We start from the raw sequence: 144179 nt of genomic DNA on the forward strand, positions 1-144179 counted from the left end.
CTGACCGCGTCATATCATTATCGGGATCGCTGGTGCATCGCTATGTGTAACGGTACCCTTATGCTCCGGTACTAAGCGACGAACACAGACTTCTCCCCGACGTCCATTGCAAAGTTCGGAGTTCAGGGGGAAGAGAGAGGAGAGAGAGAAGATATTTTTCCAGATCCAAAGTTCAGGCCTCCATTGTTTTCAATGTGATTCAGGTTCAAGTTCGGGTACAGTTGTGCCACCAGAACTGAACTTTGGACTAAAGACTGGGTCATGTACCAGAACTCGAACGTCTAGGGGTCTGCTCACCCTAGATAGGACCAGAGTTGGTTACTTGCCGCTATTGGACGTGGGCATTTCCATATTCCATATGGAAATTCCATAGAATACATAGATATATATATATATACATTCTATGTGTCTATATCTATTCTTTGGTTTCTGTTAGAAACCCTGTCATAGGGCTCCATTATATGTCCATTTTGCAAGCCTGCGAGAAAATCTCGCCATACGGATGCTGACATGCGCAAAATACGCGACCACACCTTGATTACGGATGACATACGGAGCACAATTTAGGGGCCATTCATCCGTATTACGCATGTAAAATACTGACCGTATTTTGCGGCGGTCAGTGTGACCCCGGCCTTACAGCGGCGATTTACTAACAATGTATTCTCATAAATAAATAAATATTGGCTTCAGCGGCCACATTCTGAGCGCCGTAACTTCATTACTTTTGATTGATAGTGAGCTGTGGTTTTTTATTGCCACCAATCTGGGTGTATATGACGACGTAATCTCTTTTCACCTGTTTTTCTTGAGCACTGATGTACCAAAAAGAAAACAAAACAAAAACAGCAATTCAGCTCCTGAGGACGCACCATATGGGTAGTGTACACATCCACCGCTCATACATACCAATGTTGCTCTGGGGTTAATAGGCACACTTTATTTAGTTGGCATTCTCGATATTCCACGACCTATATTGATACAATGTATCACTACTCCATGATGATAATAATTCCACCGGAGTTCAATGTATCAAAGCATTGTCACATTTAATAACCCCGGGAAATACGGAATTGGAGAATCCAGTGTAACATGACAGAAGGGAAAAGAGAAATGTATTGTTTAATCCACAATTAATGCGGCCACCGAGCCAGGATCCGAGACCGGGGTTATTAAAACTGACGAGAGCGTCACCGTAGCCGGCGCCTTGTGCAGTTTGTCAGACCTTAAAATGACTCTTCTTCTCTGTTTTCTCTTAATATCCCATCACGTTTGAGAGTCTAATCCGTTGAACAAATGCGATCTTCAGAAGTGAAGAATCTATGCGGCAATTAAATGTGATGTATAGAAATGAGCTGTCAGGAGGAGCGGCCACTCGCCCCGCACCGCGCCACCAGCACCGCAGATACATTCCGTCATCAGCTTCCATTTACGCTTCTTTGTAGTCGCCGAGCTGAACGGAATTCGGAGTGTGGCAAAGAAATTGATTTTCTGCAGAATATTATTAGTGTCCTCTATGTAGGAAGCGTTACGATGCGGCAGATTTTATGTCATTTTGGATATTTTGTGGAAAAACAGGAAGAGATAATCTGGTTAGAAATGGAAGAAACAAATATGGAAACTGCGTGTATATAGGACCAGGGATCATGTATAGGGGCCCAGAGGCTACAATCTTATGGGCCCCAGCCATCACAGGTCGTTTACAGTGTTTGCTGTTATAGGGGCCAAAAGGATCTTGGGCTCCGGGTCACTGGTGTGAATGGAGCCCTGTTACCACTATAAGGCTGCCACAATGTATAACCCGAGCAAAGCCAAGATTGCCACCCTCACCTCTCTGCCATGGACTTACACCCAATTCCTTAACGTCTTGTTGTCCAGAATGTTTCCAGCCTCCCGTCATAGTATACAGTGTTTTAAGTTGGACTATCTGGTCACCTGATATAAAGGGGTTGTTGAAGACTTTGATATTGATGACTTATACTTGGGATAGATCATCAATATCAGATTGGTTGGGGGCCGACTCCTGGCACCACCACAAATCAGCAGTTATCAGCTCACTCTGCAACTATGAAACAATGTACAGGGACAGAATATTACAGCTCCATACACCATGTAGTGGCCATTCTTGGTACTGCAGCTCGGCTCCTATTGCAGTGAATGAGATCTGAGCTGCAGTACCGGGAATAACCACTATATGGTGTATGGAGCTGTGGCATTCTGGCTCTTTGGACTGTTCACTTCCAGCTGCCAATTGACTAGATGGGGTATCAGGGGATGAATGTGATCAACTATCCTAAGGATCGGCCATGAACATATAAATGTCCTGGACCACCACTGTCACTTATTTAATGCTGACTTTTCTAGTGATGAAGGTTTCGTGCCTCATAAGAGGTGATGATAATGTGTGTTTTTTTAATGCCTTCACCTCTGATTCTTATATATTGGGCACTGGAGAGACCTCTCCCCATAACGTCTTAGGCCTCTTTCACACTCCAGTTTTTTGCATCAGTCAAAATCCGCCAAAAGGACGGATGGCGGATCCGTTTTAGTACTGATGACAACGGATGGCACCGAGAGAGAGAAAATTTTTTTTGTCCGGCACCCAGAAAGAATTTTGGGTTAAATGAGTGTCTGGAGGATCGGACGGCAATCCATCACAATCCGCCAATAATGGAAGTCAATGGGGAAAAAAACGGATCCTCAAAGGAAAAATTGCGGATCCGTTTTTTTCAAAACCTGGCGGATTGTGACTGATTGTAAAAAACTGAAGTGTGAAAGGGGCCTTATCGGACCACTTTTAATTGGAGTGGATTTTATTCTCACTGAATCGAGTGAATCTGCCAAAATAAAGTTTCCCTGGATTTCCTACACATGGACTAACCGCAGATTTAGTCCACGACTGCTGCTAATGTCCCCGGTTCCTGTCTACTCAGATTAGATACTTTTATCTCCTGCTTCCATCCTGACAGATACATTATTCTCCCTCCGTCCCCGCGTTCTGGAACATACAGAGCCGCTATACGCAGACCCGCCATCATAGGTTTCTGCTGTAATGAGCGGTGTCTGTAGAGCGCAGCTGCGTGTTATTCCTGTCTGTATCTTGAGACTTCGCCTAATTGTGCCAATCCTCACCATGACAGGTGCGACTACACAATGGAGGTCTTGGGGGCTTTTCCGTGTTGTGGATGAGGGAATTATTTTTTATGTAGTTGGTCCCAGCAGTGATGACCGGCGGTCGTCTTGTGGATGGGGATAACGTCCTGGGAGCATCAAAAATTGATCAAAATCAGTTCCGGGAATCCTGATTACTGAGAACAGAGATCTCTGTACCACCGGGAATTACAGAACATCTGAACAGAAGCCAAGAAATGCTTTGGTGGAATTCATTTGTAAGGATCGGGAGAGTGAAAAGATATTTTGTAAACTTCACATTTGTTTGTTAAAGGTTATTCCCATCTTCATAAATGGGTATTGTTGGGTAGTGCTTGTAGGAACAAGAAGAGCATTTGTGGTGTCAGACCCTGATGTTGACTTTTCTGCTCCTCAGCACTCGGCGCCCCACTCTGAAACATTATGGGGTCTCCATGGCTGAGTGGCTGCGGTTCCTTCCACATCTCCATAATATCACTCACAGGTGGTGGGGGAAGATCGAGTAGGAAGACATGTCATGGACGGACTTGCTACACCGGTGGCCACTACTACCGGACCAATAATCTCTGCACCACCGGCCGTTCTGTCACTTGGTGGTACTGGCAGATGGTGCGGTGGAGGGTCGGCCATTATACAGTAGGGGGATATGGGGTCAGACTTTATACATCAGGGTTGGATGTTATACACCAGGGGCAATGGGGCCAGATGTTTTACACTAGGATTAATGGGACTGAGACAGTGGAATTCAATGAGTAAGTCTTGCGTCCCAACATTTTTCCCCATAGAGTGTATGTAATTTTTAGTGACTTCAGGTTTTCAAGGGCACAAGTCCAGTGTAACAGAGAACTCTGTCTCAGTTTCTCACTTTCCATGACCCTTGTCATAGTCTATAATGTAACCAAAATGTCTCAACATGTCCATGACCACACCGAAGAATAGGGTTCATAACAAGACCAAACTGTGCCCATCCCCGGGTGCTGCCCCGCATCATCCTACTAGACTGGCACAATCTTGTCTGATCTTCGAGAAGGAATCTTTTCAGCTTAGTCGTTTCTGAATTGATCTGTTACACTGTGATCAGATGGTGGGTGACAATCACTAATGATCCCCGTTATGGTATCTAATCGAGTTGTCTCGCAGTTTTCCACGGACGTCGAGTGGTTTATAAATCTGCACCATGTCCAGTTATATCGTCTTCATTCATAATAATTGTCAAAATATTTGCTGTTAGTGAATGAGAAGATTTCTTGTTTCCATTCAGAGGCAGTGATCCTGCACAGGGTGCCCTACCATCAGCCGAGAGGGGGACACAATGTATCAGTGCAGACAATGCTCTGTGAGCCGAACCCATCAGCAGCTGCACCAATGTGTCTGAGAGTTCGCTACAATGTATCACAGATGTGTAAACTGATACATTGTATACACTCTTCAGATGAGTATGGGATTACTGCCCCTGAATGGAAAGAAGAGTTCTCATTCACTGACTGCAGACATGTAGGTACTAGAGAAAAGCGAATGAATTATAATACAATTCACTACAACCACAGCACACCCCAGTTTTTTTTTTAAATTCGATTTGGTCAAAACCAGCAAAATTGTGGTCAGCTAGTTGCCATTTTGCTAGATTATTAAGAGCCAGCAAGGGGATTAATGTAAAGTGAGGTCCAGAAATATTTGGACAGTGATGCAGGTTTTGGCATTTTAGCTGTTTACCAAATTATATTGAAGACCCAGTTGTATAACCAATCTGGGCAAGAAGTGCCAACTCAACTTTAATTTGAGGGGATTCACATCTTAATAAGAGGAAGGATTTAGGAATTTAATATGTAGCTGTCTCCTTTTCAAGGGACCAAAAATAATTGCACAATTATCTCAAAAGCCTTTTAACAGGCGGCATGGGCTTTGCCCTTGTTAATCCATTATCAATTAAGAAGGTAAAAGGTCTGGAGCTGATTCCAGGTGTGCCATTTGCATCTAAAAGCTTTTGCTATAAACCCACAACATACGGCCAAAAGAACTCTCAATGGAAGAGAAACAGAACATCATTAATCTGAAAAAAGGAAAAAAATCAATCAGAGAGAACGCAGAAAGGTTAGGAGCAGTCAAATAAATCAGTCAAGAGCGCTCTGGTGAGCTTAGGAACTCAAAAAGACCTGGACGTCCATGGGAGATAGCAGTGGTGGATGTTAGCAGAATCTTTCCCATGGTGAAGAAAAACCCCTTCACAGCATCTCTCCTGGAAGTCATTGTCTAAGTCTACCATTAAAAGGAGACTTCATATGAACCAATACAGGGTGCAAACCATTGATAAGCCAGAAAATAGAAAGGCCAGATTAGACTTTGCCCAAAAAAATCTTAAGAAGTTGCCCAGTTCTGGAAAAGAAAAACGAAGATCAAAATTTGCCAGAATGTTGGAAGAAAAAAGTCTGGAGAAGGTTTGGAGTGGCTCCTGATCCTCGGCACATCCTATGTCACACATGATGGAGGCGGAGTGATGGCGTGGACCTTCATGGCTGCCAATGGCACCGGTCACTACTGTAGAGGTTATTGATGATTGACTGAAGACAGGAGTGGCCGGATGAATCCTGCGTGTACAGGGCGAGACTTTCTGCTCAGATTCAACCAAATGCAGCAAGGATGATTGGACGAAGCTTCACAAGACACATGGACAATGACCCAAAACTTCCTGCGAAAGCAAAGAAAGGGAATATTCTGCAATGGCCGAGTCCTCACCAGATCTCAGCAAGTCAAGCTGCATTTCACAGGCTGAAGACAAAACTGAGAGCAGAAACAGGCACAAACAGGCAAGACATGAAGTCACTGCAGTTAAGGTGACAAATCATCACACAAGAGGAGACCGGTGATGGTGATGTCCATGGCCTCCAGACTCCAGGCCGTCATTACTACAAAGTCTCATACCAGAGTAGACCAGTGATGGTGACGTCTATGGCCGTCATTACTACAAAGTCTTACACCGGAGGAAGCCAGTGATGGTGATATCCATGGCCTCCAGACTCCAGGACATCATTACTACAAAGTGTCATACCAGAGGAGGCCAGTGATGCTGACATCCATGGCCGTCATTACTACAAAGTCTTACACTGGAGGAAACCAGCGATGGTGATGTCCAAGGTCTCCAGACTTCAGGCCATCATTACTGCAAAGCCTCACATCGGAGGAAATCAGAGATGGTGACGTCCATAGCCTCCAGACTTCATGCCGCCATTGCTGCAAAGCCTCGCACCAGAGGAGACCAGTGATGGTGACGTCCATGGCCTCCACACTTCAGGCCCTCATTACCACAAAGCCTCACACCAGAGACCAGCGATGCTGATGTCCATGGTCTCCAGACTTCAGGCCGTCATTGCTGTAAAGGATTCTCTACAAAGGGTTATTTGTCCAATTACTTTTGAGCCACTCAAATGAGGAGACTTTGTAGGAAAATAGCTGCAATTCCTGAAAATTTCACAAGAGATTTTGGTTCAACCCCTTAATTAATTAAACATGATTGTCTCCACTTCAGTTGCAAAAATAGCGGCCTGCAGAGCTGAAATCACAAAGAGTCGGTCACTGTCAAAAAATTTCTGGTCCTAACTGTATACATACTGAATATAATTCTTGCCTGCAGGCCTGTCCTGCTCTTGCAGCTCCCTGTCCGGTCCTCCAATCACTCCCTCCAGTCTTTCAGCTCTGATTACTAGACCTTGTGCCGCAGAGTGACGCAGATCATAAACATCAATGACGCGCGTGCATCCTAGTCAGCATCGTACATGCACGAGGTCTGGTATTCAGGATCCTGGAGGATCTGCGAGAGCAGAACAGCGGAGGTCGCGGTCAGTATAATGCTTTATTATGTTCTTTTAATCCCTGCTCTCACCTCCCTTGTCTTATGTTTTGGGGTCTGGAGTATAGTAAAATATAGTAAATATATTGGGTAAATCAGGGCAAAATAGATTCAATGCAAATCAAAGGCGAATCGGACCCAAATAGAACTTTGGGAACTTCGAGTATCTCTAATAAATCCTGATGCAAAGTTATTCGAAAGTTGCAGAACTTTTCATTATACAGAGATCACATTTTATATTATATGTTCATTATTGTTTATAAATCCCGCAACCGCCTGTGAGTACTAATAAATATTACCGTTATCCATAGTACTAGCATTGGCTTTTGTGCCGGTCGTACCTCCTGCATTCCCGCGCGCTGTCTGATATTCTCCGGCAGGCTCTTATGACATTATATCTTGTACTTCTAATAACTCTTCATCAGAGTCATCACCCGGAGGAGGCGACACCTTCTGCCAGGAGATAAAACCCATTAAAATGTCATTATAAACCCAAACATCGTAACCTCTGGGAATGTGCGGCCGGCATGAACCCACCTGAGCAGGAGCAGCGGAGCATTCTAGGCAAAGTCTGTGCCGTTATAGGAGCGGGTACAGAGTTATCTGTGGAAATCAAGGAATAACATAGGAATTACTTCAGTTAAAGGGATTCTCCGGCGATTAATCCCTTAATAACCGGGCAGTTTTTATTTTTTCCTCTTCGATTCTTTCTTCCCCTTCTTTCAAGAGCAGTAACTTTTTTTTAGCCACCCATTGACATGGCCATGGGAGGGATGGTTTTATTCCAGGACAAGTTATAGTTTTCAATAAAACCATTCATTTTATCATCTAATGTCCTGGGAAACAGCAGAATAATCCCAAGTGGGGTGAAAAGGTGAAAAAAAAAAACAAAATTCAAGAAAAGTCAGTTTGTGTCTCCAGTCTGTGAGACCTGCGGCTTTTTTATCTGACACTGGATCAGGACTTTTACTTTTTGATTGTGACATTTTGGCTTCATATGATGCTTTGATCCCTGTTTTTTGCATAAGGTTCATCCCCTTCTACTGTAATGACATATCTATTATCATTACCGAGACCCCGCTATTTCTGAGAATAGGGGTGCAGTCACTCACTGTTTCTATGACTCAAATTACAAGGACCAGATACCCCAATTATTGGGGAGACTCCAGCTGACAATGGGAGGTAATAGAGGTAAAAATCAGGACAGCGGAATTTGCCCTAATTGTGGAGAATCACATCAATACATTAATACCACCACCATTTATTGCAAAATTAAGGTGATCTCTCAATAAATGACGCCATGAAGTACTGAAAGAAAACCATCATACAGCCGGCAAATAACAGTTCTACACATAATCTATTAAGAGAATATCAGTGTCAAACTGCGTGGAAATAAATACCGCCATATAGAGGTAATGTTGAAATAGCAGCTCCATACAGGGTAATTTAATAACAATGGGGAAGCACCACACAATGCATAAATACCGCCATATAGTGTGGAATTGCAGCTCCATACAGAGTAATGTAAAAACAATGGAGCAGCACCACACAATGCATAAATACTGCCATATAGTGCTGAAATAGCAGCTCTATACATAGTGATGTAATTACAATGGGGCAGCACCACACAATGCATAAATAAATACCACCATATAGTGTGGAATTGCAGCTCCATACAGAGTAATGTAAAAACAATGGAGCAGCGCCACACAATGCATAAATACCGCCATATAGTTCTGAAATAGCAGGTCTATACATAGTGATGTAAGTACAATGGAGCTTCACCACACAATGCATAAATAAATCCCACCATATAGTGCAAGAATAGCAGCCCCATACAGAGTAATGTAATTACAAGAAGGCATCACAAAACAATGCATAAATTAATACCGCCATATAGTGCTGGAATAGCAGCTCTATACAGGGTAATGTAATAACAATGGATTATTGTCACACAATGCATAAGTGAAGCTATATTGTGTTGGAATCATAGTGACACACAGCGACCAGCTGTGGGCGCTAGCCAACCAGCGGCCCCCTGCAGAGCTTTCCCATTACCTGTTGCTGTGCACTCTCTGTACCTGTGCGATGAATGCCCCGTCCTGCCGATGTCACATTTGCGTTATTCCTGTTTGCTTTGTTTCTATTGATATAAATTGGGAAATAAACAAGGCAAAGTTCAGCCTGAAGCACGAGAGATGAAGGAAAGAAAAAACTGGCAAATTGCAATAATTTTTTACTGCCTTATAATCAAAATGAAGACAGTCGATCTAATTAAAACGTCCCAGCGTGTCGCCACGTCGTGAGCAGCTCATTTATCCTGTGCCAGCTCCGGATCACTATCCTTCTAAACACCAAACATACGGCGACGTCTACAGAGTAAATATTCTCCACTGGGAGACAGATGCGCTAATTATTTCTAATGTTCTGCTCCAGGGTTCACAAAAATTCCACTGAACTCTATTAAGGAGCAGAGGTCACAAAACACTGAGTCTCCCAAACTCCCCGAGCGTCTCCAGGCCTCCATCCCACAGAAGTCACCCAACATTCCCAGAGGGTCTCCAGGCCTCCATCCCACAGAAGTCACCCAACCTTCCCAGAGCGTCTCCAGGCCTCCATCCCACAGAAGTCACCCAATATTCCTAGAGGGTCTCCAGGCCTCCATCCCACAGAAGTTACCCAACCTTCCTAGAGGGTCTCCAGGCCTCCATCCCACAGAAGTCACCCAACCTTCCTAGAGGGTCTCCAGGCCTCCATCCCACAGAAGTCACCCAACCTTCCTAGAGGGTCTCCATGCCTCCATTCCACAGAAGTCACCCAACCTTCCCAGAAGGTCTCCAGGCCTCCATCCCACAGAAGTCCCCAAACCTTCCCAGAAGGTCTCCAGGCCTCTGTTCCACAGAAGTCACCCAACCTTCCTAGAGGGTCTCTAGGCCTCTGTCCCACAGAAGTCACCCAACCTTGCTATAGGGTCTCCAGGCCTCCGTTCCACAGACGTTACCCAAACTCCTAAAGCGCTTCCAGGCCTCCCTCCCACAGAAGTCACCCAAACTCCCAGAGCATCTCCAGGCCTCCTTCCCACAGAAGTCACCTAACCTTCCTAGAGGGTCTCCAGGCCTTCGTCCCACAGAAGTTACCCATCCTTCCCAGAGGGTCTTCAGGCCTCCGTCCCACAGAAGTCATTCAACCTTCCCAGAGGGTCTCCAGGCCTCCGTCCCACAGATGTCACCCAACCTTCCCAGAGGGTCTCCAGGCCTCTGTCCCAAAGAAGTCACCGAACTTTCTCAGAATGTCTCCAGGCCTCCGTCCCACAGAATTCACCCAAACTCTCAAAGCGTCTCCAGGCCTCCATCCAACAGAAGTCACCCAACCTTCCCAGAGTATTAGAGGCCAGGTAATGGCAATATGGGGAGACCTAGAATGATATGATAGCGGCACTTGTATGTGGTCTACGTGGGGCCCCCAAAGGAGTGGACCCCTGTGCTCTTAGAGGCAAGAACCTACATGGGTCAGCCTTATTATACTGGTGTCACAGGACCCCTCAGTGATTGTTACTTCCGCACTCCCTGCAGCTAAAACCCTGTGTAAATGTAGATTAATATTTCCAAGGAGCTTCCCCTAGTGGTGGTGGAAGAAAGTAAGAATTTTAGTGACTAAAGGCAGTGGACACAGCTGACAATAAAAGTGATACATATTTTAGTTGCTGTGTTATGTTACAAATGTTGCATTATCTTTCACACTGCAATCTTTCTTCAGTAACACAATCCCATACCCTCTGATTTGCAGTTTATAACACACCCTTAGTCTTAGACTATTCTTCTACAGAAATGTCCCCTCTGAGTAATTCATTATAGATGTGAGGCTTGTATATTCAAGGTGCTGCTGTTTCCAGTTGCCTCCATGTTTCATTTCTAGACTGATTTCCCAGGTCATGGGGGATCTCTTCTCCCCTGCACTTGTAGACACTGATGTTGAAGAGTTTGATTCCTCTACCTTCCCGTGCAGAGTGTCCAAGGATGTTTGCCTTCTTATCTACAGCTGGTGTGATCTGAAGATATGGATGTTTCTCTCTGTCACTGTCAGATCTGTGCTGGAGGTAGAAGCACAACCAGTTGACATATGCAAACTCTACAGCAGCACAGCCAGTTATGTACTGTCACGCACGGTGTAGGAAAGACTAAGTGCAACACAAAGGGATTAGGGGAAGGGAGCCTAAAACTAGGGAAGCGGGGAGTGAAGACCACTAGGCAAATCTAACGTCACTCTGTCTGCCCTAAGCATCCCTATATAGGTTCTGAACCTATCGCCGAGCAGGAATCTAATCTCTGACTGACCCTAGCAATAAGCCCTGCTTAGGGAAGGACGGGGTAAGCACTGGTTGATCCCTGCTATAACTTAAGACAAATATAGTAGATAAAAAAGGGGAACACTTAGCTTGAGCGGAGTCAGAGAAAAACGGAGACGTCCTCTAAACATCAAAGAGGACGCTAGCCGACTGCTATAGCTCCAAGCCTCAACAGGGAAATGGAAATATCACCAGCAAACTTTCATCAGCAAGCTGGGAGTTATAAACACCCCAGTCCATGTGTGTCAATTGGAGCCTGGGAAAGGTTGCCACTGGGTCCTAGAGTCAGAAGAACCAGGAAGGTGTCAGCAAAGCAAACTGCTGAGACCTTCTGCAGCCAGATGCAGTGCGACGGTCTGCAGCCTCTGACACACCCGTGACATGTACATAACATACACAAACAGTACAGCTGCACAACCAGCTATCTACTTGACATAGGCAAACTCTACAGTCTAGTATTATAGTATTGGTTACATTATATCTAATCCATTGATATATTGGTGAGTTATGTGTGTGAGATACAGTCTAGTATTACAATGCTTGTTACATTGTATCTTATTTATTAACGTATCTGATCCATACATTATAGTCCATTATATTTCTTCCTTATATTCCAGTCCATTTGTTGCAGTGTTTCTCATCTATAAATGTATTAATGAGATGTATGGATGAGATACGGTGCAGTATGACAGTATTTGTTATAATGTGTCTCATCCATACATGACGGACCAGTATGACAGTATTTTCTTGCATTGCTTCTCATCCAGGTTTGCAACGGACGCTGACCACTGCTGTACAGCCGCTGTTTTCCCACCATTATTCCTCTCATCATCTTTAATGGTTGAATAGGGCAGCTCAGGACATTACCATAATATTCTGTCTTGGGAGATTCATAAGAGAAACAGATCTCCTCTACTTCCCTTTAGTCCGGTGAAATGGACATTAATGAGTGATACAATGTAAGTAACTACCAGATAATGAAGCCCGCATCACAAAGACGCACCGGCTGAAGACTCATTCCGGAGAATAGAACAGCGGCTAATGAGAAGCGTCCGAGAGATTCTGAGACGGGAAGAGGACGGGAAGTCTTAGAATGGTTCCTTCTCACAAATATTTAAATAAAAGAAAAAGAAACTCTGAACATGTCTTCACCTGCCTTCTCCTCGTTAGAACAAATCTCACATTAGACCAGTGACCGGGTGAGAGGCAGCCTGCTGCACAGTAAGATTGGAAACCAGGAAAATGCTCGGACTGGCCAGCAGCTCTCCCCACCCCAGCGTGACACCAGCCAGTCCGAGCATTGTGTTGTGATCCTCGTTCGTCCAAGTTCTACGCCCGTCTGATTCTTCCCTAATTGTCAGCAAGTTTCCAGGTGGAATAGGGCCAGATGTAAAATGATTAAAGGGGTCAAGTTACTTCTTATATAGAGGACAGGTAATAACTGTTAGATCGGTTTGGGACCCCAATGATCTCCAGAACAGGGAAATGTTTTTCCAGTGATTCCATACGAGTGTGTCCAGGAAGAGTTGATCGGAGTGACACGTCCTTCATGCGATCTGCCGCTTCATCTCACGTAGAAAATACCAGAAGACGGCCCTGATCTCTGTCGTCTTCATTAGGGTCTGTGCACATAATGTATTTTTTTTAGTTTTGTGGTTTTTACAAGCAAACATCAGAACACTGCTGAGAATACAGGGCTAACGCTTTGCGCCCTTTTTCATGTGTTAATTGATTTGCAATGCCAACTTTAATCCCAAGAGGCACGTCAGTTGTTTCTGCTTTTCTTGGCGTTTTTCTTTCTTTAATCCATGTTCACATGATTCAATCACGCCGCCACCAATTTCTGAAATCACAGTAAACACTTTGGTGACTTTATAGCAATTTAGCAAAATTGCATGAAATGAATGGCAATAGGCACACATTGTGTGACCATGGCGTTCATGGTGAGCTCGTTCTCTGCACGAGCAGCTTCAAAACCAGGGGAAGAGTCTTGAGGAGATCATTTGCATATTCCCAGTGCCTTCTGGGATAAGTGAAGAGTCTCCGCGAGCTCAACGATCACTGGGTTTTGGCCGTTGCAGCTGAAAAGAGGAAATCAGAAAACCAGGGGAAGAGTCTTGAGGAGATCATTTGCATATTCCCAGTGCCTTCTGGGATAAGTGAAGAGTCTCCGCGAGCTCAACGATCACTGGGTTTTGGCCGTTGCAGCTGAAAAGAGGAAATCGGAAAAACCGCGTGCCGAAATTTGGCTCATCTTTCATCGTTTTTAAGAAATCTCAAGATGGAAGAGGCCAGGAGCCATTTGGTGAGCTGCATTTCTTGCTACATGTTCACAGACTTACCAGTGGAAAAGCCAAACTTCACATGCCACAAATGCAAGCTTGTGTCCCTGTTGGAGGAAAAGTTGCAAAATCTCGAAGAGAGGTTAGCTACGTTGAAGATCATTAAGGAAGGTGAAGAGTTCTTGGACAGAGCAGAATTATCTCTTCATGTTACAGAAAGAGAAGAAATTCAAAGTGCACCTGAAGAAACAGAGGAATGGAGACATGTGACCCAGAGAAGCAGGAGGATCAGGAGGCAGTCAGCACCCATACAGCTCAGGAACCAGTACCAGGCTCTCACGCAGGAAAACGATGAAGAAATACATCAGGATAAGACTTTGCCAACAAACAGCAACCTTGTACGCCTTCAGAGTCCTCCTGGATGGAGAAAGAAAAATGTTGTGAAGAAGAAACGGAGAGTGGTGGTCATGGGGGATTCCCTGCTGAGAGGAACAGAGGCCGCTATCTGCAGACCGGATATAACTTCAAGAGAAATGTGCTGTCTTCCAGGTGCAAAAATTAAAGATGTGTCTGACAGGATATCAGGACTCTTCAGACCTACAGATGACTACCCATTCCTGCTACTACATGTGGGGACAAATGACACCGCAAGAAACGACCTGGAAACCATCTGCAGAGACTTTGAAGACTTAGGCAAGAAAGTGAAAGAACTGGGAGCGCAGGTGGTCTTCTCTTCCATCCTCCCAGTGGATGGCCATGGAACAAGGAGGTGGAATAAGATTCTGCAGGTGAACAACTGGCTACGTCGATGGTGCCGTCAGCAACGATTTGGATTTCTGGATCACGGAGTGAACTACTTATACGATGGACTACTTGCTAGAGATGGGGTGCACCTTACGAAGACTGGAAAGCATGTATTTGGAAGTCGCCTTGCTACACTTGTAAGGAGAGCTTTAAACTAGAACAACATGGGAAGGGAAGCAAAAGACCAGAAAAAGCCATAGACCTGACAAATGCTATTGAGAACTCTGCTATTAGAAGTGGAAAGGAAGAACAAAGACGAAAGAATCTAATTAATAAAAATATTGGAGAAAGAGAAACCAATCACAAACTAAAATGTTTCTATACTAATGCACAAAGCATGGGCAACAAACAAGGAGAATTGGAACTACTAACACAGGAACAGAAATATGATGTAATTGGAATCACTGAAACTTGGTGGGACAATACACATGATTGGAATACAAGACTAGAAGGATACAACTTATTTGCAAGAAACAGACTTAATAAATGAGGAGGGGGTGTCGCATTGTATGTTCGAAACGCGTATATCTGCACAGAGATTGAAGCTTCAGAGACTGGGAGTTCTGTGGAAACTGTTTGGGTAAGAATACAAGGACAGAACAATGGAAAGGACACCATTGTAGGCATTTACTACAGGCCGCCTGTGCAAGCCGAAGATATAGATGAACTCTTTATGCATCAGATGGCCAAGTTCTCCAAAAAATATGACATAGTTGTCATGGGAGATTTCAACTATCCAGACATTTGTTGGGAATCTCTCTCAGGCAAAACTAACAGGTCAAGGAAATTCTTATCCTCTCTTGCTGACAACTTTATCTTCCAAAAGGTAAAGGAGAAAACAAGGGGAACTGCTACCTTGGATCTAATCCTTATAAACAGGGAGGAAATGGTTGAGGAGGTAAAAGTGGCTGGGACCCTAGGAGGTAGCGACCATGCTATTTTAGAATTTTGGATTACTAGAGGTGGAAGACCTGTGAAGACTCAGACGTCAAGGTTAGATTTCAGAAAGGCAGATTTTAAGGGATTCAGAAAGAGAATTGGAGGGATCCAATGGCTGGATATCCTTAAAGACAAAAATGTCCAGGAAGGATGGGAAATCTTGAAAAATGAAATTCTCAAAGCACAGTTGTTAACAATTCCGAAAAGAGGGAAGAATAGGAAGCATTTAAGGAAACCAGGATGGATGAACACAGAACTTAAGCACATGCTAAAAAGGAAGAAAAAAATGTTTATAAAATGGAAAGAGGGAGGCATATCTAAAGAAGAATATAATGCTGTCTGCAGAACCTGCAGGGCACAAATCAGATTAGCTAAAGCTGAAAATGAACTGAGGCTTGCAAGAGATGTCAAAAGCAATAATAAAGGATTTTGGGGATATGTCAAAAGTAAAAGAAAAGTCAAAGATGCTATAGGATTTTTACAGGATGAAAATGATGAAATGGTAAGACAGGATGTTGAGAAGGCTGAACTTTTAAATTCCTATTTTGCATCTGTTTTCTCTCAGAAAGGAAATGCAACATCAACTGTTATTCACTGTCCTATTAAGGGAATAGAAGAATCCAGGATATCTATAAACAGAAAGATAGTGAGGAAACACTTAGCTAACCTAAATGAATTCAAGTCTCCAGGTCCAGATGAATTACACCCCAGAGTACTGAAGGAGATAGCAGAAGAAATTTTTGAACCCCTCTCCATAATCTTTGAAAATTCTTGGAGAACAGGAGAAGTGCCAGAAGACTGGAGAAGAGCAAATGTTGTTCCTATCTTCAAAAAGGGGAAGAAGTTGGACCCAGGCAACTATAGGCCGGTGAGTCTGACTTCTATATCAGGAAAGATCTTTGAACAAATTATTAAACAACATGTATGTCAGTACCTGGATAAGAATGAAGTGATTAAACAGAGTCAGCATGGGTTTCTAACTAATAAGTCATGTCAGACTAACTTAATTTCCTTCTATGACGGTATCACTGATTGGGTGGATCAAGGAAATGCTGTAGATATAGTATATCTTGACTTCAGCAAAGCATTTGACAAAGTCTCTCATACAATCCTTATTGAAAAAATGACTAAGTATGGAATGGACAAGGCAACTGTTAGGTGGATTCATAACTGGCTTAGTGATCGGACCCAAAGAGTGGTCGTAAATGGCTGCACATCCAGTTGGAAGAATGTCTCAAGTGGGGTACCACAGGGCTCTGTCCTGGGCCCTGTATTGTTCAACATCTTTATCAATGATTTAGATGAAGGAATTGAGGGTAAACTGATTAAATTTGCTGATGACACAAAGCTAGGAGGGATAGCTAATACTAGAGAAGAGAGAGAGAGGATTCAAAAAGATTTAAATAAACTGGAGAAGTGGGCAGCAACTAACAGAATGGTTTTTAACAGGGAGAAATGCAAAGTACTACATCTGGGCAATAAAAATGAAAAAAGCATATATAGAATGGGAGGAATAGGGCTAAGTGACAGCACATGTGAAAAAGACTTGGGTATACTAATAGATCACAGACTGAATATGAGTCAACAGTGTGATGCAGCAGCAAAAAAGGCAAATGCAATTCTAGGATGTATTAACAGAAGCATACAGTCTAGATCACGTGAAGTCATTATTTCCCTCTACTCCTCTTTGGTCAGACCTCATCTGGAATATTGTGTCCAGTTTTGGGCACCACATTTTAAAAAAGACATCAACAAACTGGAGCAAGTTCAGAAAAGAGCGACCAGAATGGTGACCGGTCTGCAAACCCTGTCTTATGAGGAAAGGTTGCAGGATTTGGGAATGTTTAGTTTGCAAAAGAGAAGACTGAGAGGAGACTTAATAGCTGTCTACAAATATCTAAAGGGCTGTCACATTGTAGAAGGATCAACTTTATTCTCATTTGCACAAGGAAAGACTAGAAGCAATGGGATGAAACTGAATGGGAGGAGACACAGATTAGATATTAGAAAAAACTTTTTGACAGTTAGAGTGATCAATGAGTGGAACAGGCTGCCACGAGAAGTGGTGAGTTCTCCTTCAATGGAAGTCTTCAAACAGAGGCTGGACAGACATCTGACTGGGATGATTTAGCGAATCCTGCTTTGAGCAGGGGGTTGGACCAGATGGCCCAGGAGGTCCCTTCCAACTCTACGATTCTATGATTCTATGATTCTATGATTCTAAGTGTTGCTCCATTCATGTGCAGATTTTCACCTTTTTTTATGCCGCTTTGTTTTCTCGCGATCCTTTCTGCTTCTTTGGTGTCACATCCCATTCCTGATCCGGCTGCGCTCTTTGGTGCAGAAATACACGCAGGATAAAAGTTTCCCATTACAATCTTAGGTTGTGTTCACACATTCAGGTTTTTATGTGATTTTTATAGGGAAATGGTAAAAGTGGATTAAGGATAATTAGTTTCAGCCTTTTCTTTACAGCTGTCGTCTGTTTATGATCCTCTCCTGGATTTGATTTCCAAAACTGCATGAAAATAACAAATCATAGCAATCCTCCCATATACTGTACCTGTTCACACGCAGCATTTCTGCAAAAACAGTTCTGAAAACCGTTGAAAAAAATGCGGCAGCCATTCCCATTCTGTATTAAATGGTACCTTCTTTATGCATTTTTTTGCACTTTTTTCTATAGGGAATTTGTGCGTAAAACGCTGTTTTTTTTCTCTCCTTGATCTCAATGGGGAGGGATTTCAAAGAGTTCACATGCTGCTTAAAAAAAAATTAAGATTTTAGAAATCTCATTTATTTTGCTGCTACTATAAAACGCTCATCAAGAGGATATGAAGGCATAAAGAAAGCCCAAAGTCCCTCCTTACCTGCTGACGTATAGATATTATTTCATAATATACAGTAAATATTAAAAACATCATAATACATTCAATCATAAGACAGAGCTGCATTTATCGCATGGGTACACGAGGAGTTAATCCAGAGTGGAGCAGCTTGTATGGACAGTGAGGAGTATAATGAGGTAGATGTAAGTGGGCTGTCACTAGTGGAATGTGAACACTGTCAAAGATAAACTGAAACTTTACATGCATGATGGAATCCTTAGTGTTCCTGCTGGTTCCTTGCGTTTCGCTCTGCTTCATCAGGGGGTGTGCTGGAGATTGTGAGTAAATGAGTTTATAAACTGTAGGTAGACCAATAGTTTCCAGAGGCAGAGTCTTTAGGTGTTTCTGTGGTTATCGTCATCTCCTGAGTAATGTGGTCTCCCAGCTACGGGTTGGTGGAACGTAGGCGCAGGCATTGTAGAGGCGAACCCAGCACATGCACACAACGGAGCGTATTGTGTATGTAAGGGAAATGATCCATACTAAAGGGATTGTTCGTAACTAAGTAATAATTGTATGAACAGAATATCTAAAAGGATCATTACATCTATTGTGCTGCCATGAGTCCATGAAGATATGTAACAATATGTGTCTATACTGGTGTGGATTATATAGAGACCATATAATGAGTAGTGTATATAATGAGTAGGTGTTAGCAGCAATAGAACATACAGGAGTATATAATATAGGTGTGAATAAGTCAATACGTGGTAATAACTAGAGGGGGATATAAATAAAGTGCGTCATGCAGAGTGAAGTCTCCTCAGGAAAAAAATTCTGGATGTAGAATATAAAAAAAAATAGAAAAGTATATAATTAAGTAAAAGAGAGGGAAAGGAGATATGGTGTGAAAATGTGCAGTGCAATAAGGAGAGGGAAGGCAAATAGTGCAAAAAATGTAAAAAATGAGATGTAAAACATAGGGAAGGTAAAAACAGGAAAAAACATACATGTGTCTGGTGTGACAGTGGTATTTATAAATATTCATTGTCAGCACAATCACTTCTGTGTAATGGGATAGATATTTAGAGTTTATTGCCAACATCAACGTCAGTAACGATGATTCATTCATCAAAAGTTAACAGAGCCGGCAGATCAGCAATCAGTGATAAGTCCTCCGTAAATCAGGAATACTGAACATAAACCATCGATTTCATATTTTATATATTACTAGCTGAAGAGCCCGGCGCTGCCCGGGCATAGTAACTAACTGTGGTTAGTTATAGCAAATTATAATTATCCTCCATCCCATAGGCCCGTGCCCATATACCCATCATACATATCCTCCATCCCATAGTCCCATGCCCATATACCCATCATACATATCCTCCATCCCATAGTCCCGTGCCCATATACCCATCATACATATCCACCATCCCATAGTCCCGTGCCCATATATCCATCATACATATCCTCCATCCCATAGTCCCGTGCCCATATACCCATCATACATATTCGCCATCCCATAGTCCAGTGCCCATATACCCATCACATCCTCCATCCCATAGTCCCGTGCCCATATACCCATCATACATATCCTCCATCCCATAGTCCCATGCCCATATACCCATCATACATATCCGCCATCCCATAGTCCAGTGCCCATATACCCGTCATACCAGTGGTGGGATTCAAATTTTTAACAACAGGTTCTGTGTTTGTGTGTAGGAAAGCCACACCCATTTTAAGCCACACCCATTTTACGCCACACCCATTTACACGCACCTTTTCCTCAAATATATACAGGTAGGGGCGCAGTCAAACAGTTGAAAAAAAAAAATAAATTGGAATGAGATCAGAACAGTACACAGGTCCCCAAAAGGCAGCACAGGTCCCCAATAGGCAGCACAGGTCCCCAAAAGGCAGCATTGTTCCCTATAGGCAGCACACGTCTCCAATAGGCAGCATTGTTCCATATAGGCAGCACACGTCTCCAATAGGCAGCACAGGTCTCCAATAGGCATCACAGGTCCCAAATAGGCACAACAGGTCCCAAATAGGCAGCACAGGTCCCAAATAGGCAGCACTGGTCCCCAATAGGCAGCACTGGTCCCCAATAGGCAGCACTGATCCCCAATAGGCAGCATTGTTCTCTATAGGCAGCACAGGTCCCCAATAGGCAGGCACAGGTCCCCAATAGGCAGGCACAGGTCCCCAATAGGCAGGCACAGGTCCCTAATAGGCAGCACAGGTCCCCAATAGGCAGCACAGGTCCCTAATAGGCAGCACAGGTCCCCAATAGGCAGCACAGGTCCCCAATAGGCAGGCACAGGTCCCTAATAGGCAGCACAGGTCCTCAATAGGCAGCATTGTTCCCTACAAGGCAGGCACAGGTCCCCAATAGGCAGGCACAGGTCCCTAGTAGGCAGCACAGCACACACAGGCCCCCAATAGGCAGCAGCAATGCACATACAGAATATCAAAACAACTGACCTGGTGTTGGCCTGTGTTGTGTACCATACACACACACAGACTAGTGTCCTCCAGGGGCTGAGGGCAGGCTCAGGCAGCTCACTGGGCAGCGGCGGTAGTAACTCCTCCAGCGAGCTCCTCCAGATTTACCCGCCAATAACAGCCGCACGCACTGCATCTGCCTCAGCACCAGAAATGAATCAGTGCGCACTGTGCGCGCCGCCGCCGCCGGGGTGTGCTGTGTCGTGCTCTGTCTGTCCAGGACTCAGCAGCAGACAGAGCACGACATCACGTGACTCATGTGCCTGTGCGTTGTATCAATGCGCCAGCCCGCGCCGTATCCGCTCCAGCGCTGCAGAGGCTGAGCAAGATAGTCCTCCTCTCCTCCGCCTCCCTCCTTGCCTGCAGGACCGGATCGCGGCTCTGGATCTCCCCGGTTCGGGGAACCGGCTGCTTTTTTAACAACCGATTCCACCGAATCGGGGAGAACCCGCTGAATCTCACCCCTGCGTCATACATATCCTCCATCCCATAGTCCCGTGCCCATATACCCATCATACATATCCTCCATCCCATAGTCCCGTGCCCATATACCCATCATACATATCCTCCATCCCATAGTCGAGTGCCCATATACCCATCACACAGTGACATCCTCCATCCCATAGTCCCATGCCCATATACCCATCATACATATTCGCCATCCCATAGTCCCGTGCCCATATACCCATCATACATATCCTCCATCCCATAGTCGAGTGCCCATATACCCATCATACATATTCGCCATCCCGTAGTCCCGTGCCCATATACCCATCATACATATCCTCCATCCCATAGTCGAGTGCCCATATACCCATCACACATCCTCCATCCCATAGTCCCATGCCCATATACCCATCATACATATTCGCCATCCCATAGTCGAGTGCCCATATACCCATCATACATATTCGCCATCCCATAGTCCCGTGCCCATATACCCATCATACATATCCTCCATCCCATAGTCGAGTGCCCATATACCCATCACACATCCTCCATCCCATAGTCCCATGCCCATATACCCATCATACATATTCGCCATCCCATAGTCCAGTGCCCATATACCCATCACATATCCTCCATCCCATAGTCCCGTGCCCATATACCCATCATACATATCCTCCATCCCATAGTCGAGTGCCCATATACCCATCATACATATTCGCCATCCCATAGTCCCGTGCCCATATACCCATCATACATATCCTCCATCCCATAGTCGAGTGCCCATATACCAATCACACATCCTCCATCCCATAGTCCCATGCCCATATACCCATCATACATGTTCGTCATCCCATAGTCGAGTGCACATATACCCATCATACATATCCGCCATCCCATAGTCCAGTGCCCATATACCCATCACATATCCTCCATCCCATAGTCCCGTGCCCATATACCCGTCACACATATCCTCCATCCCATAGTCCCATGCCCATATGCGCATCATACATATCCTCCATCCCATAGTCGAGTGCCCATATACCCATCATACATATCCTCCATCCCATAGGCCCGTGCCCATATACCCATCATACATATCCTCCATCCCATAGTCGAGTGCCCATATACCCATCACACATATCCTCCATCCCATATTCCCGTGCCCATATACCAGTCATACATATCCTCCATCCCATAGTCGAGTGCCCATATACCCATCATACATATCCTCCATCCCATAGTCCCATACCCATATACCCATCATACATATCCTCCATCCCATAGTCCCGTGCCCATATACTCATCATACATATCCTCCATCCCATATTCCCGTGCCCATATACCCATCATACATATCCTCCATCCCATAGTCCCATGCCCATATACCAGTCATACATATCCTCCATCCCCTAATCCCATGCCCATATACCAGTCATACACATCCTCCATCCCATAGTCCCATGCCCATATACCCATCATACATATTCGCCATCCCATAGTCGAGTGCCCATATACCCATCATACATATCCGCCATCCCATAGTCCAGTGCCCATATACCCATCACATATCCTCCATCCCATAGTCACGTTCACATATACCCGTCACACATATCCTCCATCCCATAGTCCCATGCCCATATACGCATCATACATATCCTCCATCCCATAGTCGAGAGCCCATATACCCATCATACATATCCTCCATCCCATAGGCCCGTGCCCATATACCCATCATACATATCCTCCATCCCATAGGCCCGTGCCCATATACCCATCATACATATCCTCCATCTCATAGTCCCGTGCCCATATACCCATCATACATATCCTCCATCCCATAGTCCCGTGCCCATATACCCATCATACATATCCTCCATCCCATAGTCCAGTGCCCATATACCCGTCATACATATCCTCCATCCCATAGTCGAGTGCCCATATACTCATCATACACATCCTCCATCCCATAGTCCCATGCCCATATACCCATCATACATATCCTCCATCCCATAGTCGAGTGCCCATATACTCATCATACACATCCTCCATCCCATAGTCCCATGCCCATATACCCATCATACATATCCTCCATCCCATAGTCGAATGCCCATATACCCATCATACATATCCTCCATCCCATAGTCCCATGCCCATATACCCATCATACATATCCTCCATCCCATAGTCGAGTGCCCATATACTCATCATACACATCCTCCATCCCATAGTCCCATGCCCATATACCCATCATACATATCCTCCATCCCATAGTCGAGTGCCCATATACTCATCATACACATCCTCCATCCCATAGTCCCATGCCCATATACCCATCATACATATCCTCCATCCCATAGTCCAGTGCCCATATACTCATCATACACATCCTCCATCCCATAGTCCCATGCCCATATACCCATCATACATATCCTCCATCCCATAGTCGAGTGCCCATATAATCATCATACATATCCACCATCCCATAGTCCCATGCCCATATACTCATCATACACATCCTCCATCCCATAGTCGAGTGCCCATATACTCATCATACATATCCTCCATCCCATAGTCCCATGCCCATATACCCATCATACATATCCTCCATCCCATAGTCGAGTGCCCATATACTCATCATACATATCCTCCATCCCATAGTCGAGTGCCCATATAATCATCATACATATCCACCATCCCATAGTCCCATGCCCATATACTCATCATACACATCCTCCATCCCATAGTCGAGTGCCCATATACTCATCATACATATCCTCCATCCCATAGTCCCGTGCCCATATACTCATCATACATATCCTCCATCCCATAGTCGAGTGCCCATATACTCATCATACATATCCTCCATCCCATAGTCCCGTGCCCATATACTCATCATACATATCCTCCATCCCATAGTCCCGTGCCCATATACTCATCATACATATCCTCCATCCCATAGTCGAGTGCCCATATACCCATCATACATATCCTCTATCCCATGCCCATATACTCATCATACACATCCTCCATCCCATAGTCCCATGCCCATATACCCATCATACATATCCTCCATCCCATAGTCGAGTGCCCATATAATCATCATACATATCCACCATCCCATAGTCCCATGCCCATATACTCATCATACACATCCTCCATCCCATAGTCGAGTGCCCATATACTCATCATACATATCCTCCATCCCATAGTCCCATGCCCATATACCCATCATACATATCCTCCATCCCATAGTCGAGTGCCCATATACTCATCATACATATCCTCCATCCCATAGTCGAGTGCCCATATAATCATCATACATATCCACCATCCCATAGTCCCATGCCCATATACTCATCATACACATCCTCCATCCCATAGTCGAGTGCCCATATACTCATCATACATATCCTCCATCCCATAGTCCCGTGCCCATATACTCATCATACATATCCTCCATCCCATAGTCGAGTGCCCATATACTCATCATACACATCCTCCATCCCATAGTCCCGTGCCCATATACCCATCACACATCCTTCATCTCATAGTCAACCATTATGACATCATAATGAGGGGCGGGGCTTGACGCGCACACACTTTTTCCTTATTATGTAGATAGGGGCAAAATTGTTTGGTGAATTGGAACGCGCGGGGTTAAAATTTCGCCTCACAACATAGCTTAGGACGCTCTCGGGGTCCAGACGTGTGACTGTGCCAAATTTTGTGGCTGTAGCTGCGACGGTGCGGATGCCTATCCCGGACATACACACACACATACACACATACATTGAGCTTCATATATTAGATGTAATGTCCTCACAACTCGCAGCCATATACTCACAGAGTGGTAAAGGAATGGTCGGATACTGGATATTCTGCAGCAATTTTCATATCTTCACCCATAGAAGATGCAGAATAGCCAGAGGGGTAAGTAAACGTCTCTCCTCCATTAGAGTCTAATGGTCAAAAACAATAAGAATAAATATCAATGCAAAAAAAGTCTTTAAAAGCATTACTAAAAAGAGATGAAACAAGAAAACCCCATAAAGATGAACGAAAGCTAAAGTTCTCACTTAAACTGTACCCAATCTATAGATACACCTGGGCCAAGACTATGGACACGTTACCCCCTCTTCTACCTAAAAAGACCTGATCGATGCCTCGGCTGGTAAGTAGTTTCCAATTTGACTGGTGGAACCGTTGGAAATGTTTTGGTAAGCTCTTGAGATTTTCTTCCAAGGTGCTCTTTGCCGTGTCAGTATCACTAATGTGTTCTCTTACACGTACTTTTAGCTCTTGGGTTGTCATACCAATGTATATTTTGTCACAATGGCATGGTGCATGGTAGACAACTCTACGTAAGGTATTGTTTGATCTCATATCTTCTGGTACCTTCCATACTCCAGAGTCCTTTGCTTTTAATCAGGTTCAGGAAAGCTTTGCAATGACCGCATGGGTAGAAACACTTGATGTTCTTAGTTTCGATCAATGGGTGGGCTATACTGACTTCGGACAAGGAGTTGACATAAGTTCTTTTTTCTTCTTGCTGTAATAGAAGGTCTATAGCAGGGTTCCCCAACTCCAGTCCTCTAGAGCCACCAACGGTTCATGTTTTCAGGATTTCCTTAGTATGGCCCAGCACCTGCACAGGCAATAATTCCATCACCTGGGCAATACTAATGAAATCCTGAAAACATGACCTGTTGGTGGCTCTTGAGACTGGAGTTGGGGAACACTGGTCTGTAGGAAAGTATCTTGTGGAGAATGGGATCCGCCTGGAGGACTTTCCAATGTTTTTTTTAGTAATTAACGCTAAATTACCCCACTGGTTGTTATAGGTCGTAATTAATCTTACCGTATTACCATATTGGCTTTTTGTAGGTGGTTAGTTATTGTGGAGCAAGGAATATTTAGGGGGATTTTCTAGATCTTAGCTCTTCTATTCATACAATTATTACTTAGTTTGAAACAATCCATTTAGTGTGTATCATTTCCTTACGTGCACAATTCGCTCATGCGCTGGTTTTGTCTCCTCTGGTCTGTGTTTGCGTTCCATCGACTGGTAGCTGGGAGACCACATTACTCAGGGGATGGCAATAACCATACTTGCTCTTAAAGTCCGGCACTTCGTGGCCAATCATATGTATGGACTTAATCGGGTGACTGTGTTCCTGTAAGCTATTGGTCTACTTACACTTTATAGACTCATGTACTCCCCAACACCCCCCCGGATGAAGGAGGCAGAAACGCGTGTTGGGGTGGCAGAGACGTGAGGACACTAAGGGTATGTGCACACGCTGCGGATTCTACTGCGGTTCCGCAGCGGTTTTGGTCCTGCGGATCCGCAGCAGTTTCTGTTGCGTTGTACAGAACCATTATAATCAATGCAAAACAAAAAACGCTGTGCACATGCTGCGGATTTTTCCACGCCGATTCGCTGCGGTTTCTAATCCGCAGCATGTCAATTCTTTGTGCGGATTCCGAGTTGGTTTTACACCTGCTCCATGATCAGATGTCAAACCGCAGGGAAAAACCGCAGATAAACTGATTTACCTGTGGATTTTGCATAATCCGCGCGGAAAAATCCACAGCACAATCTGCAACGTGTGCACTTACCCTCAGGATTACATCATGGATGTAAGGCTATGTGCACACGCTGCGGATTGGTCTGCGGTTTTACCTGCGGTTTATCACCTCTACAATGGAGGAGATGGTAAACCGCAGCAGAATCCGCACCAAAGAATTGACATGTCATTTCTTTCTGCGGATTCAAAACCGCAGCTTTTCCGCAGTTAAAAATCCGCAGCATGTGCACAGAAAATTGTAAATCCCATAGGATAACATGCTACTGTACACTGTCTGCAGAACTGCTGCGGCCAAAACCGATCCGCAGCGTGTGCACATAGCCTAATTGTTTCAGTAGTTATTTGGGCGGTTTATGTTTGACAGTGTTCACATTCCACTTGGGACACCCTACATATGTCTCTCTCTCCTTACGCTCCTCACTGTCCATACAAGCTGCTCTGCTGATATTGTACCTTAACTCCTCGTATACCTGTGCATTATATTCAGTTGTTTGATATAATTGAATACATTATGAGTCTATTGCTTTTAGTCTATCTATTATGAATTAAAATACTTATGGCCACAGGTGACACATCCTGATGTGACTCCTGGAGGACTTTCATTCAGTGCTGAAAGGGTTAAGGACCCTTTCTCTTCTGGCTGTGAAGGTGGAGCTTGAGTGCTCAGCTGCAGCACCTTGTGACCTCCCCCTTTCACTATATAAACCCACTGCTAGCTTCATTCCTTGCAGGTTATAGATCATCTATGCTGACCTCCTTGGAGGAGCCTGGCTCTGGATAAGCTGAGGTGGCTGCGCCTGCTGCAGCAGTGAAGTTCCCTGTTGGAGAAGCTAAGCAGTGTTATTTGTTGTGCCTTTTCCCACTGTTTGTTGCACCTTCCTCATGTCTCTAGTAATAGGACTGGTGTCTTGCTTGTCTGCACACTAGACAGGGTAAGTTGAAGGCCAGGGCTTAGGCACATGATCACTCTCGGATCCATCTAGGGACGAAGGGAGGGGGGACAGGGATCACACTCAGGTTTATGTTAGGAGGTGATCCCTGAGACGCAGGGGAGAAGATATAATTTATATACTATATACAGTCATATGTAAAAGTTTGGGCACCCCTATTAATGTTAACCTTTTTTCTTTATAACAATTTTGGTTTTTGCAACAGCTATTTCAGTTTCATATATCTAATAACTGATAGACTCAGTTATATTTCTGGATCCAAATGAGGTTTATTGTACTAACAGAAAATGTGCAATCTGCATTTAAACAAAATTTGACCGGTGCAAAAGTATGGGCACCCTTATCATTTTCTTGATTTGAACACTCCTAACTACTTTTTACTGACTTCCTGAAGCACTAAATTGGTTTTGTAACCTCATTGAGCTTTGAACTTCATAGCCAGTTGTATCAAATCATGAGAAAAGGTATTTAAGGTGGCCACTTGCAAGTAGTTCTCCTATTTGATTCTCCTATGAAGAGTGGCATCATGGGCTCCTCAAAACAACTCTCAAATGATCTGAAAGCAAAGATTATTCAACATAGCTTTTCAGGGGAAGGATACAAAAAGTTGTCTCAGAGATTTAACCTGTCAGTTTCCACTGTGAGGAACATAGTAAGGAAATGGAAGAACACAGGTACAGTTCTTGTTAAGCCCAGAAGTGGCAGGCTAAGAAAAATATCAGAAAGGCAGAGAAGAAGAATGGTGAGAACAGTCAAGGACAATCCACAGACCACCTCCAAAGACCGGCAGCATCATCTTGCTGCAGATGGTGTCACTGTGTATCGGACAACAATACAGCGCACTTTGCACAAGGAGAAGCTGTATGGGAGAGTGATGCGAAAGAAGCCGTTTCTGCAAGTACGCCACAAACAGAGTCGCCTGAGGTCTGCAAAAGCACATTTGGACAAGCCAGTTACATTTTGGAAGAAGGTCCTGTGGACTGATGAAACAAAGATTGAGTTGTTTGGTCATACAAAAAGGCGTTATGCATGCGCTGTATTGTTGACCGATGCACAGTGACACCATCTGCAGCAAGATGATGCTGCCGGTCTTTGGAGGTGGTCTGTGGATTGTCCTTGACTGTTCTCACCATTCTTCTTCTCTGCCTTTCTGATATTTTTCTTGGCCTGCCACTTCTGGGCTTAACAAGAACTGTACCTGTGTTCTTCCATTTCCTTACTATGTTCCTCACAGTGGAAACTGACAGGTTAAATCTCTGAGACAACTTTTTGTATCCTTCCCCTGAAAAGCTATGTTGAATAATCTTTGTTTTCAGATCATTTGGGAGTTGTTTTGAGGAGCCCATGATGCCACTCTTCATAGGAGAATCAAATAGGAGAACTACTTGCAAGTGGCCACTTTAAAAACCTTTTCTCATGATTTGATACACCGGGCAATGAAGTTCAAAGCTCAATGAGGTTACAAAACCAATTTAGTGCTTCAGGAAGTCAGTAAAAAGTAGTTAGGAGTGTTCAAATCAAGAAAATGATAAGGGTGCCCATACTTTTGCACCGGTCAAATTTTGTTTAAATGCAGATTGCACATTTTCTGTTAGCACAATAAACCTCATTTGAATCCAGAAATATAACTGAGTCCATCAGTTATTAGATATATGAAACTGAAATAGCTGTTGCAAAAACCAAAATTGTTATAAAGAAAAAAGGTTAACATTAATAGGGGTGCCCAAACTTTTACATATGACTGTATTTCCTATTCTGAGGCTTCGATGACTTCTCAGACCATAGTGATGCACATTTCATTCGCTTTGAATAAATTAGAAGAAAATCAAATTTCCTGGACAAATTTGAGTAAAACTGATGAATTTCCACTAATTGTCTCCTCACTGATGAGAACACGGTGAGGGTATGTGCACACGATGTGGATTCGTCTGTGCGGAATCTGCAGAATCCACAGGTCAAAATGCCTGCGTTTTTCCTCCAGATTTCCCGTGGATTTAGTGCGGATTTCGCCTGAATTTTTACACCTGTGGATTCCTACAATGGAGCAGGTGTAAAACCGCTGCGGAATCCGCACAAAGAATTGACATGCTGTGGAAAATAAGTTGCTGCGTTTCCGCATGGAATTTTCTGGAAATGTGCACAGCGGTTTTTGTTTTGCATAGGATAACATGGTACTGTACATCACTTGGAAAACTGCTGCGGATCCGCACCCGAATCCACAACATGTGCACACACCTTAAAGCTGCAATATCCCTTTAAGATATAAGCTTTGCATATTGTGAGGAGTCCATAATACAACCGGAAAGGTCGGTGCTGCCCTCTGACGATGCGGCCGTGGGTTCTGGTTATACTTTCATCGGCTCCGGTCTTCATGCAGATTTTCTGCTCCGTACATGGTCGCCGTCATGTCCCGCCATTAATAAAATACAATCAACAGAAACATTTTATCCCAAACCTCCAGGCAAGATAAGGAGGAATGCGCTGAACCTTGGAGCTAGTCCAGTCCGTGGCCTGATGAGCCGGGTCACCGCAGATAACCCATCGGAAGGCGGGCGGCGAGCAACAAACTGTGTGCGATGAAGTCCCAGGGTAACGCGGTCACGTCCCCCTCATTGTGAAAGACACTTCTAGGGACGAAGAAAAGATCTATATAGAGAAAAATGAGGCTCAGAGACTGGAAATCCAGCGCTGGAACTGGGTCAGTGGTGACACGAAGGGAAGGTAACGGGCAGAGCAAATATAGAGAACGTGATCAGACCGAGCGAGAGGAAATATCAGAGAAATCACATAGATGATAGATAATAGATAAAAAAAACAAACAAAAAACAACAAATTGAGGCAGCATCCCCAATGTTTCTGAGCTTCTACTCAAGTACCTATAACTATAGTGATGGATAATTCCATCCAGCTATTCAGGAATACAAATCATACAGAAGGTCAATTATGAATTACTTGTTCTTGGTTTTCAGAAACAAGACGACACTATTGTGGCTATAGATACAGTTACATCTATATCTATCTATCTATCTATCTATCTATCTATCTATCTATCTATCTATCTATCTATCTATCTATCTATCTATCTATCTATCTATATCTATTGTGAGGTGCCAAGGGGAGAGGTACTAGAAAGCAGATGTATTTCCCCCGTTTCATTTCATATGTCTCCCTGCACTGATAGTGAAGCTGGCTTTTTTCACTGTAATCTGGTCCTGGTTTCTTTAGTGATCAGCGTGGAAAAGACTGGTGGTTCCCCGTCCACACGTTCAATCCAGGTTTTGATTCCTGATGGGTCCAGCATATTCCCTCTTTTTTTTTCCTCTCCCGCTGGAAATCTGCATCGTCTGCACATGGCCTAAGAGTACATGGACTGCTTTGTTGTTGTATAGGTTTATTTTGTAGTTAGCTTCTATTGTTAGTTAGAGGCCAGACGACCTTGGACATTTTATTTCATGTTTGGCATGTGTAACATTGAATGCCCAATGTGCACAATAAAATACGCCGTGCCCATATCCGTGTGGAACTCGCTAGACTGCTGTTGTGAGTCCATAGCCACCCGCTTGTGCCAAAGCAGAGATCCCAGCTGAGCTTTATATATATATATATATTCCCAACAAATGGTGTTTCGAATGCGGGCAATTGTGGCTGTTGAACTGTGACAGCGGAGAAAACGCTCTGTGTATGTCCTGGTTGAAAGCTCCGGTGCTTTTGAAGAGCCAAGAGTCCAGTAAAATGGAGGAACTAGTGAAACAGTTATTGCAAGCAAATGTTCAACAACAGCAGACTAAGGCCTCATACCCATTAGCGATAAAACCGGACGATTGCAATCCGATTTTTTTTTTTTAATCGGATTGCACTCTGACCAATGTTAGTGAATGGGTGACATCTCACTTGCGATTTCTTTTTTTTTTTTTTCTCAGCCAAAATCGGTCTGAGAAAAAAATCACAGCATGCTGCGCGATTTGGAGCGATTTTTGCCAATACAAGTCAATGGGTGCGATTTAAAAAAAGCACCAAAAACGGACCATCCGTTTTTAGCGGATGCATCACCATTCTGTGGTATACAACACTGTAAATGGTCCTGTAAATGACTGTAGAAAAAGAGTTGCTGGGGAAAAAAACGGATGGAAAAATAAAAAATCTCATAGAAATCGCAGGACACTGGCATAACACTCCACCCTTTTTTCCAGTCCAGAAATCGGACTGTTTTTTTAATCGCCAATGGGTATGAGGCCTAATACTTACTTCCAGAAGGCTCTGGAGCAGCAGCACCATATTCAGCAAGAGCAGTTGGATGCAATAAAGCAGGCCTTGGCTCGGCAGCCCCGAGAGGAGGGGGACCGTGCACAAAGCGTTGCTAGTGCGCAGAAAGCCGTACAGAAGACTTTACTTAAAATGACTGCAGACGATGATGTGGAAGCTTACCTCACCGTGTTCGAACGTAACACAGAACATGAGCACTTACCGCTGGACAGATGGGCTGAAGTAGTTGCTCCACTTCTGAGTGGAGATCCACAAAAGGCCTATTACGATCTAAGTGGAGCGGATGCTATGGACTATATCAAACTCAAAGGCGAAATCCTGGCAAGGCTGGGAGTAAACACATGTATACGGGCACAGAGGGTGCATTTAAGGACTTTTGTGGAAAATCAGCCAGCACGCTCACAAATGCATGTGTGGCGCCACTGAGGCTCAGTCGCCACAGAGGTACTGCACCTTCCTCTCTCCTAAGGCGTGGTGCCCCACCATCCAGGTAAGTTGGAGGTTCCTGACCACGCTCCAACACTCGCACCCCACACAATAAAGTAGTTCAGCACAGCCACATTGCGGCTCCTTGCTTAGAGAGAAGCAGAGCACCTTTGGTGGTTCCCTGCTTGGAACACTAGACGTGCTGGCAGATGGGTGGAGTTCAGAATATATATGAGTGGGATGGTTTAGGATGACAGGTCAGTGAGGAAGGAAGCCACTCGCGAGGAGTGGGGATCCCTGGAAGAAGGGATGGAGGAAGGAGGGCTGCAGTTGCCTCAGTTACCTGAGCCAGCTGGCACGGGAAAGGAAAGGAAAGAAGGACGTTGACCTGAAGCCTGAGCTTCCATAGAAGGGAAAGGACAAGTACGGAACGTAGGAGAAAAAGGGAACACAGAGGACATGGGTTAGAGCAAGAACCCTGCCTAGAAGTACTAAGTGCAAGGCCGGGGCCCGATCCCCGAGGTTGTACGAACGCTAATGGTTCTGCAGCAGACACCGGTGGAGTAAGGGGCTGTAAATGCACTACTCCCATCTAAGACTTGTGGGCACAACAGCAACACGGATAGAGAGCCGGGACTTAGGAGTAGAGAGTCCCCGAAGCAGGCTACAGCTGTCTGCCGTGCAAGTAGAGTTCTTGGGAACATCTGTCAGGAGGAACGCCATTGTAACACGGTACTGGAGATCTTCACACTTAAAGGTGCTATTGAGGAGACGTTCAGGGAAGGCACATAAGTTGGTGGAGTGTGGAAGGGAGCTTTCCATCTTGCCTGGAGGTTGACTGAGTCCCAGACCCGGAGGACACGGCACAGAAGCGGGCACTACAGACTGTGAGTAAGGCTTTGGAACTACATGCCCTGGTGCCCTCTATTCCTTCCTGCGTCCATCTGCCTGACACTGCTACATCCCCTGCGCCAGACACTACATCACCTAAGTGTCTCCACATCTACTCTGCCCTAGGACAACAGCCCTGCCTGTGGAGTGCTATACCATCAGTGCTGCACCACACCATCTGTCCCGGAGGATCTGCATGCAGCGTCGGCTTAACACCACCCTTGCCGAACACCACAGGTGGCGTCACAAACTATTCATCTAACTACATTCGACTATTCACATCTTCCTATTACTTGGGCGCCCAGGGCCACGGTCCGGGTCACCGCCGCTGCGACATGTCCCACTGACACTGGCCCGGAACTGAGTACCCCACAGCCCTGGGAGGGCGACCCACATGATCTCATCCATCTAGTAAAAAAAAAAATGGTTGCAGCCAGAGACTTTGACTTCCGCACAGATGGTGGAACGTGTTGTTCTAGACAAGTACCTGCGGTCCTTACCCACTAAGCTCCAGAGGTGGGTTGGACAGGGTGACTCAACTACTGCTGACCAGTTGGTGAGTATGGTCAAACGTTACAATGCTTCTGAAAGCCTACTCCAGGGGACGTTATCACCCCGCTGGGTCCCCAAGAAATCGTCGGAGAGTCCTGCGAAACCTACTCCATCTTCAAAAGAAGAGAATGTCGCAATGAAAGGTAGCAGACCTTGCAAAATGCAAAATGGCAGGGCCCATACGAAGTACTGGACAGAGTAGGTGAAGTAAATTATAAGATACACCAACCAGACAAGAGAACCCGAACAAATATACCAAATAAACTTACCTAAGGCCTGGCGGGACAGGGAGAGTCTGGTGGGAGGAGCTGCCCTTGAGGATGGGCCCCGAGGGCCACTACCATCTAAGGTAAATGACCCCCAGAAGTGGGTATTGCAGATACGCTTTCCGAAAGCCAAAAACAAGAGACCAGGGAGTTCATACAGAGGAACGCAGATGTTTTCTCAGAACTTCCTGGCCGTACTCACCTAATTAAACATGACATTGTTACTGATCCACAGGCGCAGGTACGGCTAAAACCATATCGAATTCTGGAGGCTCGGAGTCAAGCCATTGCCCAGGAAGTTAAAAAAGTGTTAGAGCTTGGAGTCATTGAGGAGTCCCGGAGTGATTGGGCTTGCCCTATTGTACTGGTACCCAAACCCGATGGGACTATCCAGTTTTGTAATGATTTTCGGAAATTAAATGAAGTATCGAAATTCGATGCCTACCTGATGCCAAGAGTCGATGAACTGATAGAGAGACTGGGTTCGGCCAGGTACATATCCACTATTGACTTAACAAAAGGTTCTTGGCAGATTCCCCTCACGGAATCAGCCAAAGAGAAAACTGCCTTTGCTACGCCCCAGGGATTGTTCCAGTACTGAGATATGCCCTTTGGGTTGCATGTTGCCGCAGCCACCTTCCAACGTTTAATGGATATTGTTCTAAAACCCCATGGCCAGTATGCGTCCGCATACTTGGACGACATTATTATCTTTAGCAATGACTGGGACACGCATTTGTCAAAAGTACAAGCGGTCTTGAACTCTCTAAAAACAGCTGGGTTGACTGCCAATCCCAAAAAATGTTTGTTTTGATTGGAAGAGGCTCGCTATCTGGGATATAGCATAGGGAGAGGGGTCGTAAAGCCTCAGGCCAATAAAGTGGATGGTATTCAGAATTGGCCACGACCGGTAACCAAAAAACAGGTTGGAGCTTTTTTAGGGATCGTTGGTTATTACAGGCGGTTTATCAAACATTTTGCGACCATTGCAGCCCCTCTCACAGATCTTACTAAGGGGTCGAAATCTGTCACAATAAAGTGGAACGCAGAAGCAGAGGAGGCCTTTCAACGATTGAAAACAGTCCTCTGTGACCAACCAGTGTTGGTTGCGCCAGACTTTAAAAGGGAGTTTATTGTCCAAACGGACGCCTCTGGGGTGGGCCTCGGCGCGGTTTTGTCTCAAGAAGTAAATGGCGAGGAACACCCAGTGGCCTATCTAAGCAGAAAGCTTACGAGAGCAGAAAAGAACTACAGTGTAGTTGAGCTGGAAGCCCTGGCTGTGAAATGGGCCCTGTACACCTTGCGCTATTATTTACTAGGTTGCCAATTTAGGCTAGTGACGGACCATTCGCCCCTAACGTGGATGTACCGGGCAAAAGAGGGCAATGTGCGGGTGACACGCTGGTTCTTAGCATTACAAGGGTTTAAATTTTCCGTTGAGCACAAGGCGGGCACAGCGCACAGAAATGCAGATGCGTTGTCTAGAACGCACTGCTTGGTGACTTGTCGTGTCCGACCCCACGGGCTCGAACAGAGGAGGGGGGTGTGTGAGGTGCCAAGGGGAGAGGTACTAGAAAAACAGATATATTTCCCCCCGTTTCAATTCATATGTCTCCCTGTACTGATAGTGAAGCCAGTTTTTTCACTGTAATCTGGTCCTGGTTTCTTTAGTGATCAGCATGGAAAAGACTGGTGGTTCCCTGTCCACACGTTCAATCCAGGTTTTGATTCCTGACAGGTCCAACTGATATAATCAGGAGGAGCTGGGATCTCTGGGTCTCTCTCTCGTCTGCTGGGCTGGGAGCTGACACAGTAAGACTACATGAACTTCTTTGTTGTTGTATAGGTTTATTTTGTAGTTAGCTTCTATTGTTCGTTAGAGGCCAGTCGGCCTTAGACATTTTATTTCATGTTTGGCATGTGTAACATTGGTCATTCAATGTGCACAATAAAATACGCCGTGCCCATATTCGTGTGGAACTCGCTAGACTGCTGTTTTGACGCCAAAGCAAAGATGCCAGCTGAGCTTTATATATATTCCCCACTCTATCTATCTATAGAAAAAAAAGAAGGAAACAGCACAGTACTTAGCTTTGGGTGCACGGCCCCTGGCAGAAAGTCCTATTTTCAGCCACAATTTCAATATTCATTCCAAAAAAAGGCAGCACTCCATAGTAACTTTTTTCAAAGTGGTAGGTGAGTTTTATTCAGCCCACATATCAAGGCAACGTTTCGGCTCAACTGAGCCTTTCTCAAGCAGTGGCTGTTACAAAAAAGTGTCTTTTTATAGACCATATAACAATCTCTCAATTGTCAATCATTTTACAATACAAGAAATTACAATTCAGTGCATACAATTTCTTTCATTATAGTCAATAGGCTCCATGTGTGCAAACAGTACAAAAAGTGCTTTGTGCTCAATACAATCTTTATACTTTGCATTAACTTCATTGTATTTGGTCAGTTTCACACGTCCGTTTTTGACCATCAGTCAAAATCCGCCGTTTTTTGAAAAAAACGGATCCGCCATTTTTTTTGGCGGATCCGTTTTTTTCCCCATTGAGTTGCCTTACCGGCATGCCCAGAGAAAGGAACTCAGCCAGAAATTTAACCCTCAAATCCTTTCTGGAGGACAAATAAAATTCTCTCTCTCTCTCTCTCTCTCTCTCTCATGAACACAGAGAACGCTATATCTGGCGTTCCTATAGCTAAACTGAGCATGTGCTATGAGTCGTCAGCTCTGTCATGTGTAGCCAGCCTTGATATGTGGGCTTAATAAAACTCACCTACCACTTTGAAAAAAGTTACTATGAAGTGCTGCCTTTTTTTGGAATGAATATCTATCTATCTATCTATCTATCTATCTATCTATCTATCTATCTATCTATCTATCTCTTCACTGCTGTACAAGATGAATGGGGCGATGATGGCATTGAAGATTTTTAGCCAGACCGTCACTGGCAGCTTCAGATGGTAGAGTTTCCTTCAGATGGTATATAAGGTTGGGTGTCATGGAGGGTGAGACCTGGTGCCGCAGAGGACTTCAGAGTAGTGGCCACTCATGATGTTCAGTAGATGTTGAAGAGTTTTGGACTTAGGGTGCAGCCTTTGTCTGACTATGCGGCTCTGAAGGAATCAGCCATTCTTCTATGGTAGGGGCCGAGATTGGGGGCTGGTCCACTGCTTACCACGTCCGGACGACACAGGCACCAGGCGAAGCAAAGACAAGAGAGAGGCAGAGTTTAGTTGTAACAGTTCCGGATTTTATTCGTCGTCCTCCACAAACCGCAGTTCTTTACAGTTCTCCGTCTCCAGGCCCGGGTACCTGCACCTTTCCTTCAGTCGAAGTAACGTCCCTCATGGATCTTTTGCTGGGGCTGTCCTAGACCAATCTACTGCCAGCGCTTCACCTGCTCGAGGTCGTCGTCCAATCGGTACCCCCGGGACCTCGTCTGTCCTGTGGTCCGTCGGGTCAGGGCCACCCCCCTGACTGTCTCTTTCCTGTCAGTCTCCTAGCCGAGCTCTTCGCTGTTCTCCGTGGTCGTTTCTAGGTATTGCACTCTCCTATCCACCTTTCCCAGCTGTCACCCTTCTATCCTGTCAATCTCCGTCTCTAGTGCACAAACCGTCCCCTCCTACTTCCAGTCACGTCTGTCTGTCAAGTCACCTTCCCCACACTTCTCCCGTTCGCACCCACACTGCAGCGGTTCTCGGTGTTGGAGCTTTTGATTAAATCATAGGTCTTTCCTCCTATTCCGCTCTCAGGCAGTTTGAGAAATATCCCCGGGTGCCACACTGAGTCAAAGGCCTTTTTAAAGTTCACAAAACAGGCATATTTCTTCCCGTGCTTTGTGTTGTGGACGTGGCTGTCACAATTCATTTTTGGTTTCGTGGCAGCTCTGCTTCTGCTAAAATTTAAATCTAGTTTTTTTTTTTTTTCTTTCAGGCCAGCAAGGGTTAATGTCAGGTTCCTTGCTGGCAGCTGCTGTGTTGCTGGTCAGCTGATGTGGGTGGTGACCACTCCCTCTACCCTTTAAAAATTCACAGGACAGTCACAGCTGACTGTCGGTGATAGAGTAATTAGCGTTGAGCGAAATGGGTCGTTCAAATTCAAAAATAGCCGACTTTAGCTAAAGTCGGGTTTCGACGATCGAAACCCGACCATAGTGTGAGGTCAGCCATGAGGTCACCGATCAGAGCGCCAAAGTCGCGTTTCAAATAATGCTTCCAGCGCCTTTTCTCAGCCAATGATGGAGGACGCACACTGTGGGCAACGCAATGACATGGGCAGCGGCCACCACCATCTTAGAGAAGGGCATTGAAGTGATTGGCTGGCTTTGTGTGGCGTCACAGTGGGTGTAAAAGGCCGTGACCACCGACCACCATCTTACTTCGGCCGATCTTAGAATAGGGAGAGGTGCTGCTGCTGATTCTGAACAGGGAGAGCGTTAGGCAGGGAAGAAGAAAAAACAACTGCTTCTGCTGATGGCGCTTTTCACTGTACAGTTAGTGTGCAGTGAAAGGGGAGGATTTTTGTTGTGTGTAACAGCGCTGATGGTGATTAGGCTGCCTTTTCAGGCTACCTGCTAGCTGCATTGCTGTGTGCACACTGCTGTTCAAACTGCTTTTTTCAAAGCACTCCAACTTTTATTTTGTCCTGGTGAGTTACTGAGCGTTCATTTTTTCACACACCGTATAGCGGTGTACGCTCCTCACACACTACCGTGTACCGCCTTGTATCACGGACAAATAGAAGCTATCTGGGTGTGACTCTGGAAAAAAGAGTCGAGGAGGTTTTCCGTTTTTCCAGACCTACACCTTAGAGAGCTGTCCGCTTTTCAAACAGTTTCGTATGTCTGCTGTTTGATTACGGTCAAAACTAGACAGAGACAGCATGTGTCAGTCTCTATACAAATAGACAGAGATTGACAATTTTCCATACAGACACCATATAGAGCTGTCTGAATCTCAAACAGTATTGTATATCTGCCGTTTGCATTACAGCCACATCTATACAGAGTCAGCGTGTGTGTGACACTCCGTAAATACATATACGGAGATTGTTACACAAAAAACGTATACAGCTGTACACTTCTGATACAGTTCCGTATATCTGCTTGTTGGATTACGGTCCAATACATACTGTGAGAGCGTCTGTGACTAACAAAATATATACGTAGATTTAATTTTTTTAATACACCTTACACAGCTGGATGCTCCTCATATAGTACCATCTGTCTGCTGGTATTTTTGGTACACTTTCCCAAACATAAGGAAGTATGGTGGAAGAGTCCGTGGACGTGGGCAAGGGGGGCGCAGCTGGTACTGATGGTGGTGGTGCATTGGCTGGTTCTGGCAAAAGCATAATAGCAGCTAAAGCAGGAGGTGTTGAGCCTGCGTCATCATCTGGCCCAAGAAGGCCTGTAAGGTTCCCTTTTCTTGGAGTAGGAAAACCGCTTTTAAAGTCGGAGCATCAGGAACAGGTTTTGGCGTACATTGCTGAAACAGCCACCAGCTCTATTGCCTCCTCTTCTGAACGTTCGAAACCTGCAAGCACGGAGTCGTCAGTGCAGGGTTCTGGTCAGGAAAAGCACATTTCCTTGTGTCCTTCACCCCTACCAAAAGTTAAGGATGTGGCAGCCCACACTTCAGATTACTCTATGGAGCTCTTTTCACATACCATGCCTGGGTTATCAAGTCAAATCTAGAATTCCCCAGTCCAAGATGAATCTGACATGGAGTGCACTGATGCACAGCCACTGCTAGATGATTCTGCTGGTACATTGACCCACAGCACTACATTGCCCTTGCAATCTATTGAGCCAGAATTTGACCCTGATGAAACTCATGTGCCCCTTCCCGCATACTATACCACCTTACACGGTGACACAGAGGAAGGTAAAGAGGAAGGTGCAGATGACTTTGAAGAGGAGGTGATGGATGACCCAGTTCTTGACCCGGATTGGCATCCATTGGGGGAGGAGGGTGGCGCTGGCAATAGTTCAGATAAGGAGAAGGATCCGCAGCAGGCATTGACATCGCAGCAGCGGTTGTATGCCAGGCCCGTAACTGTCCAAAAATGTGAAACAAAAACTAAAAGAGTTGCAGGACAGCTTGGCCAGACGGTCAACTTAGCACAGCGTGCAAGGCCAGAAAATGTATACCATAGGAGGAAGAGTGCAGTGTGGCACTTCTTTGTCCAAAATCCTACTGATGAGGCAAAGGTTACCTGTAAGAAGTGCGGAAGGACCTTTAGCCCAGGTAAACAACTCAGAAATTTGAGTACAAGTTGCATGCTTAGACATTTAATCAACATGCACTTGCAAGCGTGGACGGACTACAAAACCTCAGGTAGCACATGTGCACCTGCTCTGATTGAAGATAGCCAGCAGCGCTCCATCGCTTCCCCCACTGTAAGACCACCACAACCGTTAAGCACACCACAGCACTAAATGTGGAGGTGTCGTCGCAAGGCCAAAGCACTCAGGGAATCTCAATGGTTTTGCAACACAACACTGAATCTAGGCAATCACCACCAATACCATCACCAACCCCCTCTCACTCCGTCCGGTCCACCGCTACTTCCCCCATATGTAGCTCTCCAGTCCAGCTCACCCTACCAGACACTCTGAGTAGGACAAGAATGTACTCATCCTCTCATCCGCGTACACTGTGTTTGAACGCCTACATTGCCAAACTAATCTCATTAGAGATGTTGCCCTACCGTTTGGTTGAAAGCGAAGCTTTCCGCGTCCTCATGGCCTACGCTGCCCACGCTATGACTTACCCAGTCGGCACTTCTTTTCTCGAAAAGCTATCCCTGCCCTCCACCGGCATGTGAAAGACCGCATTGTCCATGCACTAAAACAGTCAGTGAGTGGAAAGGTGCACCTCACAACAGATGCATGGACCAGTAGGCATGGCCAGGGCCGTTACGTGTCCATCACTGCACACTGGGTTAATGTGGTGGATGCAGGCTCCACTGGGGACAGCGGTGGAGGAACAGTGCTGCCTATGTAGTAAGGTGGCCCAGCTTGGGGGGTGGTCCCCTGTTTACCGCGAACAGACGACACAGACACGAGACGGAGGCAGATTTCAGGTACAACAGGTCCAAGTTTATTGGCTGTCCTCCTGACGACCTCAGCAATACACCGCAGCACTTCCACAGCTCTCCGTATTCAGGCCTGGGTACCTTCACCTTTTCTTCTGTCGTAGTGACGTTCCCCACGGCTCTGTCACTGGGGCCGCCCTAGGCCTATCTACCGCCAGCACTTCACCAGTCAGAGGTCGTCGTCAATTTGGTACCCCTGGGGCCTCGTCTGTTCTGTGGTTCTTCGTGTCGGGGCCACCCCCTAACTTCTTTTCTCCTCAGTCCCCTAGTTGAGCTTGCCACACTGTCCGTACTCCTTCACTGACTCCTCTCCTTCTGAGCTCCTCCCGGGACTGGAACTTTCTGGAACCCTCCTGTCCTATTCATCACCTTCCCGGGTCCCTGTAACCCCGCCTCCCATGACTAATGGTTTCTAGAGCCATAAGCTGCTGTCAAGTCCTGTACTGACACTCCCCCCTGCCATCTTGTGGTCAAACCAAGGTATTGCACCCATTCTACACTTTTTTCAGCTGTTTCCCTTCTGTCATTACTAACATCTGTCTAAAGTGCACAAACTGTCCCTTCTTCCTTCTGACAAGTCCGTTTGTCTGGTCACCTTCCCCACACCTAGCCCACGGTATAGGAAACAGTTGGCTGTAGGCTTTCGACCCTCCTCCTCCTCCATCAGCGAAAGCTCGTCCACAGAGCGCAGTCGCACGAGCACTCCATCCGCAGCTGCCAGTGTTGCACACGAGGTGTCCCACTATCGAACAGCTAGTGGTAAGCGTCAGCAGGCTGTGTTAAAGATGATGTCTTTGGGCAACAACAGACACACCGCGGAGGTACTGGCCAACTACTTGCAGCGACAAACTGAGTCATGGCTGGGCAGTCTACATCTTGAGGCAGGCAAGGTAGTTAGTGATAACGGCCGTAATTTTGTGGCAGCCATAGCCCGTGCAAAACTCACACACATACCTTGCCTTGCTCACACGTTGAACCTGGTGGTGCAGTGCTTCTTTAATAATTATCTGGAATTAACATCCCTGGTCCAGAAGGTGCGAAGACTGTGCTCACACATCTGTCGCTCAAACATCCACTCCACTCGTATGCAGAAGCTGCAGCGATTACTCCACCTCCCCAAGCACCGCCTAATCATAGACGTTGAAACAAGGTGGAACTCCACCCTGCACATGGTTGAGAGGCTGTGCGAGCAGAGGCAGGCCGTAATGCATTTGTGGGAGGATACACGGGCAGGCAGTTTGCGGGAAGACAAGGAATTGTCGGGTGTGCAGTGGTCAAAGCTGAAAGACCTCTGTAAAGTCCTTCAGTGTTTTGAGGAATGCACACGGCTGGTAAGCGCAGACGACGCCATCATAAGCATGAGCATCCCACTTATGCGTCTGCTCATGCAAAGTTTGATGCACATTAAGGATCAGGGGTCTGCAGCCGAGGAGGAAGAGGAGGAGGGAAGGCTTGATGACAGTCAGCCATTGTCTGCTCAGGGAAGTCTCATGGACGAGGTGGAGGAAGAAGAGGAAGCGGAAAAGGAGGATGAGGGGGATGATTATTTTGGGCAGGAGGATGCTTCTCAGGGGGCAAGAGAAAATGTTGGCGTTCCAAGGTCAGGTGCATTGTTTGTGCGTGACTGTAGGGATGTGGATTTGCCAGAAAGTGCTCCTCCACCTAGCAGTGGCAGTGCATTACTGACACCTGGAACATTGGCCCACATGTGTGATTATGCCTTGCGGATCCTAAAAAGGGACCCCCGCATTGCCAAAATGATGAGGGATGATGACTACTGGCTGGCCAGCCTCCTCGATCCACGCTACAAAGGCAAATTACACAACATCATGCCACAGGAGAACCTAGAGATAATATTGGCAAACAAACAAGCAACTCTGGTAAACCGTTTGTTTGAGGCTTTCCCAGCACACAGCAGCGGTGCTGTTTCTCCCATGAGCCGTAGTGGGCACAATGAAAGAGGTGTTCGTGGTGCACACAGCAGAAGTGGCGTTGGAGACAGGGGTTTCATGACAATGTTGTGGACTGATTTCTCAAGTACCGCTCACACGACTGCTAATACTGCATCGATGGAAAGTGACAGGAGACAGCAGTTGTCAACTATGGTTACAAACTACTTCTCCTCCCATATCGATGTTCTCCCACACAGGTCATTCCCCTTTGACTATTGGGCCTCTAAACTGGACACATGGCCTGAATTGGCACAATATGCCTTACAGGAGCTCGCTTGCCCTGCTGCTATTGTGTTATCTGAAAGAGTCTTCAGTGCTGCTGGATCAATCCTGACAGAAAAAAGGACCCGTCTATCGACCCAAAATGTTGATGATCTAACCTTCATTAAAATGAACTATGCATGGGTTTCAAAGGATTTTGTCCCACCTTCCCCCGATGACACATAGGGTGACAGAAAACTGCCTCGCTTTTGTCCTCCTCTACCTCGGACTTGCCCAATTCCGCCCTTTGCAGCAGCTGAATGTCCAGCCTACACATCAACATATGCCATTTTTTAAACTGCCCTAATTGGGCTGCCCCCCCCAATGGCTCGGGTCAACACCTGGCGCACCCGGGCAAGTGCCGTTGCTCTGAGCAGGTGGATGGGCCTACAGATGGCTGACGGCACTGGCACAGGGCCCCTCATAGTACAACACGGTGTCTCTGATGGTGGGGGGACCCACTCGCCGTCAGACACACCAGCGTACTATGAGGGGCCCTGTGCCCGTACCGTCGACCACGAGTGTGCCCCCCCGCTTGGTCATGGCCACAGCACTTGCAAGTTGCAATACTTACCTCTCCCTGCTCCACTGCTGTGTAGTCTGGGCAGTTAAATCCTTCACTGGGACGGCCACTAGAAATTTGGTTTATTGATCGATGATGGTTAAGATGCAGCTATGGCTTGTCCTGCTGGCCTCTACCTTCAGATGATCAATGGCTACCTTTCTAATGGACGTCAACTTACAAGCGGATGCAGTGGTGCTTTATGATCACCTTTCACAGTTGTGATAGTCACAGACGTGTGACATTCCTGCCACCATTTTTCAATGTCTCCTCTCATGCCAATCCAATAGAATCGCCTACGGTCTGTGGCTTCTGTCTTTTGCACTCCAAGATGACCAGACACATCATGATAGGCAGTGAGGACCATGGGTACATCTCTCCCTGTGATCACAGTTTGATGGAGACGAGTAACGGTGATGCAATCCACTCTACTGCGATAAAGCAATCCTTTCTTCACAAAGAACAGTTTTTGCTGTCTCCACAGACACAGTAATTGAGGGTCTGCATCGCCTCTGCAACATGTGCCGGGAGGTTTTCCCGCGATGAGTAATTCCCAAATTTCTGCTAACACTCGACTTTCCGTCTGTACTTTGTATCCATGTAGTTTCCAGTAGCGGAGAGTCTGGACTGGCTTACTGAGACTGAAATATATACGAAGATTTAAAAGTACCACAACACTGTATACTGTTGTACGCTTCGACTACCTTTCCCTTTTTCTACTTTTTAAATTCTGGTGTAATACATACTGAGCCTGGGGGTGTCTGTGTCTGCCTCCGGAAGTATAGACGGAAATTTAAATTTACCCCTAGACTGGATTCACCTGGTCTGTGCTGATACAGTACATTTGCTCAAAATTTTGTATTACGGTATCATCCATAGTGAGTGAGCATGTGTGGTTTACGCCTTCTATATATACGGTGAATTGGAGATACCAATTTTTACCCTATACTCGATACAGCTTGTATCTTGTTATACAGTACCTTTGTTCGACATTTAGTATTATGGTCAAATCCATACTGAGTATGCGTCTGAGAGTGACTACGGGACTATGTATATGGAGATTTCAATTGTACCCTATAATATATATACTTGCTATCTTGTTATCCAGTACCTTTCTTACAACATTTTTTATTATGGTCAAACTCATACTGTATACAGCTGTACGCTTGTGTTACATTACCCTTTTAGAGCTTTTTATATTCTTGTGTAATCCAGACTGGGCCTGAGAGCATTTGTGTCTGCCTCCTGAAATGTATACGGAGATTCAGAATGTTTACACTATACTATATATACCTTGTATCTGGTGATACTGTACCCTTTTTCACCTTTTTATTTTATTGTGTAATCCATACTGCGTCTGTGAGCGTCTGTGTATGACTCATGAAATATGTACGGAGATTTGCTGTTATCCCTAGACTGTATAGAGCTGTACGCTTCTGATACAGTACCATATATCTGCTGGTATTTTGGGTCAATTTTCTAAAACATGAGGACGTATGGTGGAAGAGGACGTGGGCGTGGGGGTCCACCTGGTACTGATGGTGGTGGTGGTGGTGCATCTGCTGGTAGTGCCAAAAACACAATAGCAGCTAAGGCAGGAGGTGTTGAGCCTGCGTCATGTTGTATCTCTGGAAGGCCTGTAAGGCTCCGTTTTCAGGGAGTAGGTAGACTGCTTTTAAAGCCGGAGCATCAGGAACTTTTTTGGCTTACATTGCTGAAACAGCCTCCAGCTCTATCGCCTCCTCTTCTGAAGTTTAAAAAAAATGCAAGCACTGAGTCGTAAGTGCTGGCTTCTGGTCAGGAGCAACCACTTTTCTTTTGTCCTTCACCCACACCAAAAGTGAAGGATGCGGCAGCACACACTTCAGAATACTCCATGGATCTCTTTTCACATACCATGCTTGGGTTAAAAATGGGGGCCATCATATACTGGAGCATTCAAAATGGGGGACATCTGAAACTGGAGCATCATCCATGAGGCCCATCATATACTGGAGCGCTCTAAATGGGGCAGATCAGACACTGGAGCAGCATCTATGGGGCACATGATACACTGGAGCATTAGAAATTGGGCCCATTATATATGGAGCATTATTAGGGCCCATAAGACACTGGAGCATCATCCATGAGGCCCATCACAAACTGCAGCATTCCAAATGGGGCAGATCAGACCCTGGAGTAGCATCTATGGGGCACATGATACACTGGAGCATTAGAAATGGGGCCCATTATATATGGAGCATTATTTGGGCCCATAACACACTGGAGCATTGTCCATGGGGACCATCATATACTGTAGCATTATGTGGAGCTCATCATATACTGTATGGAACATTATATGTGGCCAATTATTCTGTATGGAGAAATATATGGGGCTCATTATTCTGTATGGCGCACAATGTGGTGGCCATAATACTGTATGGAGTAATACACTGTCCTTTTTTTGAGCTATTGTACAATTTAAAATAGATCAGTCATGTAAGCAGTGAAGTATTTGTCATTGTACTATACCTATATTTCTGTGGCGTATCGGAGCATCATGAGTTGTGGTATGTGTTAAAGGGGCGCACTGACACTCTTTGGCCCAGGGCACACGAAAACCTGGAGCCAGCTCTACCCCCCCCCCCACAACTTTAGCCAAATAACCCCCAGTTTTGAATGTGTAACTATTATTATGAAGTAAATTAAGGTTGTCAAGCTTCAGTAATAAGAATTGATGTTTTTGGCATTGAAATGGGCACTGTAGGTGTGTTTACTGTCCTCCAATCCCTGCCGACTTTGCTTCCCCATTGACTTGTATTGGGTTTCGTGTTTCAGTCAGCCTCCGACTTTTCCCTATAGTCGGCCGATTTCGTTCGACCCGACTTTTAAGAAAGTCGAGTTTCATGAAGCCCGAGTCGACCATAAAAAAGGCAAAGTCGCTCATCTCCAAGAGTAATCTATGTTGACCGAGCTTGACGTAAGGAGCTCTCTGGTTGCAGTAGTTGTTCTGCTGTTTTTGTGGAGTTCGTGGTCCTGGTGCTGTATCCTCTGCTATGTGGTGCTTTGTAGCAGAGACAGTTATGTATAAGTTCCCCTCTGTCTGTTGTGTTGTTGTTCACCATTTGCAGTGGTGATGCTAGTGTCCTTGCTGGCCAGTGCACTAGACAGGGATTAGTGAGGTGACAATTAGGGACTAGGCACGTGAAGGCGGCGGGGGAAGGACCCACTTAGGGCGTTAGGGGAGTTTAGGGACAGGCTCAGGTTGGAGCTCAGGAGTTGATTCTGTCTCTCGTTCTCTACGGTTAGGGCCTTCCTCACCCCATTCCATCCTGTTGCAGGTATAAGTTGTGTCATCCACTGGACTTAACCTTGTCGGTCGTGACAGTGGCTCTGATTGAGGCTCTGCAGGGTGTAGATGTGGTCGGTAGTTTGGCATGAACCCTGCTTGGCTCTTGCTGAGGACGTTGTGCTCGGTGAGGAAGCTGAGGTTCATCTTCTTCAGGATGCTGTTGAACAGTTTTCCCAGGTTGCTGCTGACACGTATGCCTCTGTAGTTGGCAGGGTCGTACCTGTCCCCACTCTTCTGGATGGGTGAGATGAGGTCTTGGTTCCTGGTACAAGGGAAGTAACTGGCACTCAGCACAATATTAAACAGTTTAACCATTGCTGCCTGTATTTCTGGTGGGCTGTATTTCAGCATTTCTGGTGGGATTCCTTCCAGGACACTGGCTTTTCTACATGTTATGGAAGAGATTCTATATGTAACTTCCTATAACGTGATTGGTGTATCCAGAGGGTTTTGGAATTTTTTTTAACTTCTTCCTGCATTGCCTTATTTTTTTCCGTTATGTTTTTCTGTTCGTGGCTAGTCCTTCCTTCGGGAAATCTTTATAGAGGTCTCTGAAGTACTGGAGCCAGATGTTGCCATTTTGGATATGGATGTTGTTTTTCTTGCTTTTGTACCCATGTGATTCCATAGTTCCCAGAAGGAGTTGTCTCAGAGGGCATCTTGGAGTTGGTTAGATATGGTAGAGATGTAGTTCTGCTTCTTCCTCCTGAGGATGGTTTTGTACTGCCTTTGTATGTTGTAGTAGGCTTCCCTCAGACCCGGATGGTTGGGGTCTCTGTGTTTCTTCTTTAAAACTGTTCTCAGGGTCTTACTTATGGCGTTGCATGCTCTTTCCTCTTGTCGTTTGACTTTTCTAAGGTCTGAAAATCTGACCATGGAGTAGAATATATTTTTGAGGTCTTTTGTAGCTTGGTTCACTCCTTCTGGGTTAGGTTTGTCCTCGTCGTTGTAAAAGCGGTGGAGCATCTCCTGTATTTTGGGTCTGCTTGGACACCTCTTTGGCAATAAAATATAATGTCTTGGACCATTTATAGGATGGAGGCAGGTTGAAAAAGGCTACTTGGCTGAGGTTTTTGTGTGGATTTTGTAGATTTCATGTACAGAAGAAATTGGCTGTGATTTGACAGATGCATTTGTGGTGTGACTATAAAGGCGCTTTTTCCTACTTGGGAGTTGGGTGTACACCTATCTAGAGAGTCTCCCTTGGTGCGACCATTAAGAATATGAAGTTTTAAACTTCTACATAAGTTCATGAGTTTTTAAACACTTTTGTTGACTGTACTGTCAGAGCTCTCGGAGCTGATTGTGGCTTGTGACCCTCTCTCAGAGCTGGATGTTGCTTGTGACCCTCTCTCGGAGCTGAATGTGGCTCGTGACCGTCTCTCAGAGCTCAATATGGCTTGTGACCCTCTCTCGGAGCTGAATATGGCTTGTGACCCTCTCTCAAATCTGAATATGGCTTGTGACCCTCTCTTAGAGCGGAATGTAGCTTGTGACCCTCTCTCAGAGCGGAATGTGGCTTGTGACCCTCTCTTGGAGCTGAATATGGCTTGTGACCCTCTCTCAGAGCTGGATGTTGCTTGTGGCCCTCTCTCTGAGCGGAATGTAGCTTGTGACCCTCTCTGAGCAGAATGTGGCTTGTGATCCTGTCTCTGAGCTGAATGTGGCTCATGATCCTCTCTCTAAGCTAGATGTTCCTTGTGACCCTCTCTGAGTGGAATGTGACTCTTGGCCCTCTCTCAGAGCGGAATGTAGCTTGTGACCCTCTGTTAGAGCGGAATGTGGCTTGTGACCCTCTCGGAGCTGAATGTGGCTCGGGATCCTCTCTCGAAGCTGAATGTGGCTTGTGACCCTCTCTCGAAGCTGAATGTGGCTTGTGACTCTCTCAGAGCGGAATGTGGCTTTCAAGCTCGGAAAGGTTGGGGACCTCTGCCATAGAGGCTGGCAACAACTAGGTTATGAAGTGTGAAAAACTGGGAGAAAATATAGAATTTCCGGAGACTTCTGGAAGGAGCAGTTTGGTTTTATGAGCTGCAGTTGGAGGAGCGGAGAGATGTGGATTTATCATTCATACTTACATATTGATTTCCTGATCCGCGGCCTCTTTAATCATTGTTATTTTGCTTTCCCTCATCTGCCCACAGTCCATCGGGACGCACGGCACAATGTATCACAATTTACTTCAAGAAGCAGAAGCAAATTTGTATTCCGTCCCCATGTAAGCCTTGAGCTTTGCTCCTCGGGACGCTCCACGCTTTTTCTTTTTTTATATACCGCCTCTCACAACTTTAGCATGGAGCAGCGTCCCACTCTTCATCGAAAATGGGCGACTCGGGGTTTCAGAATTTTAAGATAAAAGGGAAGTTAAAAGGCGGAATAGAGTCTTAAGAAACACTCGTAGATTTCCCACGATGTGAGAAGGTAGTCGATTTGTTCTATTTTGGTGGGGTTCATTAGAATGGCTTGAAACGCGCTTTTCTTTTTCATCGGGGGCTAAAGGGACGATTCAGCAGAGATGCGCGGAGAAGAGTTCTACATCTGTATTCAGCTTCACTTCCAGGCATCAGCTCCAGACCGGAGGTGCAGAATACACAATGTAGGAAAGGACGCTGCCTGTTAGTAATACGCCGTCCATGCCCGGCACCATCCTGGACCGCCACTTGATACATTATTACATGAGGTCTCATATTGTTACTAAGTGATTAGAGATAAGTGAATCTTTTGAAATTCAAATTTGCCAACTTTGCAGAAATGTTATTCTCTTTGGAAAGTTTTAAATTTACGAGGACAAGCATGACAAATCTGAGTCTCCAGTCTCCCTCTCTCCTGATCAATGGAATCCTGTGTTATTCTCTTTTCCTCACACACTATCTGTACAGTTTATTCGGTATTTTATGGCTTTCTCTCCCTTTCTCTATGTTATGAGATATGAGCAGTGATGTCCTCTCAGTATCCGGATTCACCCCAAAATGGCTGCTACTTTTCCTGCCTTGGCTTTTATTGAGGCTATAATAATCCCTCTTGGTACCATAGCTGCAAGGCATTATGGGGAAGCCTGTCCTGTCGTGTCCGAGGTCATGCAAGCTTTCTCTATTGGATGCAATCTTCTGTAATGTGTCAAGTGGCAGAAAGGAATGTAAGCAATTAGTGACAGCGAATTGCTAAAAATTCAACGCAAATTAAATTTGCATGAAATCAATTTACTAATTTCTAATAAATATTAAGAATTTCTGCTTGCAATGCCACGCCTGGCCACACGGTGAGCTGCTAAAGCGAAACATGGCTAAAGTACAGAGATCACAAGGTTTCATAGTTATTCGTCTGTGCTGCAAAACTCAAAGACTCCACCTAGTGGAGTTATGCGGTACAGCAGCTTGGATTTTAGCTTTGATTCTGAGTCTGGAATTTGGGGGGAAACTCATCAACTTGCAGAATGTAGAGGATTCTGGAACAGATAGAGGGATCAGGAGGGGGCAGATTGCATTTTCCAATGGTCAAACTGATACTCAGTTCAGTGAGGTGTTTCTTGAAAGTACTGCCAATTATTTTCTTTTTGTTCCTTTTTATTCAGAATTTTCAGTCATGTGAAAGCAGTTGTAGCTTTTGACTTTAAAAATTAGTGGAATTGCAGATGAAACCATTCATACGATAGCAGAAGAGAAAACAGTGATCAGGACAATGTGGGAATGACGCAGACTTATCTCAGACTATCAATATACAGTATACGTACATTGCAGCACGAGGGATGAACAACTCTGGAGACTTTCCTTCCACTCTCCGCTCTGCTTTCCCCCATCATTATCCTGTCTTTGCAGAATTTAGCACTTTGACCGAAGGAAGGTTAAATGGGAAAATGAGAATAACTTCAGAATCTTCTCATCCTTCCACATTTATAAAATTTCTTAACTAAACTATTTGCATCTCTGTTGTATTCTTCGGGGGTTCACAAACTTAACTCCCAGTGCAAATAGCAATACATTGTATTGATTATGAAAATTGAAACGAATGAGGTGACACATTTAGTCCTCAGCTGCTAACACGACCTTTCTCTCAGTTACTTTGTCTCATTTAATTGGTTTTGTTATCTCTGCCGAGTCCTTGTTCTGAGTTCTTTAGAGAGATAATGAATTACTATTAGATGCCTCCGTATTGTGCATAATATCCTATTCAGGAATCTTTCTCCTCATCACTTTGTATCTTCGTCTTGTCGATTTTACTGACAGATCTTACTTCAAGTGCTTTCATGGATAGTTGGATCTTCCTCCAGTAAAAATTAAAGATCAAATCCATGAATGGCCAGAAATATAGCTATTCAGCTACTTTTCAATTTTAATTTTTTTCCAAAACCAATGTAGTTTCCAAATGGTTACCCATTTGGCATGATAATCTTATAATCAAATACACAGGATAATATTTTATCTGCAGCCACCACTAGGGGGATCCCCCTGTATACAGAGATACATGATAAGATCCTGTCTGCAGCCACCACTAGGGGGAGCTGCCTGTATATAGAAATGCATGATAAGATCCTGTCTGCAGCCACCACTAGGGGGAGCTCCCTGTATACAGAGATATATGATAAGATCTTGTCTGCAGTCACCACTAGGGGAAGCTCCCTGTATACAGAGATACATGATAAGATCCTGTCTGCAGTCACCACTAGGGGGAGCTCCCTGTATACAGAGATACATGATAAGATCCTGTCTGCAGTCACCACTAGGGGGAGCCTCCTGTATACAGAGATACATGATGAGCTCTACCCCAAGAAATTAGGACTATCCACAATTTGCATAGTTTCAGGCGCTCCCTCAAAATACATTTGTTCAGAGCGGCCTATCACGTTCACTAATCAGTCATTCTATGTGTAAGTGTGCGTGTGTAGCCCATTCGCTATCTCCATCCATACCTCACTCCCTCAAGATGGCTAGACCATCATTGTAAATACACCCCTGTACTTTGTATCTCCCCCACCTCATTGTAGATTGTAAGCTCTCACCAGCAGGGGCGGATTATTGTGCTTTAATTATTGTATTGTTAACGGTGTTACTTATGACTTATGTTTGGAACTGTTAAACTGTAAAGCGCTGCGGAATATGTTGGTGCTATATAAATAAAGATTATTATTATTATAAGATCCTGTCATGATCTGAAGTGATCTGACAGTTTTAAAAGCACTGTGTGAACTTTGTTTCCTTTTGGCAAGTTGCCAAGGTGACTTGACTGTCCCCGGTGTTGGTTAGTGGTATCGCACCTTAGGTTTCAGTTTAATGTGCACGTAATTAGGAATCAGGTGTGGGGCTCTATAAAGGAGTCTCAGGGTGTGCAATCACTGCTGGTGATACTGATTCATTTATTCTGAGTTTGTGAGAGCCTGGTGGAAGGATGGAGCTGAGGAGGAGTCCTGTGCAGCTTAGCCAGGGGGGACGTGTGTCAGCGATGGTGTCTGGACGAAGGGCTGGCATGGCATGGTGGGGTCGCAGTGATGGTGTCAGCGGGAAGTGTCTGCATGGTCTGGTGGAGTGGCTACTATGGAGAGTGGCACTCACCATGTGGGACTTGGCTGCTGAGCTGGACTCAAGCATGCTTGACTTCGTGGCAGAAGCTGAATTCATCCTTGGGACTCTGTTACTAAGCAGCAGCAACTGGTGGTGGACTCTGCTCCAAGGCTGCACTATGGTGAAGGATCCTGTTATGGTGATGGATCCGGGTGGAGGAGAAGACGCACGCAGGTGGAGGGCTCTGTTGCAGGAGCATAAGCACAGAGCATAAAGCTAAGTGTGTCCCCCTGTATTGTCTCTTTCCCTCATGTGTGTTATTAGTGCAGTGGTGGGATTAGTTTCCGCACCGACCTATTCCCTACTGAGGGTTTAGGGTCAGGGCGAGCTAGGGCGTTGAGGTACGCGTGCAGCGCCCGGTGCGGAACCGGCATAGGGAACGTTAGGAGTGCAGGGACACTGGCTCAGGGGAGCTCAGGAGGTCTCCAATTCCCTTTTCCCTATCGCAGGGCCCACCACTGTTAATGTTTCCCAGGTTCCCCCTTATTATTTAAATTCGCCGTACTGGAGGCGGGGTTTCCAGAATGTTTATTAACGTGTAATACCTAAATTCACCAGGTGGAGGCGGTGTATCCATCTGCACGTTTTATTATTTAAATTCGCCCCACTGGAGGCGCTGTATCCAGGGTCACGTGTGTTATGGGTTCGCCTTGCGGTAACACCTGCGCCCAGACACACGCGTGACCATGACATTATCACCAGCCCTACCTTTTTTCTGGTGAGCCCTGGCCATGTGGAGACCTGTGGTAATTGCTGCCGGGCCTCACTGAGGTGAGTGGGGAGTGGCATGGTGTGTTAGAGCCGCTGCAGCAGCAGTTATCAGGGTCTGGGGCCTCTGCTCAGGCAACCAGGAAATCAAAATGGCGGCGTTTGGCAAAAAGCCCCCTAGAGTCGCTGCTGGGGAGCGGGACTTGCTCATGCACGGGGAGGTACCCAGGCAGGTGGGAGGAATGGTGCCCCACGGAGCTGCCTGGTATTCCCCGAGGTGAAGGGGTACATCCCTGTGGTGAGCAGACTGGTGTGATAGTCCGCGGGGTTTATGTCAAATCTTCCATACCATTGAAGAAGCTGCCCCCTCCTGGTCGTGTGGAGGCGACCAGCGAGTGTATTTTTCCTCCATATTCCTGCGGCTCTGGCAAAGTGCCCCCTAGAGTCGCTGCTGGGGAGCGGGACTTGTTCATACAGGAGGACGTAACCAGACAGGTGGGTGGAGTTGGTGATCCCCAGGGTGCTGTCTGGGGTTCCCCGAGGTGAAGGGGTATGTCCCTGTAGTGAGCAGACTGGTGTGATAGTCCGCGGGGCTTACGCCAAATCTTCAAATACCACCGAAGAAGCCGCCGCCTCCTGGTCGTGTGGAGGCGACCATCGAGTGTATATTCCCTCCATATCTCGGTCCCTTCACCTCCAGGTGTGAGCAGCAGGTGTGCTGCGGGGGAGTAGGGACAAATCTCACCCCTCGCCATTAACCAACCCTGGGAGGCGCAGACCTCATGGTGAAAGGGTTGGAGGGTGGTGTCCCTTGGTGAATAGCGGGGTTGTGAGTGTGGTGACAGCGTGGGGACGCCTCTGTTGTCGAGTCCAGAATGAGTTCACCAAAATATGACAAACGAATGTGTGCAATAAACGTTCAGGTCCGGACCTGTGTGTGAACGAGCGTGTATGTGTGCCACCAAAAAACATCTTGTGGAAGTGTGTTGTGGAGCCTGATCAGCTCATAACAAACAAACATACACATACATAAACTCGTTCCCCAGGTCGGCGCTGTGGAGACGAGTGGTGCCTCCAAAATGAACTTTATTGCCAATACCAGCGGTGTGTTGTCATAAACCTGAAGTGTCAGGTAGTGGTGAGTGAACTCAGGATCTGGGCGTCCCCGCTGTAGATGTTTCCCTAATGAGGGGTGGTCTTGAGGGTCCAGAGGCCCCTCATTAAGGAGGGGGTACTGTCATGATCTGAAGTGATCTGACAGTTTTAAAAGCACTGTGTGAACTTTTTTTCCTTTTGGCAAGTTGCCAAGGTGACTTGACTGTCCCCGGTGGTGGTTAGTGGTATCGCACCTTAGGTTTCAGTTTAATGTGCACGTAATTAGGAATCAGGTGTGGGGCTCTATAAATGAGTCTCAGGGTGTGTAATCACTGTTGGTGATATTCACTCATTCATTCGGGGATTGATTCTGAGTTGGTGAGAGCCTGGTGGAAGGATGGAGCTGAGGAGGAGTCCTGTGCAGCTTAGCCAGGGGGGATGTGTGTCAGCGATGGTGTCTGGACGAAGGGCTGGCATGGCGTGGTGGGGTCGCAGTGATGGTGTCAGCGGGAAGTGTCTGCATGGTCTGGTGGAGTGGCTACTATGGAGAGTGGCACTCACCATGTGGGACTTGGCTGCTGAGCTGGACTCAAGCATGCTTGACTTCGTGGCAGAAGCTGAACTCATCCTTGGGACTCTGTTACTAAGCAGCAGCAACTGGTGGTGGACTCTGCTCCTAGGCAGCACTATGGTGCAGGATCCTGTTATGGTGATGGATCCGGGTGGAGGAGAAGACGCACGCAGGTGGAGGGCTCTGTTGCAGGAGCATAAGCACAGAGCATAAAGCTAAGTGTGTCCCCCGTATTGTCTCTTTTCCTCATGTGTGTTATTAGTGCAGTGGTGGGATTAGTTTCCGCACCGACCTATTCCCTACTGAGGGTTTAGGGTCAGGGCGAGCTAGGGCGTTGAGGTACGCGTGCGGCGCCCGGTGCGGAACCGGCATAGGGAACGTTAGGAGTGCAGGGACACTGGCTCAGGGGAGCTCAGGAGGTCTCCAATTCCCTTTTCCCTATCGCAGGGCCCACCACTGTTAATGTTTCCCAGGTTCCCCCTTATTATTTAAATTCGCCGTACTGGAGGCGGGGTTTCCAGAATGTTTATTAACGTGTAATACCTAAATTCGCCAGGTGGAGGCGGTGTATCCATCTGCACGTTTTATTATTTAAATTCGCCCCACTGGAGGCGCTGTATCCAGGGTCACGTGTGTTATGGGTTCGCCTTGCGGTAACACCTGCGCCCAGACACACAGTGACCATGACAGATCCTGTCTGCAGCCACCACTAGGGGGAGCTTCCTGTATACAGAGATACACGATAAGATCCTGTCTGCAGCCATCACTAGGGGCAGATCCCTGTATACAGAGATACATAAGATCCTGTCTGCCGTCACCACTAGGGGGAGCTCCCTGTATATAGAGATACATGAAAAGATCCTGTCTGCAGTCACCACTAGCGGGAGCTCCCTGTACACAGAGATACATGCTAAGATTCTGTCTGCAGCCACCACTAGGGGAAGCTCCCTGTATACAGAGATACATGATACGATTCTGTCTGCAGCCACCACTAGGGGGAGCTCCCTGTATACAGAGAGAAATGAAGATACTGAATGCACTACAATGAGTATTCTAACAATATCTACTAGAGTAATGTGCTACTAGATGCATGGAAAAAGAGTGCAAATTAATGTAAGAAAAAAGACCCTTGCATATAAATAGTACACACTTAATTATAAAAAAAACCACATGCTGCAACCCTCAGCTGTCAGTGTTAGCAAAGCTGGTCATCAAGAATGGAGGGGTCCCTGTTATGAATGAGTCACCGCAGGAGGAGAAAACAAAAATACAAGCTAAGTCCAGAAAACCGGAGAGGTTGGTAGCTATCGGATTGCAGACCCCTGGTCCTATACACCACAACTAACAGTAGCCGTGGGGGGTTCCTACGGTGCCCTAGACCCCTCGTCACAGCCGGAGAACTACATAAGCCTAAAGAAGGAAAGGGGAAATCTAAACTGCCCCAGAGCAGACCCCAAAGCAATAGACAGCCCCCAACATGTATTGTCGGTGAAAAACAGATGAAAACACAAACACAGACAGAAAGACAGGCTGAGCAAACGATGGGGCCCAACTAACTAGATAGGACAGGACAGAAAAGATGCTGGCTGCAATCCGCAAAAAACCCTACCAAAAATGTCCCAACCATCTGATAGGGAAAAAGGCCCTGAAGTCGCTAGACTTCAAAATCACTATATCAGCACTCAGGTATATTCTGAAAACAGAGCAAAGAGATCAACTGATCAGAGACAAAAATGGAATTCAGCCAGTCCCAACCAGGATTGGCTGAATACAAACACTAAGGAAACCAGACAAAATCTCATGGAATAATAGCAGGGCAAACAACTTAGCTTTTAGTAGACAGGAACTAAACTGGATGCAAGAGCTTAGAGCAGAAAGGATCACCAGCAGCCCTGCAGGGCGTCGGCTGCCTTATATCCACTCAGAAATTCCAGATGTCCAATCACACTCCGCCTGTTCAGATGACAGGTTCTTCCCATCCCAATCAATTTCACTACCTCTCTTCACCAGCAGAGGGAGTTCATCAGACATCAAAGGTGAAGGGGAGAATGAACTCACAACAGGTCCCCACGTTGGTTTTAAAATTATTTAAGTAAATAATTTGTCACCTCACCGCCACCCGCCTCCCATTCATCTCACCGGGCCACCGCTCCCCGGCGCGTTCCCGTCGGTGCCTCTGCTCCTCTGGCGCCGCTTGCGGCCTCCCGGGCGCGCGCTCCCCGTGGGTCCCGATGGGCGCGCACACTGCCTCTCTGAACCGCCGCCTCTCTTGCTGGTAGGAGGTCCCTGACCCGGAAGCCCTCCCCACTCTCCTTCATCAGGCCATCGCTCCCTAGTGACGTTGCCTGATCGTCATTGGTACTACTCCCCGTGACTCTGGCCCCACGCTTGCTGGCGTCCTCTTCTGTTTCCTCTGTGTGGCGCCTGCCTACCTTCTCCCGGCGCTGTTACCTTCTATCTCCTGTCTTTGCAGTGTTCCGTCCTACCCTGGTCCAGTCTGCTGTGTTCCTGCCGTCCTACCTTGGTCCAGTCTGCTGAGTTCCTGCCGTCCTACCTTGGTCCAGTCTGCTGTGTTCCTGCCTTCCTACCCTGGTCCAGTCTGCTGTGTTCCTGCCGTCCTACCCTGGTCCAGTCTGCTGTGTTCCTGCCGTCCTACCTAGGTCCAGTCCGCTGTGTTCCTGCCGTCCTACCCTGGTCCAGTCTCCTGTGTTCCTGCCGTCCTACCCTGCTCCAGTCTCCTGTGTTCCTACCGTCCTACCCTGGTCCAGTCTGCTGTGTTCCTGTCGTGCTACCCCAGTCCAGTATCCGGTCACCTGGCCATTCTACCCTGTGTCTTCGGCTGTCCGGGCACCAGCTGCCGCGGTAATAGTCTTCCCTGGGCCTGTCCCTAACACTAACCTGTATAGGGGGTGGTCCACCTGGTCCACTGCCCAGGGGAGGTTCGTTGCCGTGGTCCAGTGGGTTCACCCTCGGGCACCCTAACAGTACGATCAGGCCATGAATCCCGCTGGTACCTCAGCAACCACTCAGAAGGAGCTGGCGACCCTCCGAGACAATCAGGCCCGGATCATGACCTTCCTAAAATCCATGGAGTCCCGGTTATCAGCCCTACAGCCCTCGGATCCTGGAAGTGCGTCGCAGCTGGCCAGTCTCCAGCAGGAGCTCGCCCAGCAACGCGATACCCAGGGTCATATTCTAAACTATATGCGCTCCAGTCTGCTGCGGCTGTCCCTGCTCCGGCCCCGTCTCCACAGCCAGCCCCCCGCTTAGCTAAGCCTCCGCGGTATGGCGGTGACCCCCGATTATGCAGGGGGTTCCTCAATCAGTGCCAATTGCACTTCGAACTGCTGCCTCACCAATATCCTACGGACCGTGCCAAGGTGGCCTTTCTGGTATCCCACTTAGAGGGTGAGGCATTGGCCTGGGTAAACCCTCTCTGGGAGCGGGATGACCCAGTGGTCTCCCAGCTCTCCACGTTCCTTGAGACCTTTCGCAAGGTCTTTGACGAACCTGGTCGCCTGGCCTCAACTACGGAGTCCCTTTTTAATCTTCGGCAGGGTACTCTTTCTGTAGGGCAATATGCTATCCAGTTTCGCACCTTGTCCTCGGAGCTTGGCTGGAACAATGAGGCGTTGGTGGGAGCATTCTGGCGCGGCCTATCCCCTCGCATTAAGGATGAGTTAGCGGGTCGCGACACTCCCACAACCCTGGAGGATCTCATTTCCTTGGCGACGCGCATTGACTTGCGCTTCCAGGAGCGCTCCCGCGAGTCCGCCAGGGAGAGAAGATTTCCCCGCGTTTCCCTAGCAACCCGCAGTCTTTCCGTTCCGCGGTTTGCCTCTACCTCCGCTGCCTTGGCTTCGGAACTCATGCAGGTAGATCGTCTCAAACTGGCAGAGCAACGTCGCCAGGAGAGGTTCGACAAAGGTCTCTGTCTCTACTGCGGCAGCTCTTCTCATCTTCTGCGTTCATGTCCCGTGAGGCCGGGAAACGGCTCCGCCTAGGACAGGTAAGAGAGGCCCTCCTAGGTGTTAGAGATACCTCTCCACCCTTGACTCTATCTGTCCTACTCCATCTGGGCACCTCCCGCTTGTCCGCTCTGGCTTACATTGATTCGGGAGCTGCCGGGAACTTCATCCAGCTCAAGGCGGTCGAAAAGTTGCGGATACCTGTCAGATCCTTGGCGTCTCCTCAGCAGTTAGCTTCTGTCGACGGTGCTCCCCTGCGGGAGGTCGTAACATTGGTCACCGAAGAAGTGGAGTTACAAGTCGGAGCTCTACGTCGGGAGAAGATAACCTTCCTGGTATTACCCTCGCTCTCTCACACGTTACTCTTAGGCCTCCCATGGTTAAGGACCCATGAACCAGTTCTTGATTGGGGATCCGGAGACATCCATCGGTGGGGTCAGTCGTGCCACTCTTCGTGTCTTCTTCCAGTTCTGCCCATCAAGTCTCCTAGAACTCCAGTGGCGCCCGTTGGCTTGCCTTCTGCCTATTGGTCCTTCGCTGACGTTTTCAACAAGAAGGGTGCCGAATGCCTGCCACCCCATCGTCCCTATGACTGCTCCATCAACCTCATACCGGGCTCTTCTCCACCCCGGGGCCGAATTTATCCGTTGAATCCTCTGGAGACTCAAGCCATGTCCGAGTACGTCCAGGAGGCCCTGGATAAAGGCTTTATTCGGAAGTCTACTTCACCCGCAGGTGGAAGTCTACTTCACCCGCAGGTGCGGGCTTCTTTTTTGTGAAGAAGGATGGGACTCTTCACCCGTGCATCGACTACAGGGGCCTGAATGACGTCACTATCAAGAACAAGTACCCGCTTCCTCTCATTCCTGAGCTGTTTGATCGATTGCGGGGGGCACGAATCTTCACCAAACTAGACCTGCGTGGGGCCTAAAATCTTATCCGCATTCGCCCTGGTGACGAATGGAAGACCGTGTTCAACACCAGGGACGGTCACTATGAATATTTGGTCATGCCCTTCGGCCTCTGCAACGCTCCCGCAGTGTTCCAAGAATTCGTGAATGACATTTTCCGAGACCTCCTTTACTCTTGTGTGGTGGTGTATCTGAACGATATTCTTGTCTTTTCCTCGGATCTGGCGGCCCATAGGAGGAGTGTTCGTCTGGTCCTCTCTCGCCTACGGGAGAATCACCTTTATGCAAAACTGGAGAAATGCTCCTAGGAACAGACCTCTCTTCCGTTCCTGGGGTACATTGTTTCAGATTCTGGCCTGAGCATGGATCCACAGAAGGTGTCAGCCGTACTCAACTGGCCACAACCGCATGGAGTCAAGGCAATCCAACGATTCCTGGGTTTTGCCAACTACTACCGGCAATTCATCCCCCATTTTTCTTCCTGGACCGCTCCCATCACCTCTCTGATTCGTAAGGGGCCCAACCCGCACGTCTGGTCGTCCGAGGCCGAGGAGTCCTTCTTAGCCCTAAAGCGAGCCTTTGCTTCTGCTCCAGTCCTTCACCGCCAAGAGACTAACAAACCTTTCATTTTGGAGGTGGACGCCTCTGCCATCGGCGTCGGAGCCGTACTCTCTCAGAGATCTCCCTCCGGGCATCTGGTCACCTGTGGCTTCTTCTCGAAAACGTTTTCTGCTCCCGAACGGAACTACTCTATTGGTGACAGGGAGCTTCTGGCCATTAAGATGGCATTTCAGGAATGGCGATACCTTTTGGAGGGAGCAGTGCATCCTTTTAAAGTCTACACTGACCATAAAAATCTGGCTTACATCTGATCGGCACAGAGACTTAACCCACGACAGGCAAGATGGTCCTTGTTTTTTGCCCATTTCGATTTCGAACTGCACTTCTGCCCGGGTAGGAAGAACCTTAAGGCTGATGCATTGTCCAGATCCTTTCTTCCCATCGACACTGAGGAGGCCCCTGCGCACATCCTGGATCCCTCCAAGATCATCACGGTGGCTCCTCTCACTCTGTCTACCCTGCCACCGGGTAAGACCTTCGTTCCGGTAACCAACAGGAGACGAGTCTTGCATTGGGGTCACTCTTCTAAGATTGCAGGCCATGTGGGGTTGAAAAAGACTCTTCTTCTGGTCTCGCGCTACTATTGGTGGCCTACTCTTCTCCAGGATGTTCGTAATTTTTTAGCCTCGTGTCCATCCTGTGCCAAAAACAAGGTCCCCAGGCAATTACCTTCTGGTCTTCTGCACCCGCTACCAGTCCCTTCGGCTCCCTGGCAGCACATTGCCATGGATTTCGTCACTGACCTGCCTTGTTCCTCTGGATATACGGTCATCTTAGTCGTCATGGACAGGTTCTCCAAGATGGCTCATTTCGTTCCTCTGTCTGGATTACCCTCGGCTCCCGAATTGGCGAAGATTTTTGTCCACCATATTTTTCGTCTCCACGGGCTTCCTCAACGTATTGTCTCTGATAGAGGAGTCCAGTTCACCTCCCAATTTTGGAGGGCGATCTGCAAGTTTATGGACGTCACACTGGATTTCTCCTCCGCATATCACCCTCAAACTAACGGTCAAGCAGAGCGTACCAACCAAATTTTGGTCAATTACCTCCGTCACTTTTCCAACGCTCACCAGAACGACTGGTCAGACTTGCTCCCTTGGGCCGTATTTGCATACAACAACCATGCTAATGAATCTTCAGCCAAATCTCCCTTCTTTATTGTCTATGGTCTACATCCAGGCGTACCGCTACCGGTTCCTCCTGTCTCGGGTGTGCCGGCCGCTGATCTTCTGTCTGGGGAGTTCTCCAGGATCTGGCAGGAGACCAAAACCGCCCTCGAACAAGCTCAGGTTAAGATGAAGAGATACGCAGACAAGAGGCGCTTGGACCCACCTCTCTACCATCCTGGCGATAGAGTGTGGTTATCCTCCAGGTTCATCCGCCTTAGGCTTCCTTCACACAAATTGGGTCCTCGGTTTATTGGACCCTTCGAAGTCCTGTCCCGCATCAACGATGTCTCTTACAAGTTAAAGCTCCCTGCCTCGCTCCGCATCTCCAATTCGTTTCATGTTTCTCTTCTGAAACCTGTGGTCCTCAACCAGTTCCATGCCTCTACCACCCGCACCCCACAGCCTGTTTCCGCCGATGATGTCTTTGAGGTTAAAGACATTCTCGCCATGAAACGGGAAAAAACGTTTTCTTGGTCGATTGGAAGGGTTTCGGCCCTGAAGAGAGATCTTGGGAACCTCGGGAGAACATTCAGGCTCCCCGGATTTTGGCAAGATTTCTTTCCAACCTTGGGAGGGGGGCGCGTAAGGGGGGGGGTACTGTCACCTCACCGCCGACCGCGTCCCATTCGTCTCACCGGGCCACCGCTCCCCGGCGCGTTCCCGTCGGTGCCTCTGCTCCTCTGGCGCCGCTTGCGGTCTACCGGGCGCGCGCTCCCCGTGGGTCCCGACGGGTGCGCACACTGCCTCTCTGAACCGCCGCCTCTCTTGCTGGTAGGAGGTCCCTGACCCGGAAGCCCTCCCCACTCTCCTTCATCAGGCCGTCACTCCCTAGTGACGTTGCCTGATCGTCATTGGTACTACTCCCTGTGACTCTGGCCCCACGCTTGCTGGCATCCTCTTCTGATTCCTCTGTGTGGCGCCTGCCTACCTTCTCCCGGCGCTGTTACCTTCTATCTCCTGTCTTTGCAGTGTTCCGTCCTACCCTGGTCCAGTCTGCTGTGTTCCTGCCGTCCTACCTTGGTCCAGTCTGCTGTGTTCCTGCCGTCCTACCTTGGTCCAGTCTGCTGTGTCCCTGCCATCCTACCCTGGTCCAGTCCTCTGTGTCCCTGCCGTCCTACCCTGGTCCAGTCTGCTGTGTTCCTGCCGTCCTACCTAGGTCCAGTCCGCTGTGTTCCTGCCGTCCTACCCTGGTCCAGTCTGCTGTGTTCCTGCCGTCCTACCCTGCTCCAGTCTCCTGTGTTCCTGCCGTCCTACCCTGCTCCAGTCTCCTGTGTTCCTACCGTCCTACCCTGGTCCAGTCTCCTGTGTTCCTGTCGTGCTACCCCGGTCCAGTATCCGGTCACCTGGCCATTCTACCCTGTGTCTTCGGCTGTCCGGCTACCAGCTGCCGCGGTAATAGTCTTCCCTGGGCCTGTCCCTAACACTCCCTGTATAGGGGGTGGTCCACCTGGTCCACTCGCCCAGGGGAGGTTCGTTGCCGTGGTCCAGTGGGTTCACCCTCGGACACCCTAACATAATTAAAATACCAATGTGGGTTCCCCCCCATTTCTGACAACCAGTCAAGCTAAATCTTACATCTGGGGGCTGGAATTCTCAGGCTGGAAATGGCCCCTTGATTATGGCACGCCAGCCTAAAAATAGCCCGGAAAGTTAGATGTGCCAATTCTATTGCTTTGCCCAGCTCTTCCCACTTGCCCTGTGGCGGCTAATAGATGTGCCTTTTTTTGGATGGCTGCAGGCTTCTATTTTTAGGCTGGGAGGCCCAATATCCATGGACCCTTATCAGCCTGGGCATATTAGCTGTCTGCTTTAGCTTGGCTGATTGTCAAAAATGGGGGGCACCCCATGCCATTTTTTTTTTTTTAAATTATTTACTTAAATAATTAAAAAAAAAAACGGCAAGGGGACCTCTCTATTCTTGACAACCAGCCTTCCTGTAGTTGACATCTGAGGGTTGCAGCCCGCAGCTGTCAGTTTTACCTGGCTGGTTATCAAAAATACAGGGGAACCCACATCATTTTTAAATGTGTTTATTCATAGAGCAGGTGATGGATGATGAATATTCCTATCAGCCACTGACTGCTTTCGCTGTTGACAGTTGTATTGACTGATCACATCGCGAGTGGGGGATAGTGATGTGAGCTGTCTTCCCTTCAATATTTGGCTCTGGGAAAAGTGTAAACAGTACCGCTGATTCCTAGGAACCAATACATGTCACACTGATGACACAAGGATGTCATCCATGTGTCATCAGTGTGCACGTGTGCGAAACGTTTGAGGCTCGTGCTCCTACCGGAAACACTGACGTGTGAAAGAGCCCTAAATGAACTCGGTCATTTACCAAACATTTGCTGACTTTTAGGAAAAATGCTGGGGAATCCGAACACGAATCCATATGACTACATTCGTGAGGAATTTGAGATTGGTGAACATTTTCCAAACAAGCTCTCTCATCTCTATTGTTCTACACATGGGTGAGTGAGAACCATAAATGATGAACTCGTCCCTTCTATTTGCATATTGCAGTGACCTGAATAGAATTGGTTTGATGGTCGCCGCGTCTCATCTGTTATCACTATATCAAATGCTGAAAGTAATAGGGTGTAGAAGTGTTCTCAGAGAAAGTGTCTCCCCCATGGCAGAGCCCCACAAGTTACATTGTTACCTTTTTACAGATGGAAATCTCTTTTAAGAGCCAAGTTAATTTTCTCTTACTTTCTTGTTTTGCAGTGTTGTTACATTGTAATCTTGATATTATGAAGTATTGTCACAATCTTGCTTTCATATGAATACATCGTTTTTCAGTATCATGAGATATTTTCACAGCTTCTTTCTTAAAGCATGACTTTGTTACTCCGTGACATGCTGGATTGTCACAAAGTGTTACTATCATGCGAAGAGTCTTTGTTACATTGTTGCCTTACTATCAAGATGTAATAGCTCTGTATTACTTTCATGATTTGCTCTTTTTTCACCACAGTGAAATGTGCTGCCGGGTTCTTAAGTGACTATAACCCAGGAAAGTGAATACAAAGGTATATAAAGAAGTTACTGTCTCACATCTCGAGACATGTCAACGCCAAGATTCAATCAAATCCCGGCTATCAAGGCACAGTCACAAGAAACTTCACTGACTCTCTCCTGCACATTGAAATTCTCCTGTTGAAAAGACAAATCCAACACATTTTACCACTCATAAAAGATACAAGTATTACGGATTTTGTTGTGGAAAACACCGAGCACATAATGATAAACAGCGGTAGCTTAAAAGTTACATTTTATCGACTAAAGATAATCAAATCATAAAATTGTGTGGATTTTACAGATAAATGTGATTTACAGGAAATTAAGTATCTAAGAGTTCTTTGTGGTGCTCTAGGATTGCGGACAAAACTGTAAGGCTGCGTTCACACGTCGAGGTTTTAAACGGGCGATTTTGAAAATGCAAAAAATAAGGATCCTATGGGATTCCGCAATGCTGCGTTTTTTTCCTGCAGCGGAATCGCTTCGCGGTAAAAAACGCAGCATGCTCATTAATTTAGCAGAATCACAGCGATTCCTCCCACATAGGAATGCATTGTTTCGCTTACTTTCCACATGTGGCTGTGCACACCATGCTAGAAGTAAGCAGAACATTTGCGGATGGTACCCACGATCCGGAGGAGAGGAGACTGTCCTCCAGGCTCTGGGTACCATATCCCTGTAAAAAATAGAATTAAAATAAAAAATATTGTTTCTCACCTTCCAGCGTCCCACGCAGCCTTCCCGCCTCTCTCCACGCTCCCGGTCCCAGTAAGCCTTTGCGAGAATGACCACGATGAGGTGCGGTCTCATGGTCATTCGCAATGACATTGCAGGAACATGACATTTCACTCGCAGTCATTCGCGCAAAGGATTACTGGGACCGGAAGATGCTGGGAGCGTTGAGAGAGACGGGAAGGCTGCGCGGGACGCCGGAAGGTGAGAATAACTATATATATATATATATATATATAATATAATTTTTTTTTTTTGCATCCTATCTTTTACTACTGATGCTGCATAGGCAGCGTCAGTAGTAAAAAGTTGGTCACACTTGTCAAACACTGTGTTTGACGAGTGTGACCAACTTTTCAATCAGTTTTCCAAGCGATGCTACAGATCGCTTGGAAAACGCTAGCAATTCTGCAAGCTAATTACGGTTGCAAATCACTAGGTTTTCCACAGAAAAATCGCGGGAATTTAAAATACGATTTTCCCGCAGAATGGAATTCCGGAATTCTCGCGGTAACTTCCACAGGAATTCCGCTACATGTGAACTTAGCCTAAAGAATCCATATTCTAGAGAAAAAACATCTTTGTAAAACCTGAAAATTAAAATAATCTTAAATAAGTTCTTTCTTCTCTACTGCAAACAGCAATGTAAACTCTAAACCTCTCGAAAGATGTATGTAATATAGTATGGTTGCTTTACAATTCTTTCCGATCACTATCTTGTCTTATGCAGCAACAATACTATCCTCTTCCTGATCACTAGGCTTCAAATAAGAATCAAGGGATCACAAATATATATTATATTCTTGTACATAGGAGCAGTATTATAGTAGTTATATTCTTGTACATAGGAGCAGTATTATAGTAGTTATATTCTTGTACATAGGGGCAGTATTATAGTAGTTATATTCTTGTACATAGAGGCAGTATTATAGTAGTTATATTCTTGTACATAGGAGCAGTATTATAGTAGTTATATTCTTGTACATAAGGGGCAGTATTATAGTAGTTATATTCCTGTACATAGGGGCAGTATTATAGTAGTTATATTCTTGTACATAAGGGGCAGTATTATAGCAGTTATATTCTTGTACATAGAGGCAGTATTATAGTAGTTATATTCTTGTACATAGGGAGCAGTATTATAGTAGTTATATTCTTGTACATAGGGGCAGTATTATAATAGTTATATTCTTGTACATAGGGGGCAGTATTATAGTAGTTATATTCTTGTACATAAGGGGCAGTAATATAGTAGTTATATTCTTGTACATAGGAGTAGTATTATAGTAGTTATATTCTTGTACATAGGGGGCAGTATTATAGTAGTTATATTCTTGTACATAGGAGGCAGTATTATAGTAGTTATATTCTTGTACATAGGGGGCAGTATTATAGTAGTTATATTCTTGTACATAGGGAGCAGTATTATAGTAGTTATATTCTTGTATATAGGAGCAGTATTATAGTAGTTATATTCTTGTACATAGGGGGCAGTATTATAGTAGTTATATTCTTGTACATAGGAGCAGTATTATAGTAGTTATATTCTTGTACATAGGAGCAGTATTATAGTAGTTATATTCTTGTACATAGGAGCAGTATTATAGTAGTTATATTCTTGTACATAGGGGCAGTATTATAGTAGTTATATTCCTGTACATAGGAGCAGTATTATAGTAGTTATATTCTTGTATATAGGAGCAGTATTATAGTAGTTATATTCTTGTATATAGGGGCAGTATTATAGTAGTTATATTCTTGTACATAGGAGCAGTATTATAGTAGTTATATTCTTGTACATAGGGGCAGTATGTAGAATAATTCATGAGAGATGAGAAGGTTTGTTTTGCTGCAGCGTGTGTGGCCTTGAAAGTAATGATGGACTGTTTGAATGTGATGAAGTCCTCATTGGAGTGGGATCTTTCCCATCTCCGCTCAGTAGCCCTGGTAGCTCACCTCAGTTCTTTGCTCAGGCTAGTGTGGCAGGGTTGTCTGTTGATTTTGCGAGCTTTGGTATGTGTGAGAGGGGTGACTGATTCCAGAGCTGCAGCTATTGTGGTGTTACATAGAGCGGCATCCGCATTGTGTAGGGAACTTATGTCTGTAAGATGGAGCAGGGATACAGACAGTGAGTGTAGATCGAGGGGTTTAAGATTTCTGCAAGTTTGTGGAGTGGGGATTGTGGACAAGGAGTGGAAGAGAATGTGAGTAGGTTGTGGTCAGAAAGAGGGAGCAGTGAGTTAGAGAGGTTAGATAGGGAGCAGAGGTGGGTGAAGATGAGGTCCAGTGTGTGGCCATCTTTGTGAGTGGCTGCAGATGACCATTGAGTGAGGCCGAAGGAGGAAGTGAAAGAAGCTTAGAGGTAGCTGAGAGCGACGTGTCAATGAGATTGTTTAAGTTGCCCATGATGATAGGGAGGATGTCAGCGGAGAGGAAATGAAGTAGCCAGATGGTGGAGTGGTCGAAGAAGGTGGTGGCTGGCCCTGGGGGGCAGCAAATGACAGCTATTTGGAGGTTGGAGGGGGAGTAGATACGCACAGAGAGCACCTCAAAGGAAGGGAAGGTAACAGAGGGTGGCAGTGGGATTGGGGTGAAGGAGCAGTTATCTGACAGGAGAAAGCCAACTCCTCCACCATGCTTGCTGCTGGGGTGGGGACTGTGGGAAAGGTAGAATCCACCATATGAGAGTGTGGCAGGAGAGACTGTGTCAGAGGGTGTGAGCCAGGTTTCGGTGATGGCGAGGAAGGAAAGTTATAATGAAAAAGTGAATAATACTTTTTCCTACTCTTGTTCATGACACTCCTTTACTCAGCAGCTCAGGGATAATGACCGCTCTAAGTGGAGTTGCCCTTTAAGTAACAGGTCTGAGGTGCCCATCTGGAGGGACCTTTGGCATTATATAAATTTATGTATCAGGAATTCACACGAATCAGAATGTAAGATCTTCAATGTCACAACGAAGAAGCAATGTTGAGAGCTTCAAGTGTCATTTCGGATGAGCTGATCAGCGGGCTTCGCTCCCTATATGCTTGTTTATCATGCTCAGATAAGTGGAGAAATTACATTTTAATTTATTCCTGCTGATGTCCTGATTAAGCTTCAATTTATATTAAACCAACCGCGGCACTTGAGTTCCACTTTATCCCACAGATCAGCCAATTAACCATGTTTCCCCTTCAGTTAAGCACGAAGATGGAAAAGTAGCAAAACTTTATACTGCTGGAAAACTTAAGATGAAAGTAACAATCCCGTCATTTGTGCCCTGGACTGATGGGCATCAATCATCAGTGGAAGCCGCGAAAACATTTACTGACTTCAGCACTAATATCAGCTGCCATGTGTAAGACTGATTCTGCCTTTTCTTCTGCTTTTTACCCCCCAAAATTGAATAGAAATGTCATATCTATGTTATAATGGTATCTATATAACTTTCAGTTGTCTCTGCAAAAAACAAGTCATCACACAGCCGCCTCGTGGATAAATAATAATAATCTTTATTTATATAGCGCCAACATATTCCGCAGCACTTTACAGTTTAACAGTTTCAAAACACAAGTCACAAGTAACAACATTAACAATACAATAATTAAAGCACAATAAGCCGCCCCTGCTGGTGAGAGCTTACAATCTGCAATGAGGTGGGGGAGATACAGAGGACAGGGGTGTATATACAATGATGGTCCGGCCATGTTGAGGGAGTGAAGGATGAATGGAGATAGTGAATGGGCTACACACGCACAATTACACATAGAATGACTGTGATTAGTGAACATGATAGGCCGCTCTGAACAAATGCGTTTTGAGGGAGTGCCTAAAACTATGCAAATTGTGGATAGTCCTGATTTCTTGGGGTAGAGCATTCCAGAGGATAGGAGCAGCACGGGAGAAGTCTTGGAGTCGGGAGTGGGAGGTACGGATTAGTGCAGAGGTTAGTCGAAAGTCGTTTGCAGAGCGCAACAATCGGCTAGGCCGATAGACAGAAATGAGGGAGGAGATGTAGGGGGGTGCCGCACTGTGGAGAGCTCTGTGGGTGAGAACAAGTACTTTGAATTGGATCCTATAATGAATGGGCAGCCAATGTAAGGACTGGCGAAGAGCGGACGCGTCCGAGTACCGATTAGCCAGATGGACGATCCTGGCCGCTGCATTAAGTATGGACTGGAGAGGGGATAGTCGAGTGACGGGGAGGCCAATTAATAGAGCGTTGCAGTAATCTAGGCGGGAGTGGCTCTGTGCTACAGTGAGGGTTTTTGTTGTTTCCATGGTGAGAAAAGGGCGGATTCTGGAGATGTTCTTTAGGTGTAAGCGGCAAGAGCGGGCAAGGGATTGTATATGGGATGTGAAGGAGAGATTGGTGTCAAGCATAACACCCAGACAGCGCGCCTGCTGCCAGAGTGTTATTGTGGTGCCACCAACGGAGAGGGAAATGTCAGATGTAGGGAGGTTAGTAGACGGCGGGAGTAAAAGAAGTTCAGTTTTAGAGAGGTTGAGTTTCAGATAGAGAGCGGACATGATGTTAGAGACTGCGGACAGACAGTCAGTGGCGTTCTGTATTACCGTGGGGGTAAGGTCGGGGGATGACGTGTATAGTTGTGTGTCATCAGCATAAAGATGGTACCGAAAGCCAATACAAAATATAAATCTAAAATAAACAAATACCAAAATACCAAATGCCAAAACAAATATTTTTTTAGAAGTTAAGATTTTTTTTTAAAAGCAGTAAAGTGTAATAAATACAGTAGGTATCCCTTAGGTGTCCTTGTAATGGAACTGATCTGCAGAATGAAGTTATAGAAATGAACCTGGAGCAGCAATGATAGAATTCCGCTTCATTATTCTTTAGCAATCTTTCCTATTTTTCAACTATTTATATGGTAAAGTCAAAAATGCCAAAATGTCAAAAACTACAATTCATCCAACAAAACATTAAGCCACATCATATACGGCTATAATAACAGAAAGAAAGCTCTGAATCTTGAAAAAAGGAGGAAAAAAAAACAAATCCGCAAATACTAAATCTGGTGAAAAAAAAAAAAGAAAGAGAGGTTAATGGAATCCATAGAAGTCTATGAGAAGGCGAGCATTTATAAATTGCAGCTGAGTATTGCTCAGGAAGGAACATGGTCTCATGCTGAGGAGGCTCCACCAGGAGCGGTGTGACATCCGGACCTTGGAAGCACAGGATGAAATATTCCCACGGCCCAAACGCTCCAATATTATATATTTACTGTTGTTTTAGTAAGGGATCAGATTAATCTACTACAGAAGTCTATGCAGAGAAGGAAGACAGAGACACACAGATCTGCCGCCGCTGCACATTCTGAAAAGTTTCATACTGTGCAAAAGTTTTAGGCAGATGTGGAAAACTCTGCAGAGCAAGAAGCTTCCAAGAATATAAATGTTTATTTCTATCAATTAACAAAATGCAAGGTGAATGAAAATAGACAAATATAAATTCTATCAGTATCTGATGAGTGCCCGTCGCCTCCATCATCAGTATTTGGTGACCGCCCGTCGCCTCCTTCATCAGTATCTGGTGACCACCCGTCACCTCCATCATCAGTATCTGGTGACCGCCCGTCACCTTCATCATCAGTATCTGGTGACCACCCGTCACCTCCATCATCAGTATCTGGTGACTGCCCGTCACCTTCATCATCAGTATCTGGTGACCGCCCGTCACCTTCATCATCAGTATCTGGTGACCACCCGTCACCTCCATCATCAGTATCTGGTGACTGCCCGTCACCTTCATCATCAGTATCTGGTGACCGCCCGTCACCTTCATCATCAGTATCTGGTGACCACCAGTCACTTCCATCATCAGTATCTGGTGACCGCCCGTCACCTTCATCATCAGTATCTGGTGACCGCCCGTCACCTTCATCATCAGTATCTGGTGACCACCCGTCACCTCCATCATCAGTATCTGGTGACTGCCCGTCGCCTCCATCATCAGTATCTGGTGACTGCCCGTCACCTCCATCATCAGTATCTGGTGACCGCCCATCACCTCCACCATCAGTATCTGGTGACCGCCCATCACCTCCACCATCAGTATCTGGTGACCGCCCATCACCTCCACCATCAGTATCTGATGACCACTCGTCACCTGCATCATCAGTATCTGGTGACTGCCCATCGCCTCCATCATCCGTATCTGGTAACTGCTCGTCTCCTCCATCATCAGTATCTGGTGACCACCCGTCACCTCCATCATCAGTATCTGGTCACCAGTATATATGTATGTTGCATGCATGTAGTATATATGTTGTACATGTAGTATATATGTTGTATGTATGTTGCATGCATGTAGTATATATGTAGTTTATATGTATGTTGCATGCATGTAGTATATGTAGTATATATGTAGTATGTATGTTGCATGCATGTAGTATATGTAGTATGCATGTGGTATATATGTAGTATATATGTATGTTGCATGCATGTAGTATATATGTAGTATATGTAGTATGTATGTAGTATGCATGTATGTTGCATGCATGTAGTATATGTAGTATGCATGTAGTATATATGCAGTATGTATGTAGTATGTATGTATGTTGCATGCATGTAGTATATATGTAGTATGTATGTTGCATGTAGTATATATGTAGTATATATGTATGTTGCATGCATGTAGTATATATGTATGTTGCATGCATGTAGTATATATGTAGTATGCATGTTGCATGTAGTATATATGTAGTATATATGTATGTTGCATGCATGTAGTATATATGTGGTATATATGTAGTATGCATGTTGCATGCATGTAGTATATATGTTGTATATGTGTATGTTGCATGCATGTAGTATATATGTAGTATATATGTAGTATGCATGTTGCATGCATGTAGTATATATGTAGCGTGTATGTAGCATGTATGTAGTATGTATGTAGCATGTATGGGTTTTTTTTGTTTTACATTCAACACATTAGCCGGATGATGGGACTACTACTGTCCCATCATTGGCTAATGTGTCAATCACTGTCATTGTAGCAGGCATCGCCCGATGGGACTTGTAGTCCCGTCGGACGATGCCTGCACAGACCCCCGCAGCCTGCACAGACCCCCCGGGCAGTCGGCACAGACCCCCCGGGCAGGCCGGTACAGACCCCCGGGCAGGCCGGCACAGACACCCGGGCAGGCCGGTAGAGACCCCCCGGGCAGGCCGGTACAGACCCCCGGGCAGGCCGGTACAGACCCCCCGGGCAGGCCGGTACAGACCCCCCGGGCAGGCCGGTACAGACCCCCGGGCAGGCCGGCACAGACCCCCCGGAAGGCCCAAACTGACCGCACATCATGATGACGTCATTTCGGCAGCCAATCAGAGCCACAACAGTGGCTCATTGCATTATGGGAACTTCCGATTCCGATATTGAAAAAATATCGGTACTCGGTATCGGAATTCCGATACAGCGAATATCGGCCGATACCTGATATTTGCAGTATCGGAATGCTCAACACTAGTCACCAGTTGTTGTCTGCATCATCCTCTCCAGGCCAGAGTGGTGAGTATATATATATATTTAGGTGATTTGGAATTTTGCCGGCTCTGCTCGTCTCCTGTCCCGGCAGACACTTGTTCATCATGTAATATCATCAGGGAGGCGTCTGAATTCATAGTAATTAATATTACTTTTTATTATCAACATTCTCACGGTTTATAAGTAGCATTATATAAATCACCGGTGTAAAATAATAATAACAGCATTAATAATGAGAATTAATTTCTTATTTTATTAAATGTATTATTATTAATAATATTTCCATCATACTTTTCAAATGCTTTTTCATTTGTTTGCACCTTGAGACATTAAGTCGCTATTCCATCATAAACTGCAGTAGAATTTATGAACATTGTATTTGCGGAATGACCTCGGCCTTTACAGCCGTCCTGAGCTTCTCCGCCACCATTACTACATAGAGTAACTCCGAGCTCCCACTGCCCTAATGTTACATTTCTAAGAACGTCTGGAGTATAAAAGGTCAGATATGATATAAACAACTCAAAACACTGAAAACTCCTTAATAGCCCCGATGAGTGCAGCGCAAATCTAATGCAGCCATCCAAGACTTCAGAGGCTTCCACACTAATGGATCCTTTCATTACTGAGTACCCTGACGTTAACCTCCTAAATAAAAAAACAAGATGCAAATCCTTAATAAAAGTGAATATATTTGGATCGTCCTTTTTTTAAAGACTGATTGGCATTTCATTTTTTTTTTCCATAAATCAATAGTACACCTAAAAATAAGGAACCTTGTAATATGTCCAATCAGAGAAAGTTGCTTCCTTCTCTTCCTGGACTCAGGTTTCACGCTTAATTCATGGGTAATATCTATACTCAGTTATTCCAGACTGACCATTTTCTGAGATAGGAGATGTCAGTTTGTGCTTATGAAGGTGAGAGAAGCTAGAGCCCGACACAGACATCTTGCTTCTCCATAGAACTTTATGAGCACCAACTGTCAGAATTTAGTACTATTGAGTGAAGACACATTTTACTCATGAACTGAGAGTAAACAATTAATCCAGGATGAGAAAGAAGCAAATTTCTCCAATAAGACATATCAAAAAGTTTCTTATTTTCATGTACACTACTAATTTGTGAAAAAAGCTAATTAAAAAGACAATCACCCTTTAAAGGTTAACATTTTTATTGCTCTCTCACTTTGCCAACAGTGTCATATTGTACACTGGCAAAATAATGCCAGCATACTCGGGAAAACACGAGCAACGAGTATACTAGCTCATCACTAATTCTGAGTTCTGTATAAATCCGATCCACTTTGCTGGGAATATAACATCATGTGGTTTTTGTGCAGCAAAGATACAAATCACCAAAAACTCATCATGAGAACTTTGCCTTAAAATTAGTTATACAAAGCCAGTGTTAGTGAAGAGGATGCATTGTTTTTGATAAAATCTCCATTTGCACATATGTTGGGGGGTTTGGGAGGTTTGGAGGGTCTTCGCTGGTCTTCTCTTTGCAATGATCCAGGTCTCGATAGTTGTACTCTGTCAGAGGATTCATCTCTAGCAATAATCTCATTATTCTTCCCGTTCGACGTCCTAATATGGAGGCTGGTTGTGTTCCATTAGGGGTCTGTTATAGAGTAGACCTCATCATCGGCTGCTCATCACTTACTAATATGGAGGCCGGTTGTGTTCCATTAGGGGTCTGTTATAGAGTAGACCTCGTCATCGGCTGCTCATCACTTACTAATATGGAGGCCGGTTGTGTTCCCTTAGGGCTCTGTTATAGAGTAGACCTCATCATCGGATGCTCATCACTTACTAATATGGAGGCCGGTTGTGTTCCATTAGGGGTCTGTTATAGAGTAGACCTCATCATCGGCTGCTCATCACTTACTAGTATGGAGGCCGGTTGTGTTACGTTAGGGGTCTGTTATAGAGTAGACCTCATCATCGGCTGCTCATCACTTACTAATATGGAGGCCGGTTGTGTTCCATTAGGGGTCTGTTATAGAGTAGACCTCATCATCGGCTGCTCATCACTTACTAATATGGAGGCCGGTTGTGTTACGTTAGGGGTCTGTTATAGAGTAGACCTCATCATCGGCTGCTCATCACTTACTAATATGGAGGCCGGTTGTGTTCCATTAGGGGTCTGTTATAGAGTAGACCTCATCATCGGCTGCTCATCACTTACTAGTATGGAGGCCGGTTGTGTTACGTTAGGGGTCTGTTATAGAGTAGACCTCATCATCGGCTGCTCATCACTTACTAATATGGAGGTCGGTTGTGTTACATTAGGGGTCTGTTATAGAGTAGACCTCATCATCGGCTGCTCATCACTTACTAATATGGAGGCCGGTTGTGTTACGTTAGGGGTCTGTTATAGAGTAGACCTCGTCATCGGCTGCTCATCACTTACTAATATGGAGGCCGGTTGTGTTCCATTAGGGGTCTGTTATAGAGTAGACCTCATCATCGGCTGCTCATCACTTACTAGTATGGAGGCCGGTTGTGTTCCATTAGGGGTCTGTTATAGAGTAGACCTCATCATCGGCTGTTCATCACTTACTAATATGGAGGCCGGTTGTGTTCCCTTAGGGCTCTGTTATAGAGTAGACCTCATCATCGGCTGCTCATCACTTACTAATATGGAGGCCGGTTGTGTTCCATTAGGGGTCTGTTATAGAGTAGACCTCATCATCGGCTGCTCATCACTTACTAGTATGGAGGCCGGTTGTGTTCCATTAGGGGTCTGTTATAGAGTAGACCTCATCATCGGCTGCTCATCACTTACTAATATGGAGGCCGGTTGTGTTCCCTTAGGGCTCTGTTATAGAGTAGACCTCATCATCGGCTGCTCATCACTTACTAATATGGAGGCCGGTTGTGTTCCGTTAGGGGTCTGTTATAGAGTAGACCTTATCATCGGCTGCTCATCACTTACTAATATGGAGGCCGGTTGTGTTACGTTAGGGGTCTGTTATAGAGTAGACCTCATCATCGGCTGCTCATCACTTACTAATATGGAGGCCGGTTGTGTTACGTTAGGGGTCTGTTATAGAGTAGACCTCATCATCGGCTGCTCATCACTTACTAATATGGAGGCCGGTTGTGTTACGTTAGGGGTCTGTTATAGAGTAGACCTCATCATCGGCTGCTCATCACTTACTAATATGGAGGCCGGTTGTGTTCCCTTAGGGGTCTGTTATAGAGTAGACCTCATCATCGGCTGCTCATCACTTACTAATATGGAGGCCGGTTGTGTTACGTTAGGGGTCTGTTATAGAGTAGACCTCATCATCGGCTGCTCATCACTTACTAATATGGAGGCCGGTTGTGTTCCATTAGGGGTCTGTTATAGAGTAGACCTCATCATCGGCTGCTCATCACTTACTAATATGGAGGCCGGTTGTGTTCCATTAGGGGTCTGTTATAGAGTAGACCTCATCATCGGCTGCTCATCACTTACTAATATGGAGGCCGGTTGTGTTCCATTAGGGGTCTGTTATAGAGTAGACCTCATCATCGGCTGCTCATCACTTACTAATATGGAGGCCGGTTGTGTTCCATTAGGGGTCTGTTATAGAGTAGACCTCATCATCGGCTGCTCATCACTTACTAATATGGAGGCCGGTTGTGTTCCATTAGGGGTCTGTTATAGAGTAGACCTCATCATCGGCTGCTCATCACTTACTAATATGGAGGCCGGTTGTGTTACGTTAGGGGTCTGTTATAGAGTAGACCTCATCATCGGCTGCTCATCACTTACTAGTATAGAGGCCGGTTGTGTTCCATTAGGGGTCTGTTATAGAGTAGACCTCATCATCGGCTGCTCATCACTTACTAATATGGAGGCCGGTTGTGTTACGTTAGGGGTCTGTTATAGAGTAGACCTCATCATCGGCTGCTCATCACTTACTAATATGGAGGCCGGTTGTGTTCCATTAGGGGTCTGTTATAGAGTAGACCTCATTATCGGCTGCTCATCACTTACTAATATGGAGGCCGGTTGTGTTACGTTAGGGGTCTGTTATAGAGTAGACCTCATCATCGGCTGCTCATCACTTACTAGTATAGAGGCCGGTTGTGTTCCATTAGGGGTCTGTTATAGAGTAGACCTCATCATCGGCTGCTCATCACTTACTAATATGGAGGCCGGTTGTGTTCCATTAGGGGTCTGTTATAGAGCAGACCTCATCATCGGCTGCTCATCACTTACTAGTATAGAGGCCGGTTGTGTTCCATTAGGGGTCTGTTATAGAGTAGACCTCATCATCGGCTGCTCATCACTTACTAATATGGAGGCCGGTTGTGTTCCATTAGGGGTCTGTTATAGAGTAGACCTCATTATCGGCTGCTCATCACTTACTAATATGGAGGCCGGTTGTGTTCCATTAGGGGTCTGTTATAGAGCAGACCTCATCATCGGCTGCTCATCACTTACTAGTATAGAGGCCGGTTGTGTTCCATTAGGGGTCTGTTATAGAGTAGACCTCATCATCGGCTGCTCATCACTTACTAATATGGAGGCCGGTTGTGTTACGTTAGGGGTCTGTTATAGAGTAGACCTCATCATCGGCTGCTCATCACTTACTAGTATAGAGGCCGGTTGTGTTCCATTAGGGGTCTGTTATAGAGTAGACCTCATCATCGGCTGCTCATCACTTACTAGTATGGAGGCCGGTTGTGTTCCATTAGGGGTCTGTTATAGAGTAGACCTCATTATCGGCTGCTCATCACTTACTAATATGGACGCCGGTTGTGTTGCGTTAGGGGTCTGTTATAGAGTAGACCTCATTATCGGCTGCTCATCACTTACTAATATGGACGCCGGTTGTGTTGCGTTAGGGGTCTGTTATAGAGTAGACCTCATCATCGGCTGCTCATCACTTACTTACACGACGTGAATGAGGCTTCCTGGAATTCGGGATGAAGTGCGATCCTAATTCCAGACTCGGCTCCATTGTGGTGGCTTCACAGACCATTACAGAAGCAAATTGAAGCTTCATTGGATTATAAACTTGTTTAATCGTACAGTGATACATTGTCTGATATACAGATTTCGTTATTGACGGTCTCAGGGTTAACCCTCTCATAACCAGAGAGTTCTAAACATTAGTGACCAGAATAAAATATCCCTTTTTTTATTAATTCATGTGTATTCATCTTACTTACCTTTATAACGCCATCATATTCCACAGCAAATTACAGACATTATAATCACTTTTTGAAAACTTTTTTCTTTTTTACATTATTATTTTTTCTGCTGCTGTTTTTTTAGCTTCACATTTGTATTTTGTGCAACAATGTAATACTGCACTGTAATGATAATGTAAAATATGACGTAAGATTCCCCTGATTATCACATTGCAGAATCTTCTATTAACATAGTGAACTATGCTATGACAGTGCGGGGGCTTGACCCCCCCTTCATTTCCTTAGTTTGTCACACATGGCAGCTCTGTCTGCCTGACTGTAACCTGAGGCTGCAGCCACTCACCCCTTTGTTCCTCCCCCCTCAGCTCACACACACAACCAATCTAAAGGCCCCGTCTCACTAAGCGATCTCGGTAGCGAGATCGCTGCTGAGTCACAACTTTTGTGACGTAACAGCGATCTCACCAGCGAGATCGCTGTGTGTGACAGCGATCAGCGAGCGGCCCCCCTGCCGGTATCGCTAATCGCTGGAAGAAACCTCTGGACATTTCTTTGGTCGCTGGTCTCCCGCTGGCCAGCACGCATCGCTGTGTGTGACAGACGGGAGACCAGCGAGCAGGTGTAAAAAATAATAAAAAAAATAAAAAATATTGTTATTCTCACCTTCCGACGTCCCGTTCAGCCATCCTGCCTCTCTCCACGCTCCGGTCCCAGTGATCCTTTGCACGAATGACCGCGAGACTTTGTTATCCCTCGAGACCGTGACATCTCGCGGTCATTCGTGCAAAGGATCACTGGGACCGGGGAGTGGAGAGAGGCAGGATGGCTGAACCCGACGTCGGAAGGTGAAAATAACTATATTTTTTATTTTGATTCTATTTTTTACAGCGATGGCCAGCGATGCCGGGCGCTCTGTGTGACAGCTTCACCAGCGATCACATAGCGACTACTAGCGATCCTGACACCTTCATATCGGTGTCGGGATCGCTGGTAAGTCGCTTAGTGTGACGGGGCCTTAACTGGAATTACTAGTCCATGGCTTTCCGTCTCCCAGCAGGGGGTCTCTTTATCTCCAACATGTGCAGACACTATCATAGCATATATTGGGAATTTATTCATTCGGACGTAATGCAATGTGAGAATGCGATAGAAAAATAAAACATACATATTTGGAACGAGCTGCGGTTGAGCACCGCTTCAGCACATCTTGGTAGTCGCTAGCACCGACAAAATCCGAGATATGGGTTCCTCCTGAACAGTGGGGAACCGACAACCCGTGTTTGGGGTCATTACAAAGCTAATTTCAATATAAAATGACTGACTGGTCTGCCATTATTTTACTAGGTTCTAAAGCCCAGTTATATAGCCGAGAAGGTTTCAGAACCAAAATTGCAACTTGCAGATAAGGCCTGTTTCACACTTCAGTTTTTTCTTGTCAGTTAAAATCCGCCAAAATGGCGGAAAGCGGATCCATTGGTAACTGAAGTTAACGGATGCCAGCGGACCGGTTTTTTGACGGATCAGTTAGCTGAAGAATTTTAAAGGAACCGCAGTCCGGGGGACGAGAGAGAGAGAGAATTTTTACCGTCCGCCAGAAATGATTTCAGGGTTAAATTTCCGGCTGAGATCATTCCTCCGGGCATGCGCAGTACAAAAATGCGGATCCTTCAGCCAAAAAAAGTTACAAGCTCCGTCCGGGCATGTCAGCGGACGCAAAAAAATTGGCGGATCCGCAAAAAAACGGATCCGACGGATGGCCATCCGTCAAGATCCACCAGTAATGCAAGTCAATGGGAAAAAAAATGGATCCGCCAAACAAAATGGCGTATCCGTTTTTTTAGGAAAACAGCGGCTCTTGACTGATGGAAAAAAAACTGAAGTGTGAAACAGGCCTAAGGGGAGGACCCCGGTAACTCGGCCCCTTTTATGATGTTATGACTCAGCACTATAGAGTACACTCACTCAGTCGGGAGGTCAGTCTACAGAGGGAAGCCGAGATACACAGCCATGCATGGTGACAGGTGGCACATTCCCTTTCCCCAGCCTGATTTGCCGGAACACGTGAGTGTTTTCTTCTTTAACCCTGTTAAACCCTGCGGTCACGTGGTACCGCTCATTAAAGTCATGAATATGCACATATTCATGACTTTAATGAGCGGAACCACGTGACTGCTGAAGGAAGGAAGAGCTGCGGCGCTGGAGACCGTGGGAGAAGCAGGGGCTGCAGAGATGCGCCAGGAGTCAGTGTCTCATAGGCAATGTGTCATCCTTGACAATTGGTGGCAGTGGCGGGATTCTGCGTGATCTCTCCAGTGTCATCTTTGACAGATAGCATCATCAGTCTTCTAATATTAAGTTGGAGGTGTTAGGCCAACCTTAAGGTGATGTGAGTGAATGCGTTTTGTTTGTCCCTTCGCTACCACGCTGAAAATCTATCTCCCATAAATATTGAATCAATGCAAACCCCAATATTGATAACTGACCACTGGCTCCATTAAGTCCTAGATAATTCCTTTGAACAGAGGAAGCCCTTGTACTTCTCCGATTCTGACTATACGTATTCTAGGCTTGTTGGCTGGTTCTCACCTGTGGTAATAATTACCTGTTCACGGCAGGAGGTCCTACTTCAAAGGAGGTTGAAGTGTCAGCTCTTTCTCGCTTCCCCAGTTATAATTATTCCCATATTTTCAATGTGAAGGTGATACGTCCGCTCTCCGGAGATATCTTTTACAATTTTTCTTGAAGACTCTTTCCCTTTTATTTGTATAAACCCTTGATCCTTTCCTTATTATTAGCATAGACCCTAGAGCCTCTCCTTACTATTATCCATATACCCATTTTATTTTATTTTTTTATTATTCAGAGATCTAGAATATTTTTATTACAAGTTTTTTTCTGCTAATAGGTTATTTTCTGTGTTATTGTCAGATTCATAAATAAAACCTATGTAAAAAAAAGAACAAAACAATAAAAAAAAGAAGTTTTGTAACCACTTCCATTTCATCCAAGCCCCCCGCCTGGAGATTTGACGGAATTTTCTCCAACCTGTGCACTTTACACCAACAGCATCCCTTCTCACAGTTCAAAGTTTTGCTGACATGGGACTGGATTTGCAGAAGGTATCACATGGACCTGGCGGTCTCCAGCTGCCGCATCGAGCTCATTATCATCAGGGCTGACTGCTGAAAGTTACAGAGAAGGGAACGGCTATTGATTTCCTCAAATACATTGCTCTACCTTCTCCACAGGGAGAAATCAGTTACCAAAACCAGCAGGATAGAAGATAATCTTTTAAAGAGCCCAGGATTTCCTACCGAGCAACTTAAGAATTCCGGATAAAATCCTTATCTGGCTGCAACAATAAACATAAACACAAAACCACAGGGACAACATCTAATCTACTGGAATCTATACTGCACAATAAAGAGCACCAGGTTTTGTTTTAAGAGAAGAAATTGGTTCATGTTTTATTGCTGTCGTATATGCTTCGGTATCATCATATTCATACAATATTAAAAGGAGAAAACTGTAAAAAGATGCAGACATTTTATGATTTATTCTATAATACATTAAAAAGTAGCAAAAGCAAGAACCAGAACTGTCAGCAGGGGGCAGTATTATAGTAGTTATATTCCAGTACATAGGGGCAGTATTATAGTAGTTATATTCTTGTACATAGGGGCAGTATTATAGTAGTTATATTCCAGGACATAGGGGCAGTATTATAGTAGTTTTATTCTTGTACATAGGAGGCAGTATTATAGTAGTTATATTCTTGTACATAGGGGCAGTATTATAGTAGTTATATTCTTGTACATAGGAGCAGTATTATAGTAGTTATATTCTTGTACATAGGGGCAGTATTATAGTAGTTATATTCTTGTATATAGGGGGCAGTATTATAGTAGTTATATTCTTGTATATAGGGGGCAGTATTATAGTAGTTATATTCTTGTACATAGGGGCAGTATTATAGTAGTTATATTCTTGTACATAGGGGCAGTATTATAGTAGGTATATTCTTGTACATAGGGGCAGTATTATAGTAGTTATAATCTTGTATATAGGGGGCAGTATTATAGTAGTTATATTCTTGTACATAGGGGCAATATTATAGTAGTTATATTCTTGTACATAGGGGCAGTATTATAGTAGTTATATTCTTGTATATAGGGAGCAGTATTATAGTAGTTATATTCTTGTACATAGGGGGTAGTATTATAGTAGTTATATTCCAGTACATAGGGGCAGTATTATAGTAGTCATATTCTTGTACATAGGGGCAGTATTATAGTAGTTATATTCTTGTACATAGGGGCAGTATTATAGTAGTTATATTCTTGTATATAGGGGGCAGTATTATAGTAGTTATATTCTTGTACATAGGGGGCAGTATTATAGTAGTTATATTCTTGTATATTGGAGCAGTATTATAGTAGTTATATTCTTGTACATAGGGCGCAGTACTATAGTAGTTATATTCCTGTACATAGGGCGCAGTACTATAGTAGTTATATTCTTGTACATAGGAGCAGTATTATAGTAGTTATATTCTTGTATATGGGAAAGTATTATAGTAGTTATATTCTTGTATATTGGAGCAGTATTATAGTAGTTATATTCTTGTACATAGGGCGCAGTACTATAGTAGTTATATTCCTGTACATAGGGCGCAGTACTATAGTAGTTATATTCTTGTACATAGGAGCAGTATTATAGCAGTTATATTCTTGTATATGGGAAAGTATTATAGTAGTTATATTCTTGTACATAGGAGGCAGTATTATAGTAGTTATATTCTTGTATATTGGAGCAGTATTATAGTAGTTATATTCTTGTACATAGGGCGCAGTACTATAGTAGTTATATTCCTGTACATAGGGCGCAGTACTATAGCAGTTATATTCTTGTACATAGGAGCAGTATTATAGTAGTTATATTCTTGTATATGGGAAAGTATTATAGTAGTTATATTCTTGTACATAGGAGCAGTATTATAGTAGTTATATTCTTGTATGTGGGAAAGTATTATAGTAGTTATATTCTTGTACATAGGAGCAGTATTATAGCAGTTATATTCTTGTAAATAGGAGCAGTATTATAGTAGTTATATTCTTGTAGATAGGAGCAGTATTATAGTAGTTATATTCTTGTACATAGGAGCAGTATTATAGTAGTTATATTCCTGTACATAGGGCGCAGTATTATAGTAGTTATATTCATGTACATAGGAGCAGTATTATAGTAGTTATATTCTTGTACATAGGGGCAGTATTATAGTAGTTATATTCTTGTACATAGGGGGCAGTATTATAGTAGCTATATTCTTGTACATAGGAGGCAGTATTATAGTAGTTATATTCCAGTACATAGGGGCAGTATTATAGTAGTTATATTCCAGTACATAGGGGCAGTATTATAGTAGTTATATTCTTGTACATAGGGGCAGTATTATAGTAGTTATATTCTGTACATAGGGCGCAGTATTATAGTAGTTATATTCTTGTACATAGGAGCAGTATTATAGTAGTTATATTCTTGTACATAGGAGCAGTATTATAGTAGTTATATTCTTGTATATGGGAAAGTATTATAGTAGTTATATTCTTGTACATAGGAGCAGTATTATAGTAGTTATATTCCTGTACTTAGGGCGCAGTATTATAGTAGTTATTTTCTTGTACATAGGAGCAGTATTATAGTAGTTATATTCTTGTACATAGGGGCAGTATTATAGTAGTTATATTCTTGTACATAGGGGGCAGTATTATAGCAGCTATATTCTTGTACATAGGAGGCAGTATTATAGTAGTTATATTCCAGTACATAGGGGCAGTATTATAGTAGTTATATTCCAGTACATAGGGGCAGTATTATAGTAGTTATATTTCAGTACATAGGGGCAGTATTATTGTAGTTATATTCTTGTACATAGGGGCAGTATTATAGTAGTTATATTCTTGTACATAGGGGCAGTATTATAGTAGTTATATTCTTGTACATAGGAGGCAGTATTATAGTAGTTATATTCTTGTATATAGGAGCAGTATTATAGTAGTTATATTCTTGTACATAGGGGCAGTATTATAGTAGTTATATTCTTGTACATAGGGGCAGTATTATAGTAGTTATATTCTTGTACATAGGAGGCAGTATTATAGTAGTTATATTCTTGTATATAGGAGCAGTATTATAGTAGTTATATTCTTGTACATAGGGGCAGTATTATAGTAGTTATATTCTTGTATATGGGAAAGTATTATAGTAGTTATATTCTTGTACATAGTGGGCAGTATTATAGTAGTTATATTCTTGTACATAGGAGCAGTATTATAGTAGTTATATTCCTGTACATAGGGCGCAGTATTATAGTAGTTATATTCTTGTACATAGGAGCAGTATTATAGTAGTTATATTCTTGTACATAGGGGCAGTATTATAGTAGATATATTCTTGTACATAGGGGGCAGTATTATAGTAGCTATATTCTTGTACATAGGAGGCAATATTATAGTAGTTATATTCCAGTACATAGGGGCAGTATTATAGTAGTTATATTCTAGTACATAGGGGCAGTATTATAGTAGTTATATTCTTGTATATGGGAAAGTATTATAGTAGCTATATTCTTGTACATAGTGGGCAGTATTATAGTAGTTATATTCTTGTACATAGGAGCAGTATTATAGTAGTTATATTCCTGTACATAGGGCGCAGTATTATAGTAGTTATATTCTTGTACATAGGAGCAGTATTATAGTAGTTATATTCTTGTACATAGGGGCAGTATTATAGTAGATATATTCTTGTACATAGGGGGCAGTATTATAGTAGCTATATTCTTGTACATAGGAGGCAATATTATAGTAGTTATATTCCAGTACATAGGGGCAGTATTATAGTAGTTATATTCTAGTACATAGGGGCAGTATTATAGTAGTTATATTCTTGTACATAGGGGCAGCATTATAGTAGTTATATTCCTGTACATAGGGCGCAGTACTATAGTAGTTATATTCTTGTACATAGGAGCAGTATTATAGTAGTTATATTCTTGTACATAGGAGCAGTATTATAGTAGTTATATTCTTGTATATGGGAAAGTATTATAGTAGTTATATTCTTGTACATAGGAGCAGTATTATAGTAGTTATATTCCTGTACATAGGGCGCAGTATTATAGTAGTTATATTCTTGTACATAGGAGCAGTATTATAGTAGTTATATTCCTGTACTTAGGGCGCAGTATTATAGTAGTTATATTCTTGTACATAGGATCAGTATTATAGTAGTTATATTCTTGTACATAGGGGCAGTATTATAGTAGTTATATTCTTGTACATAGGGGGCAGTATTATAGCAGCTATATTCTTGTACATAGGAGGCAGTATTATAGTAGTTATATTCCAGTACATAGGGGCAGTATTATAGTAGTTATATTCCAGTACATAGGGGCAGTATTATAGTAGTTATATTCTTGTACATAGGGGCAGTATTATAGTAGTTATATTCTTGTACATAGGAGCAGTATTATAGTAGTTATAGTCTTGTACATAGGGCGCAGTACTATAGTAGTTATATTCCTGTACATAGGGCGCAGTACTATAGTAGTTATATTCTTGTACATAGGAGCAGTATTATAGCAGTTATATTCTTGTATATGGGAAAGTATTATAGTAGTTATATTCTTGTACATAGGAGGCAGTATTATAGTAGTTATATTCTTGTATATTGGAGCAGTATTATAGTAGTTATATTCTTGTACATAGGGCGCAGTACTATAGTAGTTATATTCCTGTACATAGGGCGCAGTACTATAGCAGTTATATTCTTGTACATAGGAGCAGTATTATAGTAGTTATATTCTTGTATATGGGAAAGTATTATAGTAGTTATATTATTGTACATAGGAGCAGTATTATAGTAGTTATATTCTTGTATGTGGGAAAGTATTATAGTAGTTATATTCTTGTACATAGGAGCAGTATTATAGCAGTTATATTCTTGTAAATAGGAGCAGTATTATAGTAGTTATATTCTTGTAGATAGGAGCAGTATTATAGTAGTTATATTCTTGTACATAGGAGTAGTATTATAGTAGTTATATTCCTGTACTTAGGGCGCAGTATTATAGTAGTTATTTTCTTGTACATAGGAGCAGTATTATAGTAGTTATATTCTTGTACATAGGGGCAGTATTATAGTAGTTATATTCTTGTACATAGGGGGCAGTATTATAGCAGCTATATTCTTGTACATAGGAGGCAGTATTATAGTAGTTATATTCCAGTACATAGGGGCAGTATTATAGTAGTTATATTCCAGTACATAGGGGCAGTATTATAGTAGTTATATTCTTGTACATAGGGGCAGTATTATAGTAGTTATATTCTTGTACATAGGGGCAGTATTATAGTAGTTATATTCTTGTACATAGGAGGCAGTATTATAGTAGTTATATTCTTGTATATAGGAGCAGTATTATAGTAGTTATATTCTTGTACATAGGGGCAGTATTATAGTAGTTATATTCTTGTACATAGGGGCAGTATTATAGTAGTTATATTCTTGTACATAGGAGGCAGTATTATAGTAGTTATATTCTTGTATATAGGAGCAGTATTATAGTAGTTATATTCTTGTACATAGGGGCAGTATTATAGTAGTTATATTCTTGTATGTGGGAAAGTATTATAGTAGTTATATTCTTGTACATAGTGGGCAGTATTATAGTAGTTATATTCTTGTACATAGGAGCAGTATTATAGTAGTTATATTCCTGTACATAGGGCGCAGTATTATAGTAGTTATATTCTTGTACATAGGAGCAGTATTATAGTAGTTATATTCTTGTACATAGGGGCAGTATTATAGTAGATATATTCTTGTACATAGGGGGCAGTATTATAGTAGCTATATTCTTGTACATAGGAGGCAATATTATAGTAGTTATATTCCAGTACATAGGGGCAGTATTATAGTAGTTATATTCTAGTACATAGGGGCAGTATTATAGTAGTTATATTCTTGTATATGGGAAAGTATTATAGTAGCTATATTCTTGTACATAGTGGGCAGTATTATAGTAGTTATATTCTTGTACATAGGAGCAGTATTATAGTAGTTATATTCCTGTACATAGGGCGCAGTATTATAGTAGTTATATTCTTGTACATAGGAGCAGTATTATAGTAGTTATATTCTTGTACATAGGGGCAGTATTATAGTAGATATATTCTTGTACATAGGGGGCAGTATTATAGTAGCTATATTCTTGTACATAGGAGGCAATATTATAGTAGTTATATTCCAGTACATAGGGGCAGTATTATAGTAGTTATATTCTAGTACATAGGGGCAGTATTATAGTAGTTATATTCTTGTACATAGGGGCAGCATTATAGTAGTTATATTCCTGTACATAGGGCGCAGTACTATAGTAGTTATATTCTTGTACATAGGAGCAGTATTATAGTAGTTATATTCTTGTACATAGGAGCAGTATTATAGTAGTTATATTCTTGTATATGGGAAAGTATTATAGTAGTTATATTCTTGTACATAGGAGCAGTATTATAGTAGTTATATTCCTGTACATAGGGCGCAGTATTATAGTAGTTATATTCTTGTACATAGGAGCAGTATTATAGTAGTTATATTCCTGTACTTAGGGCGCAGTATTATAGTAGTTATATTCTTGTACATAGGATCAGTATTATAGTAGTTATATTCTTGTACATAGGGGCAGTATTATAGTAGTTATATTCTTGTACATAGGGGGCAGTATTATAGCAGCTATATTCTAGTACATAGGAGGCAGTATTATAGTAGTTATATTCCAGTACATAGGGGCAGTATTATAGTAGTTATATTCCAGTACATAGGGGCAGTATTATAGTAGTTATATTCTTGTACATAGGGGCAGTATTATAGTAGTTATATTCTTGTACATAGGAGCAGTATTATAGTAGTTATATTCTTGTACATAGGGGCAGTATTATAGTAGTTATATTCTTGTACATAGGGGGCAGTATTATAGCAGCTATATTCTTGTCCATAGGAGGCAGTATTATAGTAGTTATATTCCAGTACATAGGGGCAGTATTATAGTAGTTATATTCCAGTACATAGGGGCAGTATTATAGTAGTTATATTCTTGTACATAGGGGCAGTATTATAGTAGTTATATTCCTGTACATAGGGCGCAGTACTATAGTATTTATATTCTTGTACATAGGAGCAGTATTATAGTAGTTATATTCTTGTACATAGGAGCAGTATTATAGTAGTTATATTCTTGTATATGGGAAAGTATTATAGTAGTTATATTCTTGTACATAGGAGCAGTATTATAGTAGTTATATTCCTGTACATAGGGCGCAGTATTATAGTAGTTATATTCTTGTACATAGGAGCAGTATTATAGTAGTTATATTCTTGTTTATGGGAAAGTATTATAGCAGTTATATTCTTGTACATAGGGGCAGTATTAAAGTAGTTATATTCTTGTACATAGGAGCAGTATTATAGTAGTTATATTCTTGTACATAGGAACAGTATTATAGTAGTTATAGTCTTGTACATAGGAGCAGTATTATAGTAGTTATATTCTTGTACATAGCAGCAGTATTATAGTAGTTATATTCTTGTACATAGGAGCAGTATTATAGTAGTTATATTCTTGTACATAGGAGCAGTATTATAGTAGTTATATTCTTGTACATAGGAGCAGTATTATAGTATTATATTCTTATACATAGGAGCAGTATTATAGTAGTTATATTCTTGTACATAGGGAGCAGTATTATAGTAGTTATATTCTTGTACATAGGGAGCAGTATTATAGTAGTTATATTCTTGTACATAGGGAGTAGTATTATAGTAGTTATATTCTTGTACATAGGGGGCAGTATTATAGTAGATATATTCTTGTACATAGGGGGCAGTATTATAGTAGATATATTCTTGTACATAGGGGGCAGTATTATAGTAGATATATTCTTGTACATAGGGAGCAGTATTATAGTAGTTATATTCTTGTACATAGGAGCAGTATTATAGTAGTTATATTCTTGTATATAGGTGTAATGTAAAATGTCTGTAAGATATGACTTCTAGAATCTTCCCTTCCTCCACACACAGCTATCTGCCTGCAGCTGTGAAACCTGAAACTTCAGTGTAGAATTCTTCTCTCCCCCTTTTTCCTCCCCCCTCCCTGCACAGCTAAGTGAAAGGATGTCTTTTGCTCTCAAACATGTGGCTTGAATTCAGCTATGGGAAGTATTAAAACAAGTCATGCGAAAACCATGCACCGCAGAGATATAATAATCACATCTCTGCGTAGGCAATGAAACTAGCTTTCTAACCCCTGGTTTTCATGGTTCTAAACCCTCCAGAAACTGAGATATGGATTGCTCCCAAACGGAGTGTCTTAATTACGGCATGTTTGATGTTGTCTTATTGGGTTCGATAAACTACAGCCAATTGTTATGATTGAGTCACCGTAGGAGGCAAAAACAGAAATGCTAGCTAAGTCCTGAAAACCAGAGAAGTTGGCAACTATCAGATTGCAGACCCCTGTACCTATCAACACAACTAGCAGTAGCCGTGGGGGGTTCCTTCGATGACCTAGACCCCTTGATCACAGCCGGAGAGATACATAGGCCTAAAGAAGGAAAGGGGAAATCTAACTGCCCCAGAGCAGACCCCAAAGCAATAGGCAGCCTCCCACATATAATGACGGTGAAGCAAGATGAAAACACTTACACAGACAGAAAGACAGGCTGAGCAAAGACGGGGCCCAAAAACTACCTAGATAGGAACGGATAGGAAGGCTGCTGTCTGCAATCTGCCAAAACCCTATCAGAGACAAAAGCCAGCAAGCTGATATAAAAATGGCCCTGAAGCAACTAAGCTTCAAAAACTAAATCAGCACTCAGGTACCTTCAGAAGACAGAGCTCACGGAACACTGCACACTCCAGCAGGGAGTGGCAGAATCCAAAAGCAAGAAAAACAAAAACAAATCTCAGATGCAAAAAGGCAAAACAGAAAACTTAGCTTTAGGAGAGCAGGAATCAGACTGGTGTCCAAGAGTCCACAGAGAAATCACCCGCAGGGCAGAAAGGGCGTAGGCTGCCTTAAATCCAGTCAGTGACTCCACTCAGCCAATCGTCTTCATTAGTCCCAGGTGTCTGATAATCAGGCTCACTACCTTCCTTCACTAGAATAGGGAGTTCACCAGGCCTCAGTGACAGAGGGGAAAATGAACTCACTACAGCCAATGATCCCATTTGTGTGTTTATATGAGCTTCCCTTGTTAAGATATGGTTATTATAAGTTTTTAGATAAATTGCAACTTAGAGAGTAGGAGGGTTGAACCTCACCAGACTGCCCCTTTCGTGAGGTTACAAACCCAAAGGGATAAGGTATTCCCTCTCAAATTTCATTGAGTTGAGCGGCAGATTCCATGCTAGAAAGACCTGCAGATGTCCGGGGACGTCCGGCTAAGCGGCCCATGCCACGAGCCACATGGGATTGCCTAAAGAACCATAAGCAACTGTAAGTGTAATTTCTGTTTTTTCATCCATGTTATTTTTATATTCGCAATGTATATATGTAATGTCTCAACGTTGTAACAACTTTTATCTGTGTAATCACTGCCCAGTGCCCACACTTTGGGAATAAATGATAAAATTATCAGTCTGCCTTCATGCTCTAAGAAACAAACTATGCACCTTTTTTAGATAATCGCTACTAATTTGGGGGTTTGCCACGGACCCTCTTAATTAGCTCTTTGATTAAGTGAATCGTGGCTTGTGGCAGCGTGGTGTGTTCGGTTGGTTAGGCTAGTTGGCAGTACGGAAGGGTCTTATATTGCTGAATGAGGGCCTGAGGCCAAAGCGTTGATAATTCCCTCACTGCAGTAGTCTAATTGCCCGTGCACAACAAACAGCCCATCCAGCGACTAATTATCCTAGGTGTAGTTCCCTGACTGACCTGAGGATAAGGGGGGCGCCGGAGAGCTGCGAGTTCCAAGTGGAACTGAGAAGGTGGGCTATCCATAAATCCCCGCAGGTCTTGGAAGGTTGGTAGCAGTGGTGGGGCATCCAAAATAACCCCCCTGCGATAAATTGTTAGAGCAAGATTAGCTTGCTGTTTATTTTTGTCACATGGTACCAGTGGCGGGATAACTACGATAAGCCCCCACTGTGCCTGTGATAGCCGTGTGCCGGCAGTGCGTCGCATCCCTCCGTCCGCTGACATACCCGTGTCTGAACGTTTGCTCTTTGGTCCTTGCGCAGGAAGGAGGATACACATAGTTCCTTTTTGTGCGAATGGGACAGTCGGGATAAGACTCATCACTGGAGCCAAAAAAGTTGGCCAAAAAAAAGCATCTTTGCAACCTGCACTCAAGAACATAGTTGCTGAAGGTTTAGTTGATCCAAGTAAAGTTTATCCTGACACCGCTCCACATTAAGCTTGGACTTATGAAGCAGTTTGTGACTGCTCTACCGAAAGAAGGAGAGACTTTTAAATACCTGTGTGCCAAGTTTCAGGGACTGTCCGATAGCAAAACTGACGGAAGGCATTTTGTGGGTTCAAACATTCAGACACTCATGAATAGAGAGGAGCGAACCTGAACTTAAATATTCAGGGTCCATACTGGTCAGGTGGTCTCTGATGGAAAACATCGAACACGGACTTCTCCCAAAACGACTTCTCCTCCATTGCAATGTTCAAAGTTCTGTCGAAGAAAAGTGAGAATTTTTCCAGCTCAAAAGTTCGGGTCCTAATTGTTTTCAATGGGGTTCAGGTTCTGGTTCAAGTTTGGGTAAAGTTCTGGTACCCAAAGGGAACTGTGGAATACAGTTTGGGTTGGGTACCAGAACCCAAACTTCCATGGGTTCGCTGATCCCTACTTATGAAGAACAATGTGGTCTAAACAAAAATGAAAGCTGGTGAGAAAAGAGCTTGGGATTGTTTTAATGAAGTTGTGAAGAAATTTCTAGGTAACAACAAAATCTAAGTCCACTGTGGAGAATACACTGAAATGTTTCAAAGCCTTGGGTTGTCTGTAGTGTTGAGCGATACCATCCGATACCCTAAAATATCGGATCGGATGGTATCGGAATAAGAAAAGACCCTTTTCTGTCCTTGTACAGCCTCTCGGGGGGGTGTACGGACCTTCCGGGTGTCTGTGCCGGCCTGCTGGGGGTCTATACCGGCTTGCCGGGGGGCTGATCTGTACCGACTGTCCGGGGGTCTGTGCAGGCTGCAGGGGTCTGTGCAGGCATCGTCTGATGGGACTACAAGTCCCATCTGGCGATGCCTGCTACCATGACGGTGATTGACACATTAGCCAATGATGGGACAGTAGTAGTCCCATCATCCGGCTAATGTGTTGAATGTAAAAAAAAATACATACTACATACATGCTACATACATGCAACATACATACTACATACATGCAACATACATACTACATACATGCTACATACATACTACATATATACTACATGCATGCAACATGCATACATGCAACATATATACTTCATGCATGCAACATGCATACTACATATATACTACATCCATGCAACATACTACATATATACCACATGCATGCAGCATGCATACTACATATATACTACATATATACTACATGCATGCAACATACATATATACTACATATATACTACATGCAACATGCATACTACATAAATACTACATGCATGCAACATACATATATACTACATGCATGCAACATGCATACTACATATATACTACATGCATGCAACATACATACATACTACATATATACTACATGCCACATGCATACTACATGTATACTACATGCATGCAACATACATACTACATATATACCACATGCATGCAACATACATATATACAACATATATACTACATGCAACATACATACTACATATATACTACATGCATGCAACATGCATACTACATATATACCACATATATACTGCATGCATGCAACATACATATATACTACATATATACTACATGCAACATGCATACTACATATATACTACATGCATGCAACATACATACTACATATATACCACATGCATGCAACATACATATATACAACATATATACTACATGCAACATACATACTACATATATACTATATATATACTACATGCATGCAACATACATATATACTACATATATACTACATGCAACATACATACTACATATATACTACATGCATGCAACATACTTACATACTACATATATACTACATGCATACTACATATATACCACATGCATGCAACATACATATATGCAACATATATACTACATGCAACATACATACTACATATATACTATATATACTACATGCATGCAACATACATATATACTACATGCAACATACATACTACATATATACTACATGCATGCAACATACTTAAATACTACATACATACCACATATATACTACATGCATACTACATATATACCACATGCATGCAACATACATATATACTACATGCATGCAACATGCATACTACATATATACCACATATATACTACATGCATGCAACATACATATATACTACATATACACTACATGCAACATACATACAACATATATACTACATATATACTACATGCATGCAACATACATACTACATATATACCACATATATACTACATGCATACTACATATTTACCACATGCATGCAACATACATATATACAACATATATACTACATGCATGCAACATACATATATACAACATATATACTACATGCATGCAACATACATATACACTCACTGGCCACTTTATTAGGTACACCATGCTAGTAAGGGGTTGGACCCCCTTTTGCCTTCAGAACTGCCTCAATTCTTCGTGGCAGAGATTCAACAAGGTGCTGGAAGCATTCCTCAGAGATTTTGGACCATATTGACATGATGGCATCACACAGTTGGCGCAGATTTGTCGGCTGCACATCCCTGATGCGAATCTCCCGTTCCACCACATCCCAAAGATGCTCTATTGGATTGAGATCTGGTGACTGAGGAGGCCATTTGAGTACAGTAAACTCATTGTCATGTTCAAGAAACCAATCTGAGATGATTCGAGCTTTATGACATGGCGCATTATCCTGCTGAAAGTAGCCATCAGATGTTGGGTACATTGTGGTCATAAAGGGATGGACATGGTCAGCAACAATACTCAGGTAGGCTGTGGCGTTGCAACGATGCTCAATTGGTACCAAGGGGCCCAAAGAGTGCCCAGAAAAAATTCCCCACACCATGACACCACCACCACCAGCCTGAACCGTTGATACAAGGCAGGATGGATCCATGCTTTCATGTTGTTTACGCCAAATTCTGACCCTACCATCCGAATGTCGCAGCAGAAATCGAGACTCATCAGACCAGGCAACGTTTTTCCAATCTTCTACTGTCCAATTTCGATGAGCTTGTGCAAATTGTAGCCTCAGTTTCCTGTTCTTAGCTGAGAGGAGTGGTACCCAGTGTGGTCTTCTGCTGCTGTAGCCCATCTGCCTCAAAGTTCGACGCACTGTGCGTTCAGAGATGCTCTTCTGCCTACCTTGGTTGTAACGGGTGGCAATTTGAGTCACTGTTGCCTTTCTATCAGCTCGAACCAGTCTGCCCATTCTCCTCTGACCTCTGGCATCAACATGGCATTTCCGGCCACAGAACTGCCTCTCACTGGATTTTTTTTCTTTTTCGGACCATTCTCTGTAAACCCTAGAGATGGTTGTGCGTGAAAATCCCAGTAGATCAGCAGTTTCTGAAATTCTCAGACCAGCCCTTCTGGCACCAACAATCATGCCACGTTCAAAGGCACTCAAATCACCTTTCTTCCCCATACTGATGCTCGGTTTGAACTGCAGGAGATTGTCTTGACCATGTCTACATGCCTAAATGCACTGAGTTGCCGCCATGTGATTGGCTGATTAGAAATTAAGTCTTAACACACAGTTGGACAGGTGTACCTAATAAAGTGGCCAGTGAGTGTATACTACATATATATTACATGCAACATACATACTACATACATACTACATATATACCACATGCATGCAACATGCATACTACATATATACTACATGCATGCAACATACATATATACTACATACAATACATTCATACAATACATACATATAGACATACAGTACATATAACATAGAGTACATACTCACCATCACTTGTCACTTTGTTCCCCGAAGCCATTGTCATCTGTGGAATAAATATTAAAATAACAAACCACCAATATACTTACCCCTGATCCGCAGAAGTCCACGTGTGTCCCACGACGATCTTGCATGGAGAACAGCAGCATCAGCTGATGCTAACGTTTTCTACGGGCTCCAGGAATCCAATGACGGGAGGTAGGTATTCTTCTGCACTGTATTCCTCCGCCACTGTAAAAAAAAGTCCCTAGTCTCACTTTACGGCATTGCTGTGTGAGAAATTTCCCACGCAGCTTTTGCCATAAAGTGAGATTAGGGACTTTTTTTTACAGTGGCGGAGGAATACAGTGCGGAAGGATACCTACCTCCCGTCATTGGATTCCTGGAGCCCGTAGAGAACGGTAGCATCAGCTGATGCTGCTGTTCTCCACGCAAGATCGTCGTGGGACACTCATGGACTTCTGCGGATCAGGGGTAAGTATATTGGTGGTTTGTTATTTTAATATTTATTCCACAGATGACAATGGCTTTGGGTAACAAAGTGACAAGTATTGGTGAGTAGTCTATATGTATGTATTGTATGAATGTATTGTATGTAGTATCTATGTATGTTGAATGCATGTAGTATATATGTAGTATATATGTTGCATGCGTGTGGTATATATGTAGTATGTATGTATGTTGCATGCATGTAGTATATATGTAGTATGTATGTAGTATGTATGTTGCATGTAGTATATATGTATGTTGCATGCATGTAGTATATATGTGGTATATATGTAGTATGCATGTTGCATGCATGTAGTATATATGTGGTATATATGTGTGTTGCATGCATGTAGTATATATGTAGTATGTATGTTGCATGTAGTATATATGTAGAATCTATGTATGTTGCATGCATGTAGTATATACACTGTGTTCCAAATTATTATGCAAATTGGATTTAAGTGTCATAAAGATGTAATTTTTTGTTTTTCAAATAAACTCATAGATGGTATTGTGTATCAGGGCTCTTTGGATCACTGAAATCAATCTCAAATGCCTGTGATAATTAGTTTACCAGGTGAGCCCAATTAAAGGAAAACTACTTAAGAATGATGTTCCACATTATTAAGCAGGGCACAGGTTTCAAGGAATTTATGAAAGAAAAAGGATCTCTCTGCTGCTGAAAAGCATCAAATAGTGCAATGCCTTGGTCAAGAGATGAAAACATTAGATATTTCCCAAAAATTTAAATGTGATCATCGTACTGTTAAGAGATTTGTGGCTGATTCTGAGCACAGACCATGTTTGTGTTGATAAAGGCAGAATGAGGAAGGTTTCTGCCAGGCAAGTTCATCGGATTAAGAGAGCGGCTGCTAAAAGCCATTACAAACCAGCAAACAGATATTTAAAGCTGCTGGTGCCTCTGGAGTCCCTCGAACCTCAAGGTGTAGGATCCTTCAAAGGCTTGCTGTGGTGCATAAACTGTTGTGAGTTCATTTTTCCCTTCACCATTGAGGTCTGATGAACTCCCTCCTCTGGTGAAGGAAGGTAGTGAGACTGATTACCAAACACCTGGGCAGCTAGATGATAACTGGGTGGCTGGAATTGAGGACTGGATATAAGGCTGGCGACGCCCTTCTTCCTGGCTGGTGACTTTCCTGCTGGATTCTTGGAGACCAGTCTGATTCCTGCGTCTCAAAGCTAAGTTTTTCTGCTCTGCTTTGTACTCTTCAGTTTTGTTTTTGTTTTTTCCTTGTTTTTTGGGAGTTCTGCCATCCCCGGCCGGGGGTGAGCTGAATTCCATTTTTGTCTCTGATCTGTTGATCTTTTGCTCTGTCTTCAGAATATACCTGAGTGCTGATATAGTCTTTTGAAGCCTAGCGACTTCAGGGCCTGTTTTTCCTATCAGTCGGATGGCTCATTTTGATAGGGTTTTTGCGGATGGCAGACAGCAGCTTTCCTATCCTGTCCTATGTAGTTAGCTTGGGCCCCATCATTTGCTCAACCTATCTTTCTATCTGTGTTAATGTTTTCATCTTGCTTCACCGTCATTATATGTTGGGGGCTGTCTATTGCTTTGGGGTCTGCTCTGGGGCAGTTTAGTTTTTCCCCCTTTCTGTCTTTAGGCTATGTAGCTTTCCGGCTGTGATCGAGGGGTCTAGGGCACCGTAGGAACCCCCCACGGCTACTGCTAGTTGTTGTGGATAGGTTCAGGGGTCTGCAATCTGATAGCTGCCAACCTCTCTGGTTTTTCTGGACTTAGCTGGTATTTTGTTTTTTCCTCCTTCGGTGACTTATCATAACAGAATCACCAGCCATACCGCAGATCCTAGGGTACTCAATAGCAGGAGAAAATTGTAAAAAAAAAAAAAAAAAGGAAGAAAAGAAAAAAAAAGTGTCAGAATTTTTTTTTTTTGTGTGCATATTTTTTCCTCTATATCTCTGAGGCCGTAGGGGGAATTTTTCTCTCAATGGAGATGAAGCAATTGTCTGATTGTGTGGAGCAGCTCGCTGCTGAAGTGCGGGGAATTTCCGCCTATCTTGCTCATTCACATGCTGCTGAACCAAAGATTCCTACTCCTGATGTGTTTTTTTGGGATCTGTCTAAATTCTTGAATTTCAAGAATTGTAAATTATTTTTTGCCTTGAAGCCTAACTCGTCGGGGAACTCCGCGCAGCAGGTTAAAATTGTCATCTCTTTGCTGTGCGGCGATCCCCAGGATTGGGCGTTTTCTTTGAAACCTGATGATCCTATTCTGAATAATGTGAACGCATTTTTTCAAGCCTTGGGGTTGTTGTATGATGAACCTAATGCTATTGATCAGGCTGAAAAGACCCTGTTGGCATTAAGCCAGGGTCGGGATTCGGCAGAGTTGTACTGTCAAAAATTCTGAAAGTGGGCGGTCCTTACTACCTGGAATGATGGTGCCTTGGCAGCCCTCTTTCGGAAGGGTTTGTCAGAAACTGTAAAGATACTATGGTGGGATTTCCTGTTCCCTCTGGTCTTGACGATTCTATGTCATTAGCCATTCAGGTGGATCGGCGTTTACGTGAACGCAAAACTACACGAGAGATGTTACCACCTGGTGAACAAATGTCTGAACCTATGCAATGTGATAGAGTTTTTTCCAGGGTGCAACGTCAGGAGTTCAGAAGGCGTAATAAGCTGTGTTTTTTTTGTGGAGATGCCTCGCATATTATTTCTGTCCGCCATAAACGAGAGAAACGTTGTGCACACACGTTTTCTGTGGGTGGTGTTCAACCTAAGTTTCTTCTGGCAATTACTCTGATCTGCTCCCTGTCCACATTTTCCACCAAGGCTTTTGTGGATTCAGGAGCAGCTCTGAACCTAATGGACTTGGATTTTGCTAAACGTTGTGGATTTCCTATGACACCTCTGCGGACGCCTATCCCTTTGAGGGGTATTGATGCTACTCCTTTGGCGAAGAATAAACCTCAGTTTTGGACCCAGGTGGTAATGCGGGTCGCCCCAGACCATCAAGAAAATTGCAGATTTTTGGTGTTGCATAATCTGCATGATACCATTGTTCTGGGGTTTCCCTGGTTGCAAATCCATAATCCAGTTCTGGATTGGAAATCTTTGTCTGTGGTGAGTTGGGGTTGTCGGTGTGCCCTTAGTGATGCTCCTGTTTTCTCAACCTCTCCCCAGTCGCATGATGTTCCTGACTATTTGGCTGAGGTTTATGATGTATTTAGTGAGAATGAGTCTGCGTCTTTGCCTCCTCATAGGAGTTATGACTGTGCAATTGAGCAGAACCCGGGGTGTAAATTCCCCAAGGGTCGGCTCTTCAATTTATCTGTACCCGAGCACGAGGCTATGCGATCTTATATTAAGGAGGCATTGGAGAAGGGTCATATTAGACCATCCTCTTCACCCTTAGGTGCTGGTTTTTTTTTCGTGGCTAAAAAGGATGGTTCATTAAGGCCTTGTATTGACTATCGTGCCCTCAACAAAATTATTGTTAAATATCAGTATCCGTTACCCCTGATTTCTGATCTATTCTCCAGAGTTAGAGGTGCTTGCTGGTTTACCAAGCTTGACCTCAGGGGGGCGTATAATCTTATTCGCATTAAGCATGGGGATGAATGGAAGACGGCGTTTAATACTCCGGAGGGACATTTTGAGTACCTGGTGATGCCTTTTGGGCTCACTAATGCCCCTTCTGTCTTCCAGTGCTTCATGAATGATATATTCCGAGACTTTGTGGATACATTTTTGATTATCTATCTGGATGATATTTTGATCTTCTCCAAGAATTAGGACTCTCATGTGGAACATGTTCGGACTGTGTTCTGGATTTTGAGGGAGAATTCCCTGTATGTCAAGGGATCGAAATGCCTTTTTGAGGTACAGAGGGTTTCATTTTTGGGATTTATTTTGTCTCCGTCTACTATTGAAATGGACCCGGCCAAGGTATAGGCCATTTATGATTGGGTTCAGCCCACTTCTTTGAAGGCTCTCCAGAAGTTTTTGGGTTTTGCTAATTTTTATCGGAAATTTATAGCTAATTTTTCTGGTATTGCCAAGCCATTGACGGATTTGACTAGGAAGGGTGCTGATGTGCTGAATTGGTCTCCGGAGGCTGTTTCTTCCTTTCAGGAGCTGAAGCGAAGATTCACTTCTGCTCCGGTTTTGCAGCAACCTGATGTCTCACTCCCGTTTCAGGTGGAGGTGGACGCTTCTGAGATTGGTGCAGGAGCGGTGTTGTCCCAAAAAGATCCAGTGACATCTAAAATGAATCCTTGTGCTTTCTTTTCCTGAAAGTTCTCCCCATCCGAACGTAACTATGATGTGGGGAATCGGGAACTGTTGGCCATGAAATGGGCATTTGAGGAGTGGAGACATTGGTTGGAGGGAGCCAAACACCAAGTCGTGGTCCTTACTGACCACAAGAATTTGATTTACCTGGAGTCGGCCAAGCGCTTGAATCCTAGACAGGCTAGGTGGGCCTTGTTTTTCACACGTTTTGATTTTGTGGTCTCTTTTCTTCCGGGCACTAAGAATGTCAAGGCAGACGCCCTCTCTAGGAGTTTCCTTGCTGATTCTCCTGTTGTGACTAAGCCTGCTACCATCTTAGGCGAGGGGGTAGTTCTTTCTGCCATCTCGCCCGATTTGAGACGTGCTCTGGAAGAGTTTCAGGAGGACAAACCTGAGCGTTATCCCAGTGGAAAGTTGTATGTTCCTGACCAGTGGAGGAAGAGAGCGATGTCTGAAGTTCATTGCTCTGCATTGGCTGGTCATCCAGGTATTTTTGGTACTAGAGATCTGTTGAGTCGGTCTTTTTGGTGGCCCGCCTTGTCTCGTGATGTCAGGAATTTTGTGCAGTCCTGTGGGACTTGCTCCCGGTCTAAACCTTGTTCTCGCTCTAGTGGCTTGTTGATGCCTTTGCCGGTGCCCAGGAGGCCATGGACCCATATTTCAATGGATTTTAGCTCTGATATGCCTGTCTCTCAGAGAATGACTGTTATTTGGGTGATTTGTGATAGATTCTCTAAGATGGTCCATCTTGTACCACTCCCTAAGTTGCCATCTTCCTCTGAGTTGGTGCCCTTGTTTTTGCAACAGGTGGTTCGCTTGCACGGGATTCCTGAGAACATTGTATCTGACAGAGGAGTTCAGTTTGTGTCTAGATTTTGGAGGACTTTCTGTTCCAAGCTGGGAATTCAGTTGTCCTTCTCCTCTGCGTTTCACCCTCAGACCAATGGGCAGACGGAGAGAACAAACCAGACTTTGGAGTCGTATTTGAGATGTTTTATTTCTGCCGATCAGGATGATTGGGTTTCATTTTTGCCCTTGGCCGAATTTGCTTTAAATAATAGAGCTAGTTCTGCCACTTTGATGTCACCTTTTTTTGTAACTTTGGTTTTCACCCTCGATTTTCTTCAGGGCAGGTGGAGCCTTCTGCCTGCCCTGGTGTTGACACTGTGGTGGAGAGAATGCACCAGATCTGGGACCAAGTAGTGGATAAGTTGTCTCTCTCCCAGGAAAAGGCCCAGCGGTTTTCCAACCGGCGTAGGACCGTTGGTCCCCAGTTTAAGGTGGGTGATATGGTTTGGTTGTCATCAAAAAATATCGCTATGAAGGTGGCTTCTCCTAAGTTTAAGCCTAGATTTATTGGACCTTACAAGATTTTGGAGATTATTAATCCGGTCTCTTTTCGGTTGGCTCTTCCTGTCACATTTAAAATTCATAATGTGTTTCATAAGTCCTTGTTGAAGAGGTTTGTTGAACCAGTAGTTCCTGTGGTGGCACCTCCTGACCCTATATTGGTTGAAGGTAACATGGAATATGAGGTAGAGAAGATACTGGATTCCCGTCTGGCTAGACAGAGACTCCAGTATTTGGTTAAGTGGAAGGGTTATGGTCAGGAGGATAATTCCTGGGTCCCTGCATCCGATATTCATGCCGAAAGATTGGTGCGTGCCTTTCATTGGGCTCACCCGGATCGCCCTGGTGGCATGGATGAGGGTTCGGTGACCCCTCCTCAAGGGGGAGGTACTGTTGTGAGTTCATTTTTCCCTTCACCATTGAGGTCTGATGAACTCCCTCCTCCGGTGAAGGAAGGTAGTGAGACTGATTACCAAACACCTGGGCAGCTAGATGATAACTGGGTGGCTGGAATTGAGGACTGGATATAAGGCTGCCGACGCCCTTCTTCCTGGCTGGTGACTTTCCTGCTGGATTCTTGGAGACCAGTCTGATTCCTGCGTCTCAAAGCTAAGTTTTTCTGCTCTGCTTTGTACTCTTCAGTTTTGTTTTTGTTTCTGCCTTGTTTTTTGGGAGTTCTGCCATCCCCGGCCGGGGGTGAGCTGAATTCCATTTTTGTCTCTGATCTGTTGATCTTTTGCTCTGTCTTCAGAATATACCTGAGTGCTGATGTAGTCTTTTGAAGCCTAGCGACTTCAGGGCCTGTTTTTCCTATCAGTCGGTTGGCTCATTTTGATAGGGTTTTTGCGGATGGCAGACAGCAGCTTTCCTATCCTGTCCTATGTAGTTAGCTTGGGCCCCATCATTTGCTCAACCTATCTTTCTATCTGTGTTAGTGTTTTCATCTTGCTTCACCGTCATTATATGTTGGGGGCTGCCTATTGCTTTGGGGTCTGCTCTGAGACAGTTTAGTTTTTCCCCCTTTCTGTCTTTAGGCTATGTAGCTCTCCGGCTGTGATCGAGGGGTCTAGGGCACCGTAGGAACCCCCCACGGCTACTGCTAGTTGTTGTGGATAGGTTCAGGGGTCTGCAATCCAATAGCTGCCAACCTCTCTGGTTTTTCTGGACTTAGCTGGTATTTTGTTTTTTCCTCCGGTGACTCATCATAACAATAAACCTACTATTCAGCCACCCCTAAACAGTGTTCACAAGCAGAAATGGTAGCAGTGGGCCCAGACATACATGAAGACTAATTTTCATACAGTCTTGTTTACTGATGAGTGTCGATCAACCCTGGATGGTCCAGATGGATGGAGTAGTGGATGGTTGGTGGATGGCCACTATGTCCCAACAAGGCTGCGACATCAGCAAGGAGGTGGAGGAGTCATGTTTTGGGCCGGAATCATGGGGAAACAGCTGGTAGGGCTCTTTAAGGTTCCTGAAGGTGTGAAAATGACCTCTGCAAAGTATATTGAGTTTCTGACTGACAGCTGTCTTCTATGCCATAAAAAGCAGAAATGTGCCTTCAGGAGCAAAATCATTTTCATGCATGACAATGCACCATCTCATGCTGCAATGATTACCTCTGAGTCATTGACTGCTATAGATATAAAAGGAGATAAACTCATGGTGTGGCCACCATCTTCCCCTGACCTCAACCCTATAGAGAACCTTTGGAGTATCATCAAGCAAAAGATCTATGAGGGAGGCAGTTCACATCAAAACAGCAGCTCTGGGAGGCTATTCTGACTTCATGCAAAGAAATACAAGCAGAAACTCTCCAAAAACTCACAAGTTCAATGGATGCAAGAATTGTGAAGGTGATATCACAGCAGGGTTCCTATGTTAACATGTAACATGGCCTGTTAGGATGTTTTGGAGTTAAATAGCTTTTTTGTTCAGTGAATGTGACCTCATAATGCTGCAAATTCCACAAATGAGCATTTTCAGTTCTTTAAAACCGATCAAATGTTTAGAAATTCTACTGTGCCTAATAATTTGGAACAGTGCAATTTGAGTTTTTATTCATTTTGGAGATTATACTGTTATCATTGGGAGATTTCTTCAATAAAATTCGATGTATACTCTAACCGGTGATGACTTTTATTAGACTGACTGTCATTTGTACCGACTATTTAGGAAAATCAGAGAAAAATATCATTTGCATAATAATTTGGAACACAGTGTATGTAGTATGTATGTTGTATATATGCATGTTGCATGTAGTATATATGTAGTATGTATGTATGTTGCATGCATGTAGTATATATGTGGTATGCATGTTGCATGCATGTAGTATATATGTTGTATGTATGTTGCATGTAGTATATATGTAGTATGTATGTTGCATGCATGTAGTATATATGTTGTATGTATGTTGCATGTAGTATATATGTAGTATGTATGTTGCATGTAGTATATACACTCACTGGCCACTTTATTAGGTACACCTGTCCAACTGTGTGTTAAGACTTAATTTCTAATCAGCCAATCACATGGCGGCAACTCAGTGCATTTAGGCATGTAGACATGGTCAAGACAATCTCCTGCAGTTCAAACCGAGCATCAGTATGGGGAAGAAAGGTGATTTGAGTGCCTTTGAACGTGGCATGATTGTTGGTGCCAGAAGGGCTGGTCTGAGAATTTCAGAAACTGCTGATCTACTGGGATTTTCACGCACAACCATCTCTAGGGTTTACAGAGAATGGTCCGAAAAAGAAAAAAAATCCAGTGAGCGGCAGTTCTGTGGCCGGAAATGCCTTGTTGATGCCAGAGGTCAGAGGAGAATGGGCAGACTGGTTCGAGCTGATAGAAAGGCAACAGTGACTCAAATTGCCACCCGTTACAACCAAGGTAGGCAGAAGAGCATCTCTGAACGCACAGTGCGTCGAACTTTGAGGCAGATGGGCTACAGCAGCAGAAGACCACACTGGGTACCACTCCTCTCAGCTAAGAACAGGAAACTGAGGCTACAATTTGCACAAGCTCATCGAAATTGGACAGTAGAAGATTGGAAAAACGTTGCCTGGTCTGATGAGTCTCGATTTCTGCTGCGACATTCGGATGGTAGGGTCAGAATTTGGCGTAAACAACATGAAAGCATGGATCCATCCTGCCTTGTATCAACGGTTCAGGCTGGTGGTGGTGGTGTCATGGTGTGGGGAATTTTTTCTGGGCACTCTTTGGGCCCCTTGGTACCAATTGAGCATCGTTGCAACGCCACAGCCTACCTGAGTATTGTTGCTGACCATGTCCATCCCTTTATGACCACAATGTACCCAACATCTGATGGCTACTTTCAGCAGGATAATGCGCCATGTCATAAAGCTCGAATCATCTCAGATTGGTTTCTTGAACATGACAATGAGTTTACTGTACTCAAATGGCCTCCTCAGTCACCAGATCTCAATCCAATAGAGCATCTTTGGGATGTGGTGGAACGGGAGATTCGCATCAGGGATGTGCAGCCGACAAATCTGCGCCAACTGTGTGATGCCATCATGTCAATATGGTCCAAAATCTCTGAGGAATGCTTCCAGCACCTTGTTGAATCTCTGCCACGAAGAATTGAGGCAGTTCTGAAGGCAAAAGGGGGTCCAACCCCTTACTAGCATGGTGTACCTAATAAAGTGGCCAGTGAGTGTATGTAGTATATATGTTGTATGCATGTAGTATATATGTAGTATATATGTAGTATGTATGTATGTTGCATGCATGTAGTATATATGTTGTATGTATGTTGCATGCATGTAGTATATATGTAGTATATATGTAGTATGTATGTTGCATGCATGTAGTATATATGTTGTATGTATGTTGCATGCATGTAGTATATATGTAGTATATATGTAGTATGTATGTTGCATGCATGTAGTATATATGTGGTATATATGTAGTATGCATGTTGCATGCATGTAGTATATATGTAGTATGCATGTTGCATGTAGTATATATGTTGTATGTATGTTGCATGCATGCAGTATATATGTAGTATATATGTATGTTGCATGCATGTAGTATATATGTGGTATATATGTAGTATGCATGTTGCATGTAGTATATATGTTGTATGTTGCATGCATGTAGTATACATATATGTAGTATGCATGTTGCATGTAGTATATATGTTGTATGTATGTATGTTGCATGCATGCAGTATATATGTGGTATATATGTAGTATGCATGTTGCATGCATGTGGTATATATGTAGTATGTATGTATGTTGCATGCATGTAGTATGTATGTTGCATGCATGTAGTGTATATGTAGTATGCATGTTGCATGTAGTATATATGTTGTATGTATGCTGCATGCATGTAGTATATATGTAGTATGTATGTTGCATGTAGTATATATGTTGTATATATGTATGTTGCATGCATGTAGTATATATGTAGTATGCATGTTGCATGCATGTAGTATATATGTAGTATGCATGTAGTATATATGTAGTATGTATGTTGCATGCATGTAGTATATATGTAGAATGTATGTTGCATGTAGTATATATGTTGTATATATGCATGTTGCATGCATGTAGTATATATGTAGTATGCATGTAGTATATATGTGGTATATATGTAGTATGCATGTAGTATATATGTAGTATGCATGTTGCATGCATGTAGTATATATGTAGTATGTATGTTGCATGTAGTATATATGTTGTATATATGTATGTTGCATGCAAGTGGTATATATGTAGTATGCATGTAGTATATATGTGGTATATATGTAGTATGCATGTAGTATATATGTAGTATGCATGTTGCATGCATGTAGTATATATGTAGTATGTATGCAGTATGTATGTAGTATGTATTTTTTTTTACATTCAACACATCAGCCGGATGATGGGACTACTACTGTCCCATCAATGGCTAATGTGTCAATCACCGTCATGGTAGCAGGCATCACCCGATGGGACTTGTAGTCCCATCAGACGAAGCCTGCACAGACCCCCGCAGCCTGCACAGACCCCCGGACAGTCGGCACAGACCCCCGGGCAGGCTGGCACAGACCCCTGGGCAGTCGGCACAGACCCCTGCAGCCGGCACAGACCCCCGGGCAGGCCGGTACATACCCCCGGGCAGTCGGCACAGACCCCCCGGAAGGCTCGAACTGACGGCGCATCATGATAACATCATTTCGGCAGCCAATCAGAGCCACAACAGTGGCTCATTGCATTATGGGAACTTCCGATTCCGATATTTGCAGTATCGGAATGCTCAACACTAGTTGTCTGGTGAATTTGAAGTTACATTTTTTACATTCCCGTTTGGATGACTTTCCTGAAAAGAGATGCGCTGCTAGCAAAGAGAAAGAGTTCATCGGAATATCATGGAGATGGAACTATGAAACCAAGGTAGATGGAAGTGAACATGATGGGGGACTACAGCTGAAAGCTTCACAGAGAAGATCCGCAGGCCTTCTATAAGGGAAAAGGGATTGAGAGAAGCTTGGAAGAGAAAAGAAAAAGTCGCAAGAATTAATTTCCAATACAATTGCAGAATGATTGTTCAATAACTTTATATATATAATATTGTGTCCATTTTTGGCTATAATAAAGATTTTCTTGTTCATCTCGCTTGTATGTAATTTCACTTGCGTTTTGTACAAAATCTATGCAATCCATGTAAATGGAAGTGTTTTTTAAATCAGAGCGCAAAAAAAACCCCCATAAGAATCGGTCATTGGATTTGAAACAATTTTTGTAAACCCAAATTTCGCATCCCTGTGTTATTACTTCTTGCAATACTTTCTGCTCTTTTTATTTCCTCCCCATTATTTTTACTCTCCGCATTTCGCCCCGTTACCCCTGAGGCGCAGGTTTCATTTTGAATTTAAGGAGGTGACACAATCTGTGCCTGTTCCTGTTGTTCTAGATTAAGAAGAAAAGCGGCCACAATATCTTAATGAACAGTCAATTACCCGTCTCCGTTCTGCAGTAAGTTGTGCCAACGGCTTTGTAGCATCTCGGCGAAAGGAAACGCTCCCAAAACCGAGTTAATTAACTGCGGGAGAAAAGTAACAATTAAATATCTGAAACGACTTCTCTGTAGATTTTGTATAACGGGAGAAGACGGAGATCGGGGAGTCTGGCTGCGAACATCCCAGCATCTTGCTGTTCAACATAGATATTAAAGGAACTTTTTTTTTTTAACATTTTTTGAAAGAAAGTTGCTTTTGATGTGTACGGAATAAATTAAATGTCTTCAGATTCCTGCAAGATTCCCCGCAGAGTGTAATTACACATAGAATCGGCCGAGGAAGACGGCCCAACAATTACATTCATTACAAGGTGGTTATTGAAGCTGTCAGCGCTCGTGTAGAGCGTCGTATGGCGAGGAGGGTGGCAAGAACCAAGATGACAAATAATTGTCCCGCTGAGCAATTAATAAAATGTGCAAATAAAAAAGAAAAAAATCAGAAACATCTATTTCTGATTCATTATGTTGAAGTCATATTTGCTAACAATGTTATGAAACAACGATGATGATTGCTTCCAGCCTTTCAGCTTTATTATATATACGGTATATATATTAAAGATTAAATGTTTTTTGTCTCTTTATAAGATCATAAGGTGGATGACCTGCCAGCCGTCTGACATTTTGATTTATTTATTATAGGTCAGGAAGGGGTTAAAAAATAGTAAAATACCATAGTCACCAGTCCTCCAAATCTGTCGGCTTTAAATCTGTCTTCCTTCTTTGCTTTTCTGAAAAAGTTTCAGTCTAGGAAGATTTGTACTTAAGACCAAAGATCGATAAGAAACGAGAACGAGGAGTTAACCTGTGGTGGCAGGGCAGGTGAGTATAATATTCTATTCTTTAAGCCCTTCCATCGTTTTTCTCCGCCTAGGGAACCAGTGAGACCTTAGTGCATAATAAACATCTATCCACAACAATCCGGGAACTTTTGGACGAATTTTAATTTTTTTAGACCAAACCGAATATTTCTGTTTGAGACAAAATGAATTTCGACAGATTCGCTCATTTTTATCAGTAATTCTTTTGCCATGTTCTGGGGTATTTGCTTATAAAATGATTTCAATTTCTTTAGGATCTACAGTGGGGCAAAAAAGTATTTAGTCAGTCAGCATTAGTGCAAGTTCCACCACTTAAAAAGATGAGAGGCGTCTGTAATTTACATCATAGGTAGACCTCAACTATGGGAGACAAACTGAGAAAAAAAAATCCAGAAAATCACATTGTCTGTTTTTTTTTCATTTTATTTGCATATTATGGTGGAAAATAAGTATTTGGTCAGAAACAAGCAATCAAGATTTCTGGCTCTCACAGACCTGTAACTTCTTCTTTAAGAGTCTCCTCTTTCCTCCACTCATTACCTGTAGTAATGGCACCTGTTTAAACTTGTTATCAGTATAAAAAGACACCTGTGCACACCCTCAAACAGTCTGACTCCAAACTCCACTATGGTGAAGACCAAAGAGCTGTCAAAGGACACCAGAAACAAAATTGTAGCCCTGCACCAGGCTGGGAAGACTGAATCTGCAATAGCCAACCAGCTTGGAGTGAAGAAATCAACTGTGGGAGCAATAATTAGAAAATGGAAGACATACAAGACCACTGATAATCTCCCTCGATCTGGTGCTCCACGCAAAATCCCACCCCGTGGGGTCAGAATGATCACAAGAACGGTGAGCAAAAATCCCAGAACCACGCGGGGGGACCTAGTGAATGAACTGCAGAGAGCTGGGACCAATGTAACAAGGCCTACCATAAGTAACACACTACGCCACCATGGACTCAGATCCTGCAGTGCCAGACGTGTCCCACTGCTTAAGCCTGTACATGTCCGGGCCCGTCTGAAGTTTGCTAGAGAGCATTTGGATGATCCAGAGGAGTTTTGGGAGAATGTCCTATGGTCTGATGAAACCAAACTGGAACTGTTTGGTAGAAACACAACTTGTCGTGTTTGGAGGAAAAAGAATACTGAGTTGCATCCATCAAACACCATACCTACTGTAAAGCATGGTGGTGGAAACATCATGCTTTGGGGCTGTTTCTCTGCAAAGGGGCCAGGACGACTGATCCGGGTACATGAAAGAATGAATGGGGCCATGTATCGTGAGATTTTGAGTGCAAACCTCCTTCCATCAGCAAGGGCATTGAAGGTGAAACGTGGCTGGGTCTTTCAACATGACAATGATCCAAAGCACACCGCCAGGGCAACGAAGGAGTGGCTTTGTAAGAAGCATTTCAAGGTCCTGGAGTGGCCTAGCCAGTCTCCAGATCTCAACCCTATAGAAAACCTTTGGAGGGAGTTGAAAGTCCGTGTTGCCAAGCGAAAAGCCAAAAACATCACTGCTCTAGAGGAGATCTGCATGGAGGAATGGGCCAACATACCAACAACAGTGTGTGGCAACCTTGTGAAGACTTACAGAAAACGCTTGACCTCTGTCATTGCCAACAAAGGATATATCACAAAGTATTGAGATGAAATTTTGTTTCTGACCAAATATTTATTTTCCACCATAATATGCAAATAAAATGAAAAAAAACAGACAATGTGATTTTCTGGATTTTTTTTTCTCAGTTTGTCTCCCATAGTTGAGGTCTACCTATGATGTAAATTACAGACGCCTCTCATCTTTTTAAGTGGTGGAACTTGCACTATTGCTGACTGACTAAATACTTTTTTGCCCCACTGTACATTAATCATGTAAATATTTCCCCACTCGAGCAGCTCCTCCTCTTCCTTCATAGCGGGAAGTCCCAGCACAAGATCCACAACTGCTTTACACAGGAGGGGAGGCACCAGCGGAAGCCCCCAAGGGAATTAAGAGAATATTGGGAAAAATTAAAAAGCCCAGCTAACTGTTGTTAAAAGTGGGTGTACTCTACAGTAAATGCCCCCAGGGCCCTTGAATGTCAAGCATAGAAAAACGACCAGCAGCAGCCATGTAAGTAGCTCTCTATCCCAGGATCTGTAGCCCACTCCAGGGACAATCTGCACTTCATTTACTTAATGACTAAAGATGATGAGTGAATCTTTTGACATTCAAATTCACCATTTTCACCCAAAATCAAAAGTACGGCTGTGATGGTGTGATATGCTATGTGGATATCATTTTGTGTAAATTTCTGTTTCATTTATTTTCATAGTGTTTTTCTTGTTGCCTTGTAAGTCTACAGCCTCACTGTATCTGTCTCTTGATGACCCCCTGTAGTTCCTCAATCCCCAAGGCTCCTTTGTTCTCTGGGAGGCCTGCAAACCGCCCCAACCTGTTTGACTACCTCTGGACACAAGGAACGGGGTGGGGAGGACAGGAGCTGGACAAGTCAGTTCCTGTGTGGAGAGCATTGTGTAAAGACTGTACCACAGAGAGAAGGAAGCGTTTGGACCCATTTTATCCTCTGGTGCTAGAGTTTTGGAATCTCATCTCCCTGGACATTTTATCCTGTTACTGGACTACATTCTTGTTCTGGACTATTGTATCCTCAGTGTGGTGGATTGTTTATGGACCTTCTAATTTTGCCTGTAATAAAGGTCTTGGGATTGTTCACACTTCCCTTGCTCTGTTGATTGTGTGGTACCGGAGAAGGACCCCGTGACAACGACAAAGTGTCGAATTGCATTAAAACGATGCATTTAACGCTATGAGCTTTTTCAAGGGCTGTATCCAAAATGTACAATTGGTGGAGGAAGGGGGAACATGGTGGACCTAGGTCTTTTTTCAACCCATGTAACTATGTAACCATTTTCAAGCTCCTCAATGCAAACACAGTCTTAGTACATGCTGTATATGGCTATGCGTCAATGAATGGTAGCGGTTATTCACAGTTGTGCTGTCACACACTATGTGCAATGTTTCTTCAGTGTTTAATGGCTTTCTTTCCATATCTCTATGCTGAGCTGTGATGTCCTCTCACTATCTAGATTCACCATAAAATATCTGCTGCATTCAGTACCTCATCTTTTATACAGCCCATGGAATAATAGATTGCAATCATGCTTCACTGTTATGCTGTCACACACTAGTTGTAATGTTTCTTTGGTGTTTAATGGCTTTCTTTCTCTATCTTTATTGCTGAGCTGTGACGTCCTCTCACTATCCAGATTCACCACAAAATATCTTCTGCATTCCTTACTTCAGCTTTTACACTGGCCATAGCAAAATAGATGGCAACCATTCTCCAATGTTGTACTGCCATGCACAATCTGTAATGTTTGTTCAGCATTTTATGGATTTCTTTCTCAATCTCTGTTGCAGATCTGTGAGTTGTGATGTCCTCTCTCTATCCATATTCACCACAAAAAAAAAATATTTTGCTATCTCTGCTGCAACTTTTATACAGGACTCGGGAAAACTGATGATAACCGTGCTTCACTTGCTGTGCTTCAGATAGCGTGGAGACGGTCAAGAAATAGGAGCGCTAGCCATGCGTTATTTAAAAAATGCAGCTCCAGCCAGGTACCTCATGAGAGGAAGCCGTGACAGTTCTGGGTTGTATCCTGGTCACAAATGGAGCGCAAGGAAGGGAGAGGGTGAATTAAAATCTTTTTATTAGTGCATGATCCACATGAATGGATCATGCACTAATATAAAGAAGATTTTAATTCACCCTCTCCCTTCCTTGCGCTCCGATTGTGACCAGGATACAACCCAGAACTGTCACTTGCTGTGCTGTCACACACTGTACAGTTTCTTCAGGGTTTTATGGTTTTCTTTCCATGCATCTGGCTAAGCTATGAGCTCTCATGTACTCTCACTATCCAGAGTAACTCTAACATAGCTGCTGCATTTCCTGAGCCTGCTTTTATACTGGCTATATTATTCCCTCCTGATTGGCTGTGCTATAACATGTGATGTGATAGCTACAAAACATTATGAGGAAGCCTGCACGAAGTTCATATGATCTCTCTGGCTGGTGCAAAGTTTTCTTTTAAGCATAAATTGTAAATTGCTACAAAGCTGCTGAGTTCAGCAATTTCTTACAAAAAAAAATTGACATGGATTTGATTTGCACCAATTCAGGTAATTCTTTTATAGTATTTTCCCTATGCTTTTTCTAATTTACCTCTATCTGTTATTACCTGATACTGACTTCAACATTGCAACAGACTACACAGAATTTGTTTGTTGTCTGTTACCATAGAGACACATAGATCGGCACAGGAGTCGTAGGCACATTTTTTTAAATCACGGTATATTATAAAGGTGTCAATTTTTCATTTTACATGTATTAGGAGAATGAACCCTGAATGTGATATTGGACATAGTCTGTAAGTACTGTGTGCTTTTGATTGACAGTGGGCAAAATATTCATTATGCAGAAGATCTGGCTGTTAATGAGCCCGGGCCAGGGTCTGTGATTATCAGAGCAAAGTGGTGGAGGCCAAATGCAGAGATTCCAATTAGAATCCTATAATTACAAAGAGAGGTTGGTAATTTGTGCTTTTAAAGTAATTGAGCTCTCCGAGACAGGATTAGAGCTTCTTCAAGTGGGCAAATGGAAGAAGAAGGTTCCCTGAACCATGGATGACTCAATCTCAATAATTTCTTTAAGTTGTCTCCATATACGAACCAGCATACTGTACCGGGAAAAGTCTTCATTCCTCATGAACTTTTCCACATTTTTTATGCTACACCCACAAACTTTGAGCTCCTTCACATGTCAGTGTCTCCAGTACATGGGGTGACAGTTTCCACACATACTGAAGACACTTACACAAGTAGTAGACCCATTCAAATCAATGGGTCAGCACCCGTCAGTGTGCTTTCACGGATTGTGTGCTCCTAATCAAAACACGCTGACCAGGCCCGGATTGCTAATCTGCCCAACCGGGCAGAGGCACGGTGGCCTGGAGGCTAAGTGGGCCACCGCCACTGGCCCTTTAAAACAGGTGGGGAACCTCCAGCCCGTGGGACACATGCGGCCCGCAGGCAGGTCCCCGCAATCCGCAATTCCACAGGTAATTTCTGTTCCTGGTGATTTGTGCCTCCCAGCTATGTGCCCCAATATAATCTCTGTGCCCCCCAACTATATGCCCCCCTGTGATCTGTGCCTCTCAGCTATATGCCCCCTGTGATCTGTGCCCCCCAACGATATGCTCTCCTGTGATCTGTGCCCTCCCATGATATGCACCCCTGTGATCTGTGCCCCCCCAACGATATGCACCCCTGTGATATGTACCCCCCAACTCAGTGGCGTAGCAACTGTTTGTGGCGCCCGGGGCGGTCGAAAAATTTGCCGCCCCTTTGGTCGTTGATAATTCGGAAGCATCCGAAGAGCCCACACTACACTCAAAGATCTAATTTTTAGTCTGCTACTAACTCTGCTATTATTTCTAAATTTCTAGACTTTCAACTTCTTGCAGTTCTCTATATATATGTATGTATTAGCTTGATGATGCTGGATGAAGACCTAATGGCTTTTTTTAATAATAATTTTTAATAATGTGACAGAAAAAAAACCAGAAAGTACAAATTATTTTGGCGGACAGGGGGCGGACACTGACAGCTTGGGGTCCCTGTGCAAGAAATGTGTCCGGGCCCCCCTCCTTTTATGGCGTCAAAGCTACGTGTGTGTGTATATATATATATAGATAGATAGATTATTGATATTATATAGCCACACACACACATACAGGTATATATTACATAGTCTCCTTTATTATGTATATTGCTGTCCCATACACAGTGCCTTCTCTTGTTATGTACAGTTCTGTCCCTTACATATTGGATTATATAGAGCCCTGTTTTTTATTACATACCGTCCTGTCTTGTTAGCTGTATAATGCAATGATGGCTGATGGAGCATGGGAAAGCTTCCTTTCTAATGGAGGAGCTGATGGACTGGTCGTCTGGTCACCGGCTCCTCGATCAGCAGTCATTTTATATCTAACAAGAGAGGGGACCATGTAATAAAAGAGGGCGCTGTGAATAACAAAAATAACAAAAATACACTATGTAAGAGACAGCACTATACATAACAGCAGAGGAAGCTATATAATAAGGGACGGCACCATATATAACTAGAGAGGATGGTAGGTAATAAGGGGCGGTGTTATACATAATAAAAGAGGAAACTATGTAACTAAGGATGGTGTTATACAGAATTAGTGAGTACACTATATACTAAGGGACTGTGTTAGACATAATAAACGATAATGTCTTCCTCCACCTCCCCCTGTTCCTAAGGCCATTATAAGTCCCCCTTCCTCCCATCCCAATCCCCCACACCCCTCATTGTCCTCCTCCCCTCGCATCCCATTATTGTCCTCTCCCCCACCTCCATCATTTTCTTCTCCACCACTATCTTTGCTTTCTCCCCCACCACTCCCATCATTGCCCATTCCACCACCTCCATCATTTCCTCCTCCTCCACCACCCCCATTTATTGCCCTTTCCACCACCACCATCATTGCATTCTCACCCACCACCCCATCATTGCCCTCTCGACCATCACCCCATCATTGTCTTCTCCCCATCACTGCCTTCTCCATCACCCCATCACTGTGCCTTCTCCCCATCACTCCCATCATTGCCTGCTCCATCACCCCATCACTCCCATCATTGTCTGCTCCATCACCCCATCATTGCCTGCTTCATCACCCCCATCATTGCCTGCTCCATCACCCCATCACTGCCTTCTCCATCACCCCATCACTGCCTGCTTCATCACCCCATCACTCCCATCATTGTCTGCTCCATCACCCCATCACTGCCTGCTCCATCACCCCCATCATTGCCTGCTCCATCACCCCATCATTGTCTGCTCCATCACTCCCCTCATTGCCTGCTCCATCACCCCATCATTGCCTGCTCCATCACCCCATCATTGCCTGCTCCATCACCCCATCATTGCCTGCTCCATCACCCCCATCATTGCCTGCTCCATCACTGCCTGCTCCATCACCCCATCATTGCCAGCTCCATCACCCCATCATTGCCTGCTCCATCACCCCATCATTGTCTGCTCCATCACCCCATCATTGCCTGCTCCATCACCCCATCATTGCCTGCTCCATCACCCCATCATTGTCTGCTCCATCACCCCATCATTGCCTTCTAGACCATCACTCCCATCATTGCCTGCTCCATCATACACACAGACACACACACACACAGACATACATACATACATACACACAAGACACCACCTCTCTCCTCTCACCTGTCCGCAGCATCGCCCGCGCTTCCTCCCTCACACAGCAGCGGCCGCTGAATGATGACGTCACTCAGCGGCGCTCCTCTGTGTGAAACAGGAAGCGCGGCCTCCGGGCAGGAAGCAGGACGGACCATTGCCGCTCCGCTCCTGCTATTCACTCTTGCAGGCAGCGGAGCTGCCGTGATCGCATCGCTCCCTGCCCGCCGCTGCACTGCACTGCAGGGTGGAATTGCTGCTGCCGCGCCGCCCCCACACACATGCCGCCTGGGGCGGACCGCCCCCCCGCCCCCCCCACGCTACGCCAGTGCCCCAACTATATGCCCCCTGTGATCTGTGTCCCCCAGCTACAGATAGATAGACAGATCTATAGATAGATAGATATGGGATAGATAGAATACATAGATATATGGATCCGTCGCTGTCTGATTTTTCGACGTAGGCAAAAACGTTCCTATGTCCGTTGTCTCCAGCCGATGGACAAAGAATTTCCGACGGAGCCGTCGACCGACGGATAAAACGTGAGGCCATCCATCGCAATCCGTCGCTAATACTAAGTCTATGAGAAATAAATAATAAGTCTATGAGAAAAAATCGGATCCAGCGGCATCAGTCGCCAGATCCATTTTTTTCAAAAAATGATGGATTGTGACTGATGGCAAAAAACTGATGTGTGAAAGGGACCTAACACCCGAGCATGGTCAGATAACACCCGAGCATGGTCAGGTAACACCCGAGCATGGTCAGGTAACACCCGAGCTTGGTCAGATAACACCCGAGCATGGTCAGATAACACCCGAGCATGGTCTGCTAACACCCAAGCATGGTCTGCTAGCACCCGAGCATGGTCTGCTAGCACCCGAGCATGGTCTGCTAGCACCCGAGCATGGTCAGATAACACTTCAGCATGGTCAGATAACACCCAAGTATGGTCAGATAACACCCGAGCATGGTCAGATAACACCTGAGCATGAGCATGGTCAGATAACACCTGAGCATGGTCAGATAACACCCAAGCATGGGCAGATAACACCCGAGCATGGTCAGATAACACCCAAGCATGGTCAGATAACACCCGAGCATGGTCAGATAACACCTGAGCATGAGCATGGTCAGATAACACCCGAGCATGGTCAGATAACACCCAAGCATGGTCAGATAACACCCAAGCATGGTCAGATAACACCCAAGCATCGTCAGATAACACCTGAGTATGAGCATGGTCAGATAACACCCGAGCATGGTCAGATAACACCCAAGCATGGGCAGATAACACCCGAGCATGGTCAGATAACACCCAAGCATGGTCAGATAACACCCGAGCATGGTCAGATAACACCTGAGCATGAGCATGGTCAGATAACACCCGAGCATGGTCAGATAACACCCAAGCATGGTCAGATAACACCCAAGCATGGTCAGATAACACCCAAGCATCGTCAGATAACACCTGAGCATGAGCATGGTCAGATAACACCCGAGCATGGTCAGATAACACCCGAGCATGGTCAGATAACACCCGAACATGGTCAGATAACACCTGAGCATGAGCATGGTCAGATAACACCCAAGCATGGTCAGATAACACCCGAGCATGGTCAGATAACACCTGAGCATGAGCATGGTCAGATAACACCTGAGCATGGTCAGATAACACCCGAGCACATTTGCTCATCACTATTTACTATCTCTCGGGGCATCCATTATATAACACAGCGATACTTCTCATCGTTAACCATTTTCCTGTAATTTCTCCCTGGATTTTTATGTTACATGCCAGGTTTTCAGGATTTCCCAGTCGCAGCTCTGACATGTGACGTCCTCTGTACGCTGATCCTTATCTGTAGGAATAACTTTACAATGGTTTTTGTTCCTGAAGTTCTCACTTTCTCTCCATCTTTATTACTTGTCCTCCTTAGGAGATTTTCACAGCGAGCAGCTGAGTGCAGGAAGGATAGCTTTTAATAAACACAAATCCTCCTCCAAATGCTTTTATTGCCTCCTCAGATTGCAGAATTGATCTTCGGATTTCCAGGGGATTGTGGTGATGGCGAGGACCAGTCGCGCCACGGTGACAACACGGATATAATATGGGGGATTTGCCCATAGGCAGAGATGATAATGACTCCTCTCGTCTTCTCGTTCTGTGGGTTCTATGCGGCGATGGACGGATTCCTCTGGAATGGCGTCAGCGGTCGCCGTATCGTCTCCTGTTTGGCTGAGACTAATCTGGAGAATTGGTTTTTGCAGGTAATCTTGCAAAGGGAAAACAGAGAATTACACAGCACATTACCTCCCCTATAGGATCCGAGGAAGCGCTGTAAATATTGCCGTAACGGCTGCCATATTGCTTGATGAGATCTTCATTAGCATAAAATGACAGCTCGCTCCTCATCTGGCGGCATTTCATTCTTTTCATGCTCACTTAAGTGATTCCATAAAATATGCGCCGACTTCTTGTCTTTTTTCTTTCTTTTTTCTTCAATTATGGAGACACAGATTTACTTTATAGCAAGAACACACACAGAAGGAATATTCCCATCGGAGAGTGTTGTGGGCATGCTCTGTTTGCCGGGGTCATTGGCAGGGAGAAGGGTGATGTAAGCAGTGACCTTCACCTATCATCTTCTATGGGAAGGTGTTGTGGTTATGACCTTCGACAATTGTAAAATCCCCTGTGGAGAGGAGAGCTCTGACCATACAAGTGATCTTCTGTGGGAAAGTCTTGTGGGCATGACTTCAGTGGCCAAACAAGAATCCGGTATTCTCCGGTGCAAAATGTGGACCTGGCCCCACCTGCACGTTGGTTAAATGTATGGGACTATGTAGCTTTTTACATCATATAAGGACATTCGTGTTCATCCCCCATGTTATATTGTCCCCAGCCCTAGCTGTTTCCTGTATTTATCTCCCCCATTGTGTCCCCAATCCTATAATAATATCTCACATCCTAGTCCCCTCCCTGTTATAATGTCCCCTATTCTGCGTCCCTTCCTGTTACAGTATCTCCTGTCCAGGGTTTCTTCCCGTTATAATTTCCACCTTATCCTTGGCCCTTTCATGGTGTAATGTGAACATTCCTGGTATAACGACCCCTGTAATGAGCCCCCTACAGTAATAATATCCCCTATGCTGAGCCCACTACAGTAATAATATCCCCTATGCTGAGCCCACTACAGTAATAATATCCCCTATGCTGAGCCCACTACAGTAATAATATCCCCTATGCAGAGCCCTTTCAAGTAATAATGTCCCCCATCCTGAGCCCATTCCTGATATAATTTCCTCTGTCCTGGTTCCTTTCCTCTTTCCTGCAATAATGTCCCTCATCCTGACCCCTTCCTGTAACAACGTCCCCCACCCTTGTCTAATGTCTCCCATCGACGGTCCTTTCCTGGTATAATGTCTCCCATCATTAAAACTATGTACCCCGTCCTAGTATACTCTCCCCCATACTGGACCCCTTCCTTGTATAATGCCCTCCATCTTTGGCCCCTTCCTTGTATAATGCTCCCCATCCTGGGCTCCTTCCTGTCCTGTTATAATGTTTTGCCTCTCTTTTCCAATATATTAAGTCTTTCTGGGGTCTCCTGGAAAAAGCTCAGCTTTCCTATTGACTCCCATTATATTTGTTACTCGAAACAAGCTTGTCAGCATCCGGGCACTTTAGTGCTCGCTCATCTCTACTAATCAATTAAAATCAATTATCTTATCCAATAAAAGGCTCTGGCTCTCAGGTCACACCCTGGAGAGATTTACACCCATTGGTTTCATGGATCTTTTTTACTTTCATAGGAACCTAACGCTTTTGTCCCTTAGTCTTCCCCAGTTGAAGAGGAGCTTCTTTAGGTGCATAGGACCAAGCTGTGCCATGGGTCATTACTCACTTCTTCCTTTTACAAGTCCATGAATGCATATGATTGTGACTGCCATGCCACGCGGGAAATTTCTTAAATGGGTTGTCTCCTTTCAATAATTTTTTTCCCCCACATAATTAGTTATCTGTAAGAAACACCAACTCTGTATTTCTCCTAATCATCTGATCTACGGTATGTTGATCTAAAGCAGCAGTGACCTCTTGTTAACACCGCTGCAGCCAATCTCTAAGCTTAGTGGCTCTGAGCTCAGTGATTGGCTGCAGTGCGGTTGACATGTCATCACCGCTGCAGCTGATCTAAAGAAATTGAGGCAGATTTGCAGAGGACCCGACGAGGGTAATGAAAGATCAGCTTGTCTGGGTTTTTTATTGAAAGCGGACAACCTCTTTTACTTCCTTTGTGTTTTGAAGCGTTCCGTCTCGTACTCCTTGTTGTGTTGTGTGACCTCCATCTTGTCATATTTTGCATTCTGTTGAAAATTCAATAAGTATTCTCATTGCTAAGAAAAGATAAAAAAACAGCAGAAAATGAGTGAAATTGTCTGAGTGATGTTTGTAATCCAGACAATCTTTTCTGCCACATTTCGACCCATGAAGAGCGCACATTGTTAAGTAGATTCAACCGTTATACAATGAACCCAACTTAAAAAAAAACCAAAAACATTTATTATCCAGTGAAATGTCGGGAAATGGTTCTACAATGCGCTGAATATGTTTTTGGAAATTTGTTGTGGATGGTAATTCTGGATTCCGGGGATTTTCCGGCAGCATTCCTTGTGCAGATTACTGATGTGAAGTTTTGGATCATCATCATCGCGGGTCTATTATCTTCATCGTCACATTGCTGCGGAATTACCGCCCGCATGAAGCATTCGCATCGAGCAGCAGTACACCCCCGTCAATCATCCTGTAACTGCAGAAACTCATCGCCGTCTCCACCACAAGCCACAATTTTCTTTCCTGCTTTTCTCCATCTCAGTTTGCAGCGAGTAATTACTACCGAAAAAAAGGCGTCAATAATGGAGCCGCTTCCGTCACGTGCTGGCGCATTATTTTCCATAACATCCTCATCTACCTAATACACCATATTTATCCTTGTATTGCTTCTGAGAATCATCTCCGTCTGCCATTACAGAGCGCACGATCCTCGCACCAAGTAACCGCGTCGCTCCCCCGTGTCGGTGTGCAGTGCCGCAGACACGGACATTATATTAGTATGCTGTGTCGGCTGAGTTTGTGGATTTTTCATATGTGATGATTTGGATTTTATTTTTTATGAACACTGAATAAAATAAAATTGAGGTAAATCAAATCCGTCTTAAATTTTATAAAGAAATTCTGATTTGCTCAAGTTTCAATTTTCTGCTATTTTGCTTCACGTGAATTCAGCAAAACCGCGTCCGATGCCTTATTTCCTGGTCCGGAAAGGAGTTTAAGAAAAGTAATGCTCTCCTGGCCGCTCATTGCCTGTTCCTCTGATCTCTCCCTACAGTTCTGGTGTCTTCTTCTATAGCGACGGACGTCCTCTTCCAGATTTTTAATCTTTGCTGGAGCTCCTGTTGCTTACTACACCAAAGCTTTGGTGATTTTTTACAACCAGGCAGACTGAATCACTTCTACTGAGTTGTGAGAACTTCTATGGCTATAAGTATAAGTCGACCAATTCTTATTTTTAAGCAAAATGTATCCAGAAATCTAAAATATTTCATAAATATTTCTACAACCAACTAATACTGCAAATCCCTCTGACTTTAATGACATGCACGATATTCCTCTTTTTAGACACTTTTTACAACTTATGCTCCTAGGAGCCGTGGCCTCACAGGAAAGGAGTGATGGAATAGTGCGCAACACAATGCAGCAAAAAAATGCAGCAAAATTGTAGCCAATGCTTCTGGCATAAATAAGCCAACTCATAGGTGATGGAAACTTACAATTTCAGTTGTAAAAAAAAAAGTTGCTTCGCTGTAAAATCTAAAAAAAATCCATGAATGTGATGATTTGGAAATCTGTTATCGCCATTTTTTATTCACCACAGACCCTAAGACACAGATCAGATGTTGAACATTGGACATTTTTCAATTTCATTAAAAAAATTAGCTCATTTAAAAGTTAATGGCAGCGACAAATCTTAGAACAGTTCTGACAAGTAACAAAAGGCTGGAAAAGTAAGTGAAACTAATGAAAAACAACCGGAGGGTCAATTTACACCTAAGTCACATGATTGTGTATAAAAAGAGCATAATAGAGAGGCAGAGTCTCTCAGAAGAAAAGATGGTCGGAGATCTCCGATCTGTGAACAACTAAAAATTCTGGAATAATTTCAGAAAAAAACTTTGAACATCCTCCATCTACAGGACATAGTATCATCAAAAATTTCATAAAGTTTAGAGAAATCCATGTGCACAAGGGAAAAGGCTAAGGCTATGTGCACATGTTATGGAACTGCTGCGGAAAAATACGCAGCATTAGCACAGCATGTGCGGAATGCTATTGAACATAATGGCTTGCTTATTTTATGCGTTTTCACGACAAAAAAACTGGGTGAAAAAGCATAAAATCCTTGGGAATTCCAGACGTGTGCACAGCCTAAAGGTCAACACTTGATGTTCCTGATCTACCAGTCTTTGGTTGGCACTGCATTAAATACAGGCGTGATTCAGTAGTGTAAATCGCTGCATTGGTTCACGATGACTCAGAAATCTTTATCTGAAACACAGGTTGCCATACTATCTACAAATAAAAGTGAAGGCTCCATCGTGAGAAGAAGTTGCCATATCTGTACTTAAAAATACTGTTGCAACACCTGCCTTGGTCACTAGGTGGCGATGCGCCATTGTCACAATTACTTGTGTACGCAGAATGTGAGAGTTTAGCTTTTTTTTTGCTGAGAATAGTTGTCTTTTCTTGTCCACATGTGTTTTGCTGCAGTGAGCTGGTATGTAATTAGCTCTCAGCTGGGAGCCATTACCACCTTCTATATAGACCCCAGCACATGCTCTCTGGCCCCCAGTTATTTTTTTAGTTCACCCAGAACTGGACTTTGACCCTTTGCTACTGTGTGGTATTTTGCATATCTTGTTGTTAGACTTTGAGTTTTAATTTTGTCTCTGACATGACTTCTTGGTTTTGACGCGTGGCAACCACTCTTGCTTATGGATTGCCGCTCTGGGCCGCTTTCCTTCTGTGGAAGAAATCCAGTGGACTCTGTTGTAAGAACAAATCCCTGTACAGGGGTTGAAGGGTGAAGGTCGCAGGGGTTGAAAGGTGAAGGTCACAGGGGTTGAAGGGTGAAGGTCGCAGGGGATAAAGGGTGAAGGTCGAAGGGGTTGAAAGGTGAAGGTCACAGGGGTTGAAGAGTGAAGGTCGCAGGGGTTGAAGGGTGAAGGTCGCAGGGGTTGAAACGTGAAGGTCACAGGGGTTGAAGGGTGAAGGTCAGGTGGAGTGACTAGTGTATAGTCTGTTTTTGGTAGCCTTTTAGAACCCGTGATAGCTGAATCACAATCCCATACTCCCATACTCCAACAATTGTCTCCTCCGTTCCTCGATATTTACAGAATATTGTAAGAAGAATAAGGGATGACACACAATGGTTGGCACAATGCAGGCAAAGTGACGGGCATGGCCCGGGCACAGCTGTTCTAAGATGTGCTTCTGTTATTAATTCCTAAATTAGATAATTTTTCAAATGAATTGTATATAAATATAATCTAATAATGTATATAAATATGTCCGGGCGTATCCAGTGTAGACAGCGCTCTGCGAGTGAAACACATCAGCAGCTGCACAGATATTTCTGCTGGTTTGCTACAATGTATCAGTCAAGAGTCCATGGAAGAGCAGACTGATACATTGTATCTACTTCTCAGCTGAGAGTAGGACGAGCTGTGTACAGGATTTCTGCCTCAGAAAGAAAATCAACAAAATCTCATTTATTCACAGAGTATACTGTATATGAGCTTAGAATCCCATTTGGAAGTAAATACTTTCCACTTTCTCGTAGTTTTGATTGATTAGTCGGAATTATTCATCTACAAGACTGAGGAAGGCCCAGAGCTTCCATAGGATCCTCACCACATCACTGGGATCCATACTCCATATACTCCGTCTTCTTGTATGAGTTCATTATCATACTAATGCCCCCAACTAAATCTCAATTTAATTATCTTCTCCCTGGACACGAATGAAGGAATTCACAGTGAGTGTCCCCGTCTGTCTCTGAGGGGAAATTGCAGGTGTGGGTATGGTAAACCTCACACAGCTTATATTTCCTCTCATGTAATTACTAGTATTGATTTCAGGACACATAAATGTATCTATTATGCTTGAAAGGACATTTGAGATTGGGTTTATACAGGAGTGAGGGCATCACGGGCCGACTAAAGGTCCGGCACGTGATCAATAGGGTTTTCATTAACTTCTGGCAGATACCACCCTTGGTAACATTCCTGCAGCACCTCTGCTGAAGATCACACAGAACTGAATATGTCATAAAACCAAATGACCAACAGAATATGGATAAAAAAACTTCTGATTAAAGTATCAAAAAGCAAACCCCCATCCCCTAAAATGTCATCTTCTTAACCACAGTAATTCACTATAAAATGTAAAACATAAAAAACTGCTACTACTACAACAACTACACCAGCTACGAGACCAACAATAGAATTCAAAACAATAATCACCGCCATAAAAAAAATAGAATTAAAATTCTGTGTTACTAGGACATATAGCATACAGTACATGCCCTCATTATAATTCACGGCAGAAAATATTCCTTTGGCTGGTGGGAGGTGTTGTCTCCCCAACACAGACATCTTCTGTCAAGAGAGCCATCTGCTGCTGATGCCGCTGCTGCTGGACAAGGAGTTTGATGGTTTCCTGTTGGGCCTGCTGTTGCTGCTGCTGTTATTGCTGCTGCTGTACATTGGCCTTGAATAGTTGCTTATCAAGCTACTCTATACTTTCAGATGTGTTTGCAATGAAGTAGCTGCCTTTACCCAGGACATTCAGTCTTTAAACTGTAATCATCTGTGCTCTTTAGTACTTCGTGACCGCATTCAAACACAATTGTATGGTTTTTATTCTCTGATAGTGGCTTGGATATGCACAGAATTTTGATATCAAACCAGCCTAAACTTTATTGTCCATCTTAAACTTTAGAGCTCCAAAATCAAAACAACCTTTCCCCAACGCAAATGAATAACAAACAGTCCTTTCTTCAGGCACAATGTTCAAGGTAAATGCAGCAGCCTCACCAATCTCAGAATTACAGGCAATATTATCTCAAGCAGTTTTAAACACATTCACCAAACACCTCTATTCAGCTCCTGCCAAAACTAAGCTAAGGTAACCCAGCTGCAATTGTCCCGAGCTGGAGTATTTCTATTGGTTGCTCCTAAATTTTGACTTAAAATCCAGTCAAATTGACCACCTCAGTAACCAAGTGTTACTGGTACAGAGTTTACATTACCCTGGCCAACCACCACGGTGCCACATATCTGCCATCCAGGAGTTTACCTCCTGCTTTCATAAAAACGTATAAGAGTATACAGTGACACGTAAAACTTTTGGCACATAAGTTCAAAATTACTGTTAATGATCCCTAAAAGGCCTAAAGCTAAAGATGACACATTTCCTTTGTATTTTCGGCAAAAAAATATATATTTTCATCTTTTGCAAAAAAGGAAAATAGGCTGATGCAAAAATTTTGGGCACCCTGGATGGTCAGTACCTAGTTGCACCCCCCTTTTGCAAGTATCACAGCTTGTAAATGATTTTTGTAGACAGAAAAGAGTCTTTCAGTCCTTGTTTAACTGATTTTCTTCCATTGTTCCTTGGGGAATTCCTCCCATTCTGTGAGATTCCAGGGGCGTCTTGCTTCCTCTGCTATTTTGAGGTCTAGCCACAGATTTCCAATGATGTTCAGGGGACTGTGAGGACCATTGTGAATCCTTCAGCTCGTGCCATTTGAGGTTGTCTATTGTGGAATGTGACGTATGTTTAGAAACATTCTCCATTCGTAGAACCCATCCTCTTCATTTCTTCACCTTCAGCTTTTTTACAGATGGTGTTATGTTAGCATCAAGAATTTGTTGAAATTTCATTGAATCTAATATTCCCTCTACACGTGAAATATTCCCCGTGCCATTGTCTGCAACACAACCCCAAAGCATGATTGATCCACCACCATGCTTAATGGTTGGTGAAATGTTCTTTTCCTGAAATTCTGTGTCCTTTTTCCTCCATACATACCTTTAATCATTGTGTGCACAGTGATCTATTTTACCCCATCAGTCCACAGGACTTGTTTGCACAATGCATCAGGTTTGATTAGATGTTCTTTTGAATTCTTCTGATGCAAAGTTTTATAGTGAGGATGCAGGCAAGGTTTTCTTCTGATGACTCTTCCATTAAGGCATTTCAAGAGATATTTGGAAACGCTTTGCCATCTTCTTATAGCCTTTTCCTACTTTGTGGGCCCAAGCCAATTTCATTGTAAGAGTGCTAGGCAACTGCACACACAAATCACCAAACGTGAAAAAACTTTTGCAACAATCTATTTTCCTTGTCGTAATTTTTAAAATGTAAAAAATGAAAAAAAAATGCAGATGACCTCTGTGTGAGACAGGAAGCTCGGACAGGAAGCAGGACGGATCGCTGCTGCTCCATTACCATTTTCTCATGTAGGCAGCGGAGCTGCAGGAATCTCTCCCTGCCCGCTGCACATGAGCCCAGATTGCCTTCATTATTAGCTGCCCTGAAGGAGGCCCTGGTGCAGCCACACCAGCTGCACATGCGTTATGTCCGCCCTTGGCACAGCTGTTGTGGTCCTCACCCCTCGGGGCCCCATAGCAGTTGCGTGGTGGTATGCCACTGTATAATACTGCCCCCTAGGTACAAGAATATAACTACTTTAATACTGCTCCTCTGTACAAGAATATAACTACTATAATACTGCCCCCTATGTACAAGAATATAACTACTATAATACTGCCCCTATGTACAAGAATATAACTACTATAATACTGCCCCTATGTACAAGAATATAACTACTATAATACTGCCCCCTATGTACAAGAATATAACTACTATAATACTGCCCCTATGTACAAGAATATAACTACTATAATACTGCACCTATGTACAAGAATATAACTACTATAATACTTCCCCCTATGTACAAGAATATAACTACTATAATACTGCACCTATGTACAAGAATATAACTACTATAATACTGCCCCCTATGTACAAGAATATAGCTACTATAATACTGCTCCTTTGTACAAGAATATAACTACTATAATACTGCCCCTATGTACAAGAATATAACTACTATAATAGTTCCCCCTATGTACAAGAATATAACTACTATAATACTGCACCTATGTACAAGAATATAACTACTATAATACTGCCCCCTATGTACAAGAATATAACTACTATAATACTGCTCCTCTGTACAAGAATATAACTACTATAATACTGCACCTATGTACAAGAATATAACTACTATAACACTTCCCCCTATGTACAAGAATATAACTACTATAATACTGCACCTATGTACAAGAATATAACTACTATAATACTGCCACTATGTACAAGAATATAGCTACTATAATACTGCTCCTTTGTACAAGAATATAACTACTATAATACTGCACCTATGTACAAGAATATAACTACTATAATACTGCCCCCTATGTACAAGAATATAGCTACTATAATACTGCACCTATGTACAAGAATATAACTACTATAATGCTTCCCCCTATGTACAAGAATATAACTACTATAATACTGCTCCTTTGTACAAGAATATAACTACTATAATACTTCCCCCTATGTACAAGAATATAACTACTATAATACTGCACCTATGTACAAAAATATAACTACTATAATACTGCCCCCTATGTACAAGAATATAGCTACTATAATACTGCTCCTTTGTACAAGAATATAACTACTATAATACTTCCCCCTATGTACAAGAATATAACTACTATAATACTGCACCTATGTACAAGAATATAACTACTATAATACTGCCCCCTATGTACAAGAATATAACTACTATAATACTGCTCCTCTGTACAAGAATATAACTACTACAATACTGCACCTATGTACAAGAATATAACTACTATAATACTTCCCCCTATGTACAAGAATATAACTACTATAATACTGCACCTATGTACAAAAATATAACTACTATAATACTGCCCCTATGTACAAGAATATAACTACTATAATACTGCACCTTTGTACAAGAATATAACTACTATAATACTGCACCTTTGTACAAGAATATAACTACTATAATACTGCACCTTTGTACAAAAATATAACTACTATAATACTGCCCCTATGTACAAAAATATAACTACTATAATACTGCACCTTTGTACAAGAATATAACTACTATAATACTTCCCTCTATGTACAAGAATATAACTACTATAATACTGCACCTATGTACAAGAATATACAGTCATATGTTAAAGTTTGGGCACCACTATTAATGTTAACCTTTTTTCTTTATAACAATTTTGGTTTTTGCAACAGCTATTTCAGTTTCATATATCTAATAACTGATGGGCTCAGTTATATTTCTGGATTCAAATGAGGTTTATTGTACTAACAGAAAATGTGCAATCTGCATTTAAACAAAATTTGTCTGGTGCAAAAGTATGGGCACCCTTATCATTTTCTTGATTTGAACACTCCTAACTACTTTTTACTGACTTCCTGAAACACTAAATTGGTTTTGTAACCTCATTGAGCTTTGAACTTCATAGCCAGGTGTATCAAATCATGAGAAAAGGTATTTAAGGTGGCCACTTGCAAGTAGTTCTCCTATTTGATTCTCCTATGAAGAGTGGCATCATGGACTCCTCAAAACAACTCTCAAATGATCTGAAAGCAAACATTATTCAACATAGCTTTTCAGGGGAAGGATACAAAAAGTTGTCTCAGAGATTTAACCTGTCAGTTTCCACTGTGAGGAACATAGTAAGGAAATGGAAGAACACAGGTACAGTTCTTGTTAAGCCCAGAAGTGGCAGGCCAAGAAAAATATCAGAAAGGCAGAGAAGAATGGTGAGAACAGTCAAGGACAATCCACAGACCACCTCCAAAGACCTGCAGCATCATCTTGCTGCAGATGGTGTCACTGTGCATCGGTCAACAATACAGCGCACTTTGCACAAGGAGAAGCTGTATGGAAGAGTGATGCGAAAGAAGCCGTTTCTGCAAGCACGCCACAAACAGAGTTGCCTGAGGTATGCAAAAGCACATTTGGACAAGCCAGTTACATTTTGGAAGAAGGTCCTGTGGACTGATGAAACAAAGATTGAGTTGTTTGGTCATACAAAAAGGCGTTATGCATGGAGGCTAAAAAACACAGCATTCCAAGAAAAACACTTGCTACCCACAGTAAAATTTGGTGGAGGTTCCATCATGCTTTGGGGCTGTGTGGCCAATGCCGGCACCGGGAATCTTGTTAAAGTTGAGGGTCGCATGGATTCAACTCAGTATCAGCAGATTCTTGACAATAATGTGCAAGAATCAGTGACGAAGTTGAAGTTACGCAGGGGATGGATATTTCAGCAAGACAATGATCCAAAACACCGCTCCAAATCTACTCAGGCATTCATGCAGAGGAACAATTACAATGTTCTGGAATGGCCATCCCAGTCCCCAGACCTGAATATCATTGAACATCTGTGGGATGATTTGAAGCGGGCTGTCCATGCTCGGCGACCATCAAACTTAACTGAACTGGAATTGCTTTGCAAACAGGAATGGTCACAAATACCTTCATCCAGGATCCAGGAACTCATTAATAGCTACAGGAAGCGACTAGAGGCTGTTATTTTTGCAAAAGGAGGATGTACGAAATATTAATGTCACTTTTATGTTGAGGTGCCCATACTTTTGCACCGGTCAAATTTTGTTAAAATGCAGATTGCACATTTTCTGTTAGTACAATAAACCTCATTTGAATCCATAAATATAACTGAGTCCATCAGTTATTAGATATATGAAACTGAAATAGCTGTTGCAAAAACCAAAATTGTTATAAAGAAAAAAGGTTAACATTAATAGGGGTGCCCAAACTTTAACATATGACTGTAACTACTATAATACTGCCCCCTATGTACAAGAATATAACTACTATAATACTTCCCTCTATGTACAAGAATATAACTACTATAATACTGCACCTATGTACAAGAATATACAGTCATATGTTAAAGTTTGGGCACCACTATTAATGTTAACCTTTTTTCTTTATAACAATTTTGGTTTTTGCAACAGCTATTTCAGTTTCATATATATAATAACTGATGGGCTCAGTTATATTTCTGGATTCAAATGAGGTTTATTGTACTAACAGAAAATGTGCAATCTGCATTTAAACAAAATTTGTCTGGTGCAAAAGTATGGGCACCCTTATCATTTTCTTGATTTGAACACTCCTAACTACTTTTTACTGACTTCCTGAAACACTAAATTGGTTTTGTAACCTCATTGAGCTTTGAACTTCATAGCCAGGTGTATCAAATCATGAGAAAAGGTATTTAAGGTGGCCACTTGCAAGTAGTTCTCCTATTTGATTCTCCTATGAAGAGTGGCATCATGGACTCCTCAAAACAACTCTCAAATGATCTGAAAGCAAACATTATTCAACATAGCTTTTCAGGGGAAGGATACAAAAAGTTGTCTCAGAGATTTAACCTGTCAGTTTCCACTGTGAGGAACATAGTAAGGAAATGGAAGAACACAGGTACAGTTCTTGTTAAGCCCAGAAGTGGCAGGCCAAGAAAAATATCAGAAAGGCAGAGAAGAATGGTGAGAACAGTCAAGGACAATCCACAGACCACCTCCAAAGACCTGCAGCATCATCTTGCTGCAGATGGTGTCACTGTGCATCGGTCAACAATACAGCGCACTTTGCACAAGGAGAAGCTGTATGGAAGAGTGATGCGAAAGAAGCCGTTTCTGCAAGCACGCCACAAACAGAGTCGCCTGAGGTCTGCAAAAGCACATGTGGACAAGCCAGTTACATTTTGGAAGAAGGTCCTGTGGACTGATGAAACAAAGATTGAGTTGTTTGGTCATACAAAAAGGCGTTATGCATGGAGGCTAAAAAACACAGCATTCCAAGAAAAACACTTGCTACCCACAGTAAAATTTGGTGGAGGTTCCATCATGCTTTGGGGCTGTGTGGCCAATGCCGGCACCGGGAATCTTGTTAAAGTTGAGGGTCGCATGGATTCAACTCAGTATCAGCAGATTCTTGACAATAATGTGCAAGAATCAGTGACGAAGTTGAAGTTACGCAGGGGATGGATATTTCAGCAAGACAATGATCCAAAACACCGCTCCAAATCTACTCAGGCATTCATGCAGAGGAACAATTACAATGTTCTGGAATGGCCATCCCAGTCCCCAGACCTGAATATCATTGAACATCTGTGGGATGATTTGAAGCGGGCTGTCCATGCTCGGCGACCATCAAACTTAACTGAACTGGAATTGCTTTGCAAACAGGAATGGTCACAAATACCTTCATCCAGGATCCAGGAACTCATTAATAGCTACAGGAAGCGACTAGAGGCTGTTATTTTTGCAAAAGGAGGATGTACGAAATATTAATGTCACTTTTATGTTGAGGTGCCCATACTTTTGCACCGGTCAAATTTTGTTAAAATGCAGATTGCACATTTTCTGTTAGTACAATAAACCTCATTTGAATCCATAAATATAACTGAGTCCATCAGTTATTAGATATATGAAACTGAAATAGCTGTTGCAAAAACCAAAATTGTTATAAAGAAAAAAGGTTAACATTAATAGGGGTGCCCAAACTTTAACATATGACTGTAACTACTATAATACTGCCCCCTATGTACAAGAATATAACTACTATAATACTGCTCCTCTGCACAAGAATATAACTACTATAATACTGCACCTATGTACAAGAATATAACTACTATAATACTTCCCCCTATGTACAAGAATATAACTACTATAATACTGCACCTATGTACAAGAATATAACTACTATAATACTGCCCCCTATGTACAAGAATATAGCTACTATAATACTGCCCCTATGTACAAGAATATAACTACTATAATACTTCCCCCTATGTACAAGAATATAACTACTATAATACTGCTCCTTTGTACAAGAATATAACTACTGTAATACTGCACCTATATACAAGAATATAACTACTATAATACTGCCCCCATGTACAAGAATATAGCTACTATAATACTGCACCTATGTACAAGAATATAACTACTATAATACTTCCCCCTATGTACAAGAATATAACTACTATAATACTGCTCCTTTGTACAAGAATATAACTACTATAATACTGCTCCTATGTACAAGAATATAACTACTATAATACTGTCCCTATGTACAAGAATATAACTACTATAATACTGCTCCTTTGTACAAGAATATAACTACTATAATACTGCACCTATGTACAAGAATATAACTACTATAATACTGCCCCCTATGTACTAGAATATAGCTACTATAATACTGCACCTATGTACAAGAATATAACTACTATAATACTTCCCCCTATGTACAAGAATATGACTACTATAATACTGCTCCTTTGTACAAGAATATAACTACTATAATATTGCTCCTATGTACAAGAATATAACTACTATAATACGGTCCCTATGTACAAGAATATAACTACTATAATACTGCCCCTATTGTACAGGAATATAACTACTATAATACTGCCCCCTATGTACAAGAATATAACTGCCATAATGTTGCCCCTATGTACAAGAATATAACTACTGTAATACTGCCCCTATGTACAAGAATATAACTACTATAATACTGCCCCTATGTACAAGAATATAACTACTATAATACTGCTCCTATGTACAAGGATATAACTACTATAATACTGCCCCCTATGTACAAGAATATAACTACTATAATATTGCCCCTATGTACAAGAATATAACTACTATAATTCTGTCCCCTATGTACAAGAATATAACTACTATAATACTGCCCCTATGTACAAGAATATAATTACTATAATACCGCCCCATGTACAAGAATATAACTAGTATAATACTGCTCCTATGTACAAGAATATACCTACTATTATACTGCCCCCTATGTACAAGAATATAACTACTATAATACTGCTCCTATGTACAAGAATATAACTACTATAATACTGCCCCTATGTACAAGAATATAACTATATAACTACTATAATGCTGCCCCCTATGTACAAGAATGTAACTACTATAATACTATCCCTATGTGCAAGAATATAACTACTATAATACTGCCCCTATGTACCAGAATATTACTACTATAATTCTGCCCCTATGTACAAGAATATAACTACTATAATACTGCCCCTATTTACAAGAATATAACTACTATAATACTGCCCCCTATGTACAAGAATATAACTACTATAATACTGCTCCTATGTACAAGAGTATAACTACTATAATACTGCCACTATGTACAAGAATATAACTACTATAATACTGCTCCTATGTACAAGAATATAAATACTATAATACTGCCCCTGTTGTGAGTTCATTTTCCACTTATAGAATCATAGAATCATAGAATCATAGAATCGTAGAGTTGGAAGGGACCTCCTGGGCCATCTGGTTCAACCCCCTGCTCAAAGCAGGATTCGCTAAATCATCCCAGTCAGATGTCTGTCCAGCCTCTGTTTGAAGACTTCCATTGAAGGAGAACTCACCACTTCTCATGGCAGCCTGTTCCACTCATTGATCACTCTAACTGTCAAAAAGTTTTTTCTAATATCTAATCTGTGTCTCCTCCCATTCAGTTTCATCCCATTGCTTCTAGTCTTTCCTTGTGCAAATGAGAATAAAGTTGATCCTTCTACAATGTGACAGCCCTTTAGATATTTGTAGACAGCTATTAAGTCTCCTCTCAGTCTTCTCTTTTGCAAACTAAACATTCCCAAATCCTGCAACCTTTCCTCATAAGACAGGGTTTGCAGACCGGTCACCATTCTGGTCGCTCTTTTCTGAACTTGCTCCAGTTTGTTGATGTCTTTTTTAAAATGTGGTGCCCAAAACTGGACACAATATTCCAGATGAGGTCTGACCAAAGAGGAGTAGAGGGAAATAATGACTTCACGTGATCTAGACTGTATGCTTCTGTTAATACATCCTAGAATTGCATTTGCCTTTTTTGCTGCTGCATCACACTGTTGACTCATATTCAGTCTGTGATCTATTAGTATACCCAAGTCTTTTTCACATGTGCTGTCACTTAGCCCTATTCCTCCCATTCTATATATGCTTTTTTCATTTTTATTGCCCAGATGTAGTACTTTGCATTTCTCCCTGTTAAAAACCATTCTGTTAGTTGCTGCCCACTTCTCCAGTTTATTTAAATCTTTTTGAATCCTCTCTCTCACTTCACCGTCGATGTCTGATGAACTCCCTCTTCTGGTGAAGGAAGGTAGTGAGGCTGATTACCAAACACCTGATCTGGTAGATGATGACTGGGTAACAGGAAATTCTGACTGGATATAAGGCAGCTGACGCCCTTCTGAGTTGCTGGTGATTTCTCTGCTGGATTCTTGGAGACCAGTCTGATTCCTGCTTCCCAAAGATAAGTTTTTGCTCTGCTATTGAACTTATTAGTTTTGTTTTGTTTACCTTGTTTTTTGGAGTTTAGCCATCCACGGTCGGGGGTGTGCTGAGTTCCATTTTTGTCTCTGTTCAGTTTGTCTCTTTGCTCTGTCTTCAGAATTTACCTGAGTGCTGATATAGTCTTTTTGAAGTCCTAGCGACTTCAGGGCCTGTTTCTCCTATCAGATGGTTAGGACATTTTTTGGTAGGGTTTTTAACGGATTGCAGACAGCAGCTTTTCTATCCTGTCCTTTTTAGTTAGCTTGGCCCCATCGTTTGCTCAACCTATCTTTCTATCTGTGTTAGTGTTTTCATCTTGCTTCACCGTCATTATATGTTGGGGGCTGCCTATTGCTTTAGGGTCTGCTCTGGGGCAGTTTAGATTTCCCCTTTTTTTCTTTAGGCCTATTTAGTTCTCCAGCTGTGATCGAGGGGTCTAGGGCATCGTAGGAACCCCCCACGGCTACTGTTTGTTGTTGTGGATAGGATCAGGGGTCTGCAATCTGATAGCTGCCAACCTCTCCGGTTTTCTGGACTTAGCTTGTATTTTTGTTTTTTCCTCCTTCGGTGACTCATTCATAACAGAATCACCAGCCATACCGCAGATCCTAGGGTACTCAACAGCAGGAAAGAATTGTAAAAAAAAAAAAAAAAATAGTTTGTCAGATTTTTTTTTTGTGTATATTTTTTCCTCTATGTCTCTGAGGCCGTAGGGGGAATTTTTTTTTCTTTCTCAATGGAGATGAAGCAATTGTCTGATCGTGTGGAGCAGCTCACTGCTGAAGTGCGGGGAATTTCCGCCTATCTTGCTCATTCACATGCTGCTGAACCAAAGATTCCTACTCCTGATGTGTTTTTTGGGGATCGGTCTAAATTTTTGAATTTTAAGAATAATTGTAAGTTATTTTTTGCCTTGAAGCCTAACTCATCGGGGAGCTCCACGCAGCAGGTTAAAATTGTCATCTCTTTGCTGCGCGGCGATCCCCAGGATTGTGCGTTTTCTTTGAAACCTGATGATCCTATTCTTACTAATGTGAATGCATTTTTTTCAAGCCTTGGGGTTGTTGTATGATGAACCTAATGCTATTGATCAGGCTGAAAAGGCCCTGTTGGCATTGAGCCAGGGTCGGGATTCTGCAGAGTTGTACTGTCAAAAATTCCAAAAGTGGGCGGTCCTTACTAGCTGGAACGATGGTGCCTTGGCAGCTCTCTTTCGGAAGGGTTTGTCAGAAACTGTAAAGGATACTATGGTGGGATTTCCTGTTCCCTCTGGTCTTGACGATTCTATGTCATTAGCCATTCAGGTTGATCGGCGTTTGCATGTACGCAAAACCGCACGAGAGGTGCTGCCACCTGTTGAACAAATGTCTGAACCTATGCAATGTGATAGAGTTTTGTCTAGGGCGCAACATCAGGAGTTCAGAAGGCGTAATAAGCTGCGTTTCTTCTGTGGTGATGCCTCGCATATTATTTCTGTCTGCCCTAAACGAGAGAAACGTTTTGCACACACATTTGCTGTGGGTGGTGTTCAATCTAAGTTTCTTCTGGCAATTACTCTGATCTGCTCCCTGTCCACATTTTCCGCTAAGGCTTTTGTGGATTCGGGAGCAGCTCTGAACCTGATGGAGTTGGATTTTGCTAAACGTTGTGGATTTCCTATGACACCTCTGCGGATGTCTATCCCTTTGAGGGGTATTGATGCTACTCTTTGGTGAAGAATAAACCTCAGTTTTGGACCCAGGTGGTAATGCGGGTCGCCCCAGACCATCAAGAGAATTGCAGATTTTTGGTGTTGCATAATTTGCATGATACCATTGTTCTGGGGTTTGCCTGGTTGCAAATCCATAATCCAGTTTTGGATTGGAAATCTGTGTCTGTGGTGAGTTGGGGTTGTTGGTGTGCCCTTAGTGATGCTCCTGTTTTCTCCACCTCTCCCCAGTCGCATGATGTTCCTGACTATTTGGCTGATTATTATGATGTATTTAGTGAGAATGAGTCTGCGTCTTTGCCTCCTCATAGGAGTTATGACTGTGCAATTGAGCTGAGCCCTGGGTGTAAATTTCCCAAGGGTCGACTTTTCAATTTATCTGTACCCGAGCACGAGACTATGCGATCCTATATTAAGGAGTCATTGGAGAAGGGTCATATTAGACCAGCCTCTTCACCCTTAGGTGCTGGTTTTTTTTTCGTGGCTAAGAAAGATGGGTCATTAAGGCCTTGTATTGACTATCGTTCCCTCAACAAAATTACTGTTAAATATCAGTATCCGTTACCCCTGATTTCTGATCTATTCTCCAGAGTTAAAGGTGCTTGCTGGTTTACAAAGCTTGACCTCAGGGGGGCGTATAATCTTATTCGCATTAAGCATGGGGATGAATGGAAGACGGCGTTTAATACTCCGGAGGGACATTTTGAGTACCTGGTGATGCCTTTTGGGCTCACTAATGCCCCTTCTGTCTTCCAGTGCTTCATGAATGATATTTTCCGAGACTTGGTGGATAAATTTTTGATCATCTATCTGGATGATATTTTGATCTTTTCCAAGGATTGGGACTCTCATGTGGAACATGTTCGGACTGTGTTCCGGATTTTGAGGGAGAATTCCCTGTATGTCAAGGGATCGAAATGCCTTTTTGGTGTACAGAGGATTTCATTTTTGGGATTTATTTTGTCTCCATCAACTATTGAAATGGACCCGGCCAAAGTACAGGCCATTTATGATTGGCTTCAGCCCACTTCCTTGAAGGCCCTCCAGAAATTTTTGGGTTTTGCTAATTTTTATCGCAAATTTATAGCTAATTTTTCTGGTATTGCCAAACCATTGACTGATTTGACTAAGAAGGGTGCTGATGTGCTGAATTGGTCTCCGGAGGCTGTTTCTTCCTTTCAGGAGCTGAAGCGAAGGTTCGCTTCTGCTCCGGTTTTGCGGCAACCTGATGTCTCACTCCCGTTTCAGGTAGAGGTGGACGCTTCTGAGATTGGTGCAGGAGCTGTTTTGTACCAAAAAGATCCTGTGACATCTAAAATGAATCCCTGTGCTTTCTTTTCCCGAAAGTTCTCCCCATCCGAACGTAACTATGATGTGGGGAATCGGGAACTGTTAGCCATGAAATGGGCATTTGAGGAGTGGAGACATTGGTTGGAGGGAGCTAAACATCAAGTCGTGGTCCTTACTGACCAAAAGAATTTGATTTACCTGGAGTCGGCCAAACGCTTGAATCCTAGACAGGCTAGGTGGGCCTTGTTTTTCACACGTTTTGATTTTGTGGTCTCTTTTCTTCCGGGCACTAAGAATGTCAAGGCAGACGCCCTCTCTAGGAGCTTCTTTGCTGATTCTCCTGTTGTGACCAAGTCTGCTACCATCTTAGGTGAGGGGGTAGTTCTTTCTGCCATCTCGCCTGATTTGAGACGTGCTCTGGAAGAGTTTCAGGAGGACAAACCTGAGCATTGTCCCATTGGAAAATTGTATGTTCCTGACCAGTGGAGGAAGAGAGTGATGTCTGAAGTTCATTGCTCTGCATTGGCTGGTCATCCAGGTATTTTTGGTACTAGAGATTTGGTGAGTCGGTCTTTTTGGTGGCCCACCTTGTCTCGTGATGTCAGGAATTTTGTGCAGTCCTGTGGGACTTGCTCTCGGTCTAAACCTTGTTCTTGCTCTAGTGGGTTGTTGATGCCTTTGCCGGTGCCCAGGAGGCCATGGACCCATATTTCAATGGATTTTATCTCTGATATGACTGTCTCTCAGAGAATGACTGTTATTTGGGTGATTTGTGATAGATTTTCTAAGATGGTCCATCTTGTACCACTCCCTAAGTTGCCATCTTCCTCAGAGTTGGTGCCCTTGTTTTTGCAACAGGTGGTTCGCTTGCACGGGATTCCTGAGAACATTGTATCTGACAGAGGAGTTCAGTTTGTGTCTAGATTTTGGAGGACTTTCTGTTCCAAGCTGGGAATTCAGTTGTCCTTCTCTGCGTTTCACCCTCAGACCAATGGGCAGACGGAGAGAACAAACCAGACTTTGGAGTCGTATTTGAGATGTTTTATTACTGCTGATCAGGATGATTGGGTTTCATTTTTGCCCTTGGCCAAATTTGCTTTAAATAATAGAGCTAGTTCTGCCACTTTGATGTCACCTTTTTTTTGTAACTTTGGGTTTCATCCTCGATTCTCTTCAGGGCAGGTGGAGCCTTCTGCCTGCCCAGGTGTTGACACTGTGGTGGAGAGAATGCACCAGATCTGGGACCAAGTGGTGGATAAGTTGTCTCTCTCCCAGGAAAAGGCCCAGCGGTTTTCCAACCGGCATAGGACCATTGGTCCCCAGTTTAAGGTGGGTGATATGGTTTGGTTGTCATCAAAGAATATCGCTATGAAGGTGGCTTCTCCAAAGTTTAAACCTAGATTTATTGGACCTTACAAGATTTTGGAGATTCTTAATCCAGTCTCTTTTCGATTGGCTCTTCCTGTTACATTTAAGATCCATAACGTGTTTCATAAGTCTCTGTTAAAGAGGTTTGTTGAGCCAGTAGTTCCTGTGGTGGCACCTCCTGACCCTGTATTGGTTGAAGGTAATGTGGAATATGAGGTTGAGAAGATACTGGATTCTCGCCTGGCTAGACGGAGACTCCAGTATTTGGTTAAATGGAATGGTTATGGCCAGGAGGATAATTCTTGGGTCCCTGCATCCGATATTCATGCCGAAAGATTGGTTCGTGCCTTTCATCGGGCCCATCCTGATCGCCCTGGTGGCATGGATGAGGGTTCGGTGACCCCTCCTCAAGGGGGAGGTACTGTTGTGAGTTCATTTTCCCCTTCACCGTCGATGTCTGATGAACTCCCTCTTCTGGTGAAGGAAGGTAGTGCGGCTGATTACCAAACACCTGATCTTGCAGATGATGACTGGGTAACAGGAAATTCTGACTGGATATAAGGCAGCCGACGCCCTTCTGAGTCGCTGGTGATTTCTCTGCTGGATTCTTGGAGAACAGTCTGATTCCTGCTTCCCAAAGATAAGTTTTTGCTCTGCTATTGAACTTATTAGTTTTGTTTTGTTTACCTTGTTTTTTGGAGTTCAGCCATCCCCGGTCGGGAGTGTGCTGAGTTCCGTTTTTGTCTCTGTTCAGTTTGTCTCTTTGCTCTGTCTTCAGAATTTACCTGAGTGCTGATATAGTCTTTTTGAAGTCCTAGCGACTTCAGGGCCTGTTTTTCCTATCAGACGGTTGAGACATTTTTTGGTAGGGTTTTTTACGGATTGCAGACAGCAGCTTTTCTATCCTGTCCTTTTTAGTTCGCTTGGGCCCCATCGTTTGCTTAACCTATCTTTCTATCTGTGTTAGTGTTTTCATCTTGCTTCACCGTCATTATATGTTGGGGGCTGCCTATTGCTTTGGGGTCTGCTCTGGGGCAGTTTAGATTTCCCCTTTCTTTCTTTAGGCCTATTTAGTTCTCCGGCTGTGATCGAGTGGTCTAGGGCATCGTAGGAACCCCCCACGGCTACTGTTAGTTGTTGTGGATAGGATCAGGGGTCTGCAATCTGATAGCTACCAACCTCTCCGGTTTACTGGACTTAGCTTGTATTTTTGTTTTTTCCTCCTTCGGTGACTCATTCATAACATGCCCCTATGTACAAGAATATAACTACTATAATACTGCTCCTATATACAAGAATATAACTACTATAATACTGCCCCCTATGTACAAGAATATAACTACTATAATACTGCTCCTATGTACAAGAATATAACTACTATAAAACTGCCCCTATGTACAAGAATATAACTACTATAATACTGCTCCTATGTACAAGAATATAACTACTATAATACTGCCCCCTATGTACAAGAATATAACCACTATAATACTGCTCCTATGTACAAGAATATAACGATTATAATACTGCTCCTATGTACAAGAATATAACTACTATAATGCTGTCCCTATGTACAGGAATATAACTACTATAATACTGCTCCTATGTACAAGAATATAACTACTATAATACTGCTCCTATGTACAAGAATATAACTACTGTAATACTGCCCCCATGTACAAGAATATAACTACTATAATACTGCTCCCTATGTACCAGAATATAACTACTATAATACTGCCCCCTATGTACAAGAATATAACTACTATAATACTGCTCCTATGTACAAGAATATAACTACTATAATACTGCCTCTATGTACAAGAATATAACTACTATAATACTGCCTCTATGTACAAGAATATAACTACTATAATAATGCCCCTATGTTCAAAAATATAACTACTATAATACTGCTCCCTATGTACCAGAATATAACTACTATAATACTGCCCCCTATGTACAAGAATATAACTACTATAATACTGCTCCTATGTACAAGAATATAACTACTATAATACTGCCTCTATGTACAAGAATATAACTACTATAATACTGCCCCTATGTACAAGAATATAACTACTATAATACTGCCCCCTATGTACAAGAATATAACTACTTTAATACTGCTCCTATGTACAAGAATATAACTACTATAGTACTGCCTCCTATGTACAAGAATATAACTACTATAATACTGCTCCTATGTACAAGAATATAACTACTATAATACTGCCCCCTATGTACAAGAATATAACTACTTTAATACTGCTCCTATGTACAAGAATATAACTACTATAGTACTGCCTCCTATGTACAAGAATATAACTACTATAATACTGCTCCTATGTACAAGAATATAACTACTATAATACTGCCCCCTATGTACAAGAATATAACTACTATAATACTGCCCCTATGTACAAGAATATAACTCCTATATTACTGCCCCTATGTACAAGAATATAACTTCTATAATACTGCCCCTATGTACAAGAGTATAACTACTATAATACTGCTTCCTATGTACAAGAATATAACTACTATAATACTGCTCCTATGTACAAGAATATAACTACTATAATACTGCTCCTATGTACAAGAATATAACTAATGTAATACTGCCCCCATGTACAAGAATATAACTACTATAATACTGCTCCCTATGTACCAGAATATAACTACTATAATACTGCCCCCTATGTACAAGAATATAACTACTATAATACTGCTCCTATGTACAAGAATATAACTACTATAATACTGCCTCTATGTACAAGAATATAACTACTATAATAATGCCCCTATGTTCAAAAATATAACTACTATAATACTGCTCCCTATGTACCAGAATATAACTACTATAATACTGCCCCCTATGTACAAGAATATAACTACTATAATACTGCTCCTATGTACAAGAATATAACTACTATAATACTGCCTCTATGTACAAGAATATAACTACTATAATACTGCCCCTATGTACAAGAATATAACTACTATAATACTGCCCCCTATGTACAAGAATATAACTACTTTAATACTGCTCCTATGTACAAGAATATAACTACTATAGTACTGCCTCCTATGTACAAGAATATAACTACTATAATACTGCTCCTATGTACAAGAATATAACTACTATAATACTGCCCCTATGTACAAGAATATAACTACTTTAATACTGCTCCTATGTACAAGAATATAACTACTATAGTACTGCCTCCTATGTACAGGAATATAACTACTATAATACTGCTCCTATGTACAAGAATATAACTACTATAATACTGCCCCTATGTACAAGAATATAACTCCTATAATACTGCCCCTATGTACAAGAATATAACTACTATAATACTGCCCCTATGTACAAGAATATAACTACTATAATACTGCCCCTATGTACAGGAATATAACTACTATAATACTGCTCCATGTACAAGAATATAACTACTATAATACTACCTCCTATGTACAAGAATATAACTACTATAATACTGCCCCTATGTACAGGAATATAACTACTATAATACTGCCCCTATGTACAAGAATATAACTACTATAATACTACCTCCTATGTACAAGAATATAACTACTATAATACTGCCCCCTGTGTAGAAAAACACAACTGCTATAAAATCATGCTCCAGGGCGGGTGCAGTATTTTTCTGAGAGGGGGATATTGGGTTGTTAGGGATATAATGTTTAATTGTGATCCGACTACTTAGCTGCAGATGTCATTCCTTTTTCAGCAGGGTTTCTGTCAGCACAGCTCCGCTGCTTCCATTTGTTAATAAGAATGTAATTAAATATTTAGAATTTTCCTTGTGCAATTAGATCCTCACATGACAAATACATTTTATTGCATAAATGGCTAAATCTTAATTAGCAATGTTGACATTACTTCTGCTTCATTGATTGCGGCTGCTGCCTCTGCTGCAAATCAGATTCTTTGTTAGAGACCTTTATTGTAAAAATCATTGCGTATTTTGCCATTCAGTAAAATGACTGAATATTTCATATGGTTAATTGTTTTAGGGATCAACAAGAAGATCAATTCCATTTTGCAGTGAATCCAGACGGGCTGTGAGGCGTGGATTCAAGACTGAAAGGGGAAAAGTCCAGTTATAATATCCATTCTGACATTTGCGGTCTGATCGCTTAGCTGCCATTAAGAATTTCACTGAAGATTGCCGTTCTAGACTAAATCATAGCCCTCATATTATGCCCTATAAGCATCGGTACTGCATTCTATGTACAGGAATACAACCAAGCTGACAGAAAAATTCATACCCTGTCAACTTTTCCACATTTTTTTTCATGTTACATCCGATTCCAAAAGCTGAAATGCATTTTATTGGAACTTTCGTATGATGGGGGTAGCATCCTGCTGTGAGGAGGCTTTTCTTCAGCAGGGGCAGGGAAGCTGGTCTGAGTTCATGGAAAGATGAATGGTGCTAAATACAGGGCAATCCTGGAGGAAAACTACTTAGAAGATGCAAAAGACTTGAGACTGGGACTGGGGTTTACCTGTCAGCAGGACAACGACCTAAAACATCCTGCCAGAGCTACAATGGAGGGTTTAGATCAAAGCATATTCATGTATATGAACGGGGAAGTCACCGTCCAGACCCAAGTCTCAGAGAATCTGTGACAAAAATTGCTGATCACAAATGTCTCCATCCAATCTCACCAAACAACAGCAATTGGGCAAAGAGGAAGGGGCAAAATGTCACCTCTAGATGTGCATAGCCAGAAAGACAAGACCCCAAAAGACTGCAGGCAAAGCTGGCAGGGAGAGACCCCAAAAGACTGCCGCAGTAACTGCAGCAAAAAGTGGTTCTACAAAGTATTGACTCGGGAGCTGAACACAAATGCACCTCACAACACTCATAAAAAATATATAACTTTTCCTTTACGTTATACAAGTACTAGATACTTTGTGTTGGTATCACAGAAAATTCCAATAAAATACAGTTAAATGTGGAAAAGTTCACGGGGTATGAACACTATTTCCAAGGCACTGCAAATCCAAGACTATGACTGGTATAATACTATAACTACTATAGTACTGCTCATATATGCAGGAATGCAACTACTATAATACTGCCCCTATGTACAAGAATATAACTACTATAATACTGCTCCTATGTACAAGAATATAACTACTATAATACTGCTCCCTATGTACAGGAATATAGCTACTATAATACTGCCCCTATGTACAAGAATGTAACTACTAATATCCTGCTCCTATGTACAAGAATATAGCTACTATAATACTGCCCCTATGTACAAGAATATAACTACTATAATACTTCCCCTATGTACAAGAATATAACTACTATAATACTGCCCCTATGTACAAGAATGTAACTACTAATATCCTGCTCCTATGTACAAGAATATAACTACTAT

General features: G+C 43.5%; 2 long non-coding RNA genes across 2 annotated transcripts; one reads left to right on the forward strand and one right to left on the reverse strand.

The window, feature by feature from the left end:
• Nucleotides 1–5265: 5265 nt before the first annotated feature.
• Nucleotides 5266–26296, reverse strand: LOC141059982 (uncharacterized). Its single transcript, XR_012222636.1, has 6 exons — nt 26159–26296; nt 25001–25115; nt 9053–9137; nt 7532–7597; nt 7336–7447; nt 5266–5836 (listed from the first exon to the last, which is right to left on the reverse strand). It is a non-coding gene; the product is annotated as an uncharacterized lncRNA (long non-coding RNA).
• Nucleotides 26297–27467: 1171 nt separating this feature from the next.
• Nucleotides 27468–65253, forward strand: LOC141060038 (uncharacterized). Its single transcript, XR_012222651.1, has 5 exons — nt 27468–27676; nt 57712–58100; nt 62877–63299; nt 64270–64381; nt 64888–65253. It is a non-coding gene; the product is annotated as an uncharacterized lncRNA (long non-coding RNA).
• Nucleotides 65254–144179: the final 78926 nt, after the last annotated feature.

This window comes from Dendrobates tinctorius, unplaced genomic scaffold (genome assembly GCF_039654945.1).
Source record: "Dendrobates tinctorius isolate UK_male_01 unplaced genomic scaffold, ASM3965494v1 ptg000232l, whole genome shotgun sequence".
NCBI classification, from domain to species: Eukaryota; Metazoa; Chordata; class Amphibia; order Anura; family Dendrobatidae; genus Dendrobates; species Dendrobates tinctorius.